The 144,179-nt window shown below is 35.5% G+C and overlaps 6 protein-coding genes, 3 long non-coding RNA genes and 2 pseudogenes across 30 annotated transcripts; 7 read left to right on the top strand and 4 right to left on the bottom strand.

The window, feature by feature from the left end:
* The first annotated feature begins 33,180 nt into the window (after positions 1-33,180).
* On the top strand, positions 33,181-34,295 carry LOC148937425 (uncharacterized). The gene is made up of 3 exons (XR_016138386.1): positions 33,181-33,519; positions 33,619-33,811; positions 34,162-34,295. It is a non-coding gene; the product is annotated as an uncharacterized LOC148937425 (long non-coding RNA).
* Positions 34,296-37,161: 2,866 nt separating this feature from the next.
* On the top strand, positions 37,162-70,123 carry Pgant35A (polypeptide N-acetylgalactosaminyltransferase 35A). Of its 14 annotated transcripts, XR_016138351.1 has the most exons (9): positions 37,190-37,571; positions 37,646-37,967; positions 38,044-38,725; positions 38,829-38,946; positions 39,020-39,508; positions 39,588-39,719; positions 65,152-65,279; positions 68,077-68,500; positions 68,571-70,123. XR_016138351.1 is itself a non-coding variant. In XM_089072795.1 (8 exons), exons 2-8 carry the CDS (start codon positions 37,646-37,648, stop codon positions 49,975-49,977), a joined length of 2,157 nt encoding a protein of 718 aa, XP_088928921.1. In that variant the 5' UTR covers positions 37,162-37,565; the 3' UTR covers positions 49,978-50,741. The 14 variants fall into 14 exon arrangements, 12 of the variants coding, with proteins under 12 accessions (XP_088928921.1, XP_088928922.1, XP_088928920.1 ...); XM_089072795.1 differs by lacking the exons at positions 65,152-65,279; positions 68,077-68,500; positions 68,571-70,123 and adding exons at positions 48,972-49,071; positions 49,664-50,741 and having other exon boundaries at positions 37,162-37,565; XM_089072796.1 differs by lacking the exons at positions 65,152-65,279; positions 68,077-68,500; positions 68,571-70,123 and adding exons at positions 48,972-49,071; positions 49,664-50,740 and having other exon boundaries at positions 37,162-37,548.
* On the bottom strand, positions 49,195-49,673 carry LOC148937424 (uncharacterized). Its single transcript, XR_016138352.1, has 2 exons — positions 49,442-49,673; positions 49,195-49,340 (listed from the first exon to the last, which is right to left on the bottom strand). It is a non-coding gene; the product is annotated as an uncharacterized LOC148937424 (long non-coding RNA).
* An 812-nt stretch (positions 70,124-70,935) lies between the features above and the next one.
* Positions 70,936-76,621, top strand: LOC105422760 (uncharacterized). The gene is made up of 2 exons (XM_089072806.1): positions 70,936-71,140; positions 74,032-76,621. The coding sequence occupies exons 1-2, from the start codon at positions 71,121-71,123 to the stop codon at positions 75,785-75,787; spliced, it is 1,776 nt and encodes a 591-aa protein (XP_088928932.1). The 5' UTR covers positions 70,936-71,120; the 3' UTR covers positions 75,788-76,621.
* Positions 76,622-85,887: 9,266 nt separating this feature from the next.
* LOC105423124 (transcriptional adapter 1) lies at positions 85,888-90,432 on the top strand. 3 transcript variants are annotated; one of them, XM_089072792.1, is made up of 6 exons: positions 85,888-86,363; positions 86,486-86,522; positions 86,603-86,809; positions 87,047-87,396; positions 87,471-87,630; positions 89,815-90,432. In XM_089072792.1, exons 1-6 carry the CDS (start codon positions 86,293-86,295, stop codon positions 89,851-89,853), a joined length of 864 nt encoding a protein of 287 aa, XP_088928918.1. In that variant the 5' UTR covers positions 85,888-86,292; the 3' UTR covers positions 89,854-90,432. The 3 variants fall into 3 exon arrangements, with proteins under 3 accessions (XP_088928918.1, XP_088928919.1, XP_011631077.2); XM_011632775.2 differs by lacking the exon at positions 89,815-90,432 and adding an exon at positions 87,718-87,920 and having other exon boundaries at positions 85,892-86,363; XM_089072793.1 differs by lacking the exons at positions 86,486-86,522; positions 89,815-90,432 and adding an exon at positions 87,718-87,920 and having other exon boundaries at positions 85,891-86,363.
* On the bottom strand, positions 88,153-92,768 carry carmine (AP-3 complex subunit carmine). Of its 3 annotated transcripts, none has more exons than XM_089072790.1 (9): positions 92,746-92,768; positions 90,838-91,022; positions 90,482-90,716; positions 90,204-90,363; positions 90,034-90,147; positions 89,783-89,962; positions 89,529-89,687; positions 89,405-89,455; positions 88,153-88,490 (listed from the first exon to the last, which is right to left on the bottom strand). In XM_089072790.1, exons 1-9 carry the CDS (start codon positions 92,751-92,753, stop codon positions 88,356-88,358), a joined length of 1,227 nt encoding a protein of 408 aa, XP_088928916.1. In that variant the 5' UTR covers positions 92,754-92,768; the 3' UTR covers positions 88,153-88,355. The 3 variants fall into 3 exon arrangements, with proteins under 3 accessions (XP_088928916.1, XP_011631076.1, XP_088928917.1); XM_011632774.3 differs by lacking the exon at positions 92,746-92,768 and adding an exon at positions 92,390-92,573; XM_089072791.1 differs by lacking the exon at positions 92,746-92,768 and adding an exon at positions 91,528-91,686.
* fws (Conserved oligomeric Golgi complex subunit 5 four way stop) lies at positions 92,728-96,956 on the top strand. 3 transcript variants are annotated; one of them, XM_089072789.1, is made up of 15 exons: positions 92,728-92,866; positions 92,979-93,233; positions 93,302-93,394; positions 93,480-93,604; positions 93,685-93,904; positions 93,986-94,128; positions 94,198-94,464; positions 94,545-94,665; positions 94,737-94,854; positions 94,929-95,066; positions 95,121-95,504; positions 95,581-95,706; positions 95,778-95,886; positions 95,948-96,169; positions 96,279-96,956. In XM_089072789.1, exons 2-15 carry the CDS (start codon positions 93,194-93,196, stop codon positions 96,471-96,473), a joined length of 2,301 nt encoding a protein of 766 aa, XP_088928915.1. In that variant the 5' UTR covers positions 92,728-92,866; positions 92,979-93,193; the 3' UTR covers positions 96,474-96,956. The 3 variants fall into 3 exon arrangements, with proteins under 3 accessions (XP_088928915.1, XP_011631071.2, XP_011631070.2); XM_011632769.3 differs by lacking the exon at positions 92,728-92,866 and having other exon boundaries at positions 92,911-93,233; positions 93,323-93,394; XM_011632768.3 differs by lacking the exon at positions 92,728-92,866 and having other exon boundaries at positions 92,911-93,233.
* Positions 96,535-100,027, bottom strand: LOC105423122 (ankyrin repeat, SAM and basic leucine zipper domain-containing protein 1). 2 transcript variants are annotated; one of them, XM_011632771.3, is made up of 9 exons: positions 99,583-100,027; positions 98,802-98,964; positions 98,372-98,494; positions 98,163-98,283; positions 97,945-98,050; positions 97,756-97,890; positions 97,340-97,692; positions 97,039-97,261; positions 96,535-96,893 (listed from the first exon to the last, which is right to left on the bottom strand). In XM_011632771.3, exons 1-9 carry the CDS (start codon positions 99,667-99,669, stop codon positions 96,717-96,719), a joined length of 1,488 nt encoding a protein of 495 aa, XP_011631073.2. In that variant the 5' UTR covers positions 99,670-100,027; the 3' UTR covers positions 96,535-96,716. The 2 variants fall into 2 exon arrangements, with proteins under 2 accessions (XP_011631073.2, XP_011631075.2); XM_011632773.3 differs by lacking the exon at positions 97,756-97,890 and having other exon boundaries at positions 99,583-99,753.
* Positions 100,028-100,549: 522 nt separating this feature from the next.
* On the bottom strand, positions 100,550-109,703 carry LOC148937423 (uncharacterized; annotated as a pseudogene).
* Positions 109,704-121,896: 12,193 nt separating this feature from the next.
* LOC105423120 (uncharacterized) lies at positions 121,897-127,534 on the top strand (annotated as a pseudogene). The gene is made up of 5 exons (XR_016138373.1): positions 121,897-122,273; positions 122,388-122,570; positions 122,847-123,265; positions 124,312-126,562; positions 126,810-127,534. The product of XR_016138373.1 is annotated as an uncharacterized LOC105423120 (transcript).
* Positions 127,535-141,905: 14,371 nt separating this feature from the next.
* On the top strand, positions 141,906-143,076 carry LOC148937422 (uncharacterized). The gene is made up of 3 exons (XR_016138391.1): positions 141,906-142,053; positions 142,436-142,625; positions 142,701-143,076. It is a non-coding gene; the product is annotated as an uncharacterized LOC148937422 (long non-coding RNA).
* Positions 143,077-144,179: the final 1,103 nt, after the last annotated feature.

Raw genomic sequence — 144,179 nt, 5'->3', positions numbered from 1 at the left:
CCTATGCGTTGTGGAGCACTAAGCAGGTTCATGGGCATCGAATAATTCAGGAAATCTTTTACTCTTTTACAATTTTCTCTTTCCTTTCTTCATTTCTCTCCTCCATCGAACCTCTCAGCTTCCCGACATATTTCGGAGATAGCCTTAAGGTTTAACCAATGATATTTCTCTCACACTTCAACGATTTCTCTCACTGATCTATTTCTTCCAGTGAAATTTACATCATCCTCTCTTTCCGACGCTCAGAGACGGAGGCGAGCCCTGAAGAGGCCCCGTTATCGTCGAAATAAGCGAGCTCGTCGACTAGCCAACAACCCTTCGGCAAGGACATCCGAGATTTCTATACGAACGGACGAAATCACGAGTTCTCGTGCTCTAGCACGAAGCTTTATTCACCCGATATTTTCTCTCCGTCCTACTCTCCAATCAGATCATCTGAGGTTGGGTATTATCATCCGCAGATTTCAGCGCACTCTTTTCGGAACGCCACGACTCGGATTTCCAACATCCAAATTTCCTCACTAAGGAATCCCCGAGTTCTGCGAACTCCGAACTTCTTCCCCCTCCCTCCTCTAGACCTCGCCACCAAAAATCCGACCCCTTCTCCAAAACACCCACGTACACACACAGATACCAAAGTATAAATTTAAATATACAAAATAACCCTATGTAAAAATAATTATGTGGACAAATATATAAATATAATTGAATTCGTACACAGAAATCGAATAATGCATCCGTAAATTTTCTAGAATATTCAATCGTATGTATATTATATAAATCTTTGTTTTTTCCCATCTCAAACAAAAAAAAACATTTGTAACATTTTTTTTTTATTGATTAAATGTAAATATACCTCAAGCAAATATACTTGAAAAGAAGTATAGAATAGAAGTAATAACGTAAATCTTGTAGTTTTGTTAAATTTGTATTCATTTAAAATTATCAATTATATGTAAAATTCAAATTATTTGGCGTTTAGTTATTTCCTCCTTCTTTCATTCCCCCCCTATCCCAAGATTCGCACATAGTCCTGTCCCTGGCAAAAGAGATTAAACTCTCTTGCCTAAATTACCGACAGGCGTGCGTCACGCAGTCGGAGTCATAGCGTCTTTCTCAAGGCGTTGACCCGCACTCGTGGATCTGCACGTGCGTCCGACTCGTAGGAACGCCCTACGCGCGCATCTACGAAAGAATATTTGGAGCATCCTTTGTAGCCCATCCATATTTTCTCTTTAAAATTAATTATCTCGGGCTGGACGTAACAAATAGCAGAAATTTGGGAACTCGTCCGGGATGATAAGTGCAATCTTTGGAGACGGGAATGACTACAAGGTCTAAGGCTGACAAGGCTAAAATAAACGTTCTCTACAACCTTGAGCTAGAAAGTGGCGGTAATCCTAAAAAGACTATATCAGAAACTATATACACTTCTACACCAGCAAAAACTTCTGCTTCCAGACTTGCCTTTCCTTTAAAAAAGACCACAATTGTTGAAGAATCGGAAACCATTTGCGAAGCATCCGAGTCTAATACATTACGCCCCGAAAATTTAGCGTTAACGGGCAAGTTTGACATTACTACAGCCAGAAGATTTAAATAAATTAAATGGCGCAAAATAATTTTTTCGCCACATTAAAAAACGCTATAGAGGCCATCCCTTTCTTTGACGGCCAGAACATCCCTCTAAGTTATTTTATCGAGGGATGTAAAGAAGCTAAATCCATGTTACCAGATGAAGTCGAATCGCAATTCACCAAAGTTATAAGAACGCAAATAGTTGGGGAAGCCCGTCGTACCGTCGCAGGTCAGGACTTCGACAATGTTACTCAACTTACAAATTTTTTAAAACAAATTTATGGTCATTCCAAAAACGTATATCAATTACAAGATGAACTAGGCTCTATTTATCAAAAAGGTAATGAAGATGTTGTAACTTATGCAAATTAGGTAAAGAAATATTAGAGGCCAATCGAAACTCCGGAAATTCTCTCCCAGAATGTAGTATCTGGACTTAGAAAAGGATATTTGTAAATGTTTTATTAGAGGTCTGAATCCGGAAATCGAACAAAGAGTAGCCAGAAACCTCGACATCAAGAGAACTGTGGCCGATGCATTACATATAGAAAGAGAATTACGCGCAATTTCGGACTTGCGTCGCAGATCAAGTACCATCTCAAAACCAATTAATGTTATTGTACCGCGAGAAACCTGTCAAATTTGTTGTTTTATAAAGATGGACATTCAGCTAATAATTGTAGGACGTTTAATCAAAATTCTTATCTTAATTCTATCAAAATTATAGTAGAATCGAGAATTTGGGAAACGAAATACTGATTTGCCAGATTTGCAAGAAACACGGACACGACGCTATACGTGTCGACTTCGCGACCCACAGTCACGACGAATCGTTAACATGATACACGAAAATACTAGTACCTGTCAATTATGCTCGAAATCGGGACATAATGCCAAAACTTGTCGTACGATAATAACAATCAAAATAAGGCTTTCCTGATCTGCCAATGATGCGACAAATCCAGACATTCAGCCAGTAATTGTTAGAAGAAATAAAATGACCAGCAAACAGCGAAATAAATCGAAAATCTCTTGTCAAAATTGCAACAACTTCGGTCATACCGCTAAAGATTGTCGATATAACTCAAAAATCGAATAGTTCTCCGTATTGTCGTTACTGCAAAGCACAGAGACATTTTTTAGAAAACTACGAATTACGAATTTTAAACAATAATTAAAAAAGTAGAAAAAGTAGAAAAACAAACAATTCGGAAAACTCCAATGGTCCACCGAAGTCGGGTGTGCAACGGGGGGCCGAGCAGATTTCACACTCATCGATGTCTTCAACACCCTGATAAAAAACACACCGAAAGCTCAACCCGTGACAGTAAACCTCGACAAACACAGTGCCTATTGTTCGTATATTCTTAGATAAGATAAATTCTCCTTTAACTTTTATGTTAAATACTGGTTCCGGACCGAATATAATCAAAAAGGATTTTGTAAACTCTAAAAATATTGCTATTGATCACTCTTGCATATTAAAATTAAATGGAATAAATGAACACCTCCCGTTTATACTTTCGGTGAAATTATCTTAACTCTCTTTAAAATTTTAGTAAAATTCCACATAGTGTCTAATGACTTCCCTATTTCATAGTCTGATACTCGGTAACGATTTCTTTAAACAAACCTTTTCAATGATAGATTATGCTCAGGGACATCTAAACATATCTGGAATTAATATACCATTCTCTTCTCCAGAAATCATCATCGTACTATCACGTTCAAAGTCATTGTTTTATGTGAGAATAGGTAACCCCGAAGTAAAGATCGGATACATATTTAAATTAAAAGTAGCACATGGAATTTATTCGAGAGATTCTATAGTAGAAAATATTGCTGGAAAGGCATACATAAATATTATAAGTACGTTAGACGAAGAAACAGAAATACCAATATTGCGACTTAAGACTCTCAATGAAATACTCAACGATCATGAAAAAAATCTCGAGGCGCATATTTCAAAAATTCTAACATATTCATTATTTCTGGACAGTACTGAAATCATCCATGAAGAGTATTAACCTTGTCAACGACAAGGTTAATACTCTTCATGGATGATACCGAAAAGGTTACCAATCCTAAGAATGAGAACGAACATGTTTACTTACTTGAAGATGGGACTACAGATACAAACCAAGAAGGAAATAAGAATCCTATGTACCCTGAAAATGAAAATCAAATCCATGAGAAATCGGAAAATAAAGATAAAAATAAAAATGAAGACTTCAATTTCAAAATCCTTGGAGGGGAAAATTTCCAAACCTCTCCTGAGAATCCTAAAATTGCAGAGGGAAATTATCAAACCTCTGCTCAAATATCAATCTATCCCAAGATTCTTGAAGAGGGAAATTTCCAAACCTCTCCTGAAACCCCTAAAATTGCAGAGGAAACTTACCGAACCTCGTTCAAAAATTTAAATAGTCCCAAAAATCTTGACAGTAGAAATAGCCAAACTACCTCAAAAGGAAATTCTGGAATTGCAGAGGAAAATTTCCGCACTTCTTTAGCAATTTCCAGCTCCGTCGATTGCGAGGAGGGAAATTACCAAACCTCACTGCGTAACTCGACACAACTCTATCCAAGAGAAATTAAAAATAAGAATTTCCCGCTTCAACTAAAAAATATTAAATTTCAAAAAACTGGGATGCTCTCGAAGGAAAGAAATAAAAGAATAAAAACCTCTCAAAATACTATCAAGAAGCTCATAGGAGGGCAAACTTAATTAATTAATAACTATAAAATAAAAGATAAAAAAATCTTCTAGAATTTTTTCATCAAAACAAAATCAGTCTCAAGAAATATTTGATAAATGTATACGCAAGTATCAAAACATAAAGACAAATTCACATAAGGAGTGTCACTCATTACCTTAATCGATAATCTCCATGAATGCTTAGTAATATCAAAAGAGGACAAAAGGGATCGGCTTACTGAAATTATAGAATCCTTGAGGTTGGAACACTTAAATGAACAAGAAAGAAAAGGATAATAAGACATAAAAATCAGTCAGGACAGATTCCACATATCTGGCGAAAAATTAACTGTCACTCATGTATTGCAACACCAAATATCATACACCAATATCAACCACAGATGCTCTGCCAATAAATATACGACAGTACAGATTTCCACAAGTTCACAAGGAGGAGATAAACAAGCAGGTAGGAGAATTGTTAGAAGTCGGAATAATAAAGCTATCTCAATCTCCTATAACACCCCTCTATGGATAGTGTCTAAAAAGGAAGATTCAAAGGGAAACAAACGCTGGAGAATGGTTTTGGATTTTCGAACGATAAGACTATTAGAGATGCCTATCCTATACCGAATATTATAGATATCATTGATCAATTGGGAGAAGCCCAATACTTCTCAATTTGTGATTTAGCTTTTGGATTTCACCAGATCAAAATGGATCCTTCAGATAATCATAAAACAGCTTTTACAACTTCTTTCGGGCATTATGAATTCGATAGAATGCCCTTCGATCTAAAAAACGCACCTGCCACTTTCCAACGTCTAATGGATTTAGTGTTAACCAGATTACAGGGGAAAGAATTATTCATCTATATGGATGATATCGTTATATATACCTCCTCTCTAGAAGAACATGAAAGGAAGTATAATAATTTAATAAAGATTACACGAAGCAAACTTAAAATTACAGCCAGATAAATGCGAATTTCTAAAATCTGAAGTAACATATAGTATTTAGGACACATGATCGGCAAAAACAGGATTAAATCAGATCCCAAAAAATTGGAAGCAGTGCAACATTTCCCTAGACCAAAACGGCCTAACAATATCAAACAATTTCTCGGATTAGCGGGATACTATAGATTCATCCCAAATTTCTCGAAGCTCGCTAAACCATTAACAAATTTGTTAAAAAATGACACACGATTTGACTGGACATCTGTCCAGGAAGAATCATTTGAAGTCTTGAAGCAGAAACTATGCGAAGAACCCCCTTGTAATACCCTGATTTCTCAAAATCTTTTATCTTAACAACCGACGCTTCAGGAAGCCGTAGGAGGAATTCTATCGCAAGGGGAAATAAATAAAGATCGCCCAATCGCGTATGCATCGCGGACCTTAACAAACAATGAATTAAAATACGATACTTATGAAAAGGAAGCACTAGCAATAGTCTATTGTGTTAAACATTTTCGACCGTATCTTTATGGACAAAAATTTACCTCAGTTACTGATCATAAGCCTTTACTATGGTTTAAGAACGCATAAGATGCGAATATGAGAATATTTCGTTGGAGATTGAAACTGGCAGAATACGATTATGACGTATATATAAAGCCGGAAAAACTAACGTAAATGTCGATGCATTATCAAGGAACCCAGTAAAAATATATTGCAAAACAATTATCAATAGAAAAACTTTAAATCCTACTAAAGACGCAGATATAATTTTCAAATTGTTGGAATCCGAAGAGGAAGAAGAAATAGAAGAGGACGAAGATTTTGAATTATACCTATCAGACGAACAATCCGAAAACTTGGCAAATATTGATAATTCTTTCAAGGAAAACGCGAATTCCATACCGTTCACCCAAGAAGAATTAAACGAACTGACAAAAAAATCAAATTATAAAAAAGGCATTAATTCATAATCCGCCTGCACTTCGAAGAATACAAACAAGAAGCCAAACAATAAAAGAAAAGGAATGATCATCTGAAAAGATCGCAAACATATTCTCTAATCAATCCCAAAACCATAGAAATAACAGATTTGGCGAATGGAAATACACCCGTCAGAAGAAAGAATAGAGAAAATAGCGAGGAAGAAGAAGAAGGAGAAGGGAAAGACGAAGAAGAGAATAATGAAAATAATGAAGAAGATGACTTAAGAAAATCTAAACCCGTCATTATTGAAAATCAGGTACTGAAAGGCAATATCATCGATTCCCGAGAATTGTTATTTTTAAAGATAATATAGTCTACTTTGTCGACATCAACGGAAAGCCTTTAGACTCAGGTTCACAAAAATTGTTCGAACGAAACGAATTACCTAAAGGATAATTAAGGGATCTTATTTTAGGAAAAATTCGAGCTATAAAGTATAGGAATCATTATCACCTGATTTTAACAATTAGCAAAGGACAACAAGAAGGACCTTAAAGCAACAAACAATGATCTTAAAGCAAATAACATCAGCTTTGAAGGACCTACGTAAAATAGCAGACGAACTAAAACTGGAAACTATTAGTGTAGCCAAAACCGAACTTATTCAAAATATACCATGGAGCAATATTAAAACATAGATACAATTAGTCTTTGTTGACGCGTACATTAAGATAATTATTTGCAATGGCTTAATAAAATATCCCCCAAAAGATCTCCGCTCAAGTATAAGTGAAATGCACTGTGCACCCACAGAAGAACATCGAGGTGTTACCAAAACATACAATAAACTTAAACACAACTATTATTGGGAAAACTTAAAATCAGATGTGCAAAAATATATACAACAATGCTTGCAATGCCAATTGAAAAAATTAGTACGAGTCAAAACTAAACAGCCCATGATCATTACTGATACACCAGGATCTGCTTTTAATAAGGTAGCCATGGATATTTTAGAACCGTTACCTAAGACCGAACAAGGAAACGAATACATTCTAACCTTGCAGGACCAACTGACTAGTTTGGATGACAATACCGTTGCCAAATCAAATCTCTGAAACAATTGCGGAAGCATTGGTTGATAAATTTATTTGTATACTAGGAGCACCGAAAGCAATATTGACTGATCAAGGAAGAAACTTAGATAGGACACTATCAAGGACGCTCCTTAGCGATCTAATAAAAAAACTCGCTAAGATATTCAAAATTCGCAAACTACGCACTACTGCCTTTTATCCTCAATCCAATGGTTCGTTAGAAAGATCCCAACACGCACTTAGTGAATATTTAAAATAATATGCAACTGAAGGAAAACAGTGGGACAGGTGGATCGATCTCGCTACATTCAATTATAACACCAATGTACACGAAGCAACTAAACATACCTCATACGAATTAGTCTTTGGGAAAATAGCAAGAATATCGTTTAGCGAATCCTTAGCTCCAGAAGATAAATTAGCAAATTATAATGAATTCTTAATAAAATACTTCTAGTTACTTAGCTTCATATCATACAAGCAAATGCTCGCGAAAATATTGTCGAAGCAAAAATCAAATCTAAGAAATATTACGACAGGAAGATTAAACCACAAACTTTCAAACTAGGGGATTACGTATTCTCACAAAAAGGGCCCAAACCAAGATAATTCGGAGACCAATATACAGGCCCGCACGAAGTCTTAGAAATATTAAATCGAAATGACGTTAGAATTAAAATTAAAAAAAACAGTTGCGTAATTCATCCCAATCACTTAAGGATTTCTCATATCAAGCCAATCTCGAATAATTAAATTTTCAGATGATCGGAAGGATCGCCATAATGATAACATTTATTTGGATTCGGAAAGCTCACGGAATAATAGGCTATGACTGTGGATCACCGCAGGCAAATTTAACCATATTATCACTCTTGAACATCGAGGAATGTGACATTCCGCCGCAGACTCTAAAAAAGACCGAGTTTATCTGCAATTACTCCAATTTAATGAATTTAGAAGGTTACACCAATGTAAAATTGAGATTGATAGACTAATCAGGAAATGTAGGATGTTCTCTCACTCTATGGATGTTCCCAATAGCAAATATTCATACATACAGGAAGTATTCCAAAGAATATACATAAATATGCATGTCTTTGGTAACTATCACTTAGGAACAACACTTATTATAGGCATTCATCCTAACCTCACCAGGCCTGTAATGTTGACGGGACAATTAGATGCCGACGGAACATGTCATGGACATATTCAGACCCTTATGGAACATGGACAGACGTCACCATCCTCGCGATTATAAAGATCACCTTACAAGATTATGCCCTATTGTCTCGTCCGGATGGATAACTAAGTAGTAGTCGTCTTTTCTTCCCTACTTTATCAACAGTGTTCACAATTCACAAAAAACGCGCGCTCATCCTCCATCGCCTCACATATAGCACTGCGCGCGCATCCATCTTCATTCGTGTTTTCTGTTCCCGAAAATCAACAGAGTTCCTCGTGGATATTTCATTTTTCCTAGTTTATTTTTCGTTGATTTCCTTTTTATTGTTAATATGACAAAGCACAAGAGGATCCGATCACCAGATTCTAAAGGTTCGAGGAGAAGCAGGCGTAAACAGGAGAAATCTCGAAATAGAAGATCGCGTTCGAGATCTAACCTATCTCGCCGTTCTTCAACGATCAGGTCCTCACGCAGATCTTCAGCGGAATCTTTGGAAGGACGTTCGCCATCTCGTGAGAGACTGGTGCAAGCGCTGGGTGAATTCCTTGATTACTTAAAGCGTCGCAAACCTTCGACACTCGGCGAGGTGTCGGAGGATAGTCAAAGACCTGCGAGTCTTGTCCCATCGGTGGACATTGCGACTTTCCTGGAGGAGCCCGGCGAGGCTTCCTCCATCGAGGAGATGCAAATGATTGAACGCGGGGCATGTGGCAGCCGGGGCAGCGACCCTGGGCATACTTCCCCTATTTCATAAGGTCGCGTTTGCCGACCCCGCGATCGCAACCGTCGCTAGGGAACTTGGTGAGCCGAAACCCGAGTCGGATTTATTTATGTCTGAGCTGTTTGGAGAGCAGACTCATCAGCCCGCCGTATCACCATGGCTTCCGCTTATTCGTGATACCACTAAGTTGCAAGTGCGCTCAGGCCTCAGAGAGGATATAAAATATAATATACTCACCAAGTATGAACCGAAGGAGGATCTCGAGTTCCTTAGTCCACCGAAAATTAATAAGGAAATTCTTCCTAACCTGGGTGCCACAGTCCTTGCTCGAGACAAGCATCAAATGTCTGCTCAGCTTCAGGTAGGAGCCTCACTAAATGCTCTGGCTTCCGGAATTTCAGATTTATCGAAACTCGAGTGTCTTCGGGCGTCGATGGAAGGTAAGACTGCTATCAGCAAAATTGCAGAAGGCATTCACTTGTTAGCCGACCACCATCTTCGGCTATCTCAAACGAGGCGGGCCTTCATTGTCCCATCGCTGAATTTACTCGGAAAGAGCGTGTCCGACTCAGCTCCTATCGACGATTGCTTATTTGGCAGCCACTTTGCAGAGGAAGTCAGTGCGGCTCAATCTATTGAGAAGGTGGCTCGCATAATGGCCAGGAAGACGTCTCAGCCACGAAATCAGCAAGTTCGGCAACCGCAGACGAAGCAGTACACTAGGCAGACCAACTTACCTCCTCGCGACAGGTATCAGAGGCAGAAAAACTCCAGACCCTCTCTTCGCAAAGCGCCGTTGGCTCACCATGCGAGGAGAGGCTTCCAGATTCCGAGCCGCAACAGGAGGTCAGCTTCCCGGTCCAGAACACGGACCAGACATTAATTGCATCCGGATCAGCAGGTCGCCTAGCCCTCTTTGCAGACCATTGGAGAAGGGTAACTACAAATTCCATTGTATTGGAAGCAATAACGGGCTATAAGATCCCTTTTTTCAAACTACCTCCGCCTAGATCTGTCTTGAATAATCCAACTTTGTCCTCGACAGAGGCGAAATTTTGTACAATGGAAATTAGTCGTTTGCTTGAAAGAGGAGCACTAGTTATTGTAGAGCCTTCAGAGAATCAATTTTTGTCTTCCTTCTTCTTGATTCCTAAATCGTCTGGCGGTATGCGCTTTATCTTGAACTTGAAAGATCTAAACTCGTACATAGCTCCCCCACATTTAAGATGGAGGACTGGCGTACCGTGGTTCGCCTCATGACCCCAAACTGCAAAATGGCCACGATAGATCTCGAGGATGCATATTTATTGGTACCCGTACACCCTTCTCATAGAAGGTTTCTTCGATTTCAGTGGAAAAATACATTTTACGAGTTTATATCTTTACCCTTTGGCTTGGCGACGGCTCCTTATATTTTTACTAAAATCATCCGCCCCGTAGTCAGAATTTTACGGGAGAAAGGTTTTCAATCAATCGTATATTTAGACGATTTCTTACTTCTAGGTATCACAAGAGAAGAATGTCAGAAGAATATTAATGCATCTCTAGACCTGCTTCTACATCTCTAGGTTTTCTCATAAACTATAACAAATCCCAGCTCAGACCTTCCTCTAGATGCAAGTATCTGGGATTTATTTTCGATTCAGCTCAACAATCGATTACTGTTCCACCCGAGAAGAGGAGCAGACTTCATATTCGTGTGCAGAACATCTTCCAAAAATCAGAGTGTTCAATCAGACAATTTGCAAGCATGATTGGTTCGCTTATTTCGATTTGTCCAGCAGTACAATATGGCCTGCTGTATACTAAAAGATTTGAAAGAGAGAAATTCTTAACCCTTGCAGCCCATTCTGGGAATTATCAGGCGAAGATGTTAATTCCTTCCTATTTGAAGGAAGACTTCGAGTGGTGGATTAAAATACTCTCCAATTTCAACCAATGTAATATCATTTATTCAGGTCTTTATGCCTGTGAAATTTTCTCAGACGCTTCCTTAACAGGTTGGGGAGCCTCATATGAAAATCAACGCACGCATGATTGGTGGACAGCTGAGGATAGATTGCTGCATATTAATGCTCTGGAGTTAAAAACGGCGTTCTATGCTCTAAAATGTTTCGCAGCAGATCTTAAGGACTGCAATATTCTCCTTCGTCTGGACAATACCACGGCTCTTTCTTACATAAATAAGTTTGGTTCAATCCAATATCCTCTTTTATCTGATATTGCTAGAGATATATGGAAATGGTGTGAGAAACGGAACATCCACCTTTTTGCATCCTACATTGCCTCGGTTGACAATGTCATTGCGGATTCAGAATCGAGAATCGTCGATACTGATACTGAGTGGTCCTTGTCAGAACAGGCATTCAGATGTGTTGACAGGAAATTTGGCCCGTTCGATATAGATCTATTCGCATCACTTGGCAACGCCAAAAATGAAACATATGTCTCTTGGTTCCCTGATCCAAGCGCATGGGCGATCGACGCGTTTACGTTATCTTGGTGCCGTTTCTATTTTTATGCCTTTCCTCCATTTATTTTAATTCCAAAAGTTTTGCGCAAGATAATAGATGAGGAGGCCGTGGGAATCCTAATTGTGCCCTGGTGGTCTTCGCAATCATGGTTCCCCATGTTTCTTCGCCTTTTGGTCGCTGATCTTTTCATTTTGTCACCCTCCCAATTTCTATTGTCTGCACCTTTCAGGAGTCAACACCCGGAATGGAGAAAGCTTTCCCTGGCAGCAGGCAAGTTATCAGGAAAGCTTTCGAATTACAGGCAGTACCATCGGCAGCACTAGATACTATGCTTGCTTCACTCTCATCGGCTACAATCAAGCAATATACTCGCCCGCTACGAGATTGGTGGAATTTTTGCCTGAAGCATCAGATTTCCCCATTTGCTCCTGAGATTAGTCAGATTCTTGAGTTTTTAACTCAGGAACTTCACAAAACTGGCTCATATTCAATGCTTAATACTATGCGTTCGGCAATCTCTCTTATTACGGATAAGGAGATTGGAAATCATCCTCTCATTAAGCGGTTTTGTAGAGGTGCCAGTTTTATTAAACCGCAGAGGCCTCGTTATGATTTCATTTGGCGCCCGTGATTACAAAACTGGCAAACATATTTCCATATGCTACTTTACCATTAAACATTATTACAAAGAAACTAGTGCTTCTCTTGGCTTTGGGATCCGGACAACGCGCTCAAACTCTTACGGCTATTAAAATATCAAATATTTCGTTCTCTAATGATAAGGTTATTATTAAGATTCCGAATCGCATTAAAACTTCAGCTCCTGGTCGCGTGCAACCGCTCCTTGTTTTTTCTCGCTTCTATAACCGTCCGGAGCTTTGTATATTTTCGTTATTACAATACTATATAAGCATAACTAAAAGTTTACGTTCTCCTGATTGTAATTCGTTATTTATAGCGTGCGTGAAACCTCATAAAGCAGTAGGAGTCCAAACAATATGTCGTTGGTTACGTTGCAGCTTAGAGGAATGTGGAGTAGAGGGCGACTTCTCAGCACATAGTACGCGACATGCCTCTACTTCCCTGGCTGCTAGAAAGGGAGTCGCTGTAGATCTAATTAAACGAGCTGCGGGTTGGTCCGGGGAATTCCGTGTCTTTGCGAGGTTTTACAATCGCCCCATTGTTAATCCGGACGAATTTAGTAGCGCTGTTCTCTTGTCTTAAATCAATAGCATTTATCGAAGTGTTGAATATGTTATTTTTGTTCATTTAATAGATATCTATGCTTCATTTTATGTTTCGCTAATATTTTAAGTCTATTTTACGTTTTTTTAAGTTTCTAATGTTTTTTAATGTAACAGATATCTATTTACGTTACTATTGTTCTAAGTATGTAATACCCTGTTTATTTTTATTTGTAGCCTTTTGGCTTTTAGGCTACTCGAATTTTGCGTTAGATTGATACGATTTCGTATGCAACAAGTTAATAATAATTGAGTTTTTGCGGCAAATCGTCCTCTTTAAACAACTACTTAGTTATCCATCCGGACGAGACAACAGGGCATAATTGTTCAATCAAACGAACTCGTAGAGTGAAGTTCGATTGAGATTATGCCTGGTGTCTCGTCCGGATGGATCTCCCATGCCCAATCTGACTTTTGCAGCTTCTGCTCTCCCGCTATGTTAGTCTTCACTAGGCGATTTGCCTTAGACCTTTAAAATAATGAAGATGGATGCGCGCGCAGTGCTATATGTGAGGCGATGGAGGATGAGCGCGCGTTTTTTGTGAATTGTGAACACTGTTGATAAAGTAGGGAAGAAAAGACGACTACTACTTAGTTATCCATCCGGACGAGACACCAGGCATAATCTCAATCGAACTTCACTCTACGAGTTCGTTTGATTGAACAATTATATAACCAAGGTAAAAGTAGATATCAATAGGATTATACGTTCAGGAGTAACCTATGAACTCACGGCTACTCAGTGTATCGATATATGTATCAATGTATCGATAAAAGATGGAGATACATTCTGGAACGCATTACCCGAAGACGATTGTCAACTTAGTAATTATGGTCTATTATATGAAGAAGTCGCAGGAAAAATAATCGACCAACTAGATGATCAACTCAAGGAAATTTATGCCCTGGTTGCGGATGACATGGTTTTCGCCTTAACCAATAAGGGAACTATTTCAAAATGCGGATATACGCTTACCCGAACAGAACATCTCAAACTATTAATTTTTGTAACATCCGCCGATACTAAAGTTTTTAAAAAGGAAAACCGCGCTTATAATCTCGATATACTCACCTCAACCATCTCAAAGAAGCATGATCAGTTCGAATAGAGAAACTCTTTCCGTACAAATAATGATGAAAATGTTTCACCGATTCTATCAAAGCTAATAACTCTCTTCTTGTTGTGCAATAATTCCGCTCAGGCTTGTTCAAAACCCGACTATAATAAGCAATGACCCTCTCATAGCCGTCCTGAACTTGTGAAAGTACCGCCCCTATTCCAAAATCTGAAGCATCCGTATCCAAAATCATCTTTCCTTCTCCCTTCGGAAAGGAAAGAAGAGGTGCAGATGTTAATGCCTGCTTTAACCTCAAAAATGCTTCTTGACATTATCCGGTCCAATCAAATTTAGTCAAATTCTCAGTTAACTTAAACAGAGGCTTCGCAATTGAAGAAAATCCCTTAACAAACTTCCAATAATATGAGCAAAATCCAAGAAAACTTCGGACCTGTTTCTTATTCTGAAGAACTGATCACTCAGTGACCGCTTCAGTCTTCTCAGGATCCGTAACATCCCGTAGGATCCCGGCAGAAGAAACAACATGACCCAAATATTTTACTTGTCTCCTAAATAAATCACATTTCTTTGGGTTAACACTAAGTTTCGCAGCACGAAATCTCAGAAGAACCTCTCTTAAATTCTCTTTCATTTTCTCAAAGGTTTTGCCAAATACTACGTCATCTAAATAAACCAGGCAAATTTTCGAAAGTAAACCCCGAAGCACCCGTTCCATAAGACGTTCAAAGGTAACCGGGGCATTACACAGACCAAAAGGCATTGCAACAAATTGTCAAAGTCCATTCCCCACAGAAAAAGCAGTCTTTTCCCTATCTTCGGGACGAATTTTCAGTTGCCAATAACCACTCTTCAAATCCAGAGTGGAAAACCTGGCATTTCCCGATAACTGATCAAGAAGATTGTCAATCCTTGGTAGCGGATAAGAATCTTTTTTCGTAACCGCAATTTCCGAAAATCAACGCAAAATCTAAGAGATCCATCTTTCTTCTTTATCAAAACTGCTGGAGAAACCCAAAGGTTTGAAGATTCTTCAATTACCTCTTGTTCTTTCATGTCTTCCATAATTTTTTCAACTTCTGAACGCATATGTATTGGGATTCTCCTAGGAACCTGTTTGATAGGACGAGAATCCATCAATTCAATTTTATGTTGAAGAACTTCACACTTTCCTGCAACGGCTTGCTCCGAAAACACGTCACGAAATTCTCGCAACAATGTAGCGAAAATTATTCTCTGATCTATCTCCAACTCCCGGGAATTATTATCAAAGAATTCTTCCAACTCCGCGGGCACAGCTTCGTCCTCTTGCTTAATCCGACGACAAAAACCTTCCCTTTGATTTCCACGGAGAAAAGATTCTATTACAGTTTGCATCCCTATTCGTGAAAAGAAATCCGCGCCCAAAATACAATCCTCTCCAATATCGGCAACGAAAATCGGTAACTCTAAATTAAATCTCCCTAACTTTATCTTAGCGTTAACATTTTAAAACTGATCGAGACCCTTTCCCCCGTAGAATACCTAATATTTTCTTCCTTTGCTAAAAAACGCTTCTCTTTTCTCCCTATAAATTTATTGCTCACCAAGGTCACGTCGGAGCCCGTATCCAATTTAAAAAAACAGTCCCATTAAGAGAGCTTTGGAAAATAATATTTCCTGATTTTTCACACCCTCTCTCAAAACGCCTACAAACACCCAGGGCATTTCTTCCATTTGTTTCGAGCCCGCCCCTGAAAGTTCGACAAAACCTATTTTCCCTGTTGTGAAACAGAAAGTGATGGACACTCGGAATGGAAGTGCCCTTGTTTTGCACACTGCCAACATTCCTTTTTCTCTTGAAATCTAAAATTCTTCTTTTTCTTAAAATTTAAACCCCTCGTTCCACGAGATTCTACTTTGAACCCGTTTAAATCAGGATTGCTCTTATAATTCGAGCAATCTTTAACCTCTTTAAAATCAAAATTTCTTCGCTCTTTTAAACAATTCTCTCCAATAATTTTAATAGCCAAAGCCTTTCTACCACGGCCCTCAAAGATGTTAACCCTTCTAGCTGCAATGTCTGTTTAACATTCACATCAGACAATGCAACTATAAATTGAGAACAAGCAATTTTGTTATGAACTCCGGGAGAACATTCAGGATAAGCTAATCGAGATAAACGCTCGATATCCGAGGCTAATGCAGCTAAATATTCTCCGAATCTCTGTTTTCGATTCGTAAATTGATAATAATAATTTTGCGAGGATAAATTTTCTCCAAAACGTAGCTCTAAACGCGCGACCAAATTTTCAAATTGAGAGTTCTCAAAATCCGTGCCCCCTTCCAAAATCGCACGCGCTTTTCCTCGGAGACATGACGCTAATACGACAGCCTTCTCCGCGTTTCCCAAATTATTCGCCCGCGTAATTAAATTAAACTGCGTAAGATATTCGCGCAACGGAACACTACCGTCATAAGTATCGGGCTTAAGTTTCAAGTCGGAACTAAAATTTGAAAAAGGAAATGACTGACCTGATATCGGACGTTGCGAAATCTCTTCCTGCGGACCGGGCATTGAAGATGTTTCCATCTCTCAACGAGCGCGCTTCTCCCTCAGAGAGCGAAACTCCTCCAGTGTCAAGCGAAGAATCTCCTCCAAGTTCGGAGACGCCTCTGGCCCTTTCGCTCGAGTACAGGCCCTTTTTCTTGCATTCTCCGACCTTTCGCCTTTTCCTGTCCAGGCCCCGTCTCTTCCGTTTGTTGCTCCGCCATTATCACACACACACACACACACACACACACACACACACACACACACACACACACACACACACACACACACACACACACACACACACACGGATCGAAAAATTCGATCCCGGACGAGCCCCCAAAATCGCGTTCGCGGCGTTACTTCCCGAGATCGCGATACTCGGCGGAGCGCTTTCGGAAAGGTAGAACACTGTTTAAAGAAAAAGCTCGCTCTTTATTAAACCAACAGTACAACAGTACAGAAACGCGTCCGGCCACCGCGGAATTTGGCCGTGAAATCTGTATAACAGTCGGAGAACGACGCGTTGCCAAGGGCCGATCCTCTATTCAAACTCTTACCGATTGATATTGATTAATTTCATGGGGCAGCGCCGAACGGAACACCACACGGCCGCAACAATATTAAGTTACTATTAAATTCTATCACGGTTTTGTTCTCTTCTTATTCTTACGTCCAACCCGAGGTAAATATATTTTTATATATTTTTTTTTTTAAATGGATGGGGCTTGGAAGGACGCTCCAAATACCCTCTCGCAGGTGGCCGCGCTGAGGTGTCCCTACGAGTCGGACACACTGTGCAGAGCCACGAGTGCGAGTCAACGTCTTGAAAAAGATGCTATTACTTCGACTGCATGACGTGCGTCCGTCAGTCCGTAATTTAGGCAAGAGAATTTAATCTCTTTTGCCAGGGACAGGATCATGCGCGAATTTTAGGATAAGGAGAAATGAATGAGGGAGCAAATAACTAAACGATAAATAATTTAAATTTTACAATGTAATTAATAATTTTGAAACGATTACAGGGTTAGGTAGCTACAAGATCGTTATTTTTTTTTTTTTACGTTGGAATATATTTACTGACGATATATTTACAAAAATATAAAGCAAGAAGGGTGTTACGTACAGAAATTCGTGTGTTCTAAAAATTGACGGATGTATTGTTTGGTTTTCTGTGTATAATTCTATTAATCTATTAGTTTAGTATTTTTAATTTGTTATTAATCTATTTTAAATTGTATGTTGTTGACTGTGTGTGGTTGTTTTGAGAGGAGGTCGAGTTTTCGCCAGTGAGGTCTAGGGGACGAGGGGAAGGAGTCCGTAGTTCACAGAACTCATCCAAGGATTTCTGGGTGCGGAAATCTGGGTATATCTGGAGGTCATGGCGCTCTGGGAAGAGTACACTGAAATCTGGGGGTGATCCAGGTTCAGCTGGTCTGATCGGGGAATAGGATGGAGGAGATATGTGTAAATAATGGGGTCTCCTGGAACAACTCGTGGTTTCTTGATGTGTCAAAACCTCGGATGTCCTAGACGAAGGATAGTTCCCTGTTTGACGAGCTCGCTTGTTCTGACGATAACGGAGCCTCTTCAGGGCTCGCCTCCGTCTTTGAGCGTCGGAGAGTGTGGATGATGCAGTTTTCACTAGAAGAAATGGATTTGGAATATGAAGGAAATGTCATTAGTCGCGAACCTTAAGGCTATCTCTGAAATATTTAATAGGAAACCGAGAGATCCGACAGAGGAGAGAAATTAAAAAGAGAAAGAGAAAATTGTAAGAGAGGAGAGAAAAAGGAAAAGAATAGATTTCCCGAATTACTCGGCAGCCATGAACCTGCTGAGTACTCCGCAACGCATAGGGAGCCCGAGAGGTTCGACGACTGAAGCCAACAGAGGAGAAGCAGATTTTGCCGAATTATTCGGCAGCCATGAATCTGCTGAGTGCTCCGCAACGCATAGGGAGCCCGAGAGATTCGACGGCCCAAGCAAAGAAAGAAAGAGAAAAGAAAAAGAAAAAGGGAGTAGAAGTATAAGGAGAACGGCAGAGGATAGAAAGGATGTAAGGGAGGAATGAGAAAGTATAAGGAGACGAGACCCGAAAACTATTATTAGGGAATTTTTTATGTGTAATTAAACTTACTTTTATTCTGAAGAGTTGAGACCTGCGAGATGAAGGCGGTAATGGTGTCGTCAGGAAACTTGATCACTTGTACTTGTTGAGTGTTTTCGACTGACACCGACTGAATTATTGACAAACTGAATTATCGACAAACTGATAAACTGAAAATGTTCCGACCATGTAAAAAAAAAGGACGTAGCAGAGAGTGAGTGTTCCGTGCCTTTAAGGGCACTATATATATATGATTTTGTTGAGGAAAACATCTGTACACGTGTTGTTTTTCCGCGATTAGGATAATAGGGATTATCCGCTTAGTAACGTAGTAAATTCTTAGTAACCGACTCCCGGAAGAGATCAGTTGCGTAGCCGTCGCGATCCTAACAGAACATGTGTCATCCGTTTATCTGCTTAACTAAATTCTAATAACTGATATCCGAAAGAGAAGAATCGTGCAGTCGTCAAGATGTAACATCGGTGTACTTCCACGATTAAGATAATAGAGATTATCCGCTTAGCCGAATTCTAGAAACCGACCCCCGGAAGAGATCAGTTGCGTAACCGTCGCGATCTAACAGAGTAACAGAACATGTGTCATTCATTTATCCGCTTAATTAAATTCTAATAACAGATACCCGAAAGAGAAGAATCGTGCAGTCGTCACGACGTAACATTATATATTCATATTGTCATGGTATTTCTCCTTCTGGAATCAAAAAATAATCTGCAAGTTTGTTTCGTTGTTCATATGCTTGAACTGTAGCTCGACGAGCACTGCATGGTTGAATACTTTGAATATGCATATAATTTTTTCTCCAAGAACCATTTATTACATCTCCATTATTACTTTCGTATCAATAAAATTGGGAGGACAATAGAATCTACACGTTTCAGACTGCTGTTCATCAAAACTTTTTAAAAAGTTATGAAGACACACTGTACTTAGGATTATTTTGTCAACAGTATTAGGTTGCATGCATATAGGTCTACGCAGTACTCTCCAACGAGATACCAAAATTTCAAAGGTATTCTCAATTGTTCTTCGTGCACATGATAATCTGTAGTTGAATATTTTTTTCTTTTCATTTAAAGTTCTTTCTGAATAAGGTCTCATTAAATTCTTCGATAAAAGAAAACCTTTATCTCCAATAAAAAAATATGCAATTGATTCATTACTTCCTGGCAATTTTACTTCATTTCTTAGCAAATTCAATTTTTGTGTTCTTAATAGTTTTCCGAATTTATAAAATATACCTGCATCATTTTGACTTCCATACGAACAATATCAACTAAAGTGAATTTATAATTAGAATCACAAGTAGCCATTAATACTATACTAAACGTTTTTTTATAGTTGTGGTATAAACTGCCAGAGTGTGAAAGAGTTTGAATAACGCAATGTTTGCCATCAAACGAACCAAGACAATTTGGAAAATTCCATTTTTCAAGAAATCCTGCACTAATTCGCTTATAATCTGTTTCAGATGGCGGCTGTAAAATTTTAGGAAGTAAAACATTCGAGATGACTTCAGTTGTTTCTTTTATAATAGCAGGTGCTGTTGATTCTCCAATATGATATGCCAATGCTATGGACAGTATTTGGTCTCCAGTAACTAAATATCTAAAATGATAATTTTATTTGATATTTTTATTTTACTTTTTTTAAGTGTTTCTAATTTTTAAAGCAACAAAAGTCATTAATTAATAATTGAATATCTAATTTCAGTATTTTATTTTTATATTTTATGGATAAACCTTCCCTATACTAAACTATAGAAAACCGCGGCCCAGTGGAGAAAAGGACGAGCATACTAAAGTTGGAATCTTTATCTCTTTTCTACAGTGTACTTATTGGTCAATCTTATGATAAAATAATATTAACCAATCCGAGAAACTTTTGACAAAGAGAGCGATACCAATTTGCACGTTGTTTTTTTTTAAATAAGTGAGACATCTCCATTCCTTGAAGGTTCACTCCAGTATACTATAGAGCTCAATAGTAAGAGTTAAACAGTAAAGAAATCAACGGCTGCGTTCCGTAACTCACTGTCAATACTGGCAGTACTGTAATGCTGTTCCGAAATTTATTCCAGTGTGCTGCAATAACACTACGATAGAATAATGACGTCATAAATTTTGTCGTCACTTGTTGTGGCTACTGTAATTAAAGGATGCGTTCCTTTATTCACTCCGAGTACTATCAGTACTACGAATAGCATTCCGATATAGAGAGCAGTGCACTACGAAAGTACTATCTTGAATTCTATAACGTCACGTGATTTTGACGTATTTCCTGTTGCGGCTACTGCAACCAGCGGTAAAGCAGTCAGAGCACAAAGATGCTTCCATGGAAACTTAACTTGATTGATGCTGAAGAAAATAAAGCGTATAATATTGTTATGACCGAGCAGTGTTCCGCTCGACGCTACTCTCATTGCCTGAAGATCGTTCCTTGCCGACGCGGTCGTTAAGCGGTCATCAAGCGGTTGTTAAGCATTGTTTTGGCGAGAGAGTCGTCGGCGCGACGCGCGAGTTTGAGCTGTGTCGCGGCGAATTATTATTAAACTGTGAAAAGCTCTTGTTATTGCTCTTGTGCTTAGTGCTTAATAAAATGTTAAAACGGCCTTTTCGTCGGTTTGTATTCTGAAATGCTATGCTAAGTGCGCGGATACGCTCGTCGGTTTGTTTGGATTCGGGATGAAAAAGCGGCAAGACGAATAAGTTTCCTCGATATTACTACATTTATTCAGCAAAGAATGTTGGATGATAGATAGATATAATAAGTCGTGATGGTGACGATCGCAGCGCGTTTTACAATGATTTTAATCAGCGGCGCAGTTGTCGTCCAATGACGTAGACGCGTTTATATACAGCAGAGATAAGTAATTACCGGCGGCGCGGACGCGAATATTTACAGCGATGTGACTGCGAATGCGTACGGCGGGCGCGGTTGAAAGTCGGAGCAGTGCAGACGCGGGTATTTACAACGGCGCGGATCGCGGGTGTTTATGCGTACGGCGGGCGCGGGTATTTACAGCGGCGCGGATCGCGGGTAGCTACTCGGAGGTGAGGATGGATCCGTCAGCTTACGGACAAAAGCCGACCGACTACCTGTTGGCTTAAAGGCACAAAGCGCTGATAAATTCGCTTCGAATTATCGCGGTCTACGGGCCGTACGGGGAATCTGCGCTACTTAGAGCGGCGCGGCGGAGATAGCCGAACGCGCCGTTTAAAATACAACAACGAACCAATTGTTATTTTGTTATTGCCAATTAATTCGGCAAAATAATACCCGCAGATCGACGCGAAGATATGCCGAATATTATCAAACTATCGATCCGCGGGGTATAAAAAGCCCGATCCGACCGTAGAAAAGACAGATTTTCGGAATCATCTCGCTTAGCGAGACCGACTCCGATCCCGCACAGAGAATTCGCCAAGCAGAGATAGCGTGTTCGCTGCCCCAGCCAGGAGTTACTGGCGCTGGCTAAGCATCTCCTCTGACTTCCGAACATTTAATGCAACGTACGGGCGCCACGCCAGGTGTTTCTGGCCGAACCCGCCGGCACTCGCTGTGAACCGCCGCCGCCGCGCCCGCCGCGCTCGCCGCTCCATGTTCTCATCTTCTCTTTTTTTCTTTACCAATTATCTCTCTCTCTCTCCCGTTGCAATTCTCCTATTGTATATCTACTATCTTTCTCGTATACCTATTCTCTATACGTATATCTTTTCCGTTGCGACTCTCTCTCTTATGACGAATGTTATTTTTCAGCTAATTATTTTTATAGTGGGAGGAAAGAAATATATATTTTTTTTGCATATTATATATGTTTATATTTTTAAACAAATTGAACATTTTTTTCATTTAAGCGTGAAACTTTTTTTATTCACATTTTTTTCTTACACACTAAAAACTAAAGCTAACAGCTTGCATTCGACGAGTTGATGTGTATCGAAAATATCGCAATCGCGTATCGCGTTCGGTATTTCCTTGGAATCTGTTACAACAGACGCGATGTTGGAAAATCGCGTATACTTGGCATCGATCGTATCGACGAATCTGACGAGTCGATCGAATGTCACATCGATACATTCAAATCAAACATTCGGCGTGCTGTCGATTCGATCATCATTATGCATACGTTCAAAGATTCAAGACGTACAAATGTAACGTCGTTCATCAGGCAAACTCTGATGGTTAACGGTCCGACGCTTATAAAATTGTCTTTGTAATCGTTTCGCAGCAATTTATAGACATTTCATCGCTGCTCGTAGAGTCTCTTCCACGTTTCGAGAGACAGTATCAATTCCTGTCGATGATTTCCCAGAGCGATCTTCACGTAGCTCGGTGGACCAATGTTGATTCCAAATTCCAAAAATTTGTAACCCGTGGCCGTCAGAATGTAACGTCTGCTCAGTAAGCGCATCGCGCGACGCTCCATCGAAATATTGTGGAAATTAAATATATAATATTGCACAATATTGGAAAAAAAGAGAGAAAAAATAAAAAATGCAGTTGAAACTTACGCGTTACGTTCCTTCTTTTATTTTTCGCCATCGTACGGTGCGCTGCTTCCTTTGGCGGAATACATTGCGTCAGGTTTTCTAGATTAGATACTCTCATCTTTCGATTTCCTAATATTTTGTTCTGTACATTTTCAAAATCAGTTCTCTCATTAAAATTAGAAAAATTACAATTTTTCGGAAAATTATAATTATCTTTTGTTTCAAAACTGTTATCTTTTGTGACTTTTATCGTCATTGCCCTTTCAACGGCAACCCTTAAAGATGTGAGCCCTTCTAACTGTAAAATCTGTTTTATATTCCCGTCTGTAAGCGCAACAACGAATTACGAATACATAATTTTATCTTGTAAACCGGGAGAACACTCCGGATAAGTAAGACGAAATAAACGTTACAAATCCGAGCCGAGAAAAGTTAAATCCTCTCTGAAATTTTGTTTTCGATTCATGAATTGCACATAATAAGTTTGTGTCGAAAATTTTTCTCCAAAGCGCAATTCTAATCGCGAAACCAAATCTTCGAATTGTGAATTTTCCAATTCCGTACCTCCCACTAAAACTGCACGCGCCTTTCCTCTAAGACACGATGCTAATACAACAACTTTCTCCGCATTCCCCCAATTATTCGCACGCGCGATTAAATTAAACTGCATCAAAAATGGGAGATGACTTCCGTCAAAGACAAGTTTTAATTTAATACCGAGATTATTTACAAAACAAAATTAGAATTGGGGTTAGACTGGCCTGGTGCGTAGCGTTACTCCGTTCTAACCCTCCCTGTTGATCGAGAAGCAAACGAATCTCCGAACTTTGTTGCATCAGCGTAGTGCGCTCTGCTCTTGTGAGACGTAACTCCTCTAATAAGAGTCTGAGCATTATCTTCATATCTGTTGTTTCCGGTTACTTCATTCGCACACAAGTTTTCTTTCTAATCGAAGGCATCCGCCTCCTCGTTACACTATCGGAATTCACGGATTTCGCTCGCTGTTCCGACACACTTTCTATATCCGTCACCGCCCGATTCTCCGTCATATCAAAACGATCGATCCGATGGATTGTTACGATCCGGACGAGCCCCCAAAATGTCGCGCTCACGGCGGTCACGAATCGCGAGTCGCATTTTGCGGATGAGCCGCGCGCAAAATAATAACACTTTTTTACAAAGAATCGGAACTTTATTAAGAAGTCGTTCGCAATTAGTTCGCCGTGGACACACGTTCGTGCGCCACCGAACTCCGCAAAACAACAACAACAACAACAAACCCGCGTGAAATACATAAAAATCAACGACACGTCGTCAGGGAACGATCCTTTATTTTTAAAATATCGATCCTTTTAATATTGATTTTCCCGAAGGCGGAACCGAGCGGAACACTACTCGGTCGTAACATTATATTATCTTCGTCGAGTGAAGAAGACGAAAATTTATTATTAAATTTAAAAAAATTAAATTAAATCAATTGATTTAATTAATTAATTAATTAATTTGATTATTTAATTAATTAATTAATTAGATTATTTAATTAATTAATTAATTAGATTATTTAATTAATTAATTAATTTAATTATTTAATTAATTTAATTATTTAATTAATTAATTAATTTAATTAAATTTATTATTAAATTTATTTATATAAAAATAGTAAATAATGAGCCAAGGACTAGTAAGAGTCAAGCGCGGATCTTAATGCGTATAATTTAATAACTATGAATTAGAACATACACGATAATGTAATAAACGAACGTTTCGGTTCATTTTCGAGCCAAGCGCAAGAAGCGGTCTTACATACAAGTAAGGGAATAAAAACCGATGTCAATGACAAACAAAAATTGTGATCAGCAAAAATTGTGATCTGTAGGCAGCATCCAATGCGTGTTCTCGAACGAATCCTCATCCATAAATCTAATTGCATGATCGGATGGAACCATATATTATATACAATAATTTGCGGTAATGTGAAAAAAAAATGTTTCAGAAAAACATAGTGAAGGGTACGAACCAAAGGTAATCCGTCGGAAAGCACAACCAAAAACTTATCACAGAACCACATCATTGAGCGGAGAAAGCAGAATGCAAGCAACATGCACATGTACGGAAGTCAATATATAAATGTCCAGAGAGAGTGTTACATCCCGAGATGGCGTAGAACGATTAATGAGTTTGAGAAAAGGAACTCTGGGGAGTTCTACTTTTATGATGGTTACTAAATATGGTTATATTTGGATTAGAGTTCGCGAAATTACAATTTAAGATTATTTGGTTCGTAATAAAGATAATTTCCTACATAAATGTAAACAGAAATATCAATAAAGAGTTATGTAAAAACAATATTAACAAAGTGGCAATAATAATAATAATAATAATAATAATAATGCAGATAGAATAATAACAATAATAATAATAATGTCAATGGAAAATATATCATGAATCATAATAGTGAATAAAACAACATTGTGATATAGACCTATATGTGTGTAGAATTATATGTGGAATAGAAAAACAAATTAGATCATATCAAATAAGAATGAGGATGATGGCTAGAAAACATAGTATAAGAGCTTCAAAGATATACGACAAAAATTATTTATTATTATTATATATAAGTGGATAAAAATATCAGCACTGTATATAATTTGACATAGATTTAATACTAATAATATATTAATCAATCAATATAAAAAGGAGATATCAAATAGTAATAATAATAATAAAAATAATAATATAATGTAAATTAAAAATATAGTATAGTATTTAAGTGTTACTATAAAGAGCAAATAGTAATAATAATAATAATAATAATATAATGTAAATTAAAAATATAGTATAGTATTTAAATGTTACTATAAAGAGCTACACAAAAGGTGATATAAATTTAACGTGATATGAATTTAATTTATAAAGAAATCAACCAATCAAATAATAATAATAGTAATAATAATAATAATAATCTAAATAATAATAATAATAGAAATGATTACCTTAGGTGGTTCAAAGTAAAAGTTAAAAGTTTAAAATTCTAGCAAATTTTCTTTCCTTTTCTTTTCCTTCGTTAATAATTAATAAAGTTTTTGTCCTTAATAGTAAAAGATTCGGTGATTTGATTCAGTGGAATGATTCGACGACTACACTCTCTGGTTTATTAACGACTGCCGCGTCTGCCAAGCCGTATCTCTAGAGTAGGATCCGATGCAAAGGGGAGGGGCAAACAAAGCACTCTTCGACTGAGCATTTTATTTCGTGCTACGGTTATTTACACAAAAATAGGGAAAATAGGGTAAATGGAAAAGAAAGAGAGAAAAATAAAGCTAAGATCTAATATTTTTCGGAGATATCATTAATATTTAATAATAAATCTTATTATTGCAAAATGAGAATTCATTTTAATTCGTTTTCGTCAATTAAATTTTCGTTGCGCAATGAAAGACTCTCCGAGCTAGCCCTTCGTTGAAAAGTTTATATTAGGAATATTTGAGTGCGATAAGCCTCCCCTTTAGTATAAACTAAGACCGTCGAACGCTCCTTTGTCTCTTCTACAGTTGCAGCATTGAGAACCGAAGAAAAGGTGATTCGAGAAAAAAAATTAAGTTATAGTTATATTTCCAAATATATATCCAAATATATATATATCCAAAAGAAAACAATAATAATAGTAATAAAATAAGAATATTTTATCGCAAGACGAAAAAAAATGAGTTCTCGCTTTACTATCTTAATTATCTTAATAATAAAAGTTATAATATATAAAAAAAGAGGAATATATATAAAATGATAAAACTGTAAAATGATAAAAGTTATATATCTTAATATTTAAAATAGCGCATGCGTTAACCTAAGGTACCGCTCGACTGCATCTGCGTCATTTCGAATGAACGTCCGCAAGTTTTAATTTTCTGCGGACGTTACAAGAGTAATATAAATAATATATGGTCAAAAGACGGTCCAATTTTGAAAGTGTATATGAAAAATTTTATAAAAGAATTATAAGGAAAGAGCAGTAAATATCAGATACATGGTCAAAAATAAAATGATCAAGATCATCGCTGATAAAACACTGTGACTAAACAATAAACAAATAAGGAGAAAAATAATATAATATTGTTGCCAATTATTAATAAAAATAGAATACGCCTGATTCAGTAATTCGGTGTCGGTTTTTAAATTTAGACCGTTCTTCTGTTCCTGTATATGTATCATCTCAGATATTATACGTTTGTTATATGATCTCTCCACATCCAAAATTCTAACACAATCCCAATCAAATTCATGTCCCGTTAACAATCTATGTTCGGTAATTACTGAGCGAATGGATGAACTGCAATTAATATGATTACGATGTTCAGAATTTAGTATTGAGTAATCGTCCAGTCTGACCCACATAAGATGCATCACAATCAAGACAATCGATTTTATAGACAATGTTGCTTTTCTGTGAATTCGATAAAGGATGTTTTTGTACCTTAACAATGTCCCGAAGTTTGTTCATGTTATAAAAGCTAATTTAACATTAAAATTTTTGAAAATGCTGTTAAATTTTATCCGATATATGGGAAACATAAGGAATGGTGAATCACATGGATATATCGTTCATCTCTTCAGTTATCGCATCGAGATTTGGATCATGATTCTGTTTGTATATAAGAAACTTTAATCTTTTGTTAACATTATCTTTTGTTATATTATCGAATATAAAGTTCTTCGAGTAGTCATTGCCAAGTAAAGTGTTAATAATAAACTGTTAGTTCTTTTCATGAAATTCTGGATGTGAAAGTAAACTCTGGAATGCCGGAGACTTGGAACCTGCGAGATGATGAAGGCGGAAACGGTATCGCCAGGAAACTTGGTTACTTGTACTTGGTGAAATTGTTGATTTATTTCGACTGACATCGACTAATTGAATTATTGACAACTGATGGACTGAAAATGTTCTGACCGCGTGAAAAAAGGAAGTAGCAGTGCGCGCTCCGTGCCTTTAAGGGCACTATATATATATGATTTCGTTAAGGAAAACATCTGTACACATGTTGTTTTTCCGCGATTAGGATTATCCGCTTAGCCGAATTCTAAAAACCGACCTCCGGAAGAGATCAGTTGCGTAACCGTCGCGATCTAACAGAGTAACAGAACATGTGTCACTCGTTTATCCGCTTAATTAAATTCTAATAACTGATACCCGAAAGAGAAGAATCGTGCAGTTGTCACGACGTAACAGAAGTGAGGGGGATACACATGCGCATGAAAGTCCCATATATGCTATATATACCGACACATGAATTTTATATATATTTGAATAACAAATATGTAATGTTTTTTTATTTTTTTTGATAATTATTAGAACTTTTTACCGTTTACAAATATATATATATATATATATATATATATATATATATTAGATGTACAAAAAAGTTCTGAGCTTTAGATTTCATACAACCGAAATAACAATTTAAATTTTATATATCTTCCCGCCCTTTTGCGGTTTTAAAGCGTTGACATTTGGCCTTCTAAAATGCCATACGGTTTGACGTTTGATGCACATAACCTCAAAAATCAGTGTTCACGATGGCAATAACAAAAGAGCATATTCGATTTTCCATCCACTTCGCGTTTCATCGGAAGAAAAATGCTGCTGAAGCCACTGCAATGATTTGTGCTGCATATGGAGAGAACGCTGTAAGTCATACTACAAGTAAAAAGATAGTATCAAAAATTGTAAAAATTGTAAAATTGTAAAAGATAGTATCAAAAATTTCGCCAAGGAGATTTCAGTCTTGAAGATGAACCGCGTGCTGGACGCCCTCAAAAGATTGAAACGAACGAATTGCAAGCACTGCTGGATATAAACTCTGCGCAAACTGAAAAGGAGCTTGCAGAACAGCTTGGTGTTACGCAGCAAATCATTTCCGTACGTTTATATACGATGGGAAAGGTTCAGAAGGAAGGCAGATGGATTCCGCATGAATTGTCCGAAGACAACAAAAATCGTCGGCGTGACACTCACTTTGCTTTCAAAGTTCCGGAAAAAAGTTTTTCTGCACAAAATCATTACAGGCGATGAAAAGTGGATTCTTTATGATAACCCTAAACGTAGAAAATCATGGGTTGACCCTGGTCAACCTTCGACATCGACGTCAAAGCCACCCAATATCCACGCCAAGAAGGTTTTGCTCTGTATCTGGATTGGAAGGTGTGTTGTATTACGAGTTGTTACAACCGGGTGAAACAATCACGGCAGACCGCTACCAACAACAATTGACCAATTTGAGCGATGCATTAGAAGAAAAGAAGCCATTTACTGGCCAAGGATGTCGTAAAGTGATCTTGCTTCATGACAATTCTCGATCACATGTTGCGAAAGCGACTCAGGACCATATCTTTGCGTTAGGCTGGGAACTTCTCCCGCACGCGGCCCAGACATCCGATTACTATCTATTCTGGTCGTTGCAGCATCATTTGGCTGATACACATTTCGTGAGATTTGAAGAAATACGAAAATGCATTGATGACTTTATTACTTCGAAGCCGGTGAGCTTCTATCGTTAAGGAATTCGCAAGCTACCCGAAAGATGGCAAAAGGTCATTGATTCAAACGGGGAATATTTCGCTGATTAATATTTTTTTGTTTGTTTTTTAATAAAGATTGAATTTTCCAAAAAAAGCTCAGAACTTTTTTGTACACTAATATATATTACAAAGTATTTGGTCATGTGAAATAGGCATATATATATATATATATATATATATAAAATCAGATTTAAATAAAGAAATTTATTTAATACAAAATGAAAAAAATTTCTAAAGCAGAATTGAAGAATAGAGATATTTAAGATCTTTAATAAAAATGTCTATGGCTTGTAGTGCATCAACCATATTACATTCGCGTGATCACGTGACCACGTAATCACGTGACATCATTTGTCCTTCTACATCACCACAGTATAAGTAAATACAATAGGTTCACTCTGCTTATCTGTGAAATGGTTGTCACTCGCATGACAGAAATGCACACTCAATAATATGGCGATTCAAAAGAATTGTACATAACTACAGTACTGTGATATAAATTTGTCAAAGGCCAACACAACAATTTAAATACTCTATAGTGTGCAAAATTTATATAAACATAAATAAAAAAAATGGATATTGAACTGAATATTCATTATATTCTATGTTAGATATTATATATGGCGTATCTTTGCTTAGATTCTAGTAAAAGAAGGAAAATTAAATATAGAAAAAATTATTGAGAAGTGAATTCGAAATTAATACACACCTACAACATAGGATGAGTCAATGAAAAGAACAAACTTCAAAAAGTTTCAACCTCATTTCTTTTGTAATTGTACACACACACACACACACGCAAACGCACACGTGCACCGCGCACACGCGCACACACACATGCGCACGCGCACACACACACTATAAATGATCTTATCAATTAATAGATCTTTGTGAACTCTATAACTTTTATCTAAAATTTTATTTTTTAATATGTACAACAATATATATATATATATATATATATATACCATATATCGTAAATATACATTTTTTATATTTAATAATTGTGTTTTGCATATTTGTATGTACATACATGTATTGGCAAAGGAAATAAATTTATATATGAATTAAATGCAAATTAAAAATCTTGAATAATCCTTTTCTTATTGTAATTGTTAATTTGCATAAATTATTGCACTTGTTTCTCTTTAATCGCATACATAATTTTATTTTATTTTATGCTTATTACTTTAAACTGTCCGCGCTGCACATTCAACATTATGGCCGACCATTTCACTTCAGGGAGTCAATCATGTAACTTTACGTGAAATTTTTCACTTTTCATTTTTCACTTTTTATTTTTCATTTTTTACATCTTGGGGTCGATCATGTAACTTTTTCCCTAGTGCGGAACGTGAAAAATGAAAAGTTTCACGTGAACTTATGATCATATACGATTTTATGGAATCATGTAACTCTCTCAAACGTGAAAATGTGAAATTTTTCACGTGAACTTTTTCGCCATGTATCTTGGTAGTACATATACAATTTATTATTAAAAGATGTATATAATACTGTACCAATAAAATAATTTTCATTAGCTATAAAACCTATGAAACTATGTTTCATGATTTCACTTTCCATGCAACCAAGTTACATACATAATCGCTGTATGTGAAAATTTTCACGTGTAATGTCAAGGTATAACAAGCGTAAGCGGTAGAGCACTGGCGCACCAGGAGGATTATTTGTATATTTGCCAATGGCGTTGGAGGGTGTCGCCGCTGCGGTCTGACCTGCATCCATCGAATGAGAGACCAATATCGTTCTGGAGTACCGGTCGTGGGGATTCGAAAGAATACATGTATATATGTATATGTAATATACGTATATATATATATGTGTGTGTGTGTGTGTGTGTGTGTGTATCATTGTATTGTTGATGTGTTATTCTAAATACGTTATTTACGATAAATATTATTACATGCCTCGGTAGTCGAAGGGATAAGATGCCTGCCCGGTAAGCAGGAGATCCAGGTTCGATTCCTGGCTGAGATAGTATTTTTTCGCAAAATAATTACGAGTTTTCACGACTGGTTCGTGGTCAGGCCCCGTCGTGACTCACATCCTCCCTTCTTATTTGGGAAAAATGAAAAGTAAAAAGTGAAAAATGAAAAGTGAAAAATTTCACGTAAAGTTACATGATTGACCCCAAGGGGCGTACACTTAATCCTAACGCAGCCCTAATCTTCTCTAATTTCGAAGCATATTTATTAATTCCCTAGATTTTCGCCACCAAGGTACATGGCGAAAAAATTCACGTGAAAAATTTCACATTTTCACGTTTGAGAGAGTTACATGATTCGTACATGAAATTTTTCACGTTCCGTCCTAGGGGAAAAGTTACATGATTGACCTCCAGATCAAAGGTGCCGACACACAGTGAATCTATTGTATCTACTTATATGTGACGTCACATTAGCGATCTAGTGTATAATATAAATGTCTATTACGTGCATGTGACGGCATCCTATATGTCTATGTTCGGAACATAGCCATAGTAGACCTGAACTTTTTTCTTTTTGGCTGAACTGGTTGTACTAGTTCACAGTAGAGACACTGCGTGCTTTCCAATAATGGAACACAGTGATACACAATGTTACACAGTGTATGACACAGTGTTACACAATATCGACTTGTAGCTGAAACACTATTTAGCTTTTTTATTTCATCGTCCGAGTGCAAGACAGTCATTTACGGCCTAATGCCACTCTAGAAATTTCAAAAAATCGATTTTTTTTTGCTAAAATAAGTTTTATATAGCGGAAAATTTTGAAAGATCTCATGTACGACGCTTCGCTTTCTTTGATAATTTTGTTTTATTTCAACTGTTTTGAAATAATAATTTTTGATTACCGCATTGAAGAAGACTTAATATAAGGTCGAAATGACGTTTATGTTTTTAGTTTTTATTTTTTAATTTTAATTTTTATTTTTAATTTTAATTTTTGTTTTCATTAGTTATATACTGAATTTTTGTTTTATTATCGACGAATTTATTCTTGTGTTTGTTTACTTTTAATTACATTTCTTTATCCATGTATCTGATTTTATCGCCGATAAATTATATATGTTTTACACATACATCTTTTTCGCCTTTATGCTCTTGACTGCTCAGTATTGTAAGATTCTTGTAATTTTTTAATTTGAATAAAGTGACCGTTTGTCAGGAATTAGTGTCCGTTATTACAATTACTGTCTGTGGTTTAATACACACACTGAAAGAGTTGACCGGCACGTGATGGATAATGGAGCAGGCACAATAACTTTTAGGCAACTTTAATATAATAAAGAATATATATATTTTCACTGAATCTGCCCGTAATACAACAATTATGCTGATATCGCTTCTCACGATATCTCAACTATGTTAACTATTTGGTTCCGACTATTCGACTTGAACTCTCGCGGATGACACGTCTGTCTCATTCGCCGACTGAGGAGAGAGTCCCCGTCGCTCGCTGCTCCGCGCATCGGAGCACGTTCGATGATTTTAAAGCTAACACGGATTGCAGCCCTTATCCGATTGGTCCTCTCCAAGTATCACACACTCGTGTCGTGTTCGATCGAGAGGCGCTCTTGTTGGTCGCTGAACAGTACTCTTGGCGCCATCCACCGGTTGTCTTAGCAACTTCTTAGGAGTTTCTTCTACAGTATCTTAATAATTTTTTACTTTTTTAATGAAAAATAAGTGGGAAAATGAGTAATAAGAGAGAATTTTCAAATAAGAAAGGCTCGAAAAACGACGATCTTCTCACTCGCTGCATAGGCGGCTACATACAAAACAACAATGAGTGCTTCAACTTAATTATTTAGTTGATCGCTCCAAAAGTAAGTTCGTATGAGAAACATGTATTTGATATTGCAACTGATATTGCTGTATGCATTTATAACGATTATCAAGTATTATGCAGATTATGGCAATCCTAGGTATGACAATTGGACCAAATTGTTATAATTTCTGCTAAGAAGTTGACGCTCGCCGAATTAAGCATTCGGAGCTATCGATGAGTGAGACTGCAAAAGAGGCAAGATTAACTTTAAAATCGATCCGAAAGGAAGAGGAGGAGGAGAACATGAATCTAGAAGGCCAATTATACGGTGCAGGCATTACAGATTAAAGGTATATCAACAATTTCTTATATTGAATGATAACTGAAATTTTAAACGCGTTTTTCTCGAAATCATTTTTTTCGAACTGGCCAAAAACATAATGAGTATCAAAAAGTTTTCAACCGATTTACTTGAAATTTGATATGCAGCTTCATAATACCTTATCTCAGGAAACTACGTAGGAATTTTGCGATATGTTGAAAATTTTTTTTTATTAACATTTTGTACGCGATTTTTTGCGAAAAAATTTTTTGTTCAAATGCGCGCCATTTTTAAAAAAATTAACATTTTTTAAATCCTCTACGTAGTTCCTTAAATTTTGAGATAGAGAATTAAAATCTTTTTGATTTTTTGTTCTAGAACCAATATTTTTGACTCTACCCTTCCGGTCATGCAGCCTTGTGAAGAAAAAGCCTTGCATTTTTCATCGTCTGGAGCCATCATTTTGACAAAAAAAATTTTTTTTTAATTATTTTTATATTCTTAAAGATGCATATAATAAATTCCTTTTATCAGATATTTGATTTCTTTTAGTATTTTTCCAAAAAAAATGTCAAAGTTGATCTGATTTTTTCAGCCTTTAGAGTGACGTTAGTGTCGGTCCACAATAAGTATTTAATCTTTAAGCCGTAAGAAATTGACCAATCATAGTCGATTATTCTTTTCATATTAGATTATAATTGGTCAATTTCTTATGTCTTAAAGCTTAAGTCACCTATTGTGGACCGACACTTAGGCCTTAACGAATTTTTTCAGCCATACTAACTCCCAAAGATCATCGATGTTAATGATTTATATTGTCGGTGGTATAGTAAGTTTACAATTTTACTTTATTTAAAATTATTTAATTTTATTAATCAATTAAATAATTTTTATATAGAAAATGATATCCGCTCCAGTGATACCAAATGCAAAAATGTTGGTATTCATGAAGTGACATAAAACAATATACACAGCATTTTAGCTTGGAAAACACTGGGTTGTACACTGTTACACAGTGTCGCCTGTACGTTGCTGGAAAGCACCCACTATAATCGGAGACTGGTCACGAAAAGACAACTTTTGATTGATCCGCCATCTTTTGGCTATTCCCATTTATTTTCAAATACATTAACTACATTAATCTTAAATTGTAATATTATAATTTAAAAACATAAGCGTTTTAAGGATAATAAAATATGTATATTTATAAAACTTTATTTTACATAATTATATTACCAATTTATTAATATATATTCTTTAATTTTAACGATTTTAAATTTTTTTTTTTTTTCGCTATTTATCTTTTTCAACACAAGAGAAAAAATTAATATAATACTATTATACTATTACACTATAATATTTTTAACTTTTTGATACACAATTGTCAAAACAATCTTCTGTGAAATCAATACAATGACAGCTATTCACAAAGTTAGCCCAACGAGAGAATCCATCATGGAAAAGTCAACAATAAACTTCGAGGAAATTTCGAGAGATGCAAGTATTGATGTCATGCCTTTTTTTAGAAAGGATTATTATACATATTTATTATTATTATAAACAAACTTTATTACAATATAAAATAAAATTTAAGTAAAAAAATGAACATCTACCCATTTTTTATATTGATTTATCACAATTAATTAATTTATGACTATATTTTGCAATTTTAATATCTCTATTATTTAATAATATATTATCACGCTTTCCCGTGTTTAATACACATGCATAATACACTTAAATCAATGCACATGCAGAGTAAAAAATATCGCTATTGGTTAGAGTGAGATGGTGATATTTCTTTCTTTCTCGTAGGATTTCTCGTAGCCCAAACATGGCGGATCAGAGTCTCTGATTGGCGGATCAGAGTCGTGGCTAGTCTCTAATTATAGTGAGTGCGTTCCTTTATTCACTCCGAGTACTATGAATCAATACTACGAATAACGTTCCGATATAGAGAGCAATGCACTACCGAAAATACTACCTTGAAATATTCTATGATGTCATTGATTTTGATGTACTTCCTGTTGCGGCTACTGCAATCAGCGAGGTAAAACAGCAGAGCACAAAGATGGCTGCTTCCATGGAGTTGCTGAAATAATCTTGATTGATGCTAAAGAAAATAAAGCGTATAATATGAAATAATATAATGAAATTATTATAATATTATATAATATGAAATTATTTATTATTATTAATTATTTATTATTATTAGTTTTTTATTATTTATCATTTATTATTTATTTTTTATTATTATTAATTATTTTTTATATATATTATATTTAATATATACAAAAAAATTCTATTTTTTTATAATATCAGATATGTCAACCATTATTTCAGTTGGAGCTTCAGAAAACATACTGCAACTGCGTTCCGCCGTCACATGCGGCGTAAACGTAATCTGCATATTCTAGTATTTTATTAAAACACATTACGCCATTCTGAAAGCCTTCTTTCATATAAAGCGTATTTTGCGGAATTTCGAGAAATGCGTAATTAATACAACCAATTGCTGATTAGGACTTCTGTTGTACTCTCTAACAGAAATGCTAAACTAATTTGTGATTGGTTTTTGTAACTGCGTATCTAGAAAAGTACGCTTCATGGGGAATCGAAATTTTATGTACAAGTATGTGTACGAACAAGTCAAGTAGATGTGAATCTAATGTGAGAATATATTCAGAAGTCATCATGGTCCTGATCTGTTGTTATTAATAATATGGAAGCAATAGTAAAAGTGGAAGAAGATGAAATAATTTCAACAACAGAAAATTAGACGATATAATATTTTTAAATTGTTTGGAATATGAAAACTGATGGTATACCAACAGGAAAAAGCTCGTTATAACATATGGATGCGTCCGATATTCGCAAAAAGACAAAGATTATTACATGGTGACAGTGACAATCTGGTCAAAGAAATGGAATTTGAAGATTACGAAATGTTCTATATTATTGTAAAATGTCCATAGAAATGTTGAATCAGTTGTTAGATATTGTTGGGCTATGCATTGAAAACATTATAAATATAAATTAATTGATATATATATATATATATATATTAATATATATATATATATATATATATATTAATATATATATATATATTAATATATATATTTATTATTAATTAATTTGATATGATTTAATTAATTATTATTATATTAATTAATTAACTTATCTTGATCTTTATCCATTTTGCCGAAAAGCTCTGATTATTCTGATTATTCACTATGCGTGTGTTTCTTCCGCAAAAAAATTAGATTCAACATAACAATAATAGCGTAAACAGCATAAAGTAACTAGGCAGAATCTGATGTTCAAGTGCAACAATGTGATTGGTCGACGCAAGTTACGCTTACGCAAGTTACGCCGCATGTGACGACACCCTTATAATCTTGAAGTAATTAAAAAGTGTGTACGAAACTAAAACGGAACGATAACCGCAGTATACTTCTATTACGTCATAGCATGAATATTCGGAGTGAATAAAAGAACACACCCAGTGTCTCTAGTTCACAATTTATCTTTCTTTCTTACATCGGAAGAAGAAAGATAAACTTTAAACTAGTGCAGCCAATTCAGCTAAAAAGAATAGACCTCTTGTAGTTACCCTCACATGATCAAATTATAAAGATGGCGGCGTATTTGGTCCCGGCTGTCGATTGAAAAGTGTTGCTCGCTTCGGAAATGTGTTTTTAAAAGTTATTTAAAAAACTATTTATCTTAAAATAATTGCACGAAATTGAATTATAACACACGGTGAGTATTTATCAGAGGTAAAGGTAAATCTCTATTTTTTTTTTAAATAAAATAATTATTTGACATCAAAGAAATAATACTCTATTTTCTTTGATAGATGATATCAACGAGATACGTATCGTTCTTGTCAGGAATAGTGATAGCTTCTCTAACATGGGCGTTTAGCCTGTATCTATATTCAAGGCTGACACAAAATGCCATTACTACGAGTCCTACAATGCTATCACTCTCTAATCATAGAGAAAGTATTGACAAAGAAATGCTGCGTGACAACATTATCATTGCTCGCAATGAAAAACAGATTATTATTGGCAAAAATGCCTATAATTTGAAGAGTAATAAAGACAGTAGGAACAATAATCTACTTTTGCAGCAATTGCAACCTGTTCCAGTAAAGCCTGCAATCACTTTAGAGCAAGGTATAGTTAATCTTAATATTCTAGATTAAGTACATCGTTGAGCTCAAGATTGTAATTAAATAAAATGTTTTTGTAGGTTTGGATGAATTAGGTATGGTAAAGAATTTGGAGGATCAACAAAAGAGAGATGAGGGTTATAAAAACTATGCTTTTAATGTTCTGATATCTGATAATCTTGGTATACGAAGAAATATACCAGATACAAGGCACAAATTATGCAGAGCGCAGAAATATCCTGTTAATTTGGCAAATGCTAGTATAATTATCTGTTTTTACAATGAGCATTATACAACGTTATTGCGATCATTGCATTCTGTGCTTGAGAGAACATCAGAGATGCTTTTGCATGAGATTATTTTAATAAATGATTATAGTGACAGTGATATGTTACATGAGAAAATAAAAATATATATTAGAAACAATTTCGATGCTAGAGTACGATTATTTAAAACTGAGAAGAGAGAAGGTTTAATCAGAGCACGGGTATTTGGAGCCAGGAAAGCAACTGGCAAAGTTTTAATTTTTCTGGATAGTCATATAGAAGTAAATGAAATGTGGATAGAACCGCTTCTTTCAAGAATTGCTTTTTCAAATAATATTGTACCAATGCCTGTAATTGATATTATAAATGCAGATACATTCCAATATACTGGGAGTCCATTGGTGAGAGGTGGCTTTAATTGGGGTCTTCATTTTAAATGGGATAATTTACCAGTTGGAACATTAAAACGTGATAAAGATTTTGTAAAGCCCATCAAGTAAGACGATAAATAAGCTTTATTATAAAAATATATATAGACATTAGACCTATTATAAAAATAATTATAGACTTTTTTATAACTAAATATGTCGTTGATACAGATCACCAACTATGGCTGGGGGATTGTTTGCTATTGATAGAGAATATTTTACAAAAATGGGAGAATATGACACCGGTATGGATGTTTGGGGTGGAGAGAATCTCGAGATATCATTCCGAGTAAATATTAACTATGTTTATCTTTCTTTTACTAATACATATATAACTAATACAATATTAACTTTTTTTTCAGTTATGGATGTGTGGTGGCAGTATCGAGCTTATTCCCTGTTCACGAGTGGGTCATGTGTTTAGAAGACGGCGGCCATATGGTTCGGATGATCCACATGATACAATGTTAAAGAATTCTTTGCGAGTTGCACACGTATGGATGGACGAATATAAAGATTATTTTTTAAAAAATGCTAGAACACTTGACTATGGCGATATCTCAGAGCGACTAGCATTGCGTCAGAGATTAACATGTAAGACATTTGGCTGGTATTTGAAAATGGTTTATCCTGAACTAACATTGCCAGATGATACAGAAAGACGGCTGAAAGATAAATGGTCTAAACTCGATCAGAGACCGATGCAACCTTGGCACTCGAAGAAGAGAAATTATACCGATCAGTATCAAATCAGACTTTCAAATACTGTGCTTTGTATTCAGAGTGAAAAAGATATTAAAACTAAAGGTTCAAAACTTATTTTAATGCCATGTTTAAGAGTTAAATCACAAGTAAGTATTATTATGAAATTCTCAAAAAAAGAAAAGAAAATTTTATCACTTTTTAAATTTATTATGTGTATCTTTATAGATGTGGTACGAAACTGATAAAAATGAATTGGTACTTGGGCAGATGTTGTGCTTGGAAGGAGCTGAAAAGATTCCGAAACTTGGAAAATGTCATGAAATGGGAGGAAGCCAAGATTGGCGTCATAAACGCATTGTAAGATCTTTTTTTTTAATGTAGTTCTTGAAAATTTAGGTTTGCTTTTTATTGCCGCACTAGAGCTGCACTAGAATTGAATTGAATTGAATTGAATTGAATTGAATTGAATTGAATTGAATTGAATCGAATCGAATCGAATCGAATTGAATTGAATTGAATTGAATTGAATTGAATTGAAATTGAAATTGAGTTAGTGCAAGCCATTGAGCTCTATAGTATACTGAGTCTTCAAAGAGTGGAGATGTCTCACTTACTAAAAAAAGACAACGTGCAATTGGTATAGCTCTCTTTGTCAAGAGATTCTCGGATTGGTTAATGTTATTCTTCATAAGGTTAACCAATAAGTATACTATAAAAAAGAGATTCCAACTTTAGTATACCCGTCCTTTTCTCCGCTGGGCCGTGATTTTCTATAGTTTAATATAGGAAAGACTCACTCCAGTATACTATAGAACTCAATGGTGCAAGCGAGGACACTATAGGACTGTTCTTTTTGACTGAACTGGTTATACTAGTTCACAGTTATCTTTTTTTTTACACTGGAAGAAGAAAGATAAACTCTGAACTAGTGCAGCCAGTTCAGCTAAAAAGAACAGACCCAATGCAAATAGGCAATAGAGAATGTTATAGTGTAGGGCAGACAAAAGCAACATGACGGATCACATAGTTATGGAATTATTAGATTCTTCTGATGATGATGAACCTGTAATTGCATTTCCACTATTAGAAACAATTTTAGTTGAAGATAATGATTTGCCATTTCTACTTTTTTTTTCTCTGGTTAGTTCTTTCATACACATAAATCATATTTTAATATAATATAAAATCTTTGTAATTAAAAAAATAACTTCAAAAAAATTTCAAGCATTTGTAAGACATTAAACAGTAAGTATAAATTTAAAAATAGATATATAATTTTTTATATATAATATTATTATGCATTAGCATCCGACTCTAACCTAAAAATTTTCTACAAATTTAATATTTAATACTGTTTCCTAAACAGTGAATGCCGATAATTTTAATGCTATATTATTGCTATATTATTAAAATATTTAAACAATATCAATGAAATACTGAAATTTATACTGTAAGAAAGTTTCTTTCATACTTAATATCTTATGGTGTTCAAAATTACCGCTATCGATTGGATTTTGTTTGCCCTGCACTGCTTGCATTGACTCTAAACTCAGTGCAGTCAGTTCAGTTCAGAACTGTATTCCAGTACTGAGTTCCATTGCACTGCAGTAAAGAACAGGGTTGGTATTGGGTTTGTTTTTTATTCTCACACTAGGGCTGCACTAGAACTGAACTGAACTGAACTAAACTAGTGTAAGCCAGAACTGACGAATGCAAACGTGCAGGTAAGGAATAGAAAACGATTTAATGCAAGAAAGAAATGGCGTCCCATATTATCTGTATGGAAATATTAAATTCGTTTTCTGATGAAGACAAATTATTTATTAAAAATTACTTGTTTATTACTTATTAATTATTAATTATTTATTCAATAAATTGTGACGTTTATGTCATTTTATGCTATACATTGAAATGTAAATATTAAAGTCTTTTAGATCTTAAGAGAAATTCTTATTTTCACATAATTATTGTTTAAATATTAGTTATAACTATAAATATTAAATTTAGATAAGCAATCTTCATACCTTTGAAGATACATGTAACGTATCCATTTTCATTTACGAGAATGTTTCCTGTATCTTTTTTTATAATTGCTATTTCTTCATTATTATTGCTATTTCTATGGAATGCCACGAAGGCAGAAAGAATAATGTGATTTATCAAAAATCTGATTTATCAAAGTGTCTTTTATTCATGATTTAAGAACACATCTGTACACGTCGATGTCCGTCGGTCGAATCTTCTGTTACTCCATATCAGCTCTCTTCCGTTTACCTTTCTCCTTCGAGATTATTTTTAAATAATAAATATCTTAATTCTTACAAATAAATACAGTTTCGAAGGAGAATCTTTTTGCTATTATTGTTTGTCTCTTGTCTATTGTCTTGATCATTAAACGTTTCGAATTATGTTTTTTAATCCGCAGGAATTCGATATTACAAAGACTTGAAAATAACGATTATATATGATTTATATATGTCTTCCGAATAATACATTCCGAAAAAAGAAATTATTACAAGAGAATATAGAAAATAGATTTATTCTATTGAGTTGATATCGGATATGAATACATGCAACGTTTTCGTATTGCGTGTATATAGTGCGGTTCTCTGAGAATAGGTAATTCGGCGAAATCCAAATATTGCCGAAAAAATGTGACCGTGAAAGTCATGACGATATAATCGCTACAACATAAATCAAATTTTAATATAATATAAAATCTTTGTAATAAGAAAAAATAATTCAAAAAAATTTCAAGCATTTGTAAGACGTTAAACAGTATATATAAATTTAAAAATAAATATGTAGTATTTATATATAAAATTATTAATTATTATGCATTAACGTTTGACTTTCTAATCTATAAATTTAATATTTAATGAATACCGTTTTCTAAACAGTGAATGCCGATAATTTTAACCAACATACCTCAAGTACTAGGTATTAAAATATATAAACAATATCAATAAGATACTAAAATTTATACTCTAAGAAAGTTTCTACTTTTATATTTACTGATTAATATCTTATAGTATTCAAAATTACCGCTACTGATTGAATTTTGTTTGCCCTGCACTGCTTGCATTGACTCTAAACCCAGTGCAGCTAGTTCAGTGAACTCGTGCACTAAGTTCTGTTACACTGGAATAACGAACAGTCTCATTGACGTCATTTCGGGAATAGAAAACGCTTTAGTGTACACTTGCATATTAATTCAAGAAGTTCAGGAATAAAAAACAAACCTATTGTTGACACCAGTTCTACAATAAATAACATTTCAATAAACCTGTTCTTTTTGGCTGAACGGTTGTATTTCACAGTTCACAGTTTATTTTTTTTAGGTTTGTTTTTTATTCCTAAATTTCCTGTATATTGTATATTTTATATATTATTTTATATACTAATATACTATTTCCCAGATTCTATACTTCGTTAACTACCTTGTTGAATAATTACGTCTTGCATCAAGCGTATACATAAAAATACGTAAATCATAAATGCATGTTTAAATGTTGAATATGATTTCGCTTATATAGAAAGTTTGATAAATTTTGCAAGCGAGAAACGGACGCAATCTAGCGGTAATTTTCTAATTATTGTGTTTAGTGATAGACGCAGTTTTGTACAATTTCTGTTGCCGATTTGCTGATTATGCCAGCAGGCTCTACTTGATTTCTGTTACAATTTTGCCGCCACGACGTGACAACACACTGCTTGATTTCTGCTGCGTTTCTGCCAACACAGCTGATAAAGTAGATCGCGTCATATACCTGCCGCATTTTGTCATCACGTCGTGCTTCGTTTCTGTTGCGTTTCTGCCAACCTAGCTGACTTGCGAATGCCGACACATGCTTATGAATTGTATTTTCTACTTTATTGTTGTAACCGTATAATCAATAGAATGTTTTCTTTTAACAGAATATGTTACGCTTAATGATGAGAAATTGAACTTTTGAACTTTTTAACAATTATAAATAATTTAATCAAATTATTTTTTATTATAAAGAAAGATTTCTTGCAGAGCATATACGCAATGTGTATAATACTTTAAATACGGTTATTTTAAAATATTTAAAATATTTTTGTAATATTTTTAACATATTTTTAAAACAATTATTTACATAACGTCTAGATCATAATTATCAATATTATTTATTTTAATAAATATAATTTTTCATACTTCTTTATTTAAATAATTGTAATCTTTTATAATTTTTTTAACTCTTGCTGATACAAGATATTAGAAATAATTTTACACATTTACTAAATATGTGAAAATGTTTCAAGATATCGGTACAACCATTATTGAAATTTTATGAGATTATGTAATTATTGTAATGTTATAAAGATAAATAATTTTGTATAAATCTTTTGTTAATTTTTTCTGAGAAAATGAGGAGAGAACCAAACCTCTTTCGAAATATCTTAAATGATAAGTTTAAATATTTTATCTTTAAACACTATTATGAAAAAACTAATTTTTTGACTCGTTATTACATACTCACGTAATTAATAAGTATTTATTAAATTCAGTATTTTTTTTATTGTCATATACAATTGCGCAGTAATTAAAATAATATAATGCTCAGTTTATATATCATATTATTTACATTTATTTTTATTTCCAGATGTTACGAAATCAGATAATTTTTTTATTGAATTGTTACGTAAAGGATGAAAACAATATTTATTTTGTTAACTTTTATCATATTTTAAACAATGTAGTACATCATCAAAGATTAAGTAGGCTGCACTGGCCTGAGGAACGCTCGCCGGCCTTGACCGCTTACGTACATACGCGCGCTTATTCATTTTTAATCTGATCCACTGTAAAAACTACTGGTCGCACGCAATTTTGCTAAAGGAAAAAGTTATTTTTTTTTTTTTTAACATAGAGACTCACGTAGTGTACAAATGCGGGAGTTTTGGGACACTCTGTATAGCATAAAGTAACATAAAAGTCATGCTTTATTGAATAAGTAGTTAATAAATAATTTTTAATAAATAATTTGTCTTCATTCGTCTTCAGAAGACAAATTTAATATTTCCATACAGATAATATGGGACGCCATTTCTTTCTTGCACTAAATTGTTTTCTATTCCTCAGCTGCACGCTTACACTCATCAGTTCTGGCTTGCACAAGTTCAGTTCAATTCAGTAGTACAGCCCTAGTGCGAGAATAAAAAACAAACTTTTTCTTACACTGGAAGAAGAAAAATAAACTCTGAACTAGTGCAGCCAGTTTAGTTAAAAAGAATAGATCCAATGTATACTCCTTGCACTAGCTCAGAAAGTTCAGGAATAAAAAACAAATCTTTTGTGTTACGAGAGATGTTCATTAAATATTTTTTGCAATAAATATTAGAAATATTATCAAAAATATTATCTCATTATTTTAAGTAAATAGTTATCAAAAATTACTAAAAGTTTTAAATATTTTATTGTAGAATGATACACCTATCTATAATATGGCTACAGGAACTTGCTTAGGAGCGATGCGCGATGTAAGAAATACTGCGCTCATCATGGATTTATGTACAAAAACAAACGCTTCATTAATAACATGGGATCTCATCCAGTCAAAAACTCCGTCTAAGGAAATTAGATGACATAGAAAGAAAGATCGTAAAAATAGAAAAAAATATTCCGAAAACTGGCTTGGAAGAAAATGGTAGATTTGATAAATTGTATATATAGATAGATAATTATAATTAGGAATATTTCATATACATCAAACTTTAAAATAATTTTTTGCCTTAAATAATAAATAATAAAAAAATCAATTAAATACAGGACTTTACAACAAATGAAAGTGATGATCTGTATAAAAAAGATTATTATTAAAAATTGAATTTATTCAACATGTGTGTGTGTGTGTGTGTGTGTGCGTGCGTGCGCGCGCGCGCGCGCGCGCGCGTGCAGTGCTGTGCGTGCGTGCGTGCGTGCGTGCGTGCGTGCGTGCGTGCGTGCGTGCGTGCGTGCGTGCGTGCGTGCGTGCGTGCGTGCGTGCGTGCGTGCGTGCGTGCGTGCGTGCGTGCGTGCGTGCGTGCGTGCGTGCGTGCGTGCGTGCGTGCGTGCGTGCGTGCGTGCGTGCGTGTGTGTATTAATAGTAAGATTATTCTATATTTTTTTACTTTATATAATAAATTATTAATTTCTTACTTATGTTTGATAGATATTTTGTAAAGTTTAAGTTATATCAATGCTCTCTATATTATATATTTTTACAATATCATAAAAACAAAGTGTATTAAAAAATGTCAAGATTTTAGCATAAATTATTTATTTATAGAATACTAACAAAATTATAATGTTAGTATTTATAAAACTAACATTATATTAACATAATTTTTACATTAAATATTTCATAAATATAATCAAGACTGTCTAAACTCAATTCTATATTTCTCAAATTCTATACTATTTTTCTATTTTTTTTAATCTTATATTTAATTTTATATTTATATTATTAAAGATTTTTAAATTAAAATATAATTAATTTAATGAATTCAATAGATTTGTTTAAAGAGTATTATATAGTAGTATAAAAAAGTCAAGTTAAAAAATATATAGATTGTTGTACCTCGGATGGGCTACAACGTTAATATTCAGAATAATCGGGTTTGCCAAGCCTAAGGAGTTGGAACTCCGAGCAGGATCAAAGGAATAGGGGTCCTCTTGAAATCACTAACACACACTTTCCTTTAATTCGATTGATTTATTTTAACAAGAACACAAACACGTGATATTACACTGTTATATTTCTCACACACGATTAAACGTTGTCGGGCAGCTCGGCGCGTCTCGCGTTACTCTAGCGGCCGACGATCGAGTGTGACACCTGAGATGTTGATAATACGGCCCGCATGAACTTTGTGATGGGATATCTTCAGTAATATCTCGCGCGACTTCTATAATTTTGATTCCGAACAACTAATACTTTCGACTCCTCCGACTCCACCTTGTGTAGTCGGTTATATAGACTAGTCGATGCCCGATCAGCATTCTGATCGGTTGCATCGATTGATCGCATGATATTGATCGCATGATATTGATCAATATCACGCCCGGTTCGATCAGCAAATTGAGAAATTTGCTAATAAACTTTTCGTAATATTCTCGCGCGATGCGTTTCTGCGGTCTTTCGAAAGACTGATCGCAATTTTGGTGATCACGCATTTGTGTCGTCTTTCGAAAGACTTTTTCCGAAATTCATGCGGATTACTTTTGTTGCTATGCGGACTATTTTTATTATTAGTTGTAGATCTGGCTACAGACATCCCCCTCCCCATTAGTAAAAGAAAACAGAGGTACGAGGTTTTCGCTTTTACAAAAATTTCATCCCGATACATTTTTTGTTATAATCGTTTGTTTAGAATCGCTTACTTTCGCTTCTTCTAACAGCGCGATCTACAGTACGTAGTTCATTATTTCTGCTTAGCTCTACTAGTATTTGTTTAGTAATGTTTTGTTGTTTTTTATTTTTCGTTACAATTATTATTGTTATGATAGCGATGGCTTATTAATATAAGCTGCTTATTGATATAGGATATACAAAATGTTTTTGTAAAAAGAGGATATATCAGTATTTATTTCATTATTCATTTTGTTTGTATTATTGTAATTTCTTTGTTAATTCTGTCAGGTCTGTCGAGTTTTGTACAACTTTTAATTTAATTTTTTCCGCTTTATTCGCCTTGAGGGTTTCGTTCAGTATTGTAATGTTATAATCTAGTAAATAAGTTTTCATTTCTTTTCCAAGTTTGGTAATTTTTGATTTTATTATCGCGTCCGTTGTAACTATTTTACAATTATTTGATAATGTTATTTTTTCTGTATTTGTGATAGTTTTACGCATTTCTTTATTATTTTTGAGATTGTAATAGTTTGTTTCGCTGGTATATAGAATATAACCAAGAGTGTGAACTACTTAAGGCTATCCATATGCTATTTTTTATTGATATATATTTAATTTTACAATTTTTATAACGGTTATCGGTTTCTATATATATATTTATTTCGCATAGTGAGTTGGTCTTAACATTGCTAATTGGGAAAATTTGTTCGCACAAATAGTTTGCATTTATTTCTTTACATTGTCTTAATTTTTCGTGAGTCAGTTTTGCGTACGTGTGTTTGTCAGTATCTAAGGATCAGTGGATTGTTGATTTCTATTAATGTGGACATGTTTTGCTTGTGTGGTACCGGAAGCGGTATTGTGTTTAGTATTTCGTATATTGAAAGTGAAATTAGCGGAAAATGTAGGATTGTATAAACGTCTGTTTTGTCGCAGTGCGCGCTCATCGTCGTTACTTTTTCCATCGTAGTCCAATCCTCTTCCCTTATTTTAAATGGGAAATATAATCCTTGAGGTATTTGTGTGGCTTCCTTAAGGTTTTCTATTATCTCTTCTAGTGGTATTAGTCGCGGGTGTAATATTCCACTTTTTATCGTAGTTAGATATTCTAGTGTGTCTTCCACATGTTGTATCAATTTGTCAAGTATTGCATTGGTAATTATAAAATGTTCCTTGATATTTTCTACTTATTTCCGCTGTTATTGTCGTTTCTAATTTTTTGATTGCTTCAGCTAAAATATTTTCGTTATTTTGAATTATCTTTTCATTTGTTGTTTATATGCGCTATCGTCGCGTTTATAATTTTAATTTGATATTTTATTATGTGCTCTGTCGTTTGCTGTTTGTTATGTAGAATATTTAATTGTTCGTTGATTAATTTTCTGTCATCATTGTCCATTGTTTCAAATAATGTCTTGGCAATAGTTCCTATTTCATCTATCAGTCCTCGTTTCGTTTTCGTATTTTGTGTCTTATACTCGTACAGAGAGTTTATTCTTTCGTTAAATGTTTTTATCGCTGGTAATTATTTTCAATTATGTTATTATAGTTGTGGCATGACCCTTTGTTTGTAAATTGTAGCATAGTACATATGTTTTGTGTTTTAAGACTGTATTCTTCTATTAGCTCTGCTCGTTTTTCTATTGGTGAAATATCTATTCTTATAACTATTTTCCAAAATAATTCGATTATGTTTTCTTATCTCCTCGAAGTATATCTTAGGGTAATTTTGAAGTTCTCTATTTCAAATGGTAATTTCTCTTCTCCTTCCACAGCTTCATTGGTTATCCATCTTTATTCTGTAATTTTAAAATAAAGTTTCTTATTTTTCATGAAGAATTTGCGGTATTCGAAATCGGCGTTTCTTTTTTATCGTATTCCCTGGCATAATATTACTTTATTCTTGTTACGTCGTGACGACTGCACGATTCTTCTCTTTCGGGTATCTGTTATTAGAATTTAATTAAGCGGATAAACGAGTGACGCATGTTCTGTTACTCTGTTAGATCGCGACGGTTATGCAACTGATCTCTTCCGGAGGTCGGTTTCTAGAATTCGGCTAAGCGGATAATCCCTATTATCCTAATCGCGGAAAAACAACACGTGTACAGATGTTTTCCTCAACGAAATCATATACATATAGTGCCCTTAAAGGCACAGAACACACACTCTCTGCTACGTCCTTTTTTTTACACGGTCGAAACATTTCAGTTTATCAGTTTGTCGATAATTCAGTTTGTCAATAATTCAGTCGGTGTCAGTCGAAAACAATCAACAAGAACAAGTGATCAAGTTTCCTGACGACACCATTACCGCCTTCATCTCGCAGGTCTCAACTCTCCAGAGTAAAAGTAAGTTTAATTACACATAAAAAATTCCCTAATAATAGTTTTCGGGTCTCTTCTCCTTATACTTTCTCATTCCTCCCTTACATCCTTTCTATCCTCTGCCGTTCTCCTTACACGTCTACTCCCTTTTTCTTTTTCTTTTCTCTTTCTTTCTTTGCTTGGGCCGTCGAACCTCTCGGGCTCCCTATGCGTTGCGGAGCACTCAGCAGGTTCATGGCCGCCGAATAATTCGGCAAAATCTGCTTCTTCTCTGTTGGCTTCAGCTGTCGAACCTCTCGGGCTCCCTATGCGTTGCGGAGCACTCAGCATGTTCATGGCTGCCGAATAATTCGGCAAAAATCTGCTTCTCCTCTGTTGGCTTCAGCCGTCGAACCTCTCGGGCTCCCTATGCGTTGCGGAGCACTCAGCAGGTTCATGGCTGTCGAGTAATTCGGGAAATCTATTCTTTTCCTTTTTCTCTCCTCTCTTACAATTTTCTCTTTCCTTTTTAATTTCTCTCCTCTCGGATCTCTCGGTTTCCTGAAATATTTCAGAGATAGCCTTAAGGTTCGCGACTAATGACATTTCCTTCATATTCCAAATCCATTTCTTTTAGTGAAAGCTGCATCATCCACACTCTCCGACGCTCAAAGACGGAGGCGAGCCTTGAAGAGGCTCCGTTACCGTCGGAACAAGCGAGCTCGCCAAACGGGGAACTATCCTTCGCCTAGGACATCCGAGGTTTTAATACATCAAGAAACCACGAGTTGTTCCAGCAGGAGACCCTATTATTTACACATATCTCCTCCATCCTATTCCCCGATCAAATCAACTGAACCTGGATCACCCCCAGATTTCAGTGTACTCTTCTCAGAGCGCCATGACATACCCAGATTTCCGCACCCAGAAATCCTTGGACGAGTTCTGTGAACTACGGACTCCTTCCCCTCCTCCCCTAGACCTCACTAGCGAAAACCCGACCTCCTCTCAGAACAACCACACACAGTCAACAACATACAATTTAAAATAGATTAATAACAAATTAAAAATACTAAACTAATAGATTAATAGAATTATGCACAGAAAAACCAAACAATACATTCGTCAATTTCTAGAACACACGAATTTCTGTACGTAACATCCTTCTTGTTTTATATTTTTATAAATATATCGTCAATAAATATATTCCAACGTAAAAAAAAAATAATGATACGATCTTGTAGCTAATGTACGATCTTGTATACGATCTTGATACGTACCTAACCTTGTAATCGTTTTAAAATTATTAATTATATGTAAAATTTAAATTATTTATCGTTTAGTTATTTGCTCCCTCTTTCATTCCTCGTTATCCCAAGATTCGCGCATGGTCCTGTCCCTGGCAAAAGAGATTAAATTCTCTTGCCTAAATTACGGACCGACGGACGCACGTTACGCAGTCGAAGTCATAGCGTCTTTTTCAAGACGTTGACTCGCACTCGTGGCTCTGCACAGTGTGTCCGACTCGTAGGGACGCCTCAGCGCGGCCACCTGCGAGAGGGTATTTGGAGCGTCCTTCCAAGCCCCATCCATTAAAAAAAAAAAATATATAAAAATATATTTACCTCGGGTTGGACGTAACATTCTTATTTCGCTTTCTTAATTAAAAAGATTCTCTTTTGAACCTGTTGAACTTGCTTTTTATAACGTTTATCATTTCTCCTGGTGTCTTTTTTAGCAGTTACTTTTGCTGGTCTATCTTTTTTATTATATCGGTGTTAGATATTCCGAGTGAACCTTCTAATATTTCATCTTTTTGTGATGAGCCTTCTGACTGCATTTCGTCAGTTGTCGAGACGTCTTCCTCGCATTCGATATGAGCTCTCGTGAAAATCGCTCCGAGCGCAATGCGTTGCCGCTGGTGTTCAATGACAGTGCAGCGGTAGAAGCATCGTTCGATAACGACGAGTTTAACATTGTGGTACTCGAAGTGAATGATGCTGAAGTAAACGAATTTCTGAATGCCTCTGCCGCTCAGGTGCATTTCCGTCGCATGCGAGAGTGATTGTAGATTGTTAACCGTTTCTATAACGATGGTGTTTTTCACATCAGCGAGGATTCTATTTGATACATTTCCAATGATTCGTCCGGTAGAATTACAGAATTGCCGTGGTCTGTAGAACTCTACGAATTACTTATTTGTATAAGGCAGTTTTGGCTGATGTGGAGATTGATGCGGAAGATGACCTGGTGGATGATCCGTTGGAGAGTTTGCCAGCCAACGATCTGGACGAAGACGAGCTTCCTGTCCCCGCCGGGTAGCTCTTAAGACTCGACTTTTGTTACTTTTAATTTTTTAGTGTAGTGTACTAATTGTTAGTTTATTTTTAGTTTATTTTATATGGTTTTATTATTGGGAGCTATTATCTGTATCATCTGGATCTGCTGAGATTTTTCTGTCAGTAAGTCCCACTGTTTTTTATTTTTTTTATTATTTTTTTATTATTATGCGCTTTGATTCGGTTCGCATGTATATTTATTGTTCGGCGGCCCATTTTTATTTTATAGTTTACGTCGTCCGTTTTCTCTAAAATTATATAGGGTCCGATTCTAACGCGCATTTTTCAAATGGTTTTGTTGACGTATCTGTTAGCATTAGAGGTGCTTTAGCGCGTCGTTGCAATTTATTCTTTTGGCAATGTTTACATTTTGAGATGTATTGTTCAATATCTCGTTTTAATCCTGGCCAGTTGTGATATAATCGTATTTTATTTATTGTCCGTTCGACGCCCTGATGTCCTCCTACAAATGCGTGATATTCATATAATATTTGCTTCTTATCTTCTTCTTCGTATTGTTTTTCTGACGGTGTCGTCAGTCTGTTGTTCTTTCGTTATTGCTGCCACGTTACGACTTAGTGCGTCAGCGTTAGCGTTGGCTTTCCCAGCTTTGTGTATTATTTCATAATCGTATTCTTCCAACTTTAATCTCCATCTGATTAAACGTGAACCGGGATCTGTTACATTAAATAACCATATTAACGGTTTATGGTCGATAATTATTTTGAATTTTGTCCCGTATAAATAAGGTCTGAAATGCTTTATTGCCCATACTATTGCGAATAATTCTTTTTCAGTTGTATTATAATTTTGTTCAGCTCGTAATAATATGCGACTGGCATACGCGACGGGTCGATCTTGACTTACCTCGCCTTGCGATAAAACAGCTCCTATTGCATAATCCGATGCATCCGTGATTAGGAGAAATTCTCTCGTAAAGTCAATATTTTAATATCGGTGCCGTTGTTAATTTATTCTTTAGTGTGTCAAATGGACTTTGCTGTGTTGTGGTTCACTCCAATTTCTCTCCCTTTTTTGTAAGTTTTGTTAATTAATTTTGCAATTCGTGAGAAATCTTCAATAAATTTTCTGTAGTATCCGGCTAATCCAATGAATAATTGCACGTCTTTTATTTTTTTAGGCGTAGGAAAGTTTTTTACGACGTGCAATTTTGATGGATCTGGCGAAATTCCATTTTCAGTAATTATATATTAAATAGACTACTTCTTTTTGTAAGAATTCGCACTTGTCTGGTTGGAGTTTTAGATTGTTCTCTCTTAGTCTTTGAAGAACTAATTTTAATCTTTTGTTATGTTCTGTAAGGCTAGGACCGTATATTACAATGTCATCGAGATATACTAAACATTTAATTCCTTGCAAACCCATTAAAACTGAATTTATTAAGCGTTGGAAGATTGCAAGTGCGTTTTTTAAATCAAACGGCATTCTGTTAAATTCATAATGATCGTATGGCGTAGAGAATGCAGTTTTATTTTTATCTTGTTCCGCCATTGGTATCTGATGGTAACCTGATGATCTAATGTCGTGAAATATTTCGCGTTGCCCAACTGATCAAGTATATCCGTTATGTTGGGCAACGGGAATAAATCTCCGATTGTGAGATCATTCAATTTCCTGAAATCAATCACAATTCGCAATTTTGTTTTACCTGAAGCATCTGTCTTTTTCGGCATAACTAATGCGTTCCATTGGCTGACGCTTGGTCTGATAATTTCCTGTTTTAGCATTTCTTGAATTTGTTTGTTTACCTCGTCTTTATGCTTTTCAGGTAAACGGTAAGGACGTTTATTAGTGATGAATCTGTTCGTATCGCTATTTCGTGCTTAATTTTTGTTGTGCACGTTAATGTGTCTCCTTCTAGGTAAAACGTCATGTCATTGTATTCGTGACATAATTCTAGTACAGATTTTCGTTCTTCTTTATTTAAATGTTCTGTGCGTAAGGAATTGTAAATAAAGAATTGTTTATTTTCTCGAGCTCTTCTCGAGAGATTAATTTTGTATTTTTACTTCTTGTCTGTTGTTTATAGATTCTTATGTTATCTTTTCTTGCGTACCTAGTTCTTGTAATGTTATTTGCGGTACTTGGATAATTTTTTCTTCTTCTGTAATATTTAGTATACTGATTGGACATGTGTAATTTCGCGGTTCGACTTTCGCGGTTCGAGGCAACATCCAATAAAAATTCCAGGTATCATTTCCTCTGGTTTCGTCAATCCGATTATATTTTGATTAGTCGTGAATTGCACGATTTCATTGCGCGGCCCTAAAGTTACGCGCCTGTATGGATAAAGCTTGAAATTCGTATTTTTAAATTGCACAGAATTTATTTTTGGGTCGAACGCAGTTATATATTGCCAAATGAAATCTGCTCCTAGGATCGCATCGTATTCCATTGGCGCATTATCTCGCACTATGTATACCGGTGTTATATCTTTTTTCGCGACAGTTGAACCGTAATATGTTTGCGCAATGTTATTATCTCATGTCCTGTTAACTTAATTTTTTCTTCGTAGATTAGGACATGATCTAATAAATATTTTAATTTTATTATCGTTGCTGATGCGCCCGTATCAAATAGGAAGTTTACTTTTTTACCTTTGGCTTCTGCAATCGGTAATATGATCGCGTTTAGTCCGATGTTGACGAGCGATGCCCCTTTGACGTGTGCCACGTGATACTCTGACGCGGGACGTGGGACGGTCAGTTTACTTTCGCCGGTGCTCTTTTTATTTTTAAAGTTCTTCGCGAGATTTCCTTTTCGCGAATTCAAAAAAATTTTTTCTGAATTTTTACTGTTATTTTCTAACTTTCCATTCAGTGTCCAACATTCTTGGCGCAAATCCTATCTTTTTGCAGTAGTATCTTTTGCTATACTGTTTTTCGATTGTGTTTATTCGTGGTTGTCCTTCCGGCTTAGGCAGGGTGTATCTATTTGTGAAACGACTAGTCCTACAATCGCACCCATAATGACCAATTTTTTCGCATTTCTCGCAATGCGGAGTTTGTGATTGCGTTTTAAATATTGGCTGATTTCGATACGCTTGAGTTCGAGTGCTAGATCCTCGCGTTTTCTCTTCCGCGCTTGCTCCCGCGATTGCTTCTTGTAACATCTTATAACGTTGCGATCGTACGATTAATTTAATGTTTTCATGTAACCCGTTTTGGTAATTGTAAAGCGCCTGCTCTTTTATTTTCTAAGATCGCGCGTTGCTGCTCGACTGTATGGTTTTTGCCTTCTTCCATGGATTCGTATAACTCCATGGCTATGTTATTTATCTGTCTATTATTCATTTACCTTCTTGTGCGCTTTCGTTTGGTTTCTGTTTGAGCGAGTTAAACTCGAGTTGCAAGTGTGCGGTACTTCGTTTGCTTAAGTATTCTTTTTCCAATTCTCGCTTTAATTGCGAAATTCACTATATCTCGCGTACAGAAATCCATCATGGCCTTGCCTTTGAATTTGGTGCAAAGAATAGCCTCCAATAAAGATTGTTCATCCGCAGGGTGTATATTTTTTATAGCTTACGTGCTTGCATTTAGAAATTCATACTCGCGTCCTTGTGACGTGTCGATCTGGGATCTTGTTACGCGCGTCTTTCAATGTTAGAAATGCCAGTGCATTTCCCGATTGGTTTCGTATGTCCTGATACGAACGTCTGATACGTAAGTTAAATCTAACGGGTGCGGAAGAAAATCTTGAAATACTCTCGTTTGTTCGCCCATAGGTAATTGTGCCTGCCGGCTTAATCCGTTACTTGTACGCGGAGATCGCGTATTTCGTCCATTAATTCACGAAACATGATATTATCGGACTGTGTGTCAATTGTGACGCGATGGTTTGTTCGATTTTCTTGTGGTCCGTGTCTGTCGACTGAATGCCGTAGTTGCAAGATTTCATTGTCGATTTCGTTCTGTTGTTCGGCGGGTGAGTGGACCATTTCATTTATCAATGATTGATATATGTTGGAAGAGTCAAATATGCTTCCGTCGTAAGTTTGTTTGTGTGTGTTGCGTGCCTATACATGTATCAATGTGGGAGTCGGTGTCGTTCAGTGCGAGCATGCTAATCCTTTTCGTCGTATGGAAATTTGCGTTCGGTTATAACGTGAACATCTTCGTCGCTTTCGTATCTTAATACACGGCGCATGTTGTCGCGTATTTCCTTTAGTGCGTTTCTTGCGGTATTTATCGCGGAGATAATGTGCGAATATTTTACGGGGTTGTCTGTTGGCCGCGATTTTGGCCAAGTTACATACGCTAGGCTGTCCTTCGCTGCGGACATTCACTTTACAGTATGACTTTTCTGACTTACATTAGAAGACAGATCGAATACCCTCGCATGGTCGCTGCTTGTGCTGGCGTGTCAGTTGGCTGCGCTAGTAGTAGTGCGTGTCGATGAAGCATCCTCGCTGCCTGGTATACACGATGTACACGGTCGGCGCTGGCTGGCTCTCGATGCTCTATGGTCGTTGCTCCGCTGCCACTGGACACTCGTTGTCATAGGTCGGTACTCTGCTGACTTTACATTACACTGACACAGTTTTGTCGGACGGCTTATTTTTTTACTTGGGGCCTTTTCCATTCGCCTGTTTTCTACAGGTCTTGTATTTTCAGCTTATAGGAAATTTGATTCTTCTGCCTGCAGCTTTTAACCTATTACTGCAGGTCTTATTTTGTTTTGAAAAAATTTTCCTCCCCTCTTCTGTTCGTAATGCAGTGCATCGGGGCCTACTCTTTCAATTCTACTTGGTCAACGATGATCTTCTCAAGTTGTTGCTCTTGGCAGATAGTTTTGACAATCCCACTGCTGCCACCAAAATGTTGTACCCTGAATGGGCTACAATTTTACTATTTATTATGTTAATATTCAGGGGTCGGGTTCACCAAACCTAAAGAGTTGAAACTCCGAGCAGGATCAAAGAAATGTAGGGATCCTCTTGAAATCTAATACATACTTTCTTTTAATTCGACTGATTTATTTTAATAAGAACACAAACGTGATATTACACTGTAACTTATATTTCTCACACACGATTAAGCGTCGTTGGGCGGCTCGGCGCGTCTCGCGTTACCCTGACGGCCGACGACCGAGTGTGACACCTGAGATGCTGATAATACAGCCCGCGTGAACTTCGCGACGGGATTCGGTAATATCTCGCGCGACTTTTATAATTTTGATTTCGAATGGCTAATACTTTCGACTCCTCCGACTCCACCTTGTGTAGCCGATTATATAGACTGATCGATGCCCGATCAGCATTCTGATCGGTTGCGTCGATTGATCGCGTGATATTGATTGATCAATATCATGCCCGATTCGATCAGCAAATTGAGGAATTTGCTAATAGACTTTTCGCAATATTCTCGCGTGTTTCTGCGGTCTTTCGAAAGACTGATCGCAATTTTGGCGATCACGCATTTGTGTCATTTTTCGAAAGATTTTTTCCGAAATTCATGCGGACTATTTTTGTTGCCATGCGAACTACTTGTATTATTAGTTATAGATCTGGCTACAATAAGATAAAAGCATAGAAAATGAATGCTCATACATTAGGTTTGTTCTTTTCTCTGCACTGGGACTGTACTAACATTACATTGGAACTGATGAGGACAGCATAAATTTCAAAAGTGTAAATGTACGAATAGAGATGAAAAGAACGCTACAGAACAACAGTCAACATGATTCATTACGTGGTTGTAATTAACGAAGAATTATTTGAGTCTTTAGATGAAGAAGAAGAAGCTTTTATTATTATACCATCATTAGAATTATCTGTTTTAGATGATAAAGATGCTTTAAATGATAATAATATATATTATTACTTATTACACTCTGACAACTTGATTAGGACTAACAATATAAAAATCTTAATAATATACATATATTTATATTATATATATATATATATATATATATATATATATACAGGATGGACTATTAAAACGTGACGAATTTTTATCTCAGAAACAAATCACTACAGAAAAAAAGCGTTTAGACAAAAGTTATTTGATTTCCAAGAGGACATACGATAGTATTTTTAGTTTACCATTTCATGGACGTTTTCAAGGTTATTTGAAGGTCAACTTTGATTTCTTAAATGGAAATGTCATTTTTATCACGCGATATTATTTTGCGTAGAAAAGAAAACAACTTTTGTAGGAACACTTTTTTATCTGGATCTTATTTTCGAAAATATTTAACAAAATGATATATCACCCGTTCTTAGCATTACCTAGGATCAATGATGGTGAGAAGAATCACGAACGTAGACGTGACGGAGTTTGAGCCTTTTTGTTTTGGTTTTATTTTGTTTTTGTTTTTTTTTTGTTTTTTTTTTTAGAGTACTTAAAGAAGATGCTCAAAGAGATATCTGGCCTGCCATTCGTTAAATAGATCTGCCTTATACTGGCACTGAGACTTAATTTTTGATGTTTGATTTTCATATTTGTTTTGCATAGATTTATTCTTGTTAATACTTTCGATATTGCTTTGATTATTCTTCGGATCATACGGATCCTTTCTTATTGAGACTGTGTTCATTGTATATACAATGACGAACATTTTCTAGATCAACCGACGAAGTCTCATATGGTACTTCTATGTATAAGGATAAGAAATAAGAAGAGTCCGAGAGTGTCACAGTCTCAATAAGAAAGGATATGATCCGAAGAATAATCAAAGCAACAGCGAAAATATTGACAACCCACACAACACAACAAATTCTCAGGGAACTCATAAAATTTTTTTTGTAAGCTTCATTTTAGTTTCCAAAAAATACACGGAGCTCTCCGGAAGCTTCTATAACCGCTTTTGAGAGCTCTTTGGAAACTTTATTTATGTTTGCAGGGAGCTTTATTTAAGCTTGCTAGGAGCAATAAAATTATATTTTAAGAGTTTTTTGGGAGCATCAAAAATAGCTTTGCTATTTCTTGCTCGGAAGCTTCATATAAGCTATCCGAGAACTTGTCCACTATCGCGAGCTCCTTATTTTTAAAACGGCTATTGTCTTAGTTGAGATCCTGTTCGATGCCGCTTAACTTCTATAATGGGATGAAACCTGCAATTGAAATAATGATATATAAGTGAACACGGAATTCTGGCATAAGATATGATAGATTTGGTTAATATATGTTACTATATTGTCATATAAATAATCTGAATTTTAAAATCTTGATTACATATGTAATTCTTGTAGATAATTAAATTACATATATAGAGCCGTGAATCTATATTATGTTTTATGAGAATCATTTTTATTATGAAAATTGTTTATAAATTGTTGAATATATTTTGTTTAAAGAGCAAGCGTGGCATAGTAGACAGCGCATTGGTCTAATACGCTAGCGATCCCAGGTTCGAGTCTCAGTAGATCAACATATTTTCATACGTGTCTCTTCTCGACGGTCTGGCAAACCACGAGAGTGATTCTTGCCCTTAGAACCTCCTCGAAAATTTGTCGTTCGGAATCGGCGTTAAAAAGTGGGTCCTATATGCCTACATCACCTATATGCGCACCACAGGCATATGAGAGTGAGATAGAACATGCCTAAAGACCTATATGAAGGAAGAAGAAGAAGAGATTTTGTTTATTTGTTTATAAATTTGTTAATAAGTGTATTAAATAAATATTTTTCTTATTTACATATTACAATTTGTTACGTCTAGACCTCGAAATTATTATTTAAAGAATTGAAGGGATGAGGCAAAGAAGGACGCACCGAATACCTCTCGCAGGTGACTGCTCTGGAACGTGCCTGCGAGTCAGACGCACCGTACAGATCAGCTGATACGGGTTAACGTTTTGAAAAAGACGCTATGACTCCGACTACGTGACATACGTCCGTCAGTCCGTTAATTTAGACAAGAGAATTTAATCTCTTTTTACTTGGAGTAGGACCATATGCGATCCTCGAGAACGGGCGGGAACGAGCGTGACGAGAAGGTTAAGTTAAAAATGAATAAATCGATTTATTATTAAAATAAACATTTAATAACATTAAATAATGTGAAAGGAACAAAATGCAAGATTAAAACACAAAATATTTAAGCATAAAGAAGCAATGATACGCATAATGATTAATCGGTAGATAATGGTAAATGGTTAATATTCTTTCGAATGCTTGCATGTGTGTGGAAGAAAAAATGCATGTAAGTGTAATACGAGTGTTACAAAAGTGCGGAGGTCGTCGGGCGGTGGTAGTTCGGGACTAAAACTCTCGTTAAAATATTTAGGGCCATGGCCGGTTTTTATAATATAAGTAAATAAAAATAATAGAATAATTTAAATAAACATTTATGTAAGTGTAAAAGTGTTAAACCTTAAGCACGATAGACTCAGAAAGGTAAGTGAGGGGAAAGAGAGGCAATGGGAAACGATTGGTATTCAAATGGTAATAGTAGATAACAAATCATACTAATCCATGCGACTTATTACTGCGATGATTACAAAGAAATATCGTTGCAAGTGGGTCGGCTAAAGACAAAACGGGAGTCAGGACCAGTGGCTACCGGTTAGTTCTCTGCAGGGTGCTGCTGAGGTTCCACGGTGAGGTCGAAGAAAACAGAGGTGCACAAAAAAAAGAAACACTCCCGTTTGGAATATAAATAAAATGAATAATTAAAAGAAGTCACAAATTTATTTTAATTTACCCGTCCCAATATTAAAATTTTAATAATTAGATCTGCGGTTACTTCGGCGAGAATCAACAAAAGTTAAACCGAGAGTTAAGAAGCGAATGCGAACGCGAACGAACGCGAATGCACACGAATGTCCATAATGAGCTCGTGAATACTGATGGATAAGAACATGTGAAGACTAGCGGAAAAAGAAGTGCGTTTCCTCTGGGGGAGGATTTTAATATAAAGCTGTCGCGGGGATGGGACTTCGGTTCGAAATTAATAGTATCTCATGGGTCTTTAACAAATAGGGATTTAACAATTAGCGAATCGTTAAGGATGTGGGGAGAGTTAGCTTATCGTAGATCTGAATTTTGAAAAAAAAGTCTGATTGGTAAAGGGAGGAGTTTTAGAGAGGATAGTTAGGTAATAGGTCCGAGTCTCTATTAACATATGACATTATCTTAATATTTGCAGCTGAGCGGGTGGTCGGCGGGATTAAATAACTGATGCCATTACGAAGGCTATTTGAGTGCGCAGCCTGTTATGAGAGAAAATAAATACTTACTTTGGCAGTTTATTTTCCATCGTCGCCAGCGTGCATTAAGGGTTTCTTTACATTTGACATATGACTGTCAAGTGTTATTTTAGCTTAATTACAATTCGATCGGGTTTTATAGCTTATTTGTTGATTCAAGAAGCGGGCCCTCAACAGTCTGAAGTTTATGTATTCGGCAGACTGGCAGACGGAGCTTGAGCTTGTAAAAGTTATTTTGGTTTATTATTCGGGATGATTTTTTACTGTATCGTAAGTTCACCCATTCGCTCCGAAGAGAAAAGAATTGTGATTTTTCACTGAACGTAACAGTTAATTAAGAAAGATAATAATCAATAATGTTATTTTATTATTTATTTATTAAAAATGACTTTAAAATGACGATTAAATGACAATATATTCATAACGATATTTCGTGACGAATGTTATGTTTATTTTATGTCATTATTTAGTATATTGACGTCGAATGACGAAAAATGATAAATAAATCCTTAAATTACCGTCATAATGACGTCATCTTGCTATTAAGGATATTATATTCGATATGAAAAATGTTGAATAAAGTTATTTTCAAATTTTAACTTAATTTTTCTTCTTAAATATTTTATATAATATTTATATAAAAATTTTACAGGTATTTCAGTTCAGCAATATCAATTTCCTGAGACCTTATTTAAATCAAATTTTATAAGCTCCCCAGAAGCTCAACAATTTGAACTCCCCGCGAACGGGAGAGCCCTGTTAGTGCACAGTGCGATAGCACGCATCCACACAGGAAGAACCTGAGAGCGGCCATCTCTTTTCAGTTTTTTTTCTGACACCGTAGAAATTAACTCACGCGCACAGAATTCTTTTCAACTGAATGATTCAACTTTCCTCTTTTTTTTTGTATAGCTTTTTAATTTTTTTACATTAGTGGGCTTTTTCAAAGTTTTTTTTAAAATAGCCGCTTACAGTTCAAATGTTGATATTATTCTGAAATCGTTGATATTCTTATGCTTGGTGAAGCTGGACGAAATTATTGTAGAGCAGAAAGATTGTATCGTAATAGATATCCGTTTAGACGACATTCAAATGCAATGCAGATAAGAAGAATTTTATCACAAAAGCGCAGAAGAATCCGTAAGAGAAACCGCAAATAAATGCTGAAGATGACGTTAATGATCCGTGTGTATTAGTAGTGCTAGCAATGGTAAACTTGAATCTTCATATTCAATCAGAGAACTGCAACGTAATTTAGGAATTGCTTATGTCCACTGTGTGGAAGATTTTTTACAAAGACATAAATTCCATCCCTACATCACTTTAACCCAAGATGTAAGTGAAAATGATATGAGGCTAAGAAGACAATTTTTGGGCATTTCGAATGAAAAGAGAAGATCCAACTTTTTTCCAGTATGTTCTCTTCAGTGACGAAGTCTCATTTTATAAATGGACAACTCAATAAACATAACTGTCATTATTGGTCCACATACAATCCTTACTGGACTCAACGTGTTAATAATTAACATCGTTGGAGTTTGAACACTTGGTGCGGAATTGTAAATGGATATTTGATTGGATCCATACTTTTTTGATAACCTTAAATGGGGAAACTTACCTTTCTTTTTTGCAGAATAAATTACCTGAGCTTTTAGAAGAGGTTGATCTTGCTTGACAAAAAATGTGGTGGCAGTAAAATGATGCGCCATCCCATTCTCATCGTATTGTAACGGAATACCTCAATAACATCTTTCATGAAAGATGGATAGGGAGATATGGATATATTCGATGGCCTCCACGGTCTCCTGATTTAACTTTAAAACGTCTCTATCTCCGCGTCGCTCGGTTTTGCAGGATAGCATCGATCGGTTTTGTCAGGATTCGGTACGAGAAATAAAATATCGTGTCTTTTGGTATGTCTAAGTTTATATTTACAATGCCGACTGGCTGTTTTTATATTTACAGTATTTACAGGTATTTCGCCGTTGGTACGGCGAAAAGACGCGCGGTTTCCACGTATTATATACAATCGTTTGCTCGCGGTCGGTTCTCCGAATTTCGTCGCGTTCCTCGATAGGCGCGGCGCGGGCGCGACGGTGCGCGGGGATTTCGGCCGGCTTGTTTTGATGGATCAGCTGTGTGTGTTGATATGACGGATCAGCTGTGTGTAAGGCTATGACGGTTCGAATGCAGGTAGCTCTCTGCTTCTCGATCGTCAAAGGAATATGTGCACAAGGGCTTTCTTTGTGGAGCCCAGGTTGAGAAGCTCCTCAACCTGTGAGTACTTGTGCGCTGGTGGATATTAGAGGAGCGATCGGCCAGAAGCTCCTGGCACGATAGGTAGCACCCTAGATCGCTTTTTCTGGAGAGGATTCGGAATATCGAGAGCAGTGTCGGACTGGTTACTGTCTCGCTGGGAATAGGTCTCGTTTATCTCCCGGATTCGCTTAATATACCCGAGCCGGCCATCGGTCGGGTTTCGTCGGGAACGGGTCGGCCGGACTCGGGTCGGGGTAGTTTCCGGGGGATGTCTCGTCGGAATCCCCGCGGTAATTCGCCGAACGCGCTCGGGAATTCCGCGAGGATGTTCGGTGGCGCGGTCGGTAGCGGGGCCGGCGGTGGTGACCTTACCGTGTGTCTATTGTCTCACGCGCACGTGAAGCCGCGTGATCACCGGTTTGCCGCGTCCGCTGTTCGACGGGCTTTTCGCGACGGTGGGATCGCGGAAGGATCGCCGTGTCGGCACCCCGACGGTTGATCGGTCGGGGACAGTTAACATTGTTCAAATAATATTAAATTGTTATTAATTGAGGGGGGTGAGTCGGGTGTCGTTATAACTTTGTGTGATTGTTTTTGTGGGGCTACATAAAAAATATTGTTTACAAAATTCCGCCGACATCTGCAGGAGACATGAAAAATCGAATAATGTTTATCGTAGCATTCCTTAAAATATTTTAATTTCAACAGTAGAAAATTTTAAGAAACGATTGAGGCTATATCTGCAAGAAAATGGAGCTCCATTTGAACATCTTATCAAAAGGCTAAAGACATATGCGAATTGATCTTACCTTAGTTGGCCGGATCAGTGATCGGTCTTACCTTATAACTTAACAAGTACTTAACGAAAAGTAACTTTATTATAGTATTTTGGAAAGCTCTCAAGATAAGCCACAAGAATATGTAATAAAAAATAGAGGTTTTCATTTAAAAAAACATTAATGATCTTGACCTGATTTTGACAAGGTCATTCAAGGTCAAGTCTACATTTTCATCATGTATCACCCTTCAAGCCATGCAACTTTTGTTCGAAAAATTTTTCAATAAAATCATCGATTCGCGAGATAATTAACCATATCACTTAAAATGAAATATCCTGTATATATATATATATATATATCAACAATATATACATCTATACAACTATATACATATTAATAATATGTTAAAATAAATTTATATATATATATATATTATATATATATATATATATATATATATATATATATATATATATATATATATACGTATATTTTAACGTATATTTTAACATAATTATTAATGTGTATATAGTTCATAAAAATAAATTGATAACGGCATTGCACGTCACATCGCCAATTCGGCAAGTCAAAATATGAAAATCATTAGCATTGAAGAATCGAGCATGATTGAGACAGAAGAAGACAGCAATAGTAATCTGTCCTCCTCTACCGCTTAAAGCTGGTCGAAGCGCGGAGCGTATACGGACGAGCGCTTATGCTAATGTGTGCGTGCGTGCGTGCGTGCGTGCGTGCGTGCGTGCGTGCGTGCGTGCGTGCGTGCGTGCGTGCGTGCGTGCGTGCGTGCGTGCGTGCGTGCGTGCGTGCGTGCGTGCGTGCGTGCGTGCGTGCGTGCGTGCGTGCGTGTGTGTGTGTGTGTGTTTAATGCATTTAAATATGAAATGTGGAAACTACAAATACTTTTTTCAAATATTGTTGCCTTGTCATGCGACAATGCGTCCGTTATGGTCAGAAAACATTTATCTTTCAAGAAAAAATTGAAAGAGATGTGCAATAATGTATTGACATTATCATATGTCCATGCCATTCTGCTTCATTAGCTTCGCATGCGTGTTAAGATACCTCAAGTTTGTGAGGAATTCTTGAAAAGAATTACAAGCTATATAACTTGTAGTCCCAAAGATGGTCTATTTTCACCGAACTAAATGAATGTTTTGAAGAAAGGACTCAAAATTGTAAAGTTATGTAATACACGATGGCTTTCTCACCACGTGTATACCGACAGACTTTTTCAATCTTGGAATATGATACAACATTTTTTGAATGAAATGGTCGTGAGCGAAAAAGGCACATCTGCAGAAAATTTGTTGCATGTCATGCAATGTAAATACAAAAGCATATTTACTATTCTTAAAATATAAATTACATTTTTTTAATGTATTTAATGCATTTTTCCAAGCTGAGGAAATGAGGATACATCTGTTACAGTCAAAATCAATTGATTTTTTAAAAGAAATTTGTACAAATTTTATAAAATCAGAAATTTTAAAACATTTGCCAAATATAACATTTTGTAAGATAGAAAATCATAAATCTTTAAATTATATTTTTTTAGGATCGCAATGCGAAGAATATCTTCATCAATTGATAGAGGATGGACACGTAAACATGGTTGCAACTGTTCGAGAGAACTGTTTGTGATTTTACATAACTGCAGCCGAAGAAATTTTCAAAAGATTACCAGTAAGTGATACATTTTTATCAAAATTCTTTTACCACATACAGCTTTATTGAGTACTGATAGGGAAACATCATTTCATGATCTTTCTTTTATTGCTGCAAGAATGGGTGGTTTTGACGAAAATGATTTAAAGAAAGAATGGTTTGCCTTAAATTCAGATTTTTCAGTAACAGAGAAACAAAATTTGTTAAAATTAAATTTTGATAATATATGGAAGGAGATTTTACAAAGACAATATTTAAATAATGAAACCAAATATCCCAATTTAAGATCCCTCTTGAATTCTATTAGAGCATTCCCAAATTCAAATGCAGCTCCGGAAAGAATATTTTCCCTCTTAACAGATGTTAAAACAAAAAAACGAAACAGATTATCGTCGACTACTGTAAATGCCATTTGTGTATTGAAGTCAGCATTAAAAACAAGAAATGAAACTGCTTTAAACATGAAGCTCGATGAAAAGCATTTATCTTTTATGTCGACAGATAAATTATATGTTATTTCTTCGGTAAAGCAAAAGAAAAATTTTCAACTACATGCTGCAGACAATATTGCTGGTCCATCTTCGTCTAATATGCAACAATAAAAAGGATAATTGCTTGTATTTCATCAAATGCATTAAAGCATTAAATAAATAATAATAATAATAGTAAATAATAATAATAGCAATAGGTTTAAATAAATAATATACAATATCTATAAAGAATATAAAAAATATAAAAAATACAAAAAAGTACAAAAATACAAAAAAATATAATAAAATTTTTTATTTTTCTAATTTTTCTATTTTCTCTTATATCTATTTTTTATTATTTTCTAATTACAGATATAACTTTTTCTAATAACAGATATAATTTCCATTTTTTTTAAATATAATGAATATTATATACAATATTATTGATATAATGCTTACAACTGTAAGCGCTAAAGCGCTAAAGAACGTAGCCTATGTCGTAAAGCGCAATCATTTCGATGGTCAGAAGTCAGAATCGCCGAATGAATAGACTAGTTGTGAGAATAAAGAGCGAAAGAGTCAGGACTAGATTTGCTAGCCTCGTCTATTATCCGACGCCGGCCGAACTTCCGAACTCTCACGGACATGCTTTCACCTTGTGTGCGGTATCCTTATTCCTTGACTCTCTCATTTTAAAATTAGCATCACTGCCCTGCGTATGACCACAGTACTTTCAGTACGAGTGTAGAATATTCGAATGATATCATATGCTATTAGAGATATTACAGTTAATTAAGAAAGATAATAATTAATAATGTTATTTTATTATTTATTTATTAAAAATGACAATATGTTTATAACGGTAATATTTCGTGACAAATGTTACATTTATTTTACGTTATTATTTAGTACACTGACGTCGAATGACAAAAAATAATCTTAAATCATTGTCATAATGATGTGATCTTGCTACTTGGGATGCGACAAATTATATTCTACATATAGATTTTATACGAATAATCTTAATATCTTCGGTATGATCACAGTACATTCAGTATAAATACAGAATATTCGTATGAAATCATGTGCTGATAGGATATATTCGGTATATTCTGAAGATGAGCTTAAGAATATACGAGAAATAATATACTATCAAGATGTCATATGAATGTTCTTCGGTATATTAGACAATAGTACGTATGACCACAGTATTTTCAGAAGTGTAGAATAGAAGTGTACGAGTGTAGAATATTCGAATGATATAAATGCTATGCTATTAAGAGTAGTTATTTACCGACTGTAACATTTATCGAGAAGTGACTACATATTTATTGATTGGAATAAATGACATGACCAATTTCGATATAATGTAACCTATAAAAATATTGGTCAGTTTATCTCGTATTCCAATATTTTATATTATTATAATATACAACAACATAATTAAGATGAAACTATTTGGAAACGTTTTGACAAGAGAAAGAATACGAGACAGAAGCTGCAATTATTTGATAAATCGGTATATCAATGATTTAATATCTACACAACATTTCTAATGAAAATTGATTTCTGATTATAATAGATAAATAATAGTCGTCGTGATAGATCGTTATCAAAGTTATGTAATTATTTATATCAATGTACCGATTTATTAAGTAATTCCAAATTCTGTCTCGTATCTTTCTCTTGTCAATACTTTCCATATAATTTTTATGTCATTATAGAATGTTCAAAAGACTCCAAATGAGACGTCCGAAAGACGTCTGAAAAACACCTAAAAAATGTTATTTATTGAAAAATAAGATGTCTTTAAGACGTCATAAATCGGGTCATAAGATGCCTTAAAGATGTTTTAAATACATCTTATATATAATTTAATAAGATGTCTTATAATATTTAATACATCTTTTAGATGTCTTTAAGATGTCATAATGTTCTCTAGGAATCTTTTTGTATTCTTTTTCGTAGTTTTTCCATATGGATTGCTTTATCGTAATTAATTATTCCATGAAATTATTTTATCCCTCAAAGTAAAATTTCAAACAAAAGAAACATTAAAGTAATGTTTCTTTTTTATTTTCAATTTATCAGTGTTTATCATGAAAAATTAATTTCTTATATTAAATCTACTTTTAGATCTTTTATTTGATAATAAAATTACGAAAAATATTTCAGCGATTGAACTTCTTCCGCAAAAACCACAATCTTACTTTAATTGTATGTATCTGCATTATGTTGCTTACTTTATTTTCTATTTTACATGCATGAAATAAATAGTGTGGTCATATATTTATTTATCTATATTGTTTTATCAGACATAGCCTTATATTTGTTTATTATTACAGCTTGTAAGGCTTAATCTGTAAATGATTCGCTACTCTCTAAAGATATGCCACCATTGTACGAAACGTCTTCATCTTCAACAAGGACGAACATTCTCAATAATATCTGGGCATCGATTACGTATTTTTCAGTGACATAGTTCACTTTTATTATAGATTTTCACTGGTGATTATCTCACAATTTCACCGTTTGTCATTTTCACTGCGATCACGCAGCGAAAGAAATTATTAGTGACATAACTAGAAATAGTGAAGACCTATTCACATCAAAATATTCCAAAAACTACACTGAAGGCAACTTCAGACTGTAAATATAACCTTAATATTTAGCAAAATAAAGAGCTACGAACTTAGGTAAAGATATTTCTATCCGTGCAGAGAAGATAAATACATCAACGGCAAATAAGGAAGACAATTACTAATAATTGTAAGTTGCAACAATTTATTAATTTATTTGAAATATATAAATTTTCATTTAAAAAATTTCTCTATTTCAGTATTTCTGTATTTCAAATAAACAGGAGTATAAGAGGTAAACCAGCTTTGAGAGCTAAGTCCACTCGAAGACGTCCAAAGTAACTGGCTGCAATTCATCGAAGAGTATGACGTTAAATGAGTCTGCATCTAACGAAGAAGTCTACACATCAAATTTTGCAGGAAAAAGTTCTTTAATCATAGAAATTACAAATCACAATTCAGGTAATGAAGTTGATAAAGAGAATATAAGTGGCGGAAATGGTAACTATTTTGTAACGGCGCATCCTTCCGCTCCGTTCCTCCTCCAACTTTCCCCCAATCAACCCGTCGGGGACTACCGAACATCAGGCAGAGTGCGGCAGTGGCCGCAAGAGGCATTTATGCCTCCTTTTTTAATCGCACTGAAATTCGCGAACTCTGAAACGTCGGAGCATAGCAAAGGAATACCGCATAAACACGACTATGTTCGTGGTATTCCTGCTCGCGCCAGCAAGCGCTAATGCGCCCTGCGCCGCACCGACACCGCGCCATGCAAGCGAGCGAGCGTCCCGCACCGCGTCACGATCGCGTCTATAAGTGCATAACTGACCCCGCGCCGCGCCGTTACCTTATCCACTGAACTCCTTTTCCTACTCTTCCATATCCCCGTTCCGATTCCTTATCATCCCAAAAAACCAATTATATCCGATCCTTTTTTTCCGCTCCTGTGGAGAGGGATGATATCGACCAATCCGACCGATCCGACCTAAAAATACCGAGGTCGATCTCGGATATAAAAAGGCATCGGATATAGAAAATCATTTTGTTCCGCGCTCGCCTTCTGAGAGCACGTCTCGAGGAAAGCGAGTATCCGAACCGAATCTGGTAAAAAGCCTGAGTTCTGTTGAGGCCCTCCCCAATGCGCCAAGTTCGCTTGGCCTGGCCGAAAACCACATCCGCAACCTCTTACGGCAAGCCGAGAGCTGCTGGGGGTCTCCCTAGCGCATCGAGTCCGCTTGATCCGAACGCCGTCTCCGAATTCCACCGCCGTGTATCGGGGTTCCCTCCGATACCACCGACCGATTCCGAGCACCGGGATTGATCGAGCTCACTCGCCATTGACACATACATCTTCCGCCACAGCTGGGGCTCTCCCCAACTGGTCGAGTTCACTCGGCACTTTTGAGACAGACGAGGGGCACACCCCTCGTCAGCCGAGCACTCTCGGGTCCACCCGTTCTCCAACCTGAATGGTCAGAACCTCTCGAAAATTTCACCCTCGTGACAATGCCCACGTTCGTAACCCACGTACACGATTTAAATCGCCAAAAGATTTAAAGGTCCGCGACAACACGTGCGACACCGCCACCGCCGTGCGCCCGCGTCACCGAATACTGCGCAGCGATACCAGCGCCGATCACCGGATGATAACCGCGTAAAAACCTCATCCGCGTAAAAACCGTAAACACGCGCCGATCGCCGTCTCGTCCGTTTACGGCCACTTGTATTCGCGAATATTTGTGCATTCCATCGCACTATACATTGTTATTCTTTTTATTTTAATAAACTATTATTACAATATAATTTCGCCTAACAGCTGACTCGAATTTATAAACCAAATTTCTGTCTCCAACGTCCTCGCTTCCTCCACCTGATAACCGACTCACCGCTATCCGCGCGGGAAAACGTTTTAATTTTAAATGTGATATTAGATAAATAGTATATTAGATAAGTTTTCTGAAAATGTTATAGTTGACTAAATGACATTTATTTATGGCAAATTTAATAAATAATAAAAAATGTAATATTTTGTTTCCTTTCTGATTCACTTTATTTTTTTAAGTATTACATTCTTCTCAGTTTACATCTTGACAATAATGTGTTATATGTACTAGTAATTTATCTTCGTAAAAAAATTTAAATATTTATCTACAATTTATCTACAATATTTATCCACAACATACATAGTCATTAAAAATTAAAATTAAAATCTTCTATTGCCAGATTTAAAACCCAAAAAACTGCGGCCATTTTATCAATTAATATGCCGTATTAAGAAACTCTAGATTTTTACCGTTTAATTATGTCAGCTGATGTCAGCAGGAGAAATGCTTTACTGCTAAATATCTCACGCTTTCACCGGAATTAAAATTATGTGATCACAAAATAATGAAATCCACATGAGACTCGTCACTTTTCATTGATTCGTTCTAGGGGAAAACTTACGTGATCAATGCTCAGTATATTATAGAGCTCAATGATGATATGGCAATGTTTTACTAACTATCGAGAAGAAGTATCATAAATTATTAAAATGGATGGATATACTTACGCTGTAAATAGTTGCAAGAACAATACAGCTGGAAATAAGGGATTAATTTTTTCAAATTTCTCTGATGGCAGCGGTGGGATTGTTTCGCAGCTATACCCAGTCATCTGGAAGGAACAAACGATCGGAATTCAAGGAAAAGGCCGGAAAAGAAGTCGACATCCCTGCGGCGAGAAAGAGCGGGTAGAGCCACAACGCAGAGCATATCAGTGACACCGGAGAAGCCACGACCTACCGCAACAGCCAGCGCCACGTCACAAACATGCGAATTGCGAGCGTAATGTAAGTTATAGAAAAATAAGCCAAGCGCATTAGATAGCGAGAGAAGCGTGTAGGTAGATGTCGAACGAGGGAGTTAACCAAACTCCTGCCCAGAGAAACACGTCGTGGCTACATAGTGCGTCAGCCAGCCGAGCGCTCAGCCCGAGCCCTCCGAGCCTTGAGCAGACGGAAAATTCACGCGATCCGCGCGATAACGTACGCCGCGATTTAAGTAATTATTATTCCGACAATAGTCTGACGAGTCAACCGGAATTACATCCGAACATTGTAATTGAACGCATGTTTTCGCTTAGTGACATAGATAATAGCCTACTACCGAGTAGTGAGAGACGCGACGACGCTCTATTACAACCAACAGACGCAAGATCTGACCATAGATCTTGCACGGCAAAAAATGCCTAGTCTATCTAGATGATATCGTAATATATGGACCAAATTTGAAAGAGCATAACAAAAGACTAATTGAAGTATTCAAAAAACTAAGAAACTACAATCTGAAACTGCAACCGAATAAATGTGAATTCTTAAGAAAGGAAGTGACATACTTAGGACACATTATCTCAGAAAACGGTATAATACCAGATCCTGCGAAAATAACGGCCGTAGCAAACTTTCCAATACCAAAACGGGTAAAAGATGTGCAATCCTTCATAGGATTAGCCGGATATTATAGAAGATTCATCGAGAATTTTTCGAAGATAGCAAAACCACTGACAAAACTAACAAAAAAGAATGAGAAGTTCGCTTGGACAGCGGAACAACAGAACGCATTCGAAACATTAAAAGAAAAGTTAACGACCACACCAGTTCTAGCTTACCCGGACTTCACTAAACAATTTATTGTAACGACAGACGCATCCGGATACGCCATCGGAGCAGTATTGTCGCAAGGGCCAGTAGGCCAAGATCGACCAATTGCATACGCAAGCAGAATTCTGAATAAAGCGGAACAAAACTATAATACAACGGAGAAAGAATTGCTAGCCATAGTATGGGCCGTCAAACACTTTCGACCATACCTCTATGGAACAAAATTTCAAATAATTACAGATCACAAGCCATTGATCTGGCTATTTAGTATAACAGACCCTGGTTCACGATTAATCAGATGGAGGCTCAAATTAGAAGAGTACGACTATGAGATGATACACAAGGCAGGTAAAGGCAATACAAATGCTGACGCGCTCAGCAGAAACCCGATCGCGCCTGACACACAGATAAACAGCATCGAGCGCGACAAGGAAGAACGCGAATATAACAAAGAAGACAAGGAGCAAATAATGTATGAATATCATAATGCCCCCCTCGGAGGACATCAAGGCGTAACACGTACCGTAAATCGAATACGACTAATGCACAACTGGCACGGACTAATACGAGATGTGGAAGAATACATCGCCAAATGTGAATACTGCCAGAAAAACAAATTAAGCAAGAAAACCAAAATGTCTCTAGTACTGACCGACACGGCAGAAAGACCGTTTCAAAAATGCGCCCTGGACATCGTAGGACCACTCACAGTCACCATGAAAGGAAATAAATACCTACTAACATTCCAAGACGACTTAACAAAATTTAGTAAAGCAATACTGATATCAGACCAGGAAGCAAACACGATTGCCAAAGAGTTCACCACAAAAATAATATGCGAATTCGGAATACCGGAGACAGTACTGACAGATCAAGGAACGAATTTCGTCAGTGAAATGTTCAAGGATGTATGCACCCTCCTAAAAATAACGAAAATTCAAACAACCGCGTACCATCCTGAAAGCAACGGAGCCCTGGAGAGATCGCACAGGACTCTGATCGAATACTTAAGGCACTATATAAATGAGGATCAAACCAACTGGGATGAATGGATCCCATACGCGATGTTCACGTACAATACAATACCGCATACAGTAACGGGTTATACACCGTTCGAATTGATGTACGGGCACCAAGCAACATTACCTACGGCCCTGGCAGCGCCGCCGAAACCATATTACACATACGATAACTACGCGCAAGAATTAAGAGAACGACTCAGAGCCACACAGAAAGTAGCAAAAGAACATATTCGCGAAGCAAAACAAAAGGCAAAAAACTATGCAGATAAAAATACGAATACTAAAATCTTCAAAGTAAGAGATAAGGTCCTCCTGCATGACGAAGCAGTGCGCAGAGGACGTTCGAAGAAATTGGAAGCACCATAGGTCCATATCAGATAATCGAGAAAACCTCTGATGTTAATTACAAAATTAAACAGAAACGAAAAATTACGACGGTGCACGCGAACCGACTCAAATTATTCATCGAAGATTAGCAAACAACGCATACGAATAATTACCCGCAACAAGCAAAAAGCAAAAGCAGTAAAATAAAGATAGTAATAACAAAGATAGCATAAATTAGAGTTAGTAAAAAAAAAAAAAAAAAAAAAAATGCAGGACTCACCAGTCACTCAGGACAGCGACGAACCGTTGCCCGGTGGCAACGCAAACCCGCACCCGTAACGAGTCGCGGGGGTAGAGCTCCTCGCAGACGGCGGAGGGGGCACAGGAGACCTCTCTATGCACATCGTTTGAACACGGGGATGACACTCCCCCGTCCAGACGACCGTGGTCGGCCACCTGGACGACATCCTTACGGCTACCCGTTGGGCCGCCAGGCGGTATGACCGCCGCACACATTCACTACACATGATGGGAACATGTTCCCGACCGCATCTAGTGCACTGCATGATGGAAAATACACTGATAAATGAACAAAAAAATCGTCCACGACGCGCGATAGACCACGGTCGACGGCAGACTGAACAAAATAATTTATAATATTAAACGTAGCACACAAAAAATGCACGACACACGAGGATTCACGGAAAAGTAACCTGAACCCTAAACTTTCAGGATGCTCCTTATGTGGAGAAGAGCAGGACAAGCGACACTTGACTCTCGGCATAATCTTGACTGGGAATTGTTCTCACACCAGCCAGGGATCTACTACGAGGAAATCGGTCAGCTGAGACAGGCTGAATCGGCATGGAAATTAGTGATAAAACTAAGCGCAAAAGAATTAGAGATCAGACATCAGCAATTGCAAGACTATATGGAGGAAACCGCAATACAGTGCCGAAAAGTAATAGGCAACGCCCAGTTAGGTTGCCGAAACATTATGAGGATAATAGAAAGAAAAAACACCAAACTGATCACGCTGTTGACACAAGTAGAAACGCTATACAAAACGACTGACAAACGACGAGGACTGCTAGACGCGGTCGGGTCGGTCAGCAAAATATTATTCGGAACGATGGACGCCGACGATCAAAAATTAATAGACGAGCAATTGCAAACGTTACGAACAAACGGCAAGGCACTGCAGCACGCAGTAGCAAATCAAATAAAAGTAATCAACGCCACAATAGCGCACTTGGACGAATTAGAAAATACTCTAAATTATAATGAAAATCTGATAATGAGTGCGACAAAACGACTAGAACAACGACTGACTGAGTCAACACTACAGGCAGACGTAGACGAACACTTATTAATCCTGACAACGATAATGAACGATTTAACGAAGGACACGGAAAATGTAATAGACTACCTGACATACGGGAAAAACGGAATGATACCGACACGACTACTACCCATCAAACATATAACAGCCCTCAAAGAAGCGACTACACAATTAACCATGGGATTACACTTTCCTTTTAAAATCCAGATTGAGCACTGGCAGACCATACACACATACATCACTTTTAGCGCATATTCAGATGGTCCATACATATACACAATCTTGCGATTTCCGGTAGTAGCATACCCTACATTTAAATTAGTTAAAGCAATACCGTTACCAGTACACGATCATGCGAATGTATTCGCCTACATAAAAATAAACCATCCCTTGCTAGCCATAGATAAAGAAAATCACCACTACAAATTACTAGAGGAAGTAGAATTAGAACGCTGCATACGAGAAACAAACACATACACATGCGAACAGAACTTCGCGACATATTATGCAGAAACAACAGCACCATGCGAGGTGCAAATATATACACGTACACCGGGACAGCTCAATTACTGCGAAAAGAATCATATGATATCTAACACACCGTTGTGGATAGCATTGACGGAGGAGCAAGCGTGGCTCTACTCCACGGCACACAAGCAAGAAATTAGCATTAAGTGTGAAAAGCAAATAGAAGAGAAAATTATATTAGAAGAAACCGGAAAAATAAAACTAAAAGATAATTGCAAGCTAATCACACCAAACGTAATATTAAAAACACGAAAAATTGAGGGAATAAAATATATCCAAAACTACCTCCCCGAATACAATATAACATTAGAAATAAAAAATAAAGACACCGATAAGAACAAGCTAGCGAAAACCGACACATTACGACAAATAATTAAGAACCCCGTAGATTTAACCAAGTTAAGCATAAGTCTAGAAGAAATAAGAGAAACTCTAGAAGATAGTGATTATAACTTATTCAAAAATAAATACACTGTATACTCTATGGGAACAGGCACCTGCGTAGTAATAATAACTATAATAGGATTAATAACATGGCGCACAAACAAAAACAAAAATAAAAAGCAAAAGAAAAGCGAGACCGCACAGAGGCGCCGCGACGATGCTATGTTATATTAGTCATAAGCACACGATTATATTACAGTTACGCGACAACATATGTAAACTAACAAGTAAGATCACCTTCCATCGAAGGGGGGGAGGGATGTCGCGAGCGCCAAGTAAGGGACACATGGAAGCCGAACCCCCATGGTTCTCTTCCATCACAGGGGGAGGGATGTCGCGAGCGCCGAGAACGCAATCACGCTCACCGCTGACAAAGCGGATTGCGGCAAGCGATACCTTATCCGACGAATTATTATTTTACCAAGCGATAGCGATTACCCTCCGCTACCGTGTTAATCGCGCAAATATTGTGTAATCGTTCGACGTGAAGCAACTGTTAACCGGGTTGCGCGGCCCTTACGCGGAAAATCGCCGCGCGACCCAGAAATATACCGCGAACGCTGACGAACATGTTGATGACACGGCAAGGACCGGCCGCCTGGAACAGGATAAAAACGGAAGACCGATATGAGGAGAGGACTCGTCGAGATCCGCGTGCCGTCACGTCTGTCGCAGTCCGAATTAAAAAAGACAAACTGTAATAAGTGTTAATAAAATTTATTAAAAGTAAAATGAAGTGGTGAGTGCTTCCTCCCCGCCGACTCCTGGACCGATCCTCCGAAACGACCCGCACAACATATCTAATTTCCAAAAGAGCTTGAAAGATAAAATTTATTAATATTATTTTATATATATATACAGAGTGTCCCAGAACAATGGGGACTATTTTCGTGTGTAGATAAAGCGGGCTAAATTGAGTTGAAAAGTCCTATACCATTTTACAATTTTTGCAATGATGATCGTTGGGCGAGAATAACCGCACGCTTGCATTTGCCGCTGGGTCGGACTAATATGATGATTTATAAGAATTAATAACTCATTAATTATTGCGAAAATTGTAAAATATATATATATATATATACATATATACATTTTACAATTTTCGCAATAGTTAATGAGTTATTAATTCTTATATATATAAATATATATATATTTATATATATATGTATATAAATAAAATATATATGTGTAAAATGAATATATATGTATATATAATATATCATTATGTATATGTATTATGTATGTTTCATTATGTGTATGTATTGAAAGATATCTATTAGATTCGGAAAAAATTAACGGAGACCGACTGGATTTGAACTCGGGATCCCTCGTCTACCAATCTGACACTTAGTTTGCACGACCACGACGGCTCCTCTCTGTTGGCTGTTTATATTCCGAATCTCTTTCATGACCGCTTACGGTCGTCTAATTCTTACAGTTCGGCCATTCTGGTATTACATTCGTCCCGAATGTACCGAGTCTTCCTTTATCGGATTTTTATCCGAAACTTGGAGCTTCTGCTCCCGACTTTCGATCACTTTCTTGAACGATCGACACGACTCCTTTGGAGTACTACCCCCCGACTTTTTCCGTTCACTCCTGAACGATCGACTTGTCAGGTAACATAAGCTGAATCTTCTCTGAGGTAACATAGGCTGAATCCCACTTCTGAGATTGAAAGATATCTATTAGATTCGGAAAAAATTAACGGAGACCGACTGGATTTGAATTCGGGATCCCTCGTCTACCAATCCGACACTTAGTCTGCACGACCACGACGGCTCCTCTCTGTTAGCTGTTTATATTCCGAATCTTTTTCATGACCGCTTACGGTCGTCTAATTTTTACAGTATTATATATACTACTGTGATCAAATATAAAGGAGATTTTTAAATTTAAACTGCGAGTTCATCGATTCTGACAAATATTTTTTTTATTAAGTTGGTAGTATTGTCTTTGACATCTGTGTGAAATTTCATGTCATTCTCTTCATTTGTTTAATAATGAACGCTCGTTTTTGTGAATATCCAAAAGTATTTTTTTCGATTTTTACGATGTGTGATTCTTGGGTAAAGAAATTGTATTTTATTTTGTTTGCGGAATGAAATTTCTGCTACTGAAACGTTCAGAATGTTGCAGAAGGCTTTTGGTGACCAGGCTCTATCAAGACCAAAAGTATTTGACTAGTATAAAATGTTGAAAGATGGTCGAGAAAGCGTAGAAAACGAATCATATCAAAGACGACCAAAAACAATCAACTAATGAACAACACGTGAAGCAAATCAAGGATTTGGTGCTCCAAAACCGTCGAGTGACAATTAGAGAACTTGCCGATATACTGTAAACATTTCATTTGGATCAGTCCAGACCATTTTAAAAGACCATTTGTGCTTGAGAAGAGTCAAATTTCGTTTGATTCCGAAAACACTCAATTTTTTGGAAAAACAGCGTCGCGTTGAAGTGTATGAAACAATGATTTCTGACTACCAGGACAAGATGAAACGCATGATAACTGGAGATGAGACTTGGATCTATGCGTACGATCCAGAAACAACCGACCAATCGAGCGAATATCATGCAAAAGGTGAGGCAAGACCAAAAAGATCGCGCCAAAGTCGCTCAAAAATCAAGGTTTTGTTAACAGTTTTCTTTGATTATCGTGATGTGGTGCATTATGAATTCCTTCCGCTGGGCCAAACTGTCAACAAGGAATATTATTTGATTGTTATGCGTCGTTTGCGTGAAGCTATTCGCCTCAAGAGGCCAGATTTATGGGCAGACAACTCATGGTTTTTGCACCACGATAATGCGCCATCTCACACTGTTCTTCGTGACCATTTCGCCAAAAACTCGACCCATATCGTTCCACAACCATCGTATTCGCCTGATTTAGCACCGTGTGACTTCTGGCTATTCAGTAAACTCAAAAGATCGCTCCGGGGACACCGTTTTGAATCGATGATTGAGGAGATACAAGCCGAAACAAAAAAGGTATTGAAGACCATTCCGGAAGAAGAGTTTTCAGAGTGTTTCGAGGATTGGAAAAAGCATTGGCATAAGTGTATTGCATCGGGAGGAGATTATTTTGAAGGCGACGAATTTGATTTTAAAGAATAAATAAAGATTTTTCACTCTATAACAAAAATCTCGTTTATATTTGATCACAGTAGTATGTTTATATATATGTTTATTACTATACATATAATTAAGATACAATATCTACATTTTATTTATAAACATCTTAAATAAATAATAATTTTCACATTTTTCTCTTTAGAGCTAAGTTATAGTTGAAATTTTGTAATAGATCTATAGACCTTTAGAACAACTATATAAAAATTACAGAATTTACAATGAACATTTCCAGCAAACAAAATTCTAGCAATTTACTAGCAGATTGGCAACAAATTCGATCAGATATTGACTGCAAATCTATAGCCATCTGTGTCCGCCTTAGGATCGAGGTTTGTCGACAAAGCCTGCTGACATGCTATGCCAGCAGATTGGCGGCAGAAACCGAGCAAAGCATGTTGACGTGCTATGCCAGCAGATTGACAAAAACCGAACAGAGTCTGTTGACATGCTATGCGAACAGATTAGCGGCAAAAATCGAGCAGAGTTTACCTTAACTTCCTTGTTGGACGATTACGTCTTACATCAAATATATACATAAAAATACATAAATAATAAATGCATGTTTAAATTTTGATTATGATTTCGCTTATATAGAAAGTTTGATAAATTTTGCATGCGAAAAACGGACGCCATCTAGCGGTAGTTTTCCAATTATTGTGTTTAAATGTGCGTAGTAACAGGCTCTGCTTGATTTTTGCTGCCAATCTGCTGACATAGCATGTTAGTAAGCTTTGTCATATTTTTGAGAACAGTTTGCTCACAATATCAGATATTATAGACTCTGTGTGCAATTTGTTGCTTTTTTGTCATCAAATATTGGTAATAGGTTCTGCTCAAAATCTGTTTCTATAGGTTTTGCTATCGGAGTTTCATACCATCAATGTTATTAAACAATTTAAATCGACCGCAGACTTCGACCGCATGCAATTCCAACACTAAATTTTTCAGTAAATGTAGAATTAGAAAGTAAAAATTATCTTCAGCTTTATTTAATTCTGTGCATTAATGCAATAAATTTTTATAATAATTTTTATCTATCTGATAATACATATGTAAATCTTTATATTGTAATATATATTATATCTTATATTATATACATGTAAAATATAAAATATATGTAATTTACTTCTGAAATGTTTTATTATTTTTATTATTATATTTCATAAATAGTAAAATATAATAAAGAATGAATCATTGAAATATTTGTTATTTTATTATAGTATATATTTAATTTTAAGATATTAATATTTTATTTTGATTAATTTATTTTATATATTTTATTTTAATTATTTAAAATAGCTTTGTCACTTGCGATTTTGATAAATTTGGGCTCAATCGACGCGGTTTCGTTAAAAATAAAAGAATCTGGCAAAAAAAACACGGTCTGCCTCGCGAATCGAGATATTAAGCGTTAAAGTTAACCACTTTTTTGCTTAAGCGGTGTTTACAATGAGACTTTAAGACGTAAGACTTAAGAAATTGGCCAACCACAATCGATTATTCTTCTATAAATCGATTATGATTAGCCAATTTCTTAAGTTTTACACCTTAAAATCTCATTGTAGACGCCGCTTTAGTGTCGGTCCACAATAAGTATTTAATCTTTAAGTCGTAAGAAATTGACCAATCATAGTCGATTATTTTTTTCATATTTGATTATAATTGGTCAATTTCTTATTTCGTAAAGCTTAAATCACCTATTGTGGATCGACTTAGTGTCGATCCACAATAAGTATTTAATCTTTAAGCCGTAAGAAATTGACCAATCATAGTCGATTATTCTTTTCATATTCGATTATAATTGGTCAATTTCTTACGCTTAAAGCTTAAATCATTTATTGTGGACCGACACTTAGGAAATCTGTCATAACGACATAATGCAGCAAACTGAGCATGCGTGATTTTGTATGCATGATAGAGGGATTCGAGAGGCGAAACCCTCCGAATAAAGGTCGAGGGAGCGAAGCCTCCTCGTCAGGGGTCCATGGGCAAAGCCCCTCCTCATTGTTATAAAAAAAATTACAAAAATAATACAAGATTAGATTTGTAACAAAACAAAAAGATTAACGAAAACTTCACACCTAATTCTTGCGTTGAGATCTTTGCTAATCTTTTTAAAATTTGTCATTTCAATATATGATAGACTCATCAATTTAGTAAGGCAAAAGATTATGTCTTCATCCCCAAACCTTGCGTAGGAGTTTTTGTCAATCTTTCTAGGATCTATCATTTTAATATGATAGACTCATCAATTTAGAAAGGCGAAAGATTGCATCCTTGCACTTTGAATATAATAATACTTTTAACACTTTTATTTTTAATACTTTTTTAGCTGTATCGAGTCGCTATGACAGATTTCCTAACCAAAAAAGTGGTTAACTTTAATGCTTAATATCTCGATTCGCGAGGTAGACCGCCGCGTTTTTCTGCCAGATTCTTTTATCTTAAGTGAAACCGCATCGATTGAGCTCAATTTTATCGAAATCGGAGATGATGGATAGTATTCTAAATAATTACATTATTATTATTATTAATATTAATATTATTATTAATTTTTTTTATTATTTATTATTTATTTTTTATTATTATTAATTATTTTATATATATATATATATTATATTTCATATATATAATAAAATTATATTTTTTTTTAATATTTGATATGCTAACCATTATTTCAGTTGGAGCTTCAGAAAACATACTGCAACTGCGTTCCGCTTTATAATCTTGAAGCAGTTAGAAAGCGCATGAAACTAAAACGGAACGCAATACACTTCCATTAATTCTAGTCTACAATGACATAACATAAAGCTATAAAGCTGTAAAGCGTGATTGTAAGAACCTATTTAAATGAATTATTTTCATTTCTTATGCTTAACAACCTTACGTCACTGTACTGTATACTAATTTCATCTACAATTTAGTCAAAGAAAGAAAGCTCCACTTTATCACCGACGGACATATTTCCAGAACTTATACCTCTCTTAAAGGCACACCGCAAGAATCGATCTTAAGTCCACTTCTCTTCAAAATCTACTTAAGAAAACTCTTCAAAACCTTAAAAGCTTTATGAACAATTTTAAAAGTAAAATTTTATTGTACAGCTTGTACAATATGCAGACGACATTGCAATTTTCACGACCAACAAATCTTTGGCCATCGCCCTCAACTCTTTGGAAACCATCTTACACAAAATGGCCGACTTCCTGCGTTTAAGGGGACTGGAAGTAGCCCCCACAAAATCCAAATACATGATATTTTCCAGAAAAAAAAACACTCTCCCTCATTCAGACATAAAATTGCAGCGTGTCACCATTCCGAAGGCACGAAGTGCCAGATTTCTAAGAGTAAAATGGATACGAGAATGGAGGGAAAGGAGCAGATTATGTCCCTCATCACCAAGGATACTGAGACAAGTCGTGAGTATCTTAAGCTCCCTGGCTTATACATCGTGGGGAGCTCATCCATCAGTCATGATTACTCTATACAAAGCTATCTTTAGAAGCGCCATAGAGTTTGATTGGGTGACACCCATTTGATTGCTCATTCTTCTTTTTTCGTAGACATCAAACCCTGTTTTTAAAACTGGAAAGGCTACAACACAGAGTCATCAGAGTGGCTATGGGCTACAGGAAACCTCTTATTAATGTCGACCCCTATTAATGTCTTACATGCCGAGGTCAAGGAATTCCCGCTCTCCATACACTTCAAACTATTAACTTCTAAATTCGTTATAAAGAACTTCGCCATAAAACATAATCCAATCTTAAACAGTTTCGTTGAACTCCACTGAGACACAATCTCGAAATGCAAAAAAATTTACTTCCTTAGGAAAATATTTCTTTTCAAGGCCTACATCTTACAAGAACACTACTTGGATAATATATTTAAATCCTCGTTGCTGCCCGAATTTCTCTACGACTACGAAGTACTCACATTCATTACTCTTGGATTTCGTCTTTCTCCACGCTTCTCCTGAACAAATTCGGGCAGAATTCAACCATCAGACTTCTCAGCCATACAACTTTCACATTTTCTACTTCATGGATGGGTCTAAAAAAGACCCCGATCAAGATGTAGGTATAGGCATTTACTCCCCACAGTTAAGAATTTCTCACAAAAGCTCAAAATTTCACTCAAAGGCTATCACCGGAAACCTCCATTTTCACTGTCGAAGCTTGGGCAGTATACTCTCTTGCTCATTCTAACTCGCAAGGACAAGAAAATCTTATTTCTTCAGACCGCAAAAGCGTACTCGACTCTCTTAACTCTCCTTCATACAATTGCAATTTAAATTACATCATCCTAAAGATTAAAAACGCTTATTTGCAAATTCTAGAAACCAACTTGAAAGTTCAGCTAGGAGAGTTCCAGATACGCACATTTTCAATTGGACACACCACTCACATCAGCTGATGCCTAGAAATTTTTTAGTGAGCCACCTATCAAAAATTTTTTTATTTAATCGACCAATCGGCAATGTGTTCGATTGAACCTCACCCATTCAGTACTGGATACCAGCAGATCGAGACATAACTGGCAACGAACAAGCAGACCGCTTGGCGAAACAGGCTGCGTACAAGGCTAAATCACATTCTCTCAAGATACTCTACACTGACTTACACAAACTCCCTAGAGATCAGGCACGCCGACTTCCTGTCCTACCTGCTCGCCGCAACCGACTCTAAAGGAGCTCTATATTCCCGTTTATATCTCTCGACATTGGATAAACCCTGGTTCAATAAACTACTTTTCAGACGTCAAGAAATAATCCTCATTAACCGCATACGAAACAATCATTACAATCTTAACTTCAGTCTTAGCAGAAAAAATATAGTCTCTTGTAGCTCCTGTCCATGCAGCTCCTCACGTCAAGATATTAATCGTATCTTATTCGACTGCAGCCTTACACGCAATCATTTTGAACATCTTCATTTCGCTATTTTCTCGAGGCCTTCGATGGAGTTCCGAGAGACATCTTCCCCCTAATCAAACGTCCTCCTATCAAACTCTGTCGCCTCCTGGTTGCTTTCTTCAAAGCCTGTAATCTGCTTCTGTGATCCCTTAAATTTCCCGCGAAAGTACCTTTCTCTAAGTGTCGGTCCACAATAGGTGATTTAAGCTTTAAGAAGTAAAGCCAGTGACACACGATGCTTTTTTTTTGCTGGTTTGCTAGTTGGATTCGCGTGCTTGTTGAACTCTTGTCTTCGATTAATATATTTTTTAGATCCAAAAGAATATACCAATCAGAGACAAGAGCTCACGAGCACGCAAGTCCAGCTAACAAATCAGCAGGAAAAAAAGCATCGTGTGCCGCTGGCTTAAGAAATTGACTAATTATAATCAAATATGAAAAGAATAATTGACTATGATTGGTCAATTTCTTATGGTTTAAAGATTAAATATTTATTATGGACCGACACTAAGCAGAGCCGTCTTGCGGCTTTACCTCTGCCTCCATGATCGCCGCGGAGCATGTACGGACAACACCTATCGCAACGAATCGTAGCCTGTGTTGGCGTCGTTCGAAAGCGCCATTTTCTAGCAGTATCAGTATCAGGGTGCCATCCGATGCGTATCTCTATACGCGCGTATTCGCGTATCAAAGATATCCGACCAATCGCTGATGTTCCATCGTTTTACGTGTGTCAATTTTGTCTACTGTCCCATCATGCAGCGGATCGCGCGTAAGCGAATTAGCGGATCGCCAATTACAGAATTGTTTTGCTAGCTCTGTTTGCAAAATAATATTTTATGTTGTCCGTGATTGATGATCCGCTAATTCGCTTACGCGCGATCCGCTGCATGGGACAGTAGAACAAAATTGATGCGTACGTAAAACGGCGGAAAGAAACAAATCTAAAATCAATTCGGTAAACTAAAATTTCATATGGGAATTATTATCAATTGTTTATCGTTTATGAATTTGTCAATCGATTATTGTTATTGTGATAAAATGTTATTTTTTTATAGCAGACAAAATGGATTTAGATGACATATTATTAGCAATTTTCGTCTTAGTACAAAAATTTAAACAAAGTTGTCCTTTTGAACAAGAAACACTGCGTCGAAAAATTTTGCTCTTGTATGCATCTTGTATAAAGTTGTAAGAAGCGAAGGAAAAGGCAAATAACGTCAATTTTGGATACGACCTATATTTACTGTGCATCGACGTTTCTATTCTACTGTGCATCGACGCAAGGAACTAGTGAAAATCTCATCAAAGAGATGGAGCTTAAAGATAAAACAAAATTTCGTAATTATTTCAAAATGGATTCGATTACATTGAAAAAATTACTCGAATTAATTGGTTCATTAATTACTAGACAATCTATTGTTCGCGAATTAATTTCTCCTGGGGGTCGATCATGTAACTTTTCCCCTAAGACGGAAACGTGAAAAGTGAAAAGTTTCACGTGAACTTACAATCATGTATAATTTTGCGGGATCATGTAACTCTCTTAAACGTGAAAATGTGAAAATTTTTCACGTGAACTTTTTCGCTGTATACCTTGGTGGCGGAAAGACGGAAATCTAGGGAATTAATAAATATGCTTCGGAATTAGAGAAGATTAGGGCTGCGTTAGGATTAAGTGTACGTAGTACACTTAATATGTACGTAGTACGTAGTACGTAGTACATATACAATTGGTTATTAAAAGATGTATATAATACTGTACCAATAAAATAATTTTCATTAGCTATAAAACTTATGAAACTATGTTTCATGATTTCACTTTCCACGCATCTAAGCTACATATATAATCGCTGTACGTGAAAAGTTTCAAAATGAAATGTCAAGGTGTGAAAAATGAAAAGTAAAAAGTGAAAAATGAAAAGTGAAAAATTTCACTTAAAGTTACATGATTGACCTTTTAAATCTTCCGCTTACAAACCGCTGCATAAAGGCGTAATAAAACGGCGGAACGTCAGCGAGTGGTCGGAGCTTTGATATGCGAATACGCGCGTATAGAGATATGCGTTATCGGACGGCACCCTCAAGCGGGTGTCCCATGGCGCGGAAATCCACAGCGGAACGGAATGCGCGAATCAATCACAGCAAAAGAACGAACAGAATGAACGAGTTTTCTTTTGGTTCTCTGTGATTGGTTTGCGCGTTCCGTTCCGCTGTGGATTTCCGCGCCATGGGACACCAGCCTCAGGGTGCAGTCCCATGGAACGTATCGCGCGTATTGCGAATCGCGCATATCGAAAATCTGATCAATCGCGAACTTTACAATAATGGATTCGTCGGAACGGCTGAGTATCGAAAATAGCGAAACGTCCACAATTGATTTTCGATACGCATGATCCGCGATACGCGCGATACACTCCATGGGACAGCACTCTCAGTATCATCGGTCCGAAATCTCGGATGAAAAGAGAATTAACCAATCGCATTAGTTAGTTGGCCGAATTATTTAAACGCAATTAGTCAATTTTCTTTCCATCCGAGATCTCGAATCGATTTCTAGCATCGTGGACACAAGATATTAAAGCTTAAATCACCTATTGTGGACTGATTAACGTGATATGAAGAGAAAATGACTACTTCGAAAGAATTAAATTTAGCCAAGAAAAATCTTGTCGCATCTCTTGGCGAAAATGCAAAAATGTAAGTTTTCACATAAATAACAAACTTTTGTATTTTGAAAAATAATATATTTTAAAGAAATAACTTAACCTATAAACCTCTACGGTTTAAATCTTATTTTTATGATTATCTTTTATCAATAGATATTTCGAGAAGATGAAATTGTGGTTTCAAATGAAGGTAGACGCATTTTTCGATCAACTTTTGCCAGATTTGCATATTTCTTACTTAAATTAAGATATGATTACATTTTGTTTTAGACCACAAAAGAAGAATTCGATTGTGAAGCACGTAATCTCATGACAGATGATCAGGTTCGTTTACACAACGAGTTCTTGCTGTGTTTATTTAATAAAGTTCGTGGATTAGCTACCGTTGCACCGACTAAGATAGACAGAGATAAAACTTCAAAGGAAAGGAGACTGAGACTAAAACGCAAATATAAGACAGATAAATCGAATTTTGAGGTATATAGATATATTTATTATAAAACTGTTTTATTATAGTTATTTATCATAAACTATTATTATAGTTGAACTGTTGTCATATAGTTTATTATGAAATATGAATTAGATATGTGTATCTTGTTTGGCAAAAATAAGAAAAAAAAATTTACTTTAATTTAACTAGAAAACTATAAAGAACTAGCCTATATCAGAATGCAATATATAAATACAATTATTTGTATTATCTCTTTATGATAGCCAGCAGACATGTATGTGGAAGTATTAGGTCAAGCTTCATCACCTGTCGGAGATGAACCTATAGGTGCCAATCGTTCTAGTGCTCAAGAACTTGTATTGCCAGATCGTACTTTCGTATTAGCTCGATTAATGCTTGCAGCATGGGAAAATAATATGGACGGAGCTGAAGAAAATACCGCGCATATTGTCATAGCTGCAACACAAATTTTCTTAAAAAATATACTTACTGCAATTTTTACACGTAGGAAAGGATATGCTGTTCATGATAATACGTTCATTTATAATATAGGAGAACCAGTGCCCAGTTCATGGAAGAGAAACTCCTTATATATAAATCCATTCAATTTTGGGTAAATTGCAAGTACTAATTTTAATTTTTTTTTTTTTATACACGACTAATATTGGATTTGTTAAAAATTGACAGACCGACAGAAATAATGGAACCTTATGGCCAAATCCCAGCATCAAAATTAAGCTTTGAAGAAGCAGAGCAAGCCACTGCTTTTTCATATGCTTGTTCCACACAAGTAATTCGTCCACCATTAAAACCAGTAAGCACAGCTGATTTACAATATGCATTAAAGGTAAAAACAAAAAAAGCTATTTGTTCATGTTTTATTATATGTAAAAATTATTCTAATTTATTATATCTAATTTATTTTTGTAAATAGATTTATAAAAATCTTGTTAGCAATCACACCATATATGCTACTAATATGGAACGATTATATACATATGCTACTCATCCAACGTGGGAGGATTTGGAGGCAAAAAAATTATTATGTCAACCTTCAACATAAAAAATTTTCAATATAATTTAATATTTTATTTGCATTATAATTACTTATTTATTGAAATAGAGTTTGAATTATTATTTCGAGTTTGAATAAATTATTTTTTCCATTATATAGTATTTAAAAAATTACAAAATATAAAACAGATGATTAATTTTAATCATTTAGAAGTTTATGTTGGCTTTTAGATAGATGACAGAGATGAGAAAACTAATTAAAAGAAAAAAAATTTTTTTCATATTTTCATTATTTCTAGAATTTTCATTTTCTCATTTCTGATGTCATGATTCAGGATGATTATTGTAAACAACGTAAACTTTAATACCACTTTAATACCACTTTATATTAACATTTTTAAAATTATTTTTGCATATCAAATTTATTTTAATGTTTTAATGTTATGTAAATTGATCATATTTAATTTGTTGATATATTAATCTAACAAAATATACACATCTAATATAACGTAAAAAGGATAGTGTCTGTTTTATAATTTCAATGTATATATATAATTTTTACATTCTTATTTGAAATTTTCCAGCTTTAGTAATATATTTAACACCTTTGAATGGCTTATATTTTTCACCATACATATCTAACCGATTTACTTTTAATCCAGATACTGCTAATTGATTAATCGTAAAGTGCACCTGAAATCAAAATATTAAATTATCAATTCAATTATGTTTAGAAAAAGATATACGTATGCGCACGCACGCGCGCACGTGCATTATCCTAAAATTATCGGAGAACTTTTTAAGAGTGGATTCTTTAGAAAATTCTAAAATGAATATATCGAAATTATAATACTTTTCAAATTATAACAACAAATAAAGTTGACCAATTATAGCGGCTAAATTTTGTGCGCTCGGGCACATTATATCGCATGACAGTGATGGTGCTCTCATATTGACTCACTTTCTAAGTTAACATAATTTTGCATATAATGATAAGGAGATCACTTTTGTCTTGTTATCTAAGTATTTAATTTAAATTATATATAAGAATTAATGTCAGCCTAATATCAAGTCATACATACATAAAATTGTCAAAACTGTCAAATGAAGTATATCATGAGCAGATGCGTGATTTTCTCACATAATTATCATATGAAATTATGTTAATCAGTAAATTAGTTTTTCATATTTCTATGGTGAATAAGAATACATAAATACTATAATGATAATATAAAATTCTTCTACATTGATAATTTCATAAAATCAGATCGAATATAAAATTATCAAAACAAGTTGAAAAAGTTTGAATTATTTATCCAATTTATACATTTATATACAATAAGTTGTCGACACATATTTATTCAACAAAATTAATATTTATAAAATGAGTTAATATATAAGGTACTTTCACTACCATGTGATACAACGTACCTAAGTGCACAAAGTCTAGCCACTATAACTGATCAACTTTATTCCTTTATAATTTGAAAAGTATATAGTCTCGACATTTTCATATTAGGATTTTCATCTTAGAATTTTCCAAAGAATCCATTCATAAAAGGTCCTCCGGTAATTTTGGAATTGCCCTGTATATTATTCATACATACATTAATAGCAAGGTTTGATTCAGTAACAGTTGCCGAGTTTTGTATTGTGATCTAAAAAATATAAAATTTTATAATACAATTTTACTATTATAATTATATCTCTCTAAATGCTTTATAATCTTACCGATCCTCTCAGATTTGGCAATTTGCAAGCATCAATCCTTCCAATATCCCATAGCAACACTTTGCTAACAGGATCAAACGAATACTTTCCTTGGTTTGGAGTTAAAGTGCAATTTAAGACTATTTTTGGCATAGGAATCTCTAGGATCACGTTTTCAACCTTCATTCATTAATGATAAGAATTACTGATTACTAATTAATAATAATCCATAATTCTCATATAATTAATAATCTCTTTAGAAAAAAATAACTTACTGTCCTACCAATTGTTTGTTTTGGTCCAACAGTTATATCCAATCTACCACCTCCTGGTTCTTTCAAACTAATATTATGTCTTACATATATTGGAATTGCTACAATGCTTTGTGATCCTATATGATATGAGAGAAGGCGAAAGTTACCATCAGGTGGAATAAAAGAAAGTATCCTTTCTGACTAAAATAAGATTATATAAACTTAAATCATTTTCGTAAACATACAGATGCAATCCTATATTATTTACTTACCTCCCATCTTTTGAATCGAACGCAAGGGTGGAAGCTAACATCATCGAACAATCTTGGATTCATAAATGAAAGCGTGAGATCTGGCATACCGCTTAATTTTATACAACAGTCAATCTAAAAGATTAATTATATATAATTAACATTTATGTAAGAAGCACTACAGAACATACATAGCCCTGAATCTCTGCAAACACTGTTGCTCCAGTTCGATCGATAATTGCATCTACTTCCTCAACAACATCAAAGTAAGCCTCATTGTTGGTATATTTCACTCCAGTTCGTCTCCAAGGAACGTTAGACAGTTGTCCACTAGGCAAGATTGCACTAACACTATGTGTAAATTTATAAATATATATGTAAATATGTAAATTTATAAAATATATAGTAATTTTTTATGTACATATCTCTAAATGTTACACTTAATACTTAAACATCGAGATATACTTACTTGGATTTGCCTGTTACAGTATTCGCTATAGTACGTAAGATATTAGGTGGTTTGATTAATTCTTTCAATATATTGGATTCTGTCGCCAAAGGAAAACCGTTGTCTAGCATTTCATCCAATAACTCATATACTACCACATAATTTTCTTTTATAATAGTTTCTGTGCATTCGCTAAAATAATCTTCAAAAGTATCCACTACTCTATGCAAGAATTCAATGACAAACAATGGTGGAACTAGAAAAAATATTTATATTGAAATGCAAGAATAAAATATACTGTGTTACTCAATAAGGCAATCTGGAAATGCAATATAAATTACTATAAATATAGCATTTATATCACATATGAAGCTTACCTTCTGTCATGCATACTGCCACGAAGAACATGTTACATCGATAGATACTAATAAGATAATGATGCGGAGTGGCTATTACCGGCGGCGTATCTTCTGGAGACAAGACCCTTCGCTGTTGATCAAAGAAATAGTCGCAGAGCGAACGCGCGACTGCGCTCTTCCAATGTTTCTCCATGAAGACATCTCTGTGTACATATGAAATATATTAAATGACAATATATGTAACAAATGCCAAGAAATATCTAATATACTAAAATTTGGGTATTATTCAGAAGGAGGGTAAAGATGTAATCTTTCGCTTTACTAAATTGATGAGTCTATCATATACTAAAATGATAGATCCTATAAAGATTAGCAAAGACCCTAAGCAAGGACTAGATGAAGTTTTCGCTGATCTTTTCATTTTATTACAAATCTAATCTTGTATTGTTTTCTTAATTAGCTCTTTATAGTGGGAGAGGGACTTCTCCCCCAACCCTCTACCAAGAGGCTTGGCCTCCTTGACCCTCCATTCTGGAGGCGAAGCCCCTGAACTTCCCTATCATGCATATGGGATTACAACACATGGACGTTTTCCAGTAAGAGACATAGAAGGATACAGTGGGTGCTTTCCATTTAGTGACACAATTACGATACAAGTATCATTTTGTCCTTGTTAATTATTGAAAGCCAAGAAAGATAGAACGATACCTGTGTCAACTTGTATCACTAAATGGAAAGCATTGTAACACAGTGAAACATTTCTTCCTTGTTTAACATTAACAAACAACAAGGATAAAATGATTTGCTGTATTACACTGTCAACTGTGTACACTGTCTCTTGTTGGAAATCGCCCATATTCAGTTCGCTGCTTTACGTCACTATGACAGATTTCCTAACCAAAAAAAGCGATCAATTTTAACGCTTAATATCTCGGTTCACGGCACAGAGCGGCACTTTTTTCTGCCAGATTTGTTCGTTTATGCAAAAATGCATTGAATAAGCATAATTTTATCCATTTTTGCGCTGAAGAGAGCTAAACTGAATAATTACCAATAAATTTTAATAGAGAATTAATTTATTCAATTTCGCAATCATTTTACACTACCCAGTAAAAATTTTTTATATAAAATATATATAAATATATATAAATATATATAAAAATATATATAAAAATAATAAAAATAATAAACATATAATTAACATACAATAAACATATAATTAAATACGAAATACGTTCACATATGTTCATATTAGTTTTTTTCTTTTGTAAAATTCCTATTTGGTGTAAGAAAAATAATAGTAATAAGCAGTCCACCGCGTTTTTATGCCAGATTCTTTTATTTTGAGCGAAATCGCATCGATTGAGTCCAATTTTATCAAAATCGGAGATGTAGACCGTATTCTATAATAAATAATTACCAAACTTTGTTATTCTACTTGGAAAATATTTATTCTATGTGGGAAGTATTAATATGTGAAACTATCAAACGATCTGTCAAATGAGCTGTCGAACGTTTCTTATACTTTCTCACCTATAGTCCACTTTGTTTTTTATATTTTTATACATACCCTGAAGAATTTATAATAAAGAGACTGTGTATCATCTTCGTGAACAATATATTTTAGGAAAAAATTTTATTATGGAGTCAATTAATATACGCATCAATACACAAGTAACGTTTCTTGTAGTCGGTGTTGTCAGAAACCAGAGAGAATCAGACGAAATTAGAGAGAAATCTAACAGCAGCCATATTGATCTTTTCTCTACGCACTAGCGACAACTAGGAGGTCAATCATGTAACTTTACGTGAAATTTTTCACTTTTCATTTTTCACTTTTTACTTTTCATTTTTCACACCTTGGGGTCAATTATGTAACTACATGAAATTTTTCATTTTTCACTTTTTACTTTTCATTTTTCACACCTTGACATTTCACGTGAAACTTTTCACGTACAGCGATTATGTATGTAGCTTGGATGCGTGGAAAGTGAAATCATGAAACATAATTTCATAGATTTTATAGCTAATGAAAATTATTTTATTGGTACAGTATTATATACATCTTTTAATAATCAATTGTATATGTACTACATACACTTAATCCTAACGCAGCCCTAATCTTCTCTAATTCCGAAGCATATTTATTAATTCCCTAGATTTCCGCCTTTCCACCACCAAGATACATGACGAAAAAGTCACGTGAAAAATTTCACATTTTCATGTTTGAGAGAGTTACATGATACCGCAAAATCGTACATGATCGTAAGTTCACGTGAAACTTTCAAACTTTTCACGTTTCCGCCCTAGGGGAAAAGTTACATGATCGACTCCCTGTTTTGCAAGTCTGATTTATTTGTTTTTAACCTAAAAAATGGATGAATTATTAAGTTGGGAAGATATTGAAAATGATCGTAAGTGTATATTTGTATAAGAATTTCTTTCTGTATGAACAGTTTCGAAATATACATTTAAATTACAGAGTTTTTTAAACAACTGTTAGATTCTAATTCCAAAAAAACAGACGTCAGTCCATTGTTGTCAGTGGCCCAGCAACTGAATAAATTAGGACAAGGTAAAGTCGAAACTGGTTTACATCATTAAAACATTAAAACATTAAAACAAATATGAGAAACAATAAACTTAAATATTGCTTCTAGCTATCGAGGTCCTGAATATTGAACTGCAAAAACAAGTACTTGCTAATCATGAGGATTTACTGTCACAAGCGACATGGGTAGAAAAACTAGAAGGAGTGCTTTTTATAATGCAGTCTCATATACAAGTTAGCAAAGAAACTTTAACATTAATTACTTAAGTTATTAAGTTATAAGAATATGGATGACTTAATAATTCTTATTTTAGAGTCTCTTGTCAGCAGTAGAACGATTACGTGGCAAGATTATTGATCCATTTAATAGGATTGAAATGCAAACAATAGTATTGTCACGGCTTCATGAAACCTCAGATCTCTTAAGAAGAGTAGCTAGGATGCAACATTTATCAAAACGTTTAAATTCTCAAATGACTAGCATTACTCAAGGGCCAGACATAATTAAAGCTGCCAACAGTTTGCACGAACTTGGTAATACATATAACTTTCTATATTTTTTTCTATTATATTCTTATATACTAATGTATTATATTATAAAATTTAAATATGTAGAACAATTATTAGCAGACACGGATCTTAATGGTTTAGATGTAATCGCAGATGACCAACAGACTATAAAAACTCAGAGAGTTACAGTACAAAGAATAGCTACACATACATTAACGCAAGGTTTACAAATGACAGATAAAACAAAGGTATATTATTTAATTATTCTTAATAATTAAATGCATTTGATACTAATTTGATATATGTCTAATGGACAGGTGAGCACAGCTGTGCAAGTCTTTCAAAACTTGGAAATGATAAGCAGCATTGTAGACACAACTATAGAATCTATCCTAACTGAAATAGAAAAAATTTCTACAGATTCATTAGATGTATCTTTGGTAACAAGTCAGGATTTTGGAAAACGTGGAGCGCCAGGCAGGGCTGCGATTCCGTCGCCTGGATCATCTGGAAATTTACGTACGAGAATTTGGGAAAATCTCGAACGTCTTTTCCAAGATACTTTATACACGCAATGTCTGCAAGTAAATAGACAATAATATGCAATATGTTTTTTATTTATTTTTGAGAGAGCTATTTTTAAAGAACATTATTTCATATTTAGATTGAATTGCTGCAAAGAGTATTGTTGGAACATCACATGAAAGGATTTCACGATTTATCCGAAAAATTTTGGGATAAAGTAAACGCTCTTCTTGCAAAAATCTTAGTTGAGCGTGCTCAAGGTAAATTGTAAACATATCAAATACACAATTCAATTAAAAAAAAAAAAAAACTCCAATGAAAAATCTTACAGGGTCATCATTTGTAAAACAAGCTCTAGAAGGGGAGTATCCCAAATTTTTAAGGATATATTTAGATTTGAGTAAACGTTTAAAAGAAAGATCTCACAGTATCGGAATTTATGATATCGAGTAAGTACATTTCGTATAAATTGGGGTAATGATAGACAAGGCATTATATTAACGTATGTATCTTCGATATCTAGCCGCAATATTTTATTACCATTTGAAAACGCATATTTATCACGTTCAGTTTCTCGGCTTTTGGATCCAGTTCACAATATGTTTTCTGGAGGTTTACCAACGCATGACGAGATCGATAATCTCATACGTATGATTACAAAGTAAGTTTGGCATATTTCTTACATTGAAAAAGATATAGTAAAAACATGTTTTAGTGAACTGAGTGTATCACTAGTGGATGATGGACTCTCGACTGTGGTGTCGCGTAATGTAGGAAAAGCAATAAGACTGTTCTGCTTAAAATGCGAACAAAGTGTGGTAACAGGTGGCGAAGCCAGCCAAGTAATCGATTCTCCTACTACTGGCCAACAGACGAATATCACGCTTGCAAATCTTCTGCATTATCTTTCCAGCCAAACGAACCGTGTAATAGCAAATTTGACTGGAGGTTTATCGTCCGAAGGAAGCGTCGTCATTACGACAGCACTCAAGGAAACGGACGAATTAACGAGAAATCTGCTTGCACCATTGTTAATTTCTATTAGTGATGCAATTGAGAGCATTATCTTAACAATGCACGACGATCCCGAATTTAGAGAGTAAGTTCTTGTTAATTTCTATTTTTGTCCACTGATTTTGTTATCGCATATTATTGACGATATTTTGATTATGTAGCACGAGTAGCCCTCTAGGGAAAGAAATTGGTTGTTCTCTTTACATGCGTGAATTACAAGGCTTTATTTTACGATCTGTGAATACATTTCTACTACCGTACAAAAATCAAGTAGTTGTAACCGAAAGGTAAAATTCCTTCGCTTCCTTTCATCTATTATATGTTGATAACAAAGTATTAAATACCATTTCAATACTAGTTGTAAAGCTGTCGCGTCGAGATGTATAGAATTATTTGTGCGCCACGCTTGTTTGTTGAGACCTTTAACTGATTTTGGGAAAGCAAAGCTTCTGGTAGATTTTGCTCAGGTATGTCTTTCGCGTAAAGATATATTGAGTAGATGCATGTAAAACAGATAGAAAATTTTAGATAGAAATAGCTGTGATGCCGTTGTGTCGCGGTGGCCAAATGGGTTTGCTCGAACAACAGCAATACAGAACTCTACGAGCGCTAAAAACTTTACTTCCCCTAAATCCCGAGGAGATGGTGGATAAAATTCTGGAAGGGCAAGGAGAGAGTAGTGTCTCGCCATCTCTTATTCTTCTGCATCTGTTTTCTGGTGCACCGTCCGAATTGACATCACCTCATCAGGTAAAATGGATTTTTCTAAATATAATTCTCCTTTATAAATTTATTACTAAAGAATTAATAATTATATTTGATTTGAAGAAATTGATAAACTTTTATATTTGTTGCATAGAGTGCCGGATGGTCTGTAGGCCGATTATCTCAATGGATGGATAATCATCCGAGCGAAAGAGACAGATTAACACTGTGCAGTGGACCATTAGAACGTTATCAATTAACAGTACGCCAACAAAATCTCCCATCATTTCATCCTCTATTTCCACAAATGATGAAATTAGCTAACTTGAAAGAACAGTCGAGTCAATGAAATATATATTGCATATATGATGTCAATGGCATACGATGTTTCTAAATAATACATATAAACATAAATATAAAAAATTGTATATTTTCTAGTATAAAAATATTTTTCAGACATAAACTGTAAGAGTTAAACTTGAAATTATAATTCTGTATGTAATTTGTTATAGTATATATCATAAGCTTATTTAGTACATAATAATATAATACTTATAAGAATATATTAAATTCAAAAAAATATTAAGAAATGTTATATCTTAATATTATACATACTCCATAACCTTTGAATATAAATTCTTTTACATAAATATAATCCTACTATTAACGTAACGCTTGTTAATGTAATACCAATTGTAGTCCAAACAAATTTACTTTTCTCCGGCCCAATCCAAGTTGGCGGTATACCAATACTATTTTTTTTGTCGATCTACGATGTAAATGAAAAATGAAAAATGTAAAAATCTGTCTGAATAAAGATAAAATGATACTATTTATACTTTATATTATATTTATATATATATATATATATATATATATATATATATATATATATATATATATATATATGATACCTTTTGGGCCAGTTTCTTCATTTGTATTATTTCATTTTTTAGAAGTTTCATAGTTTTTTGTGTTTTTCTCAATTCTTCTTCATACTGTATTCTTATCGTAGGAGACAAGTAGATATTTTCGCTTGCAGCTTTTAGCAAATTATTTTTGACATACTGAAAACTGGAAACTATTATTCCAATCTGTCTTGTTACGTTTCCCAATGATATTACACCGTCATAAATTCTGTAATTGTATATACATATACATATATGATTATTTTACATATTCTTATCGTAAAATATTAAAAAATGTAAAACATACGTATAAGAAGATTTTTTAATCTTGCCAAAACTGTTTACACGCCACTTTTTATTGTGAAATTTATCAAGACACTCAAGAAATTGATCTCTATGAACAGTAATATCGATTCCTAAGTGACAAAGATCATCTTCTGTCAATTGCAAAAATGTTCTAATATCCATTCCTTGAAATAAAGTATTATATTTTTCCAAACCCATTCCAAATAACATCACTGATATGTCATGATCTAAAAATTTTTTTTTTTGGAGACAAACATTTGGAAATAAATCTCTCCAAGTTGTTATCTGGAATATTTCACACATTTTTACAATTGTTTCTTCTTTGTCCTTTGTCCTAGTCAATAGAACAGATATCTAAAAAGTAAAAATTTAGAATTAAAATAAAAAGTTTTGCAATAAAGCTAAAATATCAATTACTTCTGTGAATCCTTTAGTATTAGCGATATCCTTGGCAGATAAATTATTAACATCCGTCACTGAAGTATTCACATTATGCTCCAAAAGAATTCTGACAATATCGGGCTTATTAGCTATGACAGCATAAATCAATGCCTGTAATGGGACCGATATTTATAAAAGAAAAATTTTGATGATGCTGAAACTTACAGTTTTTCCATCACTGTCACAGGAATTGATGTTTTGTACATATTTTATAAGCTCAGTAACAAATTCTGCATCTTGTGTTTTACAGGCATACATTAGAGCCGTTTCTCTGTAAAAATTGTGATTATTATTTGTCAAATTAAATTAAGTAACAATGATAATTCTAACATTAAACATTATTGCTTTCTACAAATTTTTTGTCTGTATAATTTTAATTTTACCTTCGTTTATTTGTAATGTTTGCATCAGCCTTCGCTTGTATTAAAAGCTCAAGGCATTTTAGAGATTTTTTTGGTATTCCTTTTGTAGAGTTACATAGTGCCATGAGAGGTGTGAATCCATCTGTACCAATTCAATATAAACAATTAAGCAATTACTGAAAAACTTATATAAAATTCAAAATAAGGAATAACATAATAATATCTCATACCTCTATGCTTATTCGGATTTGCATCGCGTGCCAAAAGATATTCTACTACTTTAGATTCTACTGATGAAGCAGCATATAATAATAGAGTCCATCCAGTATGCAGGAAGTTGTTAATATCATGTTCTATAAAAATATTCAATATTTCTTTATTTATATATTTAATTCAAAAACAGAAACAAAAACAGAAAAAGATACTAATCTCTCTTATCTAAAAGATCAAGATACCTATATACAAGATTAAGATTCGAATAATGTACAAAATTATACTAATATAATTTCATAAAGGAAAGGAAGATATATAAGATGATGATATATTCTATGATTAACCCAATATTATTCTAGTATAAAATATGACAAATCCTAAGTACTATAAACATAGCATTATAACCTTAATACAGATTTAATATAAAAATAATGATATAACACTTACTTTCAAGATATTCTTCTATCACTTCTAAATATCCCATAGCACATGCTTTTAAGACATGATTTTCAAAAATACGTGCCTCATCGTTAGTCTGATTGAAATCAATTGCTCTTCTCTTTTCTTCCATCGAATTCTTTTTTGAGATATAATCATGTTCTTCAATATTCTGTTAAAGAAACAAAGTGAGAGAAAGAAATGCATTTGCAGTTGAATAAAAATTAGCATACAAATACATAATCAAAAATAACTTAGGACATATTATGTTCAGTTCTATCAATATCTTAGTTTCAATCTAAAAATTAATTAATTTTAAATCTTAAATTAAATTTTATCTCTAATTCTTAAAATTAAAAAAAGAAATCATTCTTAATGTATATTTTTTATCAAAATATAAATTTTAAATTCAAATTTAATTCACTTTCCACTTTTTCTGTTTTCAAAATTAGAAAAAAATTGAGTAAATTAAACAGAAATTAAATTAATCTACATTGATAAAAATAGACATTAAAGATGATTTCAAGATATCATAAAAAAATATTTTTAGTAAGTCATCTCTAAAGTGTCAAACATCTTCAAGGCATTTGGTCTGTTCTCTGTAGTTAACTGAACCAATATACATTTGTACTTAAAATGAAATATGTACTTAAAATGAAGATATAGATTTGATGTTTGACAAAAGCGAAATAGAAAATAGAAAAGATGAATTATGCAAATTCAACTGAAAAGAACAGACCATATGTATGCCCCGATTTTGGGTTTTATATTGTCTGGGTATTAATTATACCTTTTCCAAAGGAAAAAAGACATCGTCGTCATCATCCTCTTCGTCATCGGACATGCCAGCAGGCCTCAAATTATGATACTTCAACATTGTTAGACTGATCAAGATAATACGAAAAAAAATTCCTGTATCAATTCTCTTCGTCGAGAGTCTTAGGTTTGAAAATCTCCGACTCTGAGAACCGGCAAATCAGTTATCATGCATGCGCCGTATGACGCACGACATACGTGCGTTTACCTAAACTTCTATTTGTTTTCGAAAATCTCAAGACTTAACGAATATTCAATCTGATCTGACGTGAGCCGCAGTCTGATTATCATGAATATTTTTTATCACCGTTTCACCGTCCTCAGCCATTATATACCAATGTTTCCACAGAAAGAAGCCTGAAAGCGGCCATCCTAACCTTTTTTATGGGAGACATTTATATTTATATATTAGATCGCTAACTTGCCTGAAATACATGCCCCAAAAAGTATGTACAAAACTCATGCGCATGCGTATGAAAGTATATCCTATATATGCTATATATACCGACACACAAATTTTATATATGTCACGCTCACGGCGCATTCACTCGCGTTACACTCGCGTCAGAAAAGGAAGAGACAGTTTAGGAAAAAAACACAAACTTTATTATGCACTGAAACAATAACGGGAGCAATAACAAGAGCTTTAACAATTAAACAATTAAATATTTAACAATTAAATATGAATTCACCGCGACACGGCTCAAACTCGCGCGCCACGCCGTCGACTCTTTCTCAAATCATGCTTGATAACCGCTTGACGACCGCGTCAACAAGGAACAATCTTCAGGAGGTCGATCATGTAACTTTTCCTCTAGGACGGAAACGTGAAAAGTTTGAAAGTTTCACGTGAACTTACGATCATGTACGATTTTGCGGTATCATGTAACTCTCTCAAACATGAAAATGTGAAATTTTTCACGTGAACTTTTTCGTCATGTATTTTGGTGGTGGAAAGGCGGAAATCTAGGGAATTAATAAATATGCTTCGGAATTAGAGAAGATTAGGGCTGCGTTAGGATTAAGTGTATGTAATACATATACAATTGATTATTAAAAGATGTATGTAATATTGTACCAATAAAATAATTTTCATTAATTATAAAACCTATGAAACTATGTTTCATGATTTCACTTTCTACGCATCCAAGCTACATATATAATCGCTATACGTGAAAAATTTCACGTGAAATGTCAAGGTGTGAAAAATAAAAAATAAAAAGTGAAAAATGAAAAGTGAAAAATTTCACGTAAAGTTACATGATTGACCCCCAGGATAGCATCGAGCAGAACACCGCTCGGTTGTAACACTACCCCCCCCCCTCCTCTTCGTCCTCTTTGTCATCTCGACAATTCCCTCGCAAAAAAGTCGGCTTCTTCTTCCATGATGAAGTTCTCAGAGAATCTATTAGATTCCTGCTCTACCCCGAGCTGCTGCTGTGGGTTACCGAGTCGAATCAGTCTCAAACTTCACCCTTCCCGGAAGTTCCGTGCCGCTGCGAGGTCATCTTCCCTCTTCTTTCTTTTTTCCTGATTCTTCTTTATCTTGTGTCTTGCGCACTTCTCTCTTGAATCTTCGGACAAGGGGGAGGGGAAGCTTCCGTGGACCCTTTCGTCCTATTAATACCTTCCGACACCTCAAGTTCCTGCCTCGGCATTCGTCCTAAGTTCCTCGGAAAAATCACAGTTCAAAAAAAAACCGAGAACGAGACAAATTTCTTAAAAAAAAAAGATTTTCTTAGCCTGATGTTCGGGCAGTAAGCAGAAGATCTTCCTCTTTAAGTGGTGCCAACAAATCTCAAACAAGAAACGAAAACATAAACATTATCTATACCTAAAGAACTCTCTTTCAAATTAATTATTTTCCCAAAAATGAAATATCCACATATCTTTTTTTACACATTTACAGGCTTCGATTCTTTTTCCTACAAATTTTTCTTTTCCTCAAATGGAGTTAACTTATCTAAATGTACCACTTTATTTTTATGTCTTTTTGTTTTACAAATGCAATAAATACGTCATTCATTTTCTTAACCATCTCATAAAGTCTTTCCCAACTATTTTGCAATTTGGGAATCCTATCTCGCATCTTTTGAGGATTATAAAACCAAACCTTCTGGCCAGGCACAAAATTCAGTCGCCTATCCTTCCGATCATAATTCATTTTTGTCTTTTGCGACCTTAAATCCATACGTTGACTTGCAACATTATAGATTTGATTAATTTTTTTTCCCTCAATCTAAATAAATATCTCTCTTCCTGAGAAACACTATCGGATTCAGGAGGATAACCACGAAGAAGATCTATAGACAATCTTAATTTTCTTCCCAAATTCAACTCTGCAGGAGTAAAACCTATGACCTCATGCTTAAAAGATCTGTAAGCCAATAATCCTAAAGGAACCCAACAATCTCAATCTCTCTGATTTTCTAAAATAAATTTAGATAAATAATTTAACAAAGTCTGATGCTGTCATTCCACCTGATCGTTAGATTGAATGAAGAGGAATAGTGCGAGTTTTCTTTATTCCTAAAATTTGACATAACTCCTGGAACATTCGCGATTCAAAATTCCTTCCCTCTGTATGTATCTCCAACGACACTCCATGCCTAGATACTATTAACTTACAAAGACTTCTGCCACTTTCTACTACTTTCTACTAGTTTTGATTTCTCAGTGGAAAAGCTTCTATTTTGAGAAACAATCAGTAATTACTAATAAATATTTATTTTCGGAAGAAAAAAATGTAAGAAACTAACATGTCCGCCTACACCCTCTCAAAGAGAGCACTCACATTGTAAATCTGAAAAGCAGATTTTCCCTTTCCAACAGGATCTTTTCTAGCAACACAAACTTTACAAATCCTAATCCAATGTTCCACATCTTGTTTGCATGTCACCCAAAAGAAATTCGCTTCCGAATCTTTTCAAGAGTTTTAATTCTAAAATTTAATTTAATTCTAAAATGCCCTCCTGTAGGAGAATCATGAGTTTCCTTCAAAATCTGTTGCATCATTTTATGAGGAACAACAATTTGAAAAATAATTTTCAAATTAGTTTTCAAATCAGGAGACTCCTATTTCCATTTACAAAGAATTCCATTCTTAATAACCGGAGAATCCCATTGAGACCAATAAATTTTCGAAGAAGTATTCCCGGAAATAATCATGTCGAAGAGGGCATCTACCTATTTCCTTATTCCGAAGAATTTCAACAATCGAAGGATCTTCTAACTGCGCTGTCCGCTAATCCTTCGATTCTCTTCTCTTTAAAACTATTCTTCCTAAATATTCCCCTTTGTTTTCCTTTTCTTTTCTTTCTGGCGCAATAATTGCAATCACTTTCCATACAGGGGCGTTTTGATAATCCATCAACGTTTCTATGCGATTTCCCTACTCCATAAGAAATTTTGAAGTTATATTGCTAAAGACGTTCCAATCAGCGGGCCAACCAACTGACCTTCTAGTTCCCTAAAAGACATCAACCAACGGAGAGAAACATGGTCAATTCTTATTAAGAATTCTTGTCCATATAAATAATGATGAAAACTTTTCAAAGAATCAACTATTGCTAACAACTCTCTACGAGTAACACAATAATTTCTTTCAGTTTCATTTAACATCCTACTAAAATAAGCAATAACTCTTTCTTTTTCTTCTTGAATTTGGGATAAAACAGCATCAATGCCATGATTCGAGGCATCAGTATCCAAAATGAATTTTTCTGTCAAATTGGAAGAGATAAAACAGGGGAAGAAATCAAACATGGCTTAAGCTTTTCAAATGTCTCCTGACAATGTTCATCCCAAACAAACCTACACTGTTTCTCCATCAAGGAAAATAGGGGTTTTGCAATTTGCAAAAAATCTTCTAACAAATTTCTTATAATAAGAGCAAAACTTCAAAAAGTTACAGAGACTTGCTTCTTATTTCGCGGAACTGACCATTCCTGCACGGAAGTAATCTTTTCAGAGTCAGTAGAAACTCCTTCTTCCAAAACTTTATGTTCTAAATATTTAACTTTCCTTTCAAACAGGGAACATTTCTTTGGATTTATTTTTAAATTGTTACTCTGAGACGAAGAAAAACTTCCCGTAGATTAGTCAACATCTCTTCGAAGGTTTTATTGAAAATCATATCATCTAAATAAACCAAACAGATTTTATTTAATATCTGATAAAGAACTCTTTCCATTAATCTCTCAAAAGTCACCAGGGCATTACATAATCCAAATAGCATCACAGTAAATTGCTACAAACCGTTTTCTATTGAGAATGCTGTTTTTTTCTTATCTTCTGGATAAAATCTTCACCTGCCAGTACCTACTTTTTAAATCCAACGTGGAAAACCAAGAATTTCCTGACAATCGATCAAGAAGATCATCAATTCTTGGCAATGGGTAACAATCCTTCTCAGTGATTGCGTTGAACTTTCCATACAGAACCTCAATGTCTCGTCCTCTTTCTTCATAACCGCAAGCAAAACCCAAAGATTATGAGGATACTATGGGATTCTTCAATCACCCCTTGCTGTTTCATCTCTTCAAGAATTTTCTCCACCTCATCTTGCAACTGTAAGGGAATGAGTCTGTTTAATAGGACTTGATTTTCCTACAAAAATTGAGTGCTCTATTATCGAGCATTACCCGCTACAATTCCGAAAAAATATCCTGAAAATCTTCGAGAAATTCAGAGAAACTTTTCTTTTATAAATCATTTAACCCTATCGAATTCTTATTGAAGAAATCTAATAAAAATTCAGGAACCTTCTTTTCTGAGAGACTAATACGAGAACAAGATAGGTTCCTCTCTTTTCCAGAATCGTCATTGCTAAAGAGGGAATTGAAGATCCTATTCTGCCCGACTTTAACAATGTAACGCGGTCACCCCGCTCGACGCTCGGATCGGCTCGTCGGTGTCCGGGTTCGAGAGGAGGGGAGACTCAAGCGTACGCGAACACAAGTTGCAGCGAAAAGATCGTTTATTGGTAGAAAGATAGATACAGAGTGCAGGGCCGGAAGATGTCGCAGTGTAGTGGGCAGCAGGAGGTGAGACGCAAAGCGGAGACGCAAAGCGGTTGGCGCAAAGCGGAGACGCAAAGCGGTTGACGCAAAGCGCTAGACAAGTGCGGCGTGCGGTCGACAACGGTTTATTTACACGTGACTACGGCGCGGTTACAGCTAAAGATCTTAGAATTACCGGCTTATAACTAGCAGACTTAATTTCTATCGCATGCACTTACAAGCTAATGTCAGGTTGGACGGCTAGGTATTGCGGGCAGGGCCGAGTGTCACGTCGAGTCCTACCTTCGCAACGGAAACCGGCGAAACCCGATGGAGCTGAGCGAAACCTTAGCCTGAGGAGAGGTGACAGGAGTCGGCGAAACCCGACAGGGCTAAGCGAAACCTTAGCCTGAGGCGTGTTAACAGGAGTCAGTGAAACCCGACAGAGCTGAGCGAAACCAGCTCGAAGATCGAGAAAACCAGTGAAACTCGGCAGAGTCAAGCGAAACCTTGGCCCCGAGAGGTAGTAAGTACTGGTCAGGTCGGTATCAGGAGTCGGATCGCAGGATGGGATCTGGTCCCGATGTCTCGACCGGCCGGGCTTATATACCCGGCCAGCGTTCCCCACTGCACGCCGTCGGTCCGGCGGTGGGGAGTCGATAGCGCGTGGGGCACCATGAGAGATAGCGTGAGCGAGACGGCGCGTGCAGTGTACAGGCAAACGAGTGAGATAGCGCGAGCGGTGTGCGTACAAACAGGATAGGTAGCGCAGGAAATAAGCCAAGTGTATATTTATATATATATATATATATTTTGTACAAGTAATGGCCTTGTCGTTACAACAAGAAAATCTGCTCCCAAGATGCATTCATCCTCAATTTCCGCCACATACATCAGAAATTTTAAGGAAAACTTCCCTATTTCGACTTTAATATTTGTTTTAAAATCAATGGGAACTTTTTGCCCAGTCGGATATCTCAATTTTCTATTCCCATAACTGTTGCCTTCCCGGCCTAACCATCCTTTTATTTAGAATCGAAATATGTGAGCCCATGTCAATTTTGAAAACACAATTTTGATCGTCTAACTTTTCTTGAAAACAAAAATTTCCTGATTTCCTATTTAAATTCCCGAAAGAAAAATTTCTTCCCCTTGCGGTATTACATTTCCGCGCCGAGCTCTGCGTTACACTGCTGCAAAGCTCGGCGAGCCCGAGTTTCCCTTCCTTGAATTAATCCTGAATTAACTCAAATTAATAAAGGGCAGTCCGATCGAAAGTGTCCTTTAGCTTCACATTGCCAGCAATCGTTGGCTCCTCTTTTAGGACCGAAAGTTTCCTTTTGTTTTTCCTTAAAGTCATTAAATTGCCCGCGATTTTGCTTATATTAATTATATATTTATTCCATGTTTCCCTTGGGGTTACAGAATCCATAACAAATTCATATATCTTTAAACTTAAATTTAACTTAACCTAACTTAAAACTATCTTAATCGCACGCTCGCTGCATACACACACACACACACACACACACACACACACACACACACACACCCCCGCCCGCCAGGAGCCTTCACTTTCATCGCAGGTTTTTTCTTCGCATAATGAAAGCATTAACGGATTTTACATAAACCAAAATAGCTTAACCCTCCCCTCTCTCTCTTTCTCTCTCTCTCCCTCTTCCTCCTCCACCTTCTCCTTCCCTGATCCTCTGAAACTTTACAGCTTTCTCAATCAGTCCTCCCCCTCATCTCCCTCTCCTAATACTGTCTCTACTATTTCTTGCCAGCTTTTCTCCCCTCCCTACACTCCTCCCAAACGTACTCCCAAACTGTCTCCGTTTCTCCTCTGCACACCCTACATGCCCTTTCTTCCTCTCTTCCCTAATAAATCCTCTCTTACGCTCTCCCCCAACCTAAACCTCGCTATCTTCGCCCACCAGTTTTCCGCCCATCCCTTTTTTTAAGTACCCGGAATACCTTTTCCCTTCACCCTGTATCATTTATTAAATCCCTTCACTCTGTATCATTTATTAAATCTTGAGGTCTCTATCCTCCTCTGCCATCTCTCCTCTTTTTGCAGGCTCCTGTCCCTCTCCTCCAGCCTACCAAAATCCAAATATCCCTCCTTCCTCTCCTCCTCCAATGTCACTAGGTCTATCCCCCTTTCCTGAAAAAATTCTTCCCTCTCCCTCTTCCAGTCCGACATCATCCCTCCTGCTAACGCTCTTCATTTCCTCACAACATTTCCTTGCCACTTTATCCCTCTCATCCATAATTTCTCCTCAAAACCCATGCCCTCCTCCCCGCTCTGGCCCTTAGTTTATTCCTCTACAACTCCTCCGTTATCATGTACCCCGGCGTCTTCCATCTCACCCCTAACACTCACTTTAAATACTTCTTCTGCATTCTTTCAATCTTTTCTCTCTCCCTCCATCCCATATGACATCACCGTCCATACAAGCGCATCGAAAAGCCACATCCTTTTCCCCCAGTCCCCCCCAAACCTTCTCTTTCCAATCCTCTACACGTGTCCCAACACCGCCAGCTCCCTCTTTATCTTATCTCTTACCTGTTCTTCCTGTCCCCCATTTCTTTGAAAGACGTACCCTAAGTACTTGAAGATCTTCACCTCGTCTTTCCCTCCCAGAACCATCTTACCCTCCTCCCTTCTCACCATCTTGTCGTGACGCACATCCTCCCTTCTTATTCGGGGGCTCGAGCCATGCTTGATGCAATCTCTCCTGTCGTGCTCCAGGAGGATTATTTGTATATTTGCCAATGGCGTTGGAGAGTGTCGCTGCTGCAGTCCGACCTGCATCCATCGAGAGAATAGGATCATCATCTCTCTGGAGTACCGATCGTGGGGATTCGAAAGAATACATATATATATATATATATGTATATTGTAATATACATATATATATATATATATATATATATATATATGTATCATTGTATTGTTGACGTGTTATTCTAAATACGTTATTTGCGATAATATTATCACATGCCTCGGTAGTCGAAGGGATAAGATGCCTGCCCGGTAAGCAGGAGATCCAGGTTCGATTCCTGGCTGAGGTGGTATTTTTTCGCAAAATAATTACGAGTTTTCACGACTGGTTCGTGGTCGGGCCCCGTCGTGATGCACACCCTCCCTTCTTATTTGGGATTCTTCAGAATCTTTGATTTCTCTACATTCACAACCAGTCCCTTTTCCTTTATATATCCTCCACCATCATTGTTCTCATCCCATCTTCCTCCTCTATCAACAGTATCAGGTCATCCGCGTACGCCAACGTATACACCTTCCTTCCCAGCCTCACCCCTTCCCAGCCTCTCTTCCTCATGTACTCCTCTATGTCCACCATCAGGAAATTGAAGAGACTCGGACTCGCGGACAATCCTGCTTTATCCCCCTGGCAATCCAAAAAGCCTTGCTCGTCTCCCTACCCACCCTCACCCTATACCTTGTCTCCCTGAGAATCTCCTCACATCTAATTACCTCCCTTACCCCTCTCCTTCCCATCTCCCTCCCCAATATCTCTCTATCCACCGAATCAAAAGCTGCCTTCAGGTCCATAAAGAACGCCACCAACCTCCTCTTTCTTTTACTTAATTGCCTGTTTACCAAATAATTTAAGGCATAAATGTTGTCTAATGTGCCCATCCCTTTTCTGAAACCTGCCTGGTTCTGCGGCACTAAGTGCGGCATTAAATTTTTCTTCTCTACCTCCTTCTCTAGTCTCTCCTCTAAAATCATTGCATAAATCTTATACAAGACCGGCATCAGGGTCACTCTCCTGTAATCCTCTACCCTCTCTCCCTCTTCCTCTTTCCTTATCAGTACTACTATCCCGTCGCTCCAATCTTCTATCCATTCCTCTCCCCTCTATATCTTATTGCATCTCTCCCACACAAAACTCAACAGCCTCTCCCCTCCATACCACCAAATCTCCCCTGGCATCTCATCCCCTCCCATCGCCTTACCTTTCTTCACCTTCCCTACCGCTCTTACCACCTCTTTCCTCGATATATTCGGTTCCATATCCCCTTCTCTCCTAACGCATCTTTTTTCCCTCCACTCCCCCTTAACAGACCCTTAAAGTATCCTACCCACTCTATCCCCTCATTTATTCTCCTCCTCTTCTTCCTTTCCCTGTTCACCACCTCCCAAACCTGCCTCTCCGTTTTCGCCTGCCTTATCATCGTCCACTTCTTATTCTCCTCTTTCCTCTTCCTCTCGCACAACTCCTTATACTCCCTTCTGCAATCTCTGTATCTTTCCCCTCCTCTCTTTCCCTTCTTTCTAAGCTCCTCTTTTAGTCTTTTCTTGCACTCCTTACACTCCTCATCTCACCATCTCTCTTTTCTCTTTCCATCTCTATCGCCCCTTGCCCTTCCCTCAGCACTCCTTGAATCCCCTTTTTCATTTTCTCGCAACTCCACCTCTCTTCCTCTCTCTCTCTCTCCTCCCTCAACAATTCCTCCATCTTCTCTCTAAATAACCTTTTCCTCTCTTCCATCCAATTCCACTGCTTTCTCCCCTTATCCCTTTTCTTACTTATCCCCCTGTCCTCCTCTTTAATTCAGACGATCACCGAAAAATAGTCTGATTCCACCCTATCCTCCACTCTTAACTTCTTTATACCTCTTGGTCCCCTATTATTTATATATTATTTACGTAATCCACCACCGACTTCCCCCTTCCTCCCTATTCCTCTTGGAATACATCCAAGCTCTCCATCCTCCTTCCCGCATCCGTTAAATACATGTCATCCCACTTCGTTCAACTTATCTCCCTACTCACTTTACCGTCCTTCGATCTCCTTCCCTCATCCTCTTCTCTGTCCTCCCCTCCCTCCCACCATTCTCCCAACGTCTCACATTAAAATCCTTCTCCACTATTGTCCTAATCCTTCTGCTCTTTTCCGCCCATCCTTGTATTCTCTCCCATTTCTTTTCCAAATCTCCATTTACATACACTTCTACAATTCTCCATTTCTCCCCCCCCTAACTTGATCACCTTCAAGATGACTTCTTTCTTCTCCGTTTCCTCACCTTCTATCACCTCGATCCCCCTTCTCACCTCCATCATCATCCCTCCCATCGCCCTCCCTTTTTTATTCCTTCCTTTTGCCGGCTGTACCTCCCATTTATATCCCTTCGGCAGCCTTCCTCTCAATTTCCCCCATCCCTTTTCCTCCACCCATGTCTCCGACATAACTGCCACGACATAACGACCACCCGATCTTCCAACCCTCTCCAGAAGTCCTCTTTCTTCCCGAGTCCTGCTACGTTCCAGAATGCAATTCTATAGCTCCTCTTCCCCTCTCTCCTGCCTCCTCTTCCCAGCACCTTTCCCCTTTCCCTGCCTTTTTCTTTCTCCTTTCTCCTTCTCAATCTGCCCTCTTCCCTAGTTCCCCCGAATTCCCTTTCCCCACTTTTTTCTTCCCACCTATCCCTCAAAATTCCTTCCTCCTCGTCCCAGAACCACCATTCTCCTTCGATCATCACCCTTTCGTTTCCCCACCCATATCCTCGCCTCTCTTCTCTCCTTCGCCATCACCACCTTCTTAAACTTTCATCTAACTCTTCTCTCTTGCCACGTCAGATCCATCCTCGATCCATATGTTTCCCCTTTCAAACTCTTCTTTCCTATTAATTCTCTTTTATCCCCCTCCCTTAACCTCACTACCGCCATTCCTCCTCTCTCCTCCTTCTCTGTCTTAACCACCCTCACCTCCTGCACCCTTACATCCACCACCTATCTGTCTGAATATCTCCTTCCTTGCATCTCCCCCTGCTCCTTAAAGCTCTTCACCACTACATTATTCCTCCTCTCAAACCTCTCCCTTCTGTCCCTCTCCTCCATCTCATCTTCCCCCTACCCCCCTTTCCACCCGCTTCTTCCAGTGCCTTAACTCTATCCTCCAATCCTTCCAACGCCTCAATTTTCCCCTCCCCATTCCCTACTCTTAAATCTTTTTCCCATCTCAACTCCAGCTTCCCTATTCTCTTTTCCATTCTTTCTCTTTCTGTTCTCCTCGCCCTCCTTCCTTCTCATCTCCTCCAACTCCCTCTTAATATCTTTTAAACTCTCTTCCATCCTTTCCTATCTTCCCTAAATTCCTCCATCCAAGGTCCTCCTAATGTCTCCTTCGCCTCCCCCTTCTTGGGCCCCCATCGATGATCTCGGGGTTATCGTACTTTTTCTAAAGCACTCCGTCTCCTCCCTGTCCGCACCTCCCACCGCTTCCTCCTCCAGCTCCCTTTTCCTTTTCATCAACTCAATCAATTATCCCTACACTGTTCGTCCTCACCCTTCCTCTTTCCTTCCCTGCCGTTTCTTTTCCCTTTCGCCTTTCTTTCTCCATTTCCCCTCTCGTCTCCTTCAACTCCTCCTTCTCCATTCCCCTATCCTCTACGCCGCTGTTCTTCCTTCTCCCGCTCCAATCCCCATCCTTTTTCCTTTCGTCGTTCGAATTCCTCTCTCTATCTAATCCGCGGTCTGCCGCTCGTGCGCGTGCGCCTTTTAGTCTCTGTGCTGCGCTCTACCTGTCCGACCTTCTCTCTCGCTGCGTAACTCGTGCCCACTTTTCCCCTGCTTCTTCGTACCAAATATTCCTCCTCCCTTCCTCTCGAACCCTGTTAGCCGCCTAATCTCACTCCACTGCCACCCAATTCCTTCATTCCACTCTCCCAATCTCTCTCTCCCCCTCAACTCCCTTCATTCCTCTAACTCTCTCTCTCTCGCTCCTCTCACACTTTCCTCCGCTTCACTGCACTTCTCTTTCGCACTCCATCTCAATCTTAATCTGTCAACACCCGCTTCGGAAACAGAAGTCGATTTTGCTTATAATCACGTTAATTTCTCCTTCGTTTCAAAAGTTCCGTTTGCGTCCGACCTCAAAATTAATTTGCCTCTTTCTGTCCCTCTCCTGAAATTTAGGAAAGCTATTTTTTTTAATAATTTTTACTATGGCTTTTTCCACGGCGACCTTTAAAAATGTAAAGATAATCTGTTTAATAAAATCGTCTGCCATCGCGACAATAAATTGCGAGCACGTAATTTTATCTTGTACGCCAGGCGAGCACTCCGGATAGGCTAAACAAGATAAACGAGATAAACGCTCCAAATCCGAGCCAAACGCAGCCAAATCTTCCCCGATTTCTGCTTTCGATTTATAAACTGTATGTAATAATTTTGTGCCGAAAGTTTTTCCCTAAAATGTAACTCTAATCTTGAAACTAATTCGCTATTGCAAATTTTCCAATTCTGGGGGTCAATCATGTAACTTTACATGAAATTTTTCATTTTTCATTTTTCACTTTTTACTTTTTATTTTTCACGCCTTGACATTTCACGTGAAACTTTTCACGTACAGCGATTATATATGTAGCTTGGATGCGCGGAAAGTGAAATCATGAAACATAGTTTCATAGGTTTTATAGCTAATGAAAATTATTTTAGTATTATATACATCTTTTAATAACCAATTATATATGTACTACGTATTGTATATATACACTTGATCCTAACCTTAATCTTCTCTAATTCCGAAGCATATTTATTAATTCCCTAGATTTCCGCCTTTTCACCAAGGTATATGGCGAAAAAGTTCACATGAAAAATTTCACATTTTCACGTTTGAGAGAGTTACATGATCCTGCAAAATCATATAATCGTAAGTTCATGTGAAACTTTTCACTTTTCACGTTTCCGTCCTAGGGGAAAAGTTACATGATCGACCCTCTGTCCCTCCTCTAAAACTGAACGCGCCTTTCTTCTTAAAGGAAGCCAATACAATCAGTTTCTCCGAATTTCCCCATCTATTTGCCCGAGCAATCAATTTAAAAAAACTGAGATAAAAATTCTCGCAAAGGAACACTTCCGTCATATATGTCGGCTTTAATTTTAAACCGAGACCGAGATTTAAAATTAGATTTGACTGACCTGGTATGAATAATCATGCTCCTTGGACTGCCGCACTGATCCTCCCTGCTGTTCCCATAGAGATTTATATTTATATATTAGATTGCTAACTTGACTCAAAACATGGCCCCGAAAAGCATGTACAAAAACGCATGCGTATGAAGTAAGGAGTCACGTATGCGCATGAAAGTTCTATATATGCTATATATACCGACACACGAATTTTATATATTTTTATATATTTGAACAATAACAAATATGTACAAATGTTTTTTTTTATTCTTTTCGATAATTGTTATATCTTTTATTCATTTCTTGAAGAAAAAAGTTTTTTTTAACAAAAAGTTGTTACGCCTTTTAGAAATATATATGTATATATTACAAAGTATTTGGTCATGTGAAATAGGTATAGACCTTATATGTATGGACTGGTAATAATACAGATATGATTATGTCCGTGGGAGGTTGAAGAGAGAGGGAGCTTTCCAGCAAGAAGACACAGATAGACACTGTGTCATACAATTAAACACAATGTCTGGGTGCTTGATGGAATGTCTTTTAGTTCTAGATATAGTCACCAGTTGACGCTAGCTAAAATTTGTTGAAGGTTTTGATTGCTTCATTCTCGAGCATAACCTTTAAAATATTTGCAGTGTCACAGGGTGAAGGTGGCGGCGGTTTATGAGGTGCGGACGTGTTCGAGTGGTGTCTGACGGTTTTTTGGTGTTTTATACCCTCGGAATAGGTAAATCAGCTCTTTTTAGAGCTTAAAAGAGATATATTGAAGTGTAGTATTAGGATATATCAAGGTACAGGAACAATTATAGGACAATATAGAAGAAATAAGGGATTACGAAGAGCCCCTGGGTGAGGGGCGGAGAGAGGAGAGAAGAGGCAGTATAAGCTTAACACTGAGAGAGAATGAGACGCTTAAGAGAACAATAAGGAGACTCGAGGCAAGATTAAACGTTGAAATGAACGAAGAAAGCAACAAAAGAAAAAGGCCAGCGACGGAGGACACTTTGGACCAGCTGATGATAGATACGACTAACATCGAGAACGAAAATGAGGAATGGAAAACCGTAGATAGAAAAAAGAAGAAGGCAAGGAAGCAACTGATACAGGCTGAGAAGAGCGCGGGAGAAACCTGCAACACGAATGGCCAGAAGGCACGTGATGCAGGTGAGGACCAATCGGAAGAGGAAATGGAAACGGAGGGGGAAGGAGACACGGTACCAACGGCGGACTGTAACAAAGGCTCGCAGTCAGTAAGTGGCAGCGAAATGCAACAGACAAACAGTAGGAATAACGTGACAATGAGTAACGAGCAAAGAAAGAGGGAAGTATACGTGAGGGAGGAAGGTGTGCTTTAAGCACATTAGTGAGATAGATGTGTCGAAGGTTAGTAGGAAATTGGAATTCGAAGAAAATTTCGGAAGTAACTACAAAGTGACACTAAGGATAATGGAAAGAGCAGGTGCAGTTAAAAAAGGTAGTAACTATTTTAAGGTTATGCATATGCTAGACAAAAGAATATACCCCAAACGCATAATGATGAATGGATATAAGCTGGCCACATTATTTTTTCTAAATCCAATAGATGCGAATAACGCTATCAAGAAGATCAACGAGGATAAAGAAAAAGAAGGATACAGAGCGGGAATTGAAGACCGTGACACGTGCTTCAAAGGCGTAGTACCATTATACCTGGACACAATTGTGGACTTCTACGAATTACTTACAAAACCAGAGGATGTGGTGAGAATAGAAAGAATGATGAGAAGAAGATGGAACAAAGAGGAGAACAAGGTGGAATTCGAACCGGTTGACTCAGTGATAATCACTTTTAAGGGGAATCAACCCAAGGATAAGATAAGCTTTTTTAACGATCTAGCTGTGCTATGGGTAAGACCATATGTAGCCTGAAGCCTAGTTGGTTTGTCACAATGACCGTGTGCTTTTTCACCACAATTGATACAACTTTCTTCACTCTTGCAATGTATCTTTCTATGACCGTATCTAAAGCACTTGTAGCATTGCATTACTGGAGAGAGTAATGCAATGCTACAAGTGCTTTAGATACGGTCATAGAAAGATACATTGCAAGAGTGAAGAAAGTTGTATCAATTGTGGTGAAAAAGCACACGGTCATTGTGACAAACCAACAAAATGTTACAACTGTGCCATTACTTTTTTGTGTACTGTGTACTCAAAAAAGTAATGGCATATAATAACGCTTCGTATAAGGAAGCGATTGAAATCCTGGAGGGTAGTGAGGAAGGCCCAACAGAGGTATATGACAGGTATGAAAAACCAAACAAGTGGCCTCTACTTAATAGACCAGGACAGAGAGCGAATCAGAGACAAAAACCTCTGTATAGGGACAAAGTGATAGGTAAGGAAAACAACAGGAAAGGAAAAGGAAAGGAAGGGGAAAAGGGGGGTGTAGATGACACAAGCAGTGATGACCTATCATACTACTCACCGAACAATTCCGGATCCCTAGGACGGGAAAGGAAGAGGGATGACGGGAGAAAAAGGACAAAGGTACCTATAGCGAGGACCAACTATTATGCACGGTTTGACACTAGAGAGGGAGAAATCACGAAGGAAAAGAGAGGAATAGCACTAACACATGAAAAGGAAGGAAACCTGACACACTTCCCTAGCAATGAACAGGAGGGCTACTCAATAGGGAAGGCATTGATCACGGAAAATGAGAAAAGAAAGGAATTCATAGCCAGACTGTTGGTGGCAGCAGACAAGGACTGGGATTTGAAATCCTTGTTGGAACAAGCACTAGATGAGCTTAAACGAGATAAGAGATGGGAAGGAGACCAGACGATCGGAGAACAAGATAAGGAACAACATAGGAAGGACATTATACGAGACAGAAACAGGATATATAGAGAAGAAAGAAAATACAGAGAAAACAGGATAGTAGAAAGAATGAGACAGGAATTCGGAAAGGTCAACGAATAGTTCAAAAGACGTACCATAGCAATAAGTTAGAAACTAAGAGTTAAACTAAATTAAATTGAATTAAACTAAGGAGACTATTAAACATTAAGATTAGCAATAAGGTAGCTCATAAGTGTTACGCCATATAGTACAATTAGAAACATAGATAACCTATAAGACTGATACTTTTTGTTTTCTTTTTAAAATTTTATTTTTTTTAGATTATTTTATTTCAGTTACATTTTAAATGTATTTTATTTGTTTCGTTTTATTTTTTATTATTGTTGCTTTACAAGAAAGGCCACCATGAAGATTTTTATTTAGAGCAACGTTTTTTCCTTTTTAAAAAATAATTAAGGTGCTATTTTATTATTATTATACTCATACATAATGGCCCCAGTCACAATATTAGTATGGAATTGCAGAGGGATCAGAAATAAAAAAGAAGAATTGGCCAGGAGAATAGGAAACTATGATATAGCGGTTATAACGGAAATTAAACAACCAAAGAACATCCCAATTTATTTTACAGGCTACAAAACATATAGAACAGATAATCTAGACAGTAAAGGAGGAATAGCTGTGGTGATACACAATAGATTAGAGTTCGATATTTTAAAGTGCCAGAAGGATATGCATGAATCAGTTGAAAGGTTGGGCATCACGATTAAGAATCTTTCAGAAAAAGTCAACATAGTTGCGGTTTACAGGAGACCAGGTATCAGGTTGAGTAAAACTACATGGCGAAAGATTCTTACAAATAATGCAAATAAATATAAAACATACTATGTTGGGGACTTTAATGCACATAACACTATTTGGAATTGCGGAGATACGGATGGAAATGGAGAAAACATGTGTGAGATAATGGATGAGAAGAATTTGGTATGTTATAATGACGATACAAAATCCAGAATGGGTATGGTAGACCAAACGTCTAACAATTTAGATTTAATACTGGGACCTATTGAGGATTTAGATAATATAAGGACATATCAGTTACAGGACTCCTGGGGCTCAGATCATTACCCAATTATAATGGAAATGGACTATGAGATTGCCAACTACATTAAAAAGACGAATAGAATCTCATCCAATAAGACAAAATGGGAAGAGTATAGTGGAAAGGTTACTGAAATATGGGAAAAAACAAGAAAAGCAATAAATTTGGATTCAGGAGATAAAGACATGCGGATAAGATATAACCTACTATGTGAAAGTATGAAAACGGCCATAGAAGAGATCACCCCGAGGAGAAGAGGCAACAAGAAAGAGAATAAAAAGAATAAGATAAATAATAAAAGAGCAAACCCAGTTAAATGGTGGGATGAGGAATGCGAAGAAGTGATTAGAAATAGGAAAAAGGCACAAAAGAAATTTGTTAGAAAAGGAACGATGCATGCATATATAGAATACAAGAGGTGCAGAGCCATAGCGAGAAAAGTGATCAAATTAAAAAAGACACAGAACTTTGAATCATTCTGCACATCGATTAATAAGAACATAAGCATGAACTATGTATGGAATACGATGAGGATATTTAGGAACTGCAATGCGAAGATAGAATGGAACAAGTGGAAGAGTAGGAACAGAGAGGAAAGTATAAAAGAAATGATAGAAAAACTAGCCCCCCCGTCCGTGGAAAACCCGCCGATGGAAGTTAGAAGAGAACAGGAGGAGGGATTAAGATGGAAGGACAATTTTACAACAGCGGAATGGAAAAGAGCATTAAGAATGATAAGAAAGAATTCAGCACCTGGAAGGGATGGTATTGAATATGATATGATCAAGCGTTGCCATATAGAATGCAACAGGAAATGTTAATGGTACTCAACGATATACGGAAGAGGAATCAGCTACCAAGGAGCTGGCAGGAATATCAGGTGGTTTTCATAGACAAACCAGGGCAAGAGAAGGTCAGACCGATAGCGCTAGCGTCTTGTATAGGTAAAGTAATGGAAAGAATGGTAAACGAAAGGTTGGTATGGTGGGTAGAGAAGAATAATTTATTAAACAGGGATCAAAATGGATTCAGAAGAGGGAGGTCCTGTGCAGACAACTTGACGCAAATCACCACTGACATCAGAAATGGATTCTCTAGAGGGGAATACACTACAGCGCTATTTGTGGATGTAACGCAGCCTATGATAACGTAGACTTAAACATACTCATCGAGAAGTTGGAAGAGATAAGGTGCCCTAGCGACATAGTAAGATTTGTGTATGCATGGAGCAGGGTCAGGTACACCCAGTTTATCGTATCTGGAGAAGAAACTATAGATAGAAGGGTCTATAAAGGTTTACCGCAGGGGGCAGTGCTGAGTCCACTGCTGTACTCAATATATACGAGGAATATTACAGAAGAGTTAGGAAGGGGAATACGAACAATTCAATTTGCAGACGATATTGCTATGTACACCACAAGCAAAAACAGAGAAGCAAACACCCTCGCAATTCAAGAGGCGGCCAACCAATTTGGCCAACAGACTGGAGAAGTTGGGACTGGAACTAGAGCCAAGGAAAACGGTTCTGGTGGAATTCAACAAGCAGGGAGTACGAGATAAAAAAGTGAAGATAAAGTTGGGAAAGGTAGATATACATAACAATGTAGGGGCAAGATTCCTAGGACTATGGTTTGATAACAGGGTTAACTTCCAACATCAGGTTGAACTGGTCAGAGGTAAGGTTAAGAAGGCTAACGGACTCATGAAATACCTAAACAAAAAAAGAAGAGGTATGGAAGTCAATACGGCATTGACGTTATATAAGAGCATGATAAGATCAGTAGTGGACTATGGACTGTTTATTTACTTTCCTAGAGAAGCCAACCAAAGATTGAGAATGGAAAGGACTCAATACGCAGGACTCAGGACAGCATTAGGTTACAGAAATAGCACGCCGAATAATGTAATTATAGCGGAATCAAAAGTCATGCTGTTACAGAATAGAGCAGAAATGCTAGCGAGGAATTTTCTGTTAAAAATAATGATATATGGAAGTGAAGAGATGAGATTGAGAATGGATCAATTGGAGGCAAACGAAAACTATGAACGCTACATCAGACCCACATCGAACAGAAGTTGTTTGGGAAATGCCTGGTCGAGGATAAAGTGGTTAAAGAAACAGGCAGGAGAAGGCAGAAAATTCGAGACCTTTGAGGCGGATTACGAGGAAATCACTGAGGAAATAGAAACGGACAAATGCACAGCGAAACAATGGAAAAGAAAGATTCACACGGATAGACAGCTGATCGAAAATATCATAGAGAAAAATAAAATTAGAGGGACTATCAAGGTAATGTACACTGATGGCTCTAGGGGGAGAAAGAGCAAATCTACAGGAGTGGGATTAGTTATAGAAGAACAAGAAACAGCATACAATATAAGTCTGCCAAAAGAATGTTCATCATTCACAGCAGAAGCCTTTGCAGTTAAAACCATGCTAGAACTGATATATCAGGAAAAAATAGAAGAAAGACAAAACTACATAATCCTCACTGACTCAATGTCAACTGTACAGGCCTTAGAGAACAATTTACTCCAGGTATACAAAAATATGTATATAATAAAAGCCAGATCCCTATATAGGAAGATAATCAAAAACAAGAAATGCAGGATCATTATAGGATGGGTACCTGCACATGAAGGGGTCAGGGGCAATGAAATGGCAGACAAACCGGCGAAGGAGGCTTCCCAGGAATCCTCCTCGGAGGAAATCAAGGTCCCATATAGTGACTTCAGAAGCATTTTTAAACGAGAATTATGGAACAATACACAAAACAAGATCATAAAGGACGCGGAGTACAAAGGAAAATTTTATTTTGAGAATTTTTACAAAAGAAAAAGAAGAAAACCTTGGTTCGGTAATACTAACGAGGATAGGTATTTTATAGTATGGATTAACAGAATCAGATCGAATCACTTTAATCTGAACGAATCATTAGCTAGAAAAGGATATATAGAGGACGCTAGATGTGATTGTGGTAATGAGAGTGAGAGTCTGGAACATGTGGTGTGGAAGTGTGTGAGGTATGATGAGGAGAGAGTGGGGATGGACTTGGAGCTGAGGGGAATGGGGGTGAGGGAAGAAATTAACCTAATGGATGCAATAAGAGAACTGGATTGGGTGGTGTTGAAGTGTATTTACAAGTTCTTTAGAAAAATAAATAGAATCATTTAATATAAGATACAGAAAAACCTAGAAAGGAATCAGATAAACCTGTGTCATATAACCCCAGGGTTGAAGACACATAGTCGGAAATATCCGACGTCCTCCAACCGGAGGAAAAAAAAAAAAAAAAAAAAAATGCAGTGTCACAGCAATAATCGAAGAAATAAGAAAGAAACCTTTTCTTCTTCTTTTTAATCCAGCTAGCCTATTCTGTAATTCTTAAGAATAATTCGGTATATTCATTATATTGTCGTTGCGCAGACGATAATTTTTTATCATAAGATAAGATTTTTATATAAAATATCTGCGCAACAGTATAACGACACACCGAATTGTCGTTAGAGAATAGGTCTACAGAATGCCTTAAACAACCTTAAATAAATGATTAATTTCAAAATAGAAAAAGGCAGAATTCTTTTTCACTATTCAATGCTATATAAACATAAAAATTTAAAAATTGATAGCTATGATGCAGAACACAGTCCGATTCTGCTTCGTAGCTGTGTCGAAATGTGTTGTGTTGTGTCGTAACAGGAAAGCACGTATAGCGACATTGTGATACACTGTGTCAATTGTGTCGCTTGCAGCATTGGAAAGCTCCCAAAAACGGCTTTTTTTGTAAGTATTCAGAAATACGTTTTGCGCATGCTTGACATATACTATACATTAATGCATTCTTATTGGTGTATACTCGTATGCAAGTTAAAAGAATGTTTGAGGTTATTTGTACGTTAATCGTATTTGCGGAATATTACATCATATTTCTAAAAAAAATAATGGTTAGAACATTAGGTTCACGTTGCTTAGAATTTTCAATATTTAAAGCAGGATAGATGTATTTGTAAGCGATGGAAAAAGAAAAAATACACACGCACGCACGCACGCACGCGTGAAACGGAGAGAGTTTAGAGTCACAAAATACTGGGAAAGTGACGAATCCTAGCGTCCTGATTTTTGTTACGCGCGCGCGCGCGCACACACACACAAATACACGAAATAATAACTGTCACGTCCTCCCCGACTCTGGGTAACGCAAAGAATGATAATGCAAGAACATGGAATGTAAATTTTTGTTTATAGTCATAACTTTCGATTGGAGGATTGTAGCGAACTTTCTCAAAAACCATTATTTTTATCTTTAAAAAATCTTTTAAATGAGCCCCTAGTCGACCCCTCATGCCATTTAATATTTTTAAGTCACCCCCGCCCCTTTGCCCCAAAGGAGTGGGGGGTGAGTGTCATTCTGATCAAAAGATAGCTTTCATGATCCTATCAAGTCCCACCAAATTTCAACTCTCTACCTCGATCCGTTCAAAAGTTATGAGGGTGTAGCCAGACTTTTGTCCCACCCTGTACATATAGGGTGTCTCAAAAAAATGGCCAAGCCGTCATATGCAGGTGGAATGGACTAAACTGAATCGAAAAGTCTGTACTATTTTGCAATTTTTGCAATTAACAAGTTATTAATATTTATGAAAATAGTCAAATTGCAAACGCATGGTGAGATCGCCCAGTGAGACACGATAGAGTACGCTAGGTGCACGTAATATTCGTAGAAGAAAGCGTAGTCAATGCCGCTTGTAATCAACAACTCCACGCGTGCCTAGCGACGGCGAACGTGTGTTTCACTGGGCGGTACTATCTCACCGCATGCTTGTAATTTGACTATAAGTTTTTATAAATTAATAACTCGTTAACTATTGCGAAAATCGCAAAATAGTACAGGACTTTTCGATTTAGTTCGTTCCATCTACATATGACAACTTGATCATTTTTTAGGACACTCTGTATATATATCTGATTATATATATATAAAATCAGATTTAGGTATAGAAATTTATTTAATACAAAATGAAAAAAATTTCTAAAGCAGAATTGAAGAATGGAGATATTTAAGATCTTTAATAAAAATGTCTATGGACCGCAGCACACACTTTTGCATAAGGCATAATGCATAACGCATAAGAAAATGAATCAATCATAATTCTCCATTTCTATCGTTATAATGGAAATAAAAGATTCTGATTGGTTAATTTTTTTACGCGTATACATTATGCCTTAGTGTCGGTCCACAATAAATATTTAATCTTTAAGTCGTAAGAAATTGACCAATCATAGTCGAGTATTCTTTTCATATTCGATTATAATTGGTCAATTTCTTACTTCTTAAAGCTTAAATCACCTATTGTGGACCGACACTTATGCAGAAGTGTATGCTGCGGCTCTAAGTCTTGTAGTGCATCAGCCATATTACATTCGTTTGACCACGTAACCTCGTGTTAATCACGTGGCATCATTTGTCCCTCTACGTCACATTATGGCTGCGTTCCGTAACTTACTGGCAGTATTGCCAGCAGACGTCATTATAGTGTGTTATGCAAGCGTTCCATTTTTACTAGTTCACTATTGCACTGTGAAATTGTGGAAACTGAACGGGATTGAACAGTACTGCGTACAACTGTGTATGACGCTGTTATATAATAATATAAGAAAATGGAAAAAGTTTTTATAATTAATAATATTGCACATATAATGGAATCAAGTAGCGGTGAATTTGATAGTAACTCTGATGTAATGGAGGAAATGATAATAATATTAAAGAAAAGTAGATCAAATTCTATACCTAAAATACGTTGTAGAAAATGTAGTATCTCGATATACAAACAAAGAATTTAAAACTTATTTTCGATATATTTTTATAATCTTTTATTCTTTGTAGATACGATAAACTGTTGGTTAGGTTATCCCAAATAAGAAGGGAGGATGTGTGTCACGACGGGGCCCGACCACGAACTAGTCGTGAAAACTCGTAATTATTTTGCGAAAAAATACTACCTCAGCCAGGAATCGAACCTGGATCTCCTGCTTACCGGGCAGGCATCTTATCCCTTCAACTACCGGGGCATGTGATAATATTTATCGCAAATAACGTATTTAGAATAACACGTCAACAATACAATGATACACACACACACACACACACACACACACACACACACACACACACACACACACACATATATATATATATATATATATGTATATATATATATATATATATATATATATATACGTATATTACAATATACATATATACATATATTCTTTCGAATCCCCACGACCGGTACTCCAGAGCGATGTTGGTTTCTGTAATTTTACTAAAATATATTTATTTTAGATTACATCGGAATACATTTTTTTTATATTGGAATTAATAGGACCAATCTTAGAAAGGGATGGAAAATCAGATAGATGCACGATCTCTCCTAAAAAGCAATTAAAGCAATAATTTCGTATATAATAATGTGTTACGTCCGAGGTTGGAGGAAAGGTAATACCTTCCGTCAGGAGGAGAAGAACTCGGGTGGACGCACGGAACCTTTTTTGTTCTCGCAGATCGACGTCGTAAGGTCGATCCGCGAGTCGAACGCGCGTTAAGGGAACAGGAATCGGGTCAGCGTCGGTGACGTTATAACCCTTACCTGCGCCAGCGCTATCGGTGGTCCGTTTTTTGGTCAGAGAACCGAATCTCTTTTACCAGGGATGGACCTCGTCGATCCTCAGGGAGCCGTGAATGGTTCGGGATCAAGTTTTAGGGTAAATAAATTGAGACGGAATTCGAATTAACTGATTTAATAATAATAATAATAATAATAAAAGGATTACAATATGTTAATTCGCAAATTTTTCTGTATACATTAAAGTGTAGAAGTATTGGTTACAAAAAATTTTATACGTAAATTTCAAATAATAATAAATAACAAAGCAAACAAAAAAAATCTGGTATTTATATACCCAATTGTTCCAATTGGGGCAAAAAATTGGTGGTCGCGAGCATATCGATGGGATCGGGTTGCAGGTGTGGCGGGGGATCAGGGTGAGCGCTGCGGAAAGCCTTCACTGGAACGAGGTAGGGAAGAGGGTCACGGGAAATGTACATAGGGATGGTATCGGTAATTTGGTGTCTTGAGATTTGATCCCAAAACTGATCGGGGTTGAATTCTTTTAATGAAAAAGGTGCCAGGAGGTGGATGGGTGGGAGAGCGGGGAAATTGACGGACGAGAAGAACTTCTCCATGTCGAAGACTACTACTCTCTTCTCTGGAGTATATTGTTTTTCAAAATCTGCCGCGGAGCGGAGGACGGTGGCGTACTGTTGTAAGGTGATGTTAGCTAGTCTCGGTTCTACGTCTATTAACTGCTCCGCGAGTTTTTCGGCATGTCCGGTTTCGACGAATCCGCTTATTTAACTTCTCCCGACGGTATCGCAATGCCCGTTTCGTTGGGTTGTTCGGGATGGCTTTCGTTCGGTTCACTATGTAAATAAGAGTTAGATGAGAGAGAGTGTGAGATGAGAGTGGTAAAAAAAAAAAGAAATTGAGGAATCGTGATAAAGCAGTTTCACCGAATCAATCGGCGACTTGCCAGGTTGGAATCGAGGAAGGCAGTTTCACTGAGTTAATCGGCGACTTGCCAAGTCGGAGTGTGGAGAAATCGGGGAAGGCAGCTTTACTGAGTTAATCGGCGGCTTGCCAATTTGGAATGTTGGAGTGTTTTAATGAAACAAATATGTAGAGATCGCGAACCAAACAGCCAGTCTACCGCGGGAAAAAGTGATAAAGATGGACTTACTTTTGTTGTAGCGGCCGCTGGTGATGGACGAGAAGTGTGGTGACTAGGCTGGATCGTGGATCGAATCACACGAAAAATGTAAGAATCGCGCACAGATTCTAACTGGAAAAGATTTTTCGACCTCGGATGGTCCATGAAGGCGTGGAACGATGAGAAGCGAGAAGAGAGCGATCCGCTCCAAGTCGCGATTTTTAAAGGGTTCCGAAGGGGTGGGAATATTTGAGGGCGTGATGGATTTCCGCGTTGGCTTGCCGAATGATAGTTTAGAAAAATTGTGAGTATAGAGGAAGGAGGGAAGCGGTGTTCTGTGAATTGTGATTGTTTTTATATTTCCAGATTTTCTAGCGAATGATGGAATTAGTTAGTGAAAATTTTCCCGCCATTCCACACCCTCAATCATTCATTGGTGTGACCGCCAACGACCGCTAATCGTTTCTTCTTGATTGGCGTTTCCTTTAGTTTCCCCACCAATTTGGGGAGTGACCCTCGGACGATCCGACGCGTTTCTTATCCGTTAGGAATTTGCTTTTGTTAATATTTTTTTTATTTTTATTGGTATGTTATAAACTTGTCGATGCCGACAAAGCTGTCTATCCCAAGAATTATTTTTTTTGATAGTGAGACGTATCTTGAGAGGAATTTTTGTTTATTTATTTAGGGTTTCTTTAGATCGTTCGAAGCGCTTTCATTTTCTTAGCAGCCGTTATCTTTTTCCGAAAGAGAAGAATTCGTAAAGTCCCCCGGACGTAACAAATGTTTATACAAACTTAGCGCGAATGATCGAATCCGCTATAATATAAATATCAAACTTTATTTTTATCTCGTAATGCTTTTTGTGCGTTTTTTTTTATTTATTATTATTTATTGAATATTTGTTTCTGCATCGAGTAGGATTAACTTTTTTTTCTCGAAAGTCGCCATTTTGTACTGTGACTGCTGCATTTTTCTTCTAGCTACAATAGCTGCAGCAGGAAGTAACGACAAAATTTATGACGTTATTATTCTATCATAGTACTATCGCAGCACACTGGAATAAATTTCGGAATAGCATTACAATACTGCCAGTACTGGCAGTGAGTTACGGAACGCAGCCTATGTAATACATAAGTTTTGAAATCAATTTTTATTTACTCTCAAATAGAAGAGTTAGCGGTCTAGTGTCTAATATAAATGTTTATGAATTCAAATCAACGCTGTCTTATATTCCTTAAGTTGTGTTAGCTGTGATTAGTTGGTAGATATCGAAGATAAATAAAGTTATAAATAAAGTAATTTTACAAATTTAAAATATTTATAATTATAATTATTTAGCCTATTTAGCATTATTGTCTTATAATTAACAAAATTTAAATTATTTAAATTATTGTGATATCTTAATATTTAATTAAAACTTATATATAATAATAAACTTATATATAATTATGTTTATTAAAGAAGCATATATATATATACCAACATTATTTTCTTCTTTCGTAAATATATCTGCAGTAGACATTTTCTTCTTAAAATCAGATTTGCTTGCGTAAATAAACTAACTAATTAACTCGGGGAATATAAGACAATATATAAACAGTATATTATATTACTTATAATCTATATCAGTATATTATATTACTTATAATTATAATTACTTATAATATCTTCGATGGGTGCTTTCCATTTGTTATGATTTGTGTCGATTTGAGCTGACTCAAGTCATTAACTCCTAATGTAATAAATGGAAAGCACCTATCTGCGCAGAAGTTGATGCATAGTAGGTTTTTTGATCTAAATAAAATATGATTATCAATATTTTATTAAAATTATTATTATTTGAAGATAATATACACAATGTAAATTTTTTATTTTTCTGTTCTATTTTTATTTTACAAATATACATAGAAATATACATATATTTTTATATAGAATTACAATACAAAGCATATAGAGGTTATATGTAATAGTATATAAGTTAATAAATAATTTTTTTAACAGATGAATGAAAATAATTGGATAAATGTAATTTATTTATTGCATAATGATAGTACTAGCAGTGACAGTAGCGATAGTGACAGCAGTAGTAGTTCTTCAGATGAAAACTACATCCGTTAGAAAATAACTTATATGAAGAAGATCTGCTAGATCCTCTTCTGCAGCTATTAATGAATGGCCGTAGACGACATCATGTGCAAAATTTTCTTGATGTGATACACAGGAAAAGTGATAGTCTTTTTTTTAGAGAAGATTTCAGATTAAATCGCATGATTGTGTACAGATTAATAAGTAATTATTGTGATAATAGTATTAAGTAAAATATTATTATTAATAATATTAATTTTTTAAGATATTTTATCTTATAGTAATAGAAAAAACGTTCCGTTTGACCACGTTGCGATTGACCACAGCCATTCACAGCGGCCGGTATCTAGAGGGTTCCTCTGTTCAAACGTTATGAATGGTGACCAATTGTAACCATGGTCAAACGGCCCTCACCCGAAGAAACTTATTTTAATTGCTAACTTTTTTTTAGAATCTTTTGAGGCCAGCAGATTTATGCCAACAAATGAATTTGGAAAAGAAAGAAAATCTGCAAAACTATGTTTGCTAGTAACTCTTTGATTTTTAAATAAAGAACCACATCGAATTATCTAATCGTTTTGATATATCATTATTATCAGTATTTCGTATTATACGTCGAGTCATCAGTTTATTAATAACTCTGGAAGTTATTAAGTAACCTCAAGAAAATGATCTAATTAAAATTTCTCAGTGAGTTTCAAGAAAAACAACAGGAATATCAGGCTGCATAGGAGCAATAGATGATTCCCATATTTATATAAATAAGCCTGAGGAAAATAGAGTAAAGAATATTTTAACAGAAAACAGTGTTATTTAATTCTTTTACAAGCTGTTAGTGATTGTAATGAGATTTCTTCTATATGAGATTTCTTAATATATATTGTGATGATCTTTTCACGATATTCGAATATTAAGAAGATCATAGCTTTTTTATACTGCTGAACAAAAAAGAGAAAATCTTTTTCCAAACAAAACTTTTTTGTTAGGAGATAAAGATTATAATGTAGCAAAAAAATGGATTGTCTGTCCTTTCAAAGATAACGGTAATTTAAACGATTCAACAAGAAGCATTTAATATAAAAATTTCAATAACTAGAGTTGCAGTTGAAAAAGTTTTTGGTATTTTAAAAGCCCGATTTCAAATAAATTATCTTTACGCGATGTTCATTTTATGACTCAAATTATAGTAGGTTGTTGCGTATTTCATAATTTATGTTTAGATTATGAAGATAACGGTGAAGATTTTTATAATAAAAATCCTGCAGCAGAAGAAAATAATTTTGCGCAAAATTATAATGAAGAAGGAGACGAAATTATAGACGAAGAAGATTTAAAAGATCGTCGAACATTATTATTCAGAGAATATCCTATGCAATAATTTATCTAATCTATATAATGTACATATCAGATAATATATATTATCAAATAAAATTAATATTCATATGTTATTTAACTTGTAATAAAATTTATTTTACTATTCAATATATATTAATTATACTTATGCCAATCACCGAAATGATTTATTATTTATATATTATTTTTGTAAAAAATTTATTCAAATTATGTTTAAATACTTTATTTAAATTTAGTTATATGAAAATAATATTAATAAATAAATATTATAAATATTATTAATAAATGCTTTTTTTTTACACAATAAATATATATAAAGATATAATACTATATAAATAAACAAATTTTAATATTTTTATAAAATCAGTTTATATATTTACAAAAAGAATTTTTGAAATTATTATTTATGTTATTTAAATCAATAGATAAGAATATAAATAAAAAACAAACAAATTAATTATCAATTTATTTATTTCTCAATAAAACATTATATACATTTATTTAATAAAACATAATAATATAGTAAGTTTTAATTATTTATACAAAATAGCAAGAAACAAAATAAAATATTTCAAAAAATAAAATATTTTATTTATAGCTTTTTGTATTATACATATTATTAAGATTGCAGCAATTATAGAGCAATTAAATATTTAATCATATGGTAATATCAATAATCTTAATTATTTATAACACAGATATTTTTTATATTTTGCACATATATAATTAAAAAATATAAAAATAAAATCTTTTAATATAAAATAAAATGTCTCTTATTTGAGTTAACATAACAATATTCATCTCGAATTATTATCTAATATATATGTATGTACTCACATATATATATTACGTACATTTATTATTAGAAAATTATAACATATTAAATATCATTTTAACTTTTTTCAACAAAAACGTAATATTTCAAACAAAAATAGTTTTTAATTTTATAACAATTACAAATATATTTAATAATTATATTACATTGGAGAAAACATTATAGCTTAAAATCTTTGTTATTTAAAAAATATGTTGTTTTTTTGAGATTAAGATAAATATTATTATGTATATCAGCTATTCAAATTAAAAATATTTTGTTTCTTGATTAAGCTTTTTAACAAATCACATTTTTCTTTTTGAATAGACATCTTTTCTCTATGTTGTTCAGTCTTTTTGGTTAACTTCAATTCTTCAAACAACATCTTTTTCTTCTTAAAAGCTAATTTTTCTTTTTTTAATGCAAGTTCTTCTATTTTTTTTTATTTTCATTTTCTTCGTATTCTTTTTTATCTTCATATTTTTTCTAAATAAACTGAAGATGTTCCAATCATTGCTTCTCTAACTCTAATTTTGTTCGAGATGTTTTTGTGTGTTTCCTATTCCATGTCTTTTTTTGCACTATTTTTATTTCTGCTAATATTGTCTATACTATGTTCTTCTGTTCTAGTATTTTCTTGGACATTACTTGATTCTTTTATTAGGTGTACAAAAAGTTCTGAGCTTTTTTTTGTAAAATTCAATCTTTATTCAAAAACAAACAAAAAAAATATTAATCAGCGAAATATTCTCCGTTTGCATCAACGACCTTTTGCCATCTTTTGGGTAGCTTGCGAATTTCTTGATGATAGAAGCTCACCGGCTTCGAAGCGATAAAGTCATCAATGCATTTTCGTATCTCTTCAAATCTCACGAAATGTGTATCAGCCAAATGATGCTGCAGCGACCGGAATAGATAGTAATCGGAAGGCGCCATGTCTGAGCTATACGCCGCGTGCGGGAGAAGTTCCCAGCCTAACGCAAAGATATGGTCCTGAGTCGCTTTCGCAACATGTGATCGAGCATTGTCATGAAGCAAGATCACTTTACGACGTCCTTGGCCAGTAAATGGCCTCTTTTCTTTTAATGCATCGCTCAAATTGGTCAATTGTTGTTGGTAGCGGTCTGCCGTGATTGTTTCATTCGATTGTAACAACTCGTAATACAATACACCTTTCCAATCCTACCAGATACAAAGCAAAACCTTCTTGGCGTGGATATTGGGCTTTGGCTTCAATGTCGAAGGTTGATCAGGGTCAACCCATGATTTTCTACGTTTAGGGTTATCATAAAGAATCCACTTTTCATCGCCTGTAATGATTTTGTGCAGAAAATCTTTTTTCCGGAATTTTGAAAGCAAAGTGAATGCAGTGTCACGCCGACGATTTTTGTTGTCTTCGGACAATTCATGCGGAACCCATCTGCCTTCCTTCTGAACCTTTCCCATCGTATGTAAACGTACGGAAATGGTTTGCTGCGTAACGCCAAGCTGTTCTGAAAGCTCCTTTTCAGTTTGCGCAGAGTTTATATCCAGCAGTGCTTGCAATTCGTCCGTTTCAATCTTTTGAGGGCGTCCAGCACGCGATTCATCTTCAAGACTGAAATTTCCTTGGCGAAATTTTTGATATCATCTTTTACATGTAGTATGACTTACAGCGTTCTCTCCATATGCAGCACAAATCATTGCAGTGGCTTCAGCAGCATTTTTCTTCAGATGAAACGCGAAGTGGATGGAAAATCGAATATGCTCTTTTGTTATTGCCATCGTGAACATTACTGATTTTTGAAGTTATGTGCAAACGCCAAACTGTATGGCATTTTAGAAGGCCAAATGTCAACGCTTTAAAACCGCAAAAGGGCGGGAAGATATATAAAATTTAAATTGTTATTTCGGTTGTATAAAATCTAAAGCTCAGAACTTTTTTGTACACCTAATACATATTCTATTAGTTGTTATATTTTGAGTATTCACTAATATTGGCGAATTAAAAACATTTTCACTGCTTTCACTAGTAACGCTTTTATGACTCAAAATTTCATATAATCTTTTGTCGTAATCATCAAAAATCTTCGGAGCATTTGCACTTATACGATTATGATCTTTTTTTTGTTATGATTTTTTTCAGATGCACTAAATTTCCATCTAACTTGATTACCTGATAACCATAAAAATATATTAGAAAAATATATCAGATCAAATTAATTTAATTATAAAAATATATTTATAGATTAGGTTAATAAATATTAATAAATATAATAAAATATTTACTTGAATTTCAAATAAACATAATCCATTCAGATCTTTTGCAATTGATTGCCAAAACTTTTTTTGTATTATCAACTTCAATATCACGAGCTTCATAAGCAGATAAAAGTGCAAAAATAGCTTGTTTGTTCCATACAAGCTTGTCTTTCCATTGAAATTCTTCGTGAGAAATTAAATCAATTTCTCTTTGTTTATTTGTTTCTTTCTCGTAAAATATTTACATCTGATATCGGTATATATTCAGAATCAACAAAATTATTAGTCAACATATTTCCAGTTTTATTCATTGTATAATCTAATATGAAACTTTAGATTACCAATTTATAACTTATTGAAGTAAGATTGATCATCTTACTTACGTGTAATTATTAGTATAAAAAAATCCGTATAAATCCATATAAAAGAAATAGCGTTGACATGAACCGTATCTCTTAATTTTGAGTTATTAACCTCACTTCTTACTATCAATATAACAGAATATATACGTATCTGATTAAATAAATATAGTAAGTTTGTTTTTTGATATTGATAAAATTGTATGTCATACACCTTAACTCTTCGCAAAAGCAGGGGTCGATCATGTAACTTTTCCCCTAGGGCGGAAACGTGAAAAGAGAAAAGTTTCACGTGAACTTACGATCATGTACGATTTTGCGGGATCATATAACTCTCTCATGAAAATGTGAAATTTTTCACGTGAACTTTTTCGCCATGTATCTTGGTGACGGAAAGGCGGAAATCTAGAGAATTAATAAATATGTTTCGGAATTAGAGAAGATTAGAGCTGCGTTAGGATTAAGTGTACATATACAATACGTAGTATATACGTATATACAATTGGTTATTAAAAGATGTATATAATACTATACCAATAAAATAATTTTCATTAGCTATAAAACCTATGAAATTATCTTTCATGATTTCATTTTCTATGCATTCAAGCTACATACATAATCGCTATACATGAAAAGTTTCACGTGAAATGTCAAGGTGAAAAATGAAAAGTAAAAAGTGAAAAATTTCACGTAAAGTTACATGATTGACTCCCTAAGTTAGCAAAAGTCGACTTGGGTCAATGACACATAGCGACACAAATCAAATGGAAAGCGCAAATGATGATATCACTAAACTTGTGTCGACTTGAGTTACTAAATGGAAAACACCCGATATCTTCTACCAGCTAATCACAGTTAACTCAACTCAGAGAATATAAGACAGCGTTGAGTTGAATTGTCATGACTCATGAAGATAGTAGATGAATATGTATATTATATGGATCTAAGAATATATGGATGGAGCCTGTTGCGCGAAGTAGCTGAGATTAGGTAAGGGGAGACTGCACTTCGGCTACTATCGGCATTCTTCAGATATATTCGATTTTATATGAAGACTGTTATATATGAATCAATAATTCTCAAACTAAGGATTCTTAAATTAAAAAGAATCTATATGAAATATTCTGTATTGTTATTTTCATTATTAACAAATTATAAATCTAACTAACTCTTGAAATTACATAATAGTGAATAAAAAAGGCACTAAGAGTCAAACACGGTTATTGTTTCGTAGCAATTTATTAAAAAACAGCATTGTAGACAAATTCCTTAATCTAACGTTAAAAGTGATCGTAGTTCAACGTTTTGGCTCTATATTGAGTTATCCTCAGCAATAGAAAAACAATAATTAGATAAACCTCGTAAATCTTAGAACGACAAAATCACCGTTGCGGTTAGTGTTACGTGTCCATATGGTAACAGTCGAGTGTAGATTAAGATGAAGGTAGATGCTTACGTCGGTTGCCAGGCCGGTGGCATCTGGATTCTGGGCATTATCACAATTGTTATAATTTTTGCGTCAAAGCTAATGAACACCACATCATATTCTTTCATCATATTCTTTCTCCGATCGCTCACTCAGTGAAAGAGGCTCGCTCGAGCACAAAAACCTCGAGAAAAGACGAAGAGGATGAAAATATGACTGTTGAAGGGTAACTTTATGGTGCTGGGATTGCAGACTAAAGATAAATTCACAAAAAGTAAAAAAGTTAAATTGTTAACCTAAAAATATTCACATTCAAAACTTTAAACGCGTTTTTCTCGAAACAGCATTTTTCAAATTGGCTAGCAATAGAAACTCAAATAATTTTTAATCAATTTATTTCAAATTTTGACAGTATTTAAAAAATTATATTTTCTAAAGAAATACATAGAATTTTTTTGATAAATTATAAATTTTTTGAATTACAGCTGATTTTACTCGACTTTTTTGTGACGAAAATGGAACTTTTTTTTGTATTTCCGTCATTTTGCCAAAAATCAATTTTTTCAAAAACGGCTACGTATTTCTATAGATATTTGAGTAAAATAATAAAAAAAACTTTTTTTTTATTCTAGACCAAAAATTATGACACTTGTGCTGCTAGCCGCGGAACGTGCCAATTTTACTGTCTTCTTAACGTTGCTGTATATCCGCCATTTTAATAATTAAGACTCTAAAAACTTTTTTTTTACTTTTTTATATGTATAATAAAATTATAAAATTCATTTTTTAATAGCACGATTCATTAAATTTATAAACTTTCTTAAAAATAGACCTCATTTACGGCCGGTTATATAGGTGTTACCCCTTAATGTGTAGCATCTCAGAGACAAATCTTTTCCCTAGAAAACACTCCCTATTCAGGATCTTGACATTCTCCCAGTCAAATTCATGGTTATGTTACAACCTGTGTTCCGTAATGATAAAGGAAGTTGCACTGTTTCTATTAATGTGATTTCGATGTTCAGAAATCCTTGTTTTTAACTGCTGAAATGTCTGTCCCACATAAGAGGCATTGCAATTCAAACACGAAAGTTTGTAAGCAACATTTCTGTTTTGTTTGGTTGGAATAGGATCTTTTTGTGCTTTCATCATTCCTCCAGGTTTGTTGAAGCTGAAGAAGGAGATCTTGGAATCCAGCGGTGATTGCTTTTTGCATTTTGCCCGCAATCTGTGTTATAAAAGGTATAGAAAACCAAGGGACTTTCCTCGATTCCCCCTCCTCAGTTGTCACAGTTTTTTTTGACAGAAATTAAATTTCGTTGTTAAAAATTTATTTAAACGTGAGTTAATGGAGTTAAAAATAAAGCTTGGAGAATAATCGTTGTCCCTCAAGATGCCAACAATTCGTTCTAAGTTTTTTTGATGATATTTAGGGTGTAAGAATGAATATAACAACGCCCGATCCACCATATTAAAAATTATCCCTCGCTTTTGGGAGAGAGGATGCTGGGAAAGAAAGTTAAGATATCTTCTCGAAAACGTGGGCTTTTGATACCAATCTGTTTCGATGACATTGCCATTCAATCTGATACAAATGTCCAAAAAATTGAGGAATCTGCCTCCCTCTTCCAGCGTAAACTATAATCTTAGATATAAAGAATTGAAAATGTTGAGAATGTGTTTCATCTTAGTGGAAGGAATCGCCACTCGTATGGAAAGGAACTATTGAGAACTATTGAGAAATATAACTATTCAAAACTATTCAGAAAAATATTGAAATTTTGTGTAGTATTATGGGACATTACTATTGGAAATTGGAATAAATAGTTTACTATTGGACGAATAGTTATAGCATTTACTATTCATTACTATTAGAATTATAAGTGGTTTATTATTGGAACGAATAGTAACTGTAGGCGCTTATTATTCATTACTATTAGAATCGTAAATAGTTTACTATTGGAGCGAATAGAAATTATAAGAATTTACTATTCTTTACTATTAGAATGAGTAGTTTGCTATTCTATTGAAATAAACAACTATAAGTTACTAATTCGCGATTTTCATCACGAAAAATCGTGAAAATCTGATATTAGTATTGAATAATATAGCCAGTTACTCTAGATAGTACGCGAATACCCTGATTAGTAATCTTTTTATTGTATTTTTTTAAATAATGTATAATGTATGTACAGGATGTCTTATTTTAAATGACGAATTGAGATTTTTTGAAAATTATTGAAGAAAAACGGAAAAACATTTGAAATAAAAGATATATGTTTGAAGGGAGACAAATAATGGTAAAATTAATTTTCGAAAAAAATCAATACATGATTTCTCCGATTATTCTACATATAAAAGTATTAAGATAAAATTGTCAAAAAAATAATAACTTTACACTTTACTCTTGCACATTTCAATATAAAATATAAATTCAATATAAAATATCTCATAAACTATTCAGTCTTTGTTATTATATCTTAATACTTTTAGGCATACAATAAGATAAATAAATTAGTGCATAGAAAACATATAGTTGTTTTTAAAAAAGAATTATGCAATTCGTAATATGCAATTACATGTTTTTTTAAAAAGCAACAGCATTTTCCTTACATCCCCGCATGGAAAGGAACAATTGAAAACTATTGAGAAACTATTCAGATTTCTATAGTTACATAGTTCTATAGTTTACCATTCAGTTTCTATAGTAACTTGAGTACCTATTATAGTATAGTAACTATTGGCAATTACATGCTATTCAATTACTATTCATACATGTAATCGCCAATAGTTACTACTTAAGTTACTACAGAAATTGAATGATAATTATAGAAATCTGAATAGTTTCTCAATAGTTCTTAATCCTTTCCATACGGGCATGGCAATGTCATCCACGTATCTAAGGTAAAAAGGGATCGTCATTCCATACTTCTCCAGCGCTCTTTCTTCCAAATCGCTCGGCACTAAATCCGCAACAATGGGAGAAAGAGGAGAGTCCGAATCGGGATGCCAAAAGATTGTTTATAAATAACATCACCGAATTTAAAAAACGTAGATTTGAGGACGAGTAAAGCCCCTCTGATAAATTTCTCCTTTGGTAAGTCACATTCCACCGAAATTTCTCCCCATCTCTTTTTCACACACAATAAAGCCAGATCGAGAGGGATGTTGGTGAACAGAGAGACTACGTTAAGAGAAATTAGACTGTAACCTTGTGCTATCGACATACTCGAGAATTTGTTCACCAATTCTAGGTTGTTTTTTATGTAACTACGTGGTTTAGAAATATTTTTAAAGATGATCCGATGTAGATATAACGCCAAAGAGTAAAGAACATTATTTACCGATGATACGATAATCCTGAAAGGACAACCTTTCTTATGAATTTTAAGAAGGTCTAGGTAGGCTCTCGACATAATCTCATTATTTTTTATTTTAATGGAAGTGTTTTCATTCCAAAGCATTCCATTTATTTTTTCAATATAAGAGTTTTTATCTAACGCTACTGTGGCATTCCCTTTATCGGCCCTCATAACATTTGGATTGTTATTTAAGAATGATTTAGTTGATTTATATAGATAAAAAAGTTCCTGATAGTGAGGACTAAGCTGCCAGGTGCCAGAAGCTAAATTATTGATCAAGGGAATGAAACAATTCCTGATATCCAATTGAAACCGAACATTTTTTAGTATTATTTTCAACGTTCTTGATTAGTTGAAACACTGCATCTGCCTTTTCACGGGGCGGGAGTGCGAAGTCATCCCCCAGTTGTAAGAAAAGTTGATTTTCCAGGAGATATTTACCAGGGATATTTACCGAAGATAAATATTTATAAACCATCCTTTCCTAATGGTAAGGGAAGACAATAATGAATCGAAATCAAATGATCCCAGATTGATCTTAATTCTGAAGTTATTTTTACAATAATCATCACTGCTTCGATAAATATCAAGCAAATAGTTTCAACTTGCAAAAAATATCGAATTTTTACACCACGCGTATTCCTCGATATTAAACAAATTGTAAATATTTTTGTATCGCTATTATTTGTCTTTGTTTGTGGTTGACGTATTATTTTTTTTGACTCTATAACTGTTTTTTTTCCGTCTTGTCATTTTCGATTCGTGGTCACCACACATACCTTCATTTCGACTTTATTATGTCGTTGTGTCGAACCTATACTTAATTGTTTTGCAATCTGACTCCTAAGGGTTTTGAGTAATTTGATATGTGCCTTTGTGGTAAGTAGTCGATTGAAGCCTTTGTTGAATATTAATTTTCGATTCTTGAAAAGTCTAACTAAATCACGCTCACATTTAGATAATGTCGTGATTGGCCTATGCCATCGGCCCAGCAACCGACGTGAGCATCTACTTTCATTTTAATCTACAATCGACTGTTACCATATGGACATGCAACACTAACCGCAACGGTGATTTTGTCGTTCTAAGATTTCCGATATCTAATTATTGTTTTTCTGTCGCTGAGGATGACTCAATATAGAGCCGAAACATTCGAACTACGATTACTTTTAATATTAGATTAAGGAATTTGTCTACGATGCAATAAGTACTGTTTTTTAATAAATTGCTACGCACCAATAACCACGTTTGACTCTTAGCGCCTTTTTTATTCACTATTATTTTCATATTATCTACATATTTTTAAAGAGAATAAAATGTACTTTTTTTGTAAGAGCAAATAATATTTTGTCTTAAAGTTGATTTAAAGTTACATTTTGAAAGATGTTTATAAAAAATGAAGTTATTTTATAAATTTGTACAGAACTTTAAAACTAAATTATAGAGTATATATTAAAAATTAACAGAGAAAGAGGGAGAAAGAGAGAGAATTTACTCATAATTAAATAGTATTATTTAAGATATATATATTATATAAAATATATAATTATATTAAAATAAATATAAATATGTACAGGTATACATACTACTGTGATCAAATATAAACGAGATTTTTAAATTTAAACTGCGCGGGTTCATCGATTCTGACAATATTTTTTTGATTAAGTTGGTAGTACTGTCTTTGACATCTGTGTGAAATTCCACGCTCGTTTTTGTGAATATCCAAAAGTATTTTTTTCGATTTTTACGTTGTGTGATTCTGTTGGGCAAAGAAATTGTATTTTATTTTGTTTGCGGAATTTCTGCTACTGAAACGTTCAGAATGTTGCAGAAGGCTTTTGGTGACCAGGCTCTATCAAGACCAAGAGTATTTAACTGGTATAAAATGTTGAAAGATGGTCGAGAAAGCGTAGAAAACATCAAAGACGACCAAAAACATCAACTGATGAACAACACGTGAAGCAAATCAAGGATTTGGTGCTCCAAAATCGTCGATTGACAATTAGAGAACTTGCCGATACTGTAAACATTTCATTTGGATCAGTCCAGATCATTTTGAAAGACCATTTGTGCTTGAAAAGAGTCAAATCTCGTTTGGTTCCGAAAACACTCAATTTTTTGGAAAAACAGCGTTGAAGTGTGTGAAACAATGATTTCTGACTACCAGGATAAGATGAAACGCATGATAACTGGAGATGAGACTTGGATCTATGCGTATGACCCGGAAACAACCGACCAATCGAGCGAATATAGTGCAAAAGGTGAGGCAAGACCAAAAAGATCGCGCCAAAGTCGCTCAAAAATCAAGGTTTTGTTAACAGTTTTCTTCGATTATCATGGTGTGATGCATTATGAATTCCTTCCGTCGGGCTAAACTGTCAACAAGGAATATTATTTGATTATTTGATTGTTATGCGTCGTTTGCGTGAAGCTATTCGCCTCAAGAGGCCAGATTTATGGGCAGACAATTCATGGTTTTTGCACCACGATAATGCGCCATCTTACACTGCACTGGTTCTTCGTGACCATTTCGCCAAAAACTCGACCCATATCGTTCCACAACCACCGTATTCGCCTGATTTAGCACCGTGTGACTTCTGACTATTCAGTAAACTCAAAAGACCGCTCCGGAGACACCGTTTTGAATCGATTGATGAGATACAAGCCGAAACGAAGAAGGTATTGAAGGCCATTCCGGAAGAAAAGTTTTCAAAGTGTTTCGAGGATTGGGAAAAGTGTTAGCATAATTGTATTGCATCGGGAGGGGATTATTTTGAAGGCGACGAATTTGATTTTGAAGAATAAATAAAGATTTTTCACTCTATAATAAAAATCTCGTTTATATTTGATCACAGTAGTATACCTGTATATATACCTATATGTATTTACTACTTTAATATGTACACTAATAACTCATTATAAAATTCTAAAATTAGCGCAAATTTTTATTTGTGGTCACATATGCATTTACTTTGAAAGACTGCGTTCCAATATTCACTGCAAGTACTGAAAATCTATAATATACGTGACTTGAACTATATATTTTCGGTACTGGCAGTGAATATTAGAACGCAGCCAAAGCGAACAGCTGGAACTCGGAAGCCAAATAATTCCGAATAAATCCGAATCGACCCGATGTGCATGTAGTTCCCCCTTATCGCTAATCTCACTGTCCCCTTGCCATAACTGCTTCGTCCATATATTTTTAGGTCCATGGCGTATTATATTTTTTTGTCCTAGTAGAATTAACTCGAACTTGGATTATCGTAAGCATCCTAAATAGAGGAGCGATCTAGTATATAGTATAAATGTCTATACATGGGAGATACACAAAACATATACTAAGAGAAATGAAAGCTCTGTATATAAAATGTATATAAAATGGGCAACAATAGAAACACTATAATCAGATACTGGAAAAAAAGTAACTTTTGATTGCTCCGCCATCTTTTGGCTATTCCCACTTATTTTCAAATACATTAACTACATTAATTTGTAAGAATTAGACGACCGTAAGCGGTCATGAAAGAGATTCGGAATATAAACAGTTAACAGAGAGGAGCCGTCCTGGTCATGCAGACTAAGTATCGGATTGGTAGACGAGGGATCCCGAGTTCAAATCCAGTCGGTCTCCGTTAATTTTTTCCGAATCTAATAGATATCTTTCAAATTTTAAATTGTAATATTATACTTTAAAAATATAAGCGTTCTAAAAATAATAAAATGAGTATATTTATAAAACTATTTATAAACTTTATTTTACATAATTATATTATCAATTTATTAATATATATCCTTTAATTTTAACGATTTTAAATTTATTTATTTTTTTGCTATTTATCTTTTTCAACACAAGAGCAAAAATTAATATAATACTATTATACTACTGTTACACTATAATATTTTTAACTTTTTTATACACAATTGTCAAGACGATCCTCTGTGAAATCAATACAATGAGCTATTCATAAAGTTAGCGCAACGAGAGAATCCATCGCGGAAAAATGTCAACAATAAACTTTGAGGAAATTTCGAGAGATGCAAGTATCGATGTCATGCCTTTTTTAGAAAGGTTTACATATTTATTATTATTATAAACAAATTTTATTACAATATAAAATAAAATTTAAGTGAAAAATGAATTCACTCATTTTTTATATTGATCACAATTAATTAATTTGTAACGGAGCATCTTTCAGATACTTCGTTACTAGCGCGCGTTATGCGGCTCGCAACATCCGGAGCCGCCCGAGCATCCCCGATCGCAACCGAACAATACGCGCGTTTCTGAGCTGTCACGCGTCGACGGCGTGACCGATCAGCTGTTTAGCTTTGATAGCTATTAAATGAAGCGTCGACATGTGGCACAAAAATGGGTATAAATATCCGGTGAATTTGGCGTAAAAGATCCAGACCTGTCCGCTTATCCGTTCGCTTCCCAAGCACCGATTCGACCTGAACTGCGAGAAAAGATTCTCGCAACGAATACCGAGCGTTCTCTGTATTCTCGTTCTTTCCTTCTCGAAAAATCGAAGTGTTCTCGGATTTTTCTCCCCACGAATACCGAGCGTTCTCAGTATTTTTATTTCCGTCTCATCCGGAAAGTTGGAGTGTTCTCAGACTTGTCCCTTATGAGATATCGGGCGCTCGCGATATTCTCGTTTTCGTCTCTCTCGGAAAGTCGGAGGGTTCTCGGACTTTCTTACGAAATATCGGGTGCTCGCGATATTTCGATATTCTTACTCGAAAGTCGGAGCGTTCTCGGGCTTTCCGGCGACATACGCAAAAACACGTGTCACCGCAAGCGTCAACTGTTGCCCAGCAATCCGCGCGAACGCTCGGCCTCATGCGGGCCCGGTTGCCTAGCAACGCATTGTATATACGATCGATACACGACCTGACAACTATCGTCCGCCGCATTCACGATTCAACCGCGTTACGAATATCTCAAAGCGACAAGCGAGATACGCACACGAACGACTGCGCTGCAAGAGACGAGACGTCGTCTATATTCTTAATAATCATTCCAACGAATTCAAACAATTAAAACCCGGCGACTGCGATTGTCTCCCGAATCCGGCATCCGACGAGCATCTCCGAGCGTACGTCCCCACGTCCGTACCGTAGATTTTCCGAACGCGCAGAGACGTACCGTTACAAATCTATGACTATATTTTGCAATTTTAATATCTCTATTATTTAATAATATATTATCACGCTTTCCACGTGTTTAATACATATGCACACTTATCAATGCACATGCAAACAGAGAGGAACCTGAGAGCGGCCATTCCGGCCTTTTTCGTGGGACCGTCGAAACCCCCCGTATACTAGCGTCACAGTCCATTTTAGCATGTTGAAAAGTAAGTAGCGAGTTCCATTTTCTGACACTGCCGATACAATCTCATTCCGGTGTGTCCGTGCTAGTTCCACAATTTGTGCTAGTTCCACAATCCGAAAGGAGCAAGAATATACTTATATAATTAAATTATATTATATAATTAATATATATATATATATATATATAATTAAATTTATTTATTTACGTTTGCGCAATTTTCTCGTTGTAAAATATTGATAAACATTAACATTGGTATATATATATATATATATATATATCAATATTAATGTTCATCCTTCTAAACAAGGAAAGATTCCAGCTTTCAGGTCATCAATTTTGCTGAATTTTTGTTACAATATAATGTAACAATATTAATGTAACAGCATATAGCAATATTATTCGGAAATTATGTATTTTTAAACTATTGATGAAAAATTGTGGTTTGAATTTTAGTACGTTCCATTAGTATCACTACAATAAAGCATATAGCTAGGACCGAGGAGAAATATGTGGCACGCACACAAAGGCGAGGCACGTATATGTGCGCTCGGCCATCTGGGGACGATAGAAAAGAATAGAAATATTATTGTCTCTTTCGCGCTTATGACATAGTATGAAAAGAAAATAGAAATATTTTCATACTCTTTCGTGCTTTACACGCTGTACGATAGTCGAGTGTCTCCGACGTTTCTTATCGCTCACTGTTGTTGACATTAGCACGAATTAAAAGAATAAGCAGAAGATATAAAGATATAAAGAAGATATAAAGAAAAACGAAAATTATTATATATAATCATACGTACTTTACATATAATATTTAGTATAATTAATAAGCTATTATATAATTTTATAATAATTAAGATCATAACAATTAAAAGTTATAATAAGTAATAAAAATATAATAATAATATTATTATTATTAATACATACTATTATTATAATATATATTTTATACGTACATATAAAAATATATATGTACATATAAATATGAAAATATTAATACATATACATATATATGTATGTGTGTGTGTATATATATATATGTGTATATATATATATATATATATATATATATATATATATATATACCAATGTTAATGTTCATTAATATTTTACAACAAAAAAATTGCGCAAACGTAAATAAATATTTAATTATATAAGTATATTCTTGTTCCTTTCAGATTGTGAAATTAGCACGAATTTGTGGAACTAGCACGGACACACCGGAATGAGATTTTGTCGGTGTCAGAAAATGGAACTCGCTACTTACTCCAACATGCTAAAATGCAATTGTAGTTAGTGTACGGGGAGTTTCGACGGTCCCATGAAAAAAGCCGGGATGGCCGCTCTCAGATTTCTCTCTGATGCAAAGTAAATAATATCGCCATCTCACTCTAACCAATATTGGTTAGAGTGAGATGGTATATATTTCTTTCTTTCTCATAGGATTTAGCCAAACATGATGGATCAGAATCGTAGCCAGTCTTTTATTACATAATGTCTCTAGGCCAAGAGTCGGCAAAACACTGAAATTGAGCACGGGCGCCCGCGAGCGCCTGCGAGCGCTCGCCTGTGCACATCTCAGGAGCGTATCTAATATTTTTAGTACCTTGGAATAAAGTTCCGCATTTCACACTTACAAAAAACGTTGCGTGTATATATAAACGATAGTGTAGTCTTAAACTACTAGTACTTGAATCTTTGTAACATCATAAAATTTTTTTATAACAGTTTAGCTAAATCGTTTAAAGATGAAATATGCAAAAATATATTGTAATATATATAGGACTTAAAATGCATAAATTCTTATAAATTCAACTTATATCTATTTAATTTTTTTATTAGTCAAATAAAGAAATATGCTCTAGCATGTTTTGATTGTCCTAATAATAATAATAAGCATTCATAATTTATAGGAAAATTTTAATTAAAATGCTTATCTCTATTTTTAAATATTGTAAGTTGTCAAAATTTATGCTAAATTAAAAATTATATAATTAATACATTTAAATATATTTAACAAAAATTTAAATATAACAAAGAAAATAAAACAATAATATGAACAATAACAATGTATTAAAATATAAACTTATAATACAACCATAAAATTATGAATACATATATCACGTTTAACTTAGCGCTTTAAAATTATATTTTTAAATCCAGAAGAATAGTCCTTTTTTTGCGAAGAAAACTTTCAACAATTTCAAAATAAACATGCTCTGCTAATATTAATCTGCTAAACGCTCAAAATAAAAGAAAAACAATAACTAAGCAAGAGTATAATCAAATTGTCTCTTGTCTAGAACAGTCAGACACATTTGCAATCTTATAATTTAACGTTTGTAATAGATAATCAAAGGAAAAGAACTTTAACTTCAAGTTCGGATAGTTCTTAATGAGAAGAAAAATGGTTCATAATGAAGCATGATAATCAAGCGCAATGTTTGATCTGTGGAACCATTATGAATTCAAAGAAATATAATGTCGGAAGACATTATAACATAGAGCCACTTGACAAGATAGAAGGATCGGAGCGAATTCAACTTTTGCACGATTTAAAATCAGCTGTTTCCAACAATAAAGTAATTTTCATAATATACATACTATTATAATATAAAATATGCGTTTTTTACTGTAGTCAGTTTTAATTTAATTCATTATATTTAATTATACCCGGTAAAAAATTTTTCATATAAGAACACAACGTATATGCATATAAACATGTATAAATATATATATATAAATATATATAAATATATATATATATATATGTTTTTACATAAAAAATTTTTTATCAGGTACATTACATTTAATAAAGATATTATTCTAATACAGGAAGAAGAATCGGAATTAAGTAAGTATACATTGTATGCCAGTTATAAAATTGTTCATCTTATTGCACGTGAATCACGTCCATTTAGC

This window comes from Pogonomyrmex barbatus, unplaced genomic scaffold (assembly GCF_055798465.1).
Source record: "Pogonomyrmex barbatus isolate J1 unplaced genomic scaffold, ASM5579846v1 scaffold14, whole genome shotgun sequence".
Taxonomy (NCBI): Eukaryota; Metazoa; Arthropoda; class Insecta; order Hymenoptera; family Formicidae; genus Pogonomyrmex; species Pogonomyrmex barbatus.
This window is presented reverse-complemented; position numbering and strand designations above follow the sequence as displayed.

Coding starts and splice junctions, on each gene's coding strand:
- Pgant35A (XM_089072795.1), top strand. CDS start 37,646: ATGATATCAACGAGATACGTATCGTTCTTGTCAGGAATAGTGATAGCT. Junction 38,726..38,828: donor GATTTTGTAAAGCCCATCAA/GTAAGACGATAA, acceptor TCGTTGATACAG/ATCACCAACTATGGCTGGGG. Junction 49,072..49,663: donor CTCAACTCTCCAGAGTAAAA/GTAAGTTTAATT, acceptor CATTTCTTTTAG/TGAAAGCTGCATCATCCACA.
- LOC105422760 (XM_089072806.1), top strand. CDS start 71,121: ATGCGAATTGCGAGCGTAAT. Junction 71,141..74,031: donor ATGCGAATTGCGAGCGTAAT/GTAAGTTATAGA, acceptor CTAAACTTTCAG/GATGCTCCTTATGTGGAGAA.
- LOC105423124 (XM_011632775.2), top strand. CDS start 86,293: ATGACTACTTCGAAAGAATTAAATTTAGCCAAGAAAAATCTTGTCGCA. Junction 86,364..86,485: donor CTTGGCGAAAATGCAAAAAT/GTAAGTTTTCAC, acceptor TTTTATCAATAG/ATATTTCGAGAAGATGAAAT. Junction 87,631..87,717: donor ATTTACAATATGCATTAAAG/GTAAAAACAAAA, acceptor TTTTGTAAATAG/ATTTATAAAAATCTTGTTAG.
- carmine (XM_011632774.3), bottom strand. CDS start 92,424: ATGATACACAGTCTCTTTATTATAAATTCTTCAGG. Junction 90,717..90,837: donor GGCAGTATGCATGACAGAAG/GTAAGCTTCATA, acceptor TATTTTTTCTAG/TTCCACCATTGTTTGTCATT. Junction 90,364..90,481: donor ACTGTAACAGGCAAATCCAA/GTAAGTATATCT, acceptor ATTTACACATAG/TGTTAGTGCAATCTTGCCTA.
- fws (XM_089072789.1), top strand. CDS start 93,194: ATGGATGAATTATTAAGTTGGGAAGATATTGAAAATGATC. Junction 93,234..93,301: donor GGAAGATATTGAAAATGATC/GTAAGTGTATAT, acceptor TTTAAATTACAG/AGTTTTTTAAACAACTGTTA. Junction 94,666..94,736: donor CTTAGTTGAGCGTGCTCAAG/GTAAATTGTAAA, acceptor AAAATCTTACAG/GGTCATCATTTGTAAAACAA.
- LOC105423122 (XM_011632771.3), bottom strand. CDS start 99,669: ATGTTGAAGTATCATAATTTGAGGCCTGCTGGCATGTCCGATGACGAA. Junction 97,891..97,944: donor GTGACAGTGATGGAAAAACT/GTAAGTTTCAGC, acceptor GTCCCATTACAG/GCATTGATTTATGCTGTCAT. Junction 97,693..97,755: donor ATACTAAAGGATTCACAGAA/GTAATTGATATT, acceptor TTTACTTTTTAG/ATATCTGTTCTATTGACTAG.